This window comes from Falco punctatus (genome assembly GCF_963210335.1).
Source record: "Falco punctatus genome assembly, chromosome: 6".
NCBI lineage: Eukaryota > Metazoa > Chordata > Aves > Falconiformes > Falconidae > Falco > Falco punctatus.
This window is the reverse complement of record NC_137585.1, coordinates 42598602-42720497: the sequence shown is the minus strand read 5'-3', so window position 1 is coordinate 42720497 and position 121896 is coordinate 42598602. Positions and strand designations below refer to the sequence as shown.

General features: G+C 39.0%; 1 protein-coding gene across 2 annotated transcripts; it reads left to right on the top strand.

Moving 5' to 3' along the window:
• The first annotated feature begins 14620 nt into the window (after window positions 1–14620).
• KITLG (KIT ligand) lies at window positions 14621–71928 on the top strand. 2 transcript variants are annotated; one of them, XM_080394237.1, is made up of 10 exons: window positions 14621–17878; window positions 43952–44065; window positions 52569–52631; window positions 57306–57485; window positions 59350–59512; window positions 60410–60505; window positions 67179–67288; window positions 67782–67858; window positions 69347–69430; window positions 70858–71928. In XM_080394237.1, exons 1-9 carry the CDS (start codon window positions 17864–17866, stop codon window positions 69384–69386), a joined length of 858 nt encoding a protein of 285 aa, XP_080250363.1. In that variant the 5' UTR covers window positions 14621–17863; the 3' UTR covers window positions 69387–69430; window positions 70858–71928. The 2 variants fall into 2 exon arrangements, with proteins under 2 accessions (XP_080250363.1, XP_080250364.1); XM_080394238.1 differs by lacking the exon at window positions 60410–60505.
• Window positions 71929–121896: the final 49968 nt, after the last annotated feature.

Sequence of the window (121896 nt, the reverse complement as noted above, 5' to 3'; positions counted from 1 at the left end):
TTCACTGGATACAAGAGAAAATCAAAACAAACAAAAAAAATGAAGAAAGTTAAAAAGAGTAAATTTATTCTTTCCCCATCTGGGTGTTGTATCTTTTTTTTTTTCTTTTATGGGCTATGCAATCAAAATTTTATAAAATAATTGTAACAGAAATAATGTAAGCAAAAAATTCTATTTGCTTGTCCTGCATATGTTTAATACATTTGTATAACATTAAATATAATTACTTTCTAGATGAAGATAGAAAAATGGCATTACTCATATAACTGTTCAGGAGTGAAGCACCAGAGTTATTCAGGAACCGCACAGCAGACTCTAATTATCCAGTCAATAGAAAAATTGAATTGTCTTAGAACTTATTGTCTTTTATATTCTGTGACATTAATTTCTTCACTTCCATTGAGCTCAACCAATAAACAATATTCAAAAGGTACATAAAGTCTATGCCTCTAAGCTCTGTATTCCCACTGGCAAGTTCAAGAACTGATTAAAGTTAGAGCTCCAATTATGCAATGATGGAAGAGTGTCTAAAAATGCATCTGTTTTGTGGAGTGCTTTTTGCTTCCCAGGAAATGGTTGCATGAAGCATGCATTCCCGCCAAACAACTCTATAAAATATAAGCCTCTAGGTGTTCCCACAGACATCATCTACCACAGACTATTTAGCCTGTTCTCCTTCTAGCTCTGAGCTAGTTTCATAGAAGATCTTAAGAGCCCATAAATCTCTCTTCATGAAGCTAAGGCTATATCTACATTAACATGCAACTCAGCAAAAAAAAGCAGATTAGCAGCTGAAGCTGCTGATGCCTCTGCATTCACATTACATGTTTCAGGGCTTGTCCTTCAGACTAGGTCTGACCTGATGCCTTAAACTGAACATCTCCATCATGAACATAATTCATAGCTGCTCCAAGGACTAGTCAGTGGTTTAGACCCCCACTAGGGGTTAGAGCACATCTGTAATCTCCTGGATAAATGCTTCTGGTTTAATTTCACACAGGTAGAAACTAGCACAAATGCACTAAAGGTGCTCTAGAAACCAAGTCAATGTGCACTAAGTGGGAGTGACTGAGGGTTAGTTTCAAAACTACACTACTGCACTGAATCAACACATTCAGACACATGAAGCCTACGTTCAATACAGAAGTGTCAATGGTCCTTTCATCTGACTGTACACAAAGTAAAATTTCTGTTGGTAAAAACTAGCTCAAAACTTTCAGCTGTGGAAGTAAAACCAAATTCTACCTTCATCTTCAGAGCTTCACAGCAGCGAAATTTATCTTCATATGAGAAATGGACATACTCTGTTAGCACCGCCCTGCTGGGAGAGTGGAGGCTAAACTCTGCTGAAAGGGCTGGTGTGGCGCAATGCAGTCATCTGCAGGGGAGGAGAAGGGGAGAGGTATTATGAGCAGTAATCACCTGGCCTCCCACACCTCATGTTCCTTCTCCCACTGCTGGCACTCCCCACCTTTGCACGGCCTCCCCTCCGGTACAGAGAGGACAGTGTAGAAGTGAGTGATCAAACAAGTGCCAGATCATCCCTGCAAGCAGCAGGGCTATGGCTGCCTGACACTGGAACAAGAAAAGTCACTTGGTCCTGTTTAAGGAGGACAATATCTGCAGAATCACTCCACTGTAGCAAGCCATAATACTTTTCTTCTATTAGCTCGAGCCCTAAAACCACTGGAAGGGTGTCCCCTGTTCTCCTTATTGTGTGATACAATTCTGTGCTTCTTGGACTGCAGAAGTCACCTTACAGAGAGCTGCCTATGCCAAGGAAACAAGGCGCAGTCAGAATTAATCTGGGTGTCGTGGTTTAACCCCAGCCAGCAACCGAGCCCCACACAGTCGCTTGCTCACTCCCTCCACAGTGGGATGGGGAGAGGACCGGGAGAGTAAAAGTGAGAAAACTCATGGGTTGAGATAGAAACAGTTTGATAGGTAAAGCAAAAGCCACACATGCAAGCAAAGCAAAACAAGGAATTCATTCACTGCTTCCCATAAGCAGGCAGGTGTTCAGCCATTCCCAGGGAAGCCAGGCTCCAGCACATGTAATGGTTGGGAAGACAAATGTCATAATTCTGGATGTTCCCCCCTTCTTTCTTCTTCCCCCAGCTTACATACTCAGCATTATGTCAGAATATCCCTTTGGCTAGTTTGGGTCAGCTCTCCTGGCTATGCCCCCTCCAGCCCTCTTGCTGGCAGGGCTCGAGAAACTGAAAAGTCCTTGACTGAGTGTAAACGTCACCCAGCAGCAACCAAACCCATCCGTGTGCCATCAGCACTGTTCTCACACCAAATCCAAAGCACAGCACTGCACCAGCCACTAAGAAAAAAATTAATTCTATCACAGCTGAAACGAGGACACTGGGGTACAACTGATCCTAGCCAAGCAGGATTGTCTTGGAAATCAAGAGGACAATTTAAATGCTCTACAAGATAATGAAGTGAAAGCCCCAAATCTCCAAGTCAGATAACTCATCATGTGTTAATGGCCAATAAAAATTGTCAAGACACATACACTGCCACTGTCAAGGAAGACAGGCAGGTGCTAAAGGCTAGCTGTGTGATAAAATGATTATAACTGCCAGACTTGATGGAATGAAAGATAGGAGAGGGAAAGACAGCATAGTCATAGAGCAGTTCTGTTTCTCAGGGTGAGTATCGTGATTAGATAAACTTAGAATTTATCTGTGAATCTTTTTCCAGGTCAACTGCTCTAATGCTTTTTTCACTTACAGCCTTATTTAGACAGTAATAACATAAACACCAAAATGTCTTTCTCAGTATATGACTTCCTCTATTCCCCTGTGCAGTCAGCTTAGCACTTACTGGTCTATCCTTGGCTAAAATGAAATTGGAGGAGGTCTCAGAAGAAAAAGAAAAAAGTGAGACCATTGTTACTCCAATCAAAGTGCTTAACACTGGCCTAAACTATTTTTAAAGCACTTGTTTAAATTTTAAAGCAGTAAGGGATTAAGAACAAACACAGGCATTTCTCATCTCCCTTGCATGTAAGTAAAAGGTCAAGCACAGCTTTTTTGGTTCCTGAAAAAGCTCTCTGCATTTTTGAAAGTTAGAAAACACAGGACAGATAATCAGTGAATGTAAATTAGCAGAGATCTATCACAGTCAATATAGGAGGCCAATTTACACTGGCTGAGGTTCTGGCTGCTGTTTTGTAAAATTCCAGGAGAAAAAGATTACAATGTTTTTAAAGAAATACATCCTGAAAGAGGAGATGCAGATTTCCCTGCTTGAGTCTCTGCCAGAGGGAATGAACTCCTAAGCACTATAAATCAACACAATGAAAACAGGCAGTTAAAGCCCAGTTCTTGCGATGACAGGTATACTGTTTCTTTAACTTTGGAACAGAAAGCCAGGATGTGCATGCAGGAGCTCTCTACTGGGGCACAAAGAGCACCATAGCTTGATGATGCCATTCCATTAATTCCAGTAAGCGTCTTGACAGAAGCAGCAAGTCAGCAGCTTGGAGTTCCTAAGAACTAAATCAGAAGTTTCCTAAAGCCGACTTTAGAACATGACACTAATTACACTGTTTCCATCATAGCATGTACAAAGTGTTTCTTTCAGAATATCAGAGAGGAGGCTTTCCACATTTTAAAAAAAGTTAAAATACACCTCTGAAGTGTCTTTTTGCTGATTCTTGCCATGATGGTGAAAAAAGAGCAGAGTGGTATTCCAGAGCTCTCCTTCCAGATCTGCAGCTAGCACAGATCTGAAAGCTGCTTAAGACCTGATCCAAAGGCCAGTCAAATCAGAGACATACATGATCACTAGAGCAAGCAAAATCAGTATTATCAGCCTAATCCTCAAGGAAGTAAATTTTCAATGGAAACAGCATCAAATACTTGGGCTTCATTTTAGTCCTTAAATGAATATTTCTAAAGTAATTTCAGTAGGAACTATTTAATTTAAAATTCCTCATGAATAAAGCATCTTGCAAGGCAGATTGAACAAAATTAGTAGCTCCTTATTATAAAATTCTGCGAATAAATCAGGCTTTTATTCATTTTCCCAGTGCTTCACAAGAATACATTTGCAGATCTGTGAGAAGTATTGCTGAATCTGCCTTTTCTTCTCCACTCCCATGCTGTAATCACTGCAGAGTTTAAAGAGCATATTCATGTGAGAACACTTTATTTTCTAAATACGGACAACTGGTGTGTTCAGGTGATTATTTTCTGAGTGAATTTCTGAAAAGATATGATCCTTCTTAGAAGGTCTGGTATTATAGGCTTAAGTCAAAAGAAACATGTTTTCCTTCACCTTCTCTTTCCCATTGCAGTGCATGTAAATAACAGCTAGGTTGTAGTATGTTTTTGATTTACTTCTATTCCAGAACTGACTTGTAATCACAATTCAAGGATCTAACACAATAAACACTTATGTGATTACTCTTAACATAAGCTGAATAGTAACAAAAGAGTACAAAAATATTACTCCCAATGAATAAAAGTTGAGAAGTATAGGGACAAATACCCATACCCCATTCCTGACTGTCTGAGAGGTTTCTAATTCCAAATTTAACAGCAAGCAGGGCCAAGCATTTAGCTGGCTTATACCTCAGATATAATAAGTCTTTCCTGGTAGATAAGCACTCTGAGATATGCATGAGGCTGGGTACTGGAATTTAGGCCATGTGAATATAAGCCCTGAATAGAGTTCATTAAAATGTCAGGTTTTATTATTTTACATTACATAAGATTCAAAAAACAAAGATACGAGTATCAACATACAAGCAAGACTTAAGATATATCAGTTTAATGATCTTTTGCAAAAGAGCACTCCTGTGCTCAGGATGCATTTCAAACTCCATTTGACATACAAGGCAATTAACTCCTTTTGGTGCATTTATGTTCTCATATTCTGCTCTTTGACACCCAATGTGGTAAAAATGCTGCTAGTTTAAAAATTTATAAAATTATGGAGCTTAGCTTTCCTTCCTGGGGATACCTATTCTAAGGTGACTATTTTCCTCTCCTCCTTTGTTTTCACTCTGTTCGAAACCACTAATATATCTGTGCGATAATTAACATACTTGAGCTTTTTGTTTGTAGTGAGTGATACACACTTAAAGACTGGATTAAATATTATGAATACACACAGAGAGAGGCAAACTATGTTCTGGGTGAATCATCTTTATTATCTCTGCTCCCTCAAGAAACACTAATATAAAGTGTCACTATATAAGGAACCTCCAGAATTATACAGCTTGAGTTATCTTTTTAAACTATATGCAGAGATTACAGCTGTTCTGGCATACATTTTGGACCCTATGAAATACTAAACCCAATGATATCCTGATTATATGAAAATATTTTTAGGATGCAAAAGCAAGGACTAAGAATCTGAGGAAATGCCACATTAATGTGTAGTTGTGCACTGTTTAGTCAGGGCATTTTATCTCTTTATGAACCTGCCCCAGACATTAAATGAAAGGAGAAACAGTAGACGGACATATAATTGGACATTCAGTTTAATTAATTCATCAAATACATGTAAGTGTGCTTTTAATAGACACAGTATATGTATCATTTATTAAATTCTGGAACATTTATACAATATGGTCTAACACACTTTCTGTAGAGGATTTCCTACATCTTTTGAAAAAGGGGTAGGGGGTAGGGATTTTTCTGATTTGCAAATTAAGTAACATGTCCAAGGAAAATCCCTAAAAATTCTTCAGTATAGAAGCAGAACTGAGATTGAGCTGCCAAATTCCTTTGAATGGCTAGCAGCTAAGGCCAGCTTTTATTCCACAGCAGAAAATAAGCTGCCATCACCACCAGTGTTCCAGAAAGCCAAGTCTGTCCTGTTTCCATTTCTTTTGCATCAGTAGAAGCTTGTGCTTTGCTGAGTCTAGAAAGCAGCGACATTATATCTATCTTTCTCCTTCACCTTCCACTTCCACTGTCATGGCTTGGAAAGCTTTAGGGCATTTGCAGTTCTGCATGTACATCTACAGAGCAGAACAGGTTCACTCTCAGATTGTTCACATTCAGCTAGTATTTTAGCAGATTGATAGTTTTTCTGGGGAATACAAATCCCAGAACAGAAACTGCACTTTTTTTCAGCTTCTAATTTAGACAAACTCCGAGTTTCATAACACAAAGGAAAACATGTTTTTCTAGGCTAAATTGTTGATTTGTAGCAGCCTTTGATGAGGTATTAGAACATTTAACAGATTAAAAAAAATGCAAAATGAAAATGGAACATATTAGGCAATGAGGCTGTTTCCAGCTCCCTGTATAATTATGATAAGCCTGTTTCCACTCATCCTGTAGATGTTCTGTATGTCTGGAGACAGAGCGGAGCCTCCTTCCAGTATGCAAGTTCCCCTTGTGTACGATTCCTTTTCGGTCAAGTAAGAAACCTAAAGACCTAAAGTGGTTACTGGATGCTTACGTGGGCCCAGAATTCCAGAAGTGAATGCTGCCATTTGTCTCTTCCTAATTACCATGAATTCTTCCTTTGTGCATTCAATGGAGATTGGATTAATGCAACTATTCTGTTTAAAAATCAAACCTCAGCGTCGTCACTTGCAGTGCTCTAGTAGCTAAATTTATAGTATCTTATCTTGCTGAGGAATCTTTGCTGTGTTCCAGGGCCATTTGTTAATGTCAGCACAGCCATTGAAATGGCACAAGTTCATTATATTGTTATTGTACGTAAAGCATAACAAAAAACTAAACAGAAGGTCAAATTCTGATCATGTGACTATGTATATAAATCAAGAATATTTCCACTGAGTAAAATGAAATCGTTGGAATAGCTGGCCAAAGACCTAATCTATTATTGTGGCACACAAAAATAGCAATTAAAAATAAATACACAGACATACATACAGTGACTAGAATATTAATATTATCTCTCTGTACATTTAGATTTCTCTTAAAAAGCAAATGGGAAAAGATGAAGAATACGAAGGATTTTTCCACTGGTTTACCATACATGAAAATCCAATATGGAGCCTGAACTGCTTGAAATAAGAACTTCAGTTGGCTAAAGGAATTTTTCAATAAGAGGAGTATATTTTGCTTTAACCCATTCAGTTTTGCAGCCTTTTTTCACTACTCCACTTACCTCAGGGAAACTGGCAATTGTGAAAACAGATTTCTTAAAATTGCGTGCAGTCCTTTTTAATCCCATGTTTTGGCCAAGAGTTAGTGCACATAAAATCTGTCCCATAACATTCCCCGCCCCCACCTCCGGGTTAGATGTAGGATCTGTTTCCAAGACCATTCTTAGTTCTGTTTCTAGTACCCTTCCACCCTTTCAGGGCACTGAGATAGGCAGGCCTGCCTGAGGATATCTGAACATGTCTGAAATGTCCAAAGTCTGACACGTCATATTTCCCCTAGATAAAAGGAAAGCATAGAGAGAAGGGTTTTCAAGTGCTGAGAATCTAGCTTACATCACAGCATCAGCCAAGGATCAGTCTCTCTTATTATAAATGTATGAACACATTCATACATGTTTTGACAGATCACTCCTTGTTGGAATTATTGTTTTGTAAAAAGACAAGTTTAAGATATTCCCAATTCCTTCCAACATAACATATTCCATCTGTAGCTTACCCTTCCTATGTAATGAGGTCTTTTCCCTGATTCACAGCATGGTAACACATGACTTATGAAGAACTTACAGCATCTACTTGCAACACCCTTACTGTAATGAAGAGATGTGCCACTACCTTGTGCAGGCTAGGGAAAACTCTTTTTGTCCTTATCTCCTTTGTATCACCCACTATATCCCACACAAAAATTATGTCAGGTGGTTCTATGGCTGAAAGAACAAACAGGATATTATAAAGGACATCGGTGACAATTCTTGAGAGGGAAATGTTTCTCATCATCGGAGACAGGCACTACATACCTGTCTATAGGGGCATACTTGGACATTCATTTGTTGGGAAAACCAGAGATTAAAGAATTTCATGCATTACCATTCACCAGACAGTTAGGATTACTATCCCCCTTCTGACAGGACAGCAAAATATGGCCTTGGTCTCCATCTCTTACTACTTGCTGTTCTCTCCTACAAGCACAATGCATTATCCCCTTCATACACTGACTAAACTCCATGCATGTACTTCCCCCTTCTCCTTTCGGAAGTCTGATCCAGAATATCCGTCACGTGTGGTTTGCTCTTTTCCAGGTTAAAGTGGCTATTGGCCAGTTTATATCTACACATCCTTGTGTGAATATTACTAACTTATTGTTCCTGCCTTATCTCTTTATTTCCTTGACATCCACCAAAAAGTACATCTCAGCCTTATGCCTACCAGCCCAAGCAAACCAAGACCTTTTTATCCTTTTCCACGAAATAGACTCCACCCTCCAAAATAATCCTTCTTTCCTGGTGTTAGAAATTAATAATCTTTTCTTAAACCAGGGTTAACAGAATTCCTCATCCATTATTACAGGTGAGAACTTGAGAAGGGTCTTGTGCCTTGACGCTTCTCTATTGTGCAGGGTGTATTGTGGACCAACTACCATATCTACCTTTTCCACAGGTACAAGTGTCTCTGGAATATTAAAAAGCACAGCTGATCTTGCTTTATTTCATTTGCAAAGCTTCTTTTCACTGAAGAAGCATTATTTCAAACACTAAAGAAAACCACTGTTTTCCACATTTGTGATTTCTGCCTTTTAGAACAGGATTTACTATTTCATTTTAGAAAGAAAATGAATGTGTTGAGAAAGTTAATGTATTGGAGAAGATGAAGCAGCCAGCTTGAAGCTGTCTATTTGACACTAGTGGCAGCATACAGCTATTAGAGCTCCAGGATCACACACTGCCAGGGCAACAGCAACTAACATCAGGGCCAGGAGGCAAGAAGTTGGCAAGGATACACCCCTACTTCTCCTGCACAGACAAACAAATGTACAGGAAAGGAGAGATGGCTAAGACTCACTCTAAGAAGGGAGGAGGAAGGGCTATCTAAGCACAGAAAGCAAAGCTCCTGGGGAAAGGCTGCCATTAGACACAGCAGAATCTGCTGATGGTAATTTTTAGCAGCTGGATCCCATCAGATTTAACCACATCATTTCCAGTACCAGCCTGAAGTGTGCTAGCCACATCACTACATAAGCTCAGCTCCTGTCCATCTGAACAAACACCTTATTTCAATCTCTTTTTAATAGGGTGGGCTACGATAAAAGGTAGGAAGTAGAATTTATCTAAGTCTTAAGATTTTCCTATAAAAAGGCACTAAAAATGTTAAATTATTAGCCTAGAGAAAAGACAAGCAAACGTGTTAGATATGTAACAAATAATGAAGCACCAAAAAGTACGCTAAGTACTCTTTTGTAAATTCTACAATAATTAAAGAACACAAGTTAACTAAATCATATTGAAAGGCAGTTTGTTTAAAATAAAAAAGTATTTATATTTTACAAGATGTATAGTTAGATTGTGAAATTCATAGCAATAAAATAACTGAGGAATAACTTGAGAAAATGTAAATAAGACTAGGAAAAGAGTTGTCACATAAATCTGTACTTCTAAAAACAATACTTTGAATTCATATTATTTCATAAATTAAAACAGACTGAACTAAATTTCCTTTTTATAACTACTCTTTAAAGTTAGTGAATGACAATAGATTGAATATATGAAATGAAAATCACCACTGTTTACAAAATCTTGAGAAAAAAGAACAGGAAAATACATCATCCTTTCACCGTACAGGTGGCACTTTTCTCATGTCTGGTCGAAGAGCAATGTAGTGGTTAACCCACATGAAACTGGTCTGATGAATGACTTGGGCTTATGTATGTGCCACAGCGCTCTGTTTTGGATTACTTCCAAAGCTGGGAGGCAGGGGGAAATCAAATCTTCATGTTCCTTGATTATCTATCCTGTCAGAGCTCAGGGCTTGTACATGGATTAGTACTGCCATTTTAATGAAATTGAAAATCAAAGCAAAATAGTTTAATCCTGCATTGTCTTATGCAAGTAAATGCACAGCAAAGTAAACTGAAGAGTCAGTTGGGGAATTTAAACTATCACACAAATCTATTTTCAAACATTTGTTATCATTCTAACCAGGACTCCTGTTCTGAACGGGGCCTCTCTCTACAGCTGCATTGAAAAAACCCCAGTTACACCAAGTCCTTTTCAATGGGGAAAAATAACTTTCTACCTTTCCTCTCTCTTTATCTTTAAAGTGGTATCTAAAGCAAATCCACGGTCTCCTGCAAAAGGTCTGGACTCACTGCCTGGTCTCCCCATCCTCCCCTTTTCAGCAGTTTAAAAGCTTTGGCTGAGTGTTTCTCTGCACTAATACATCGGGCTAACAAGAACAGAATTTCTCACTGCACCATGGCCTCTTGTTAGCATAATGAGATCTCACTCCCTTGGTGAATTCCAAGTGCAATGGACCTTCTAGTCAAGGAAAGAATACTTCAGCTTGAGGTAATTTCTGCATTCTACCCTTTTTTAATATTAATAGAATGCTTTGATTGAATTTCCAAACCTCCAAAGGGAGGAAATTCCAGAATTAATGTTGACTTTTACTGCGCAGGTGCTGTGGTTGGGTATTTCCTGAACACCTGTTTTATTAACACCACACACCCCCCCAGTATAATTTTCAAATCCTATTTTTAGTGTGTGCATTAAAAAAGGCAATTCAAACCACAGCTTTAGGCCTGGACCCATTTTCTTGCCCCTGGGTAAGGGCAGAGGATGGTTTACATCCACGCAGCAAAACTCTCTTCCTTCCCCAGCACAGGGGGTGACTGCCTGCTGGAAGCAGGTCCTGGCTCATACTCTTCCTCTGGCTGAGCTCAGGCCTGGAGAACACCAGTTGCCTAGACCAAAACCATGCCAAACCAAGTGCTAAAACTGAAACTCCAGAGACCATTGTATGCTAGTACTTGAGCTCTTCCTTCATCTCTTGTTTTTTTTATTAGTGTACATATTGCCAGCAGGTTAGGCAGGAGGATCAAAAAGCAAAAGGGAAAGAGCTATTTATGGTAATGGATAACTTCGGCCCAGGAACAAACCTGTATAAATTAACAATGAATATATTAAGCTTCAAATTAAAAGAAGGTTTCCAGCTATGAAGCGAGTCAAATTCAAAAATTAGATTCTCACAGAAGAGCAGGAGTAAGAAACTTAACTCAGTTTATGCTGGAAATAAAGGAAATAAACCTTCAGAAGGATTGAATGATAGTTTCTGTTGATGGCAGGGTGCTCAGCTGAGGAAGTCCTTTTACTCCTATCTATGTTTTAGTCCTTTCTACACTCCTAATGCAATCAGATGTCAAACAAAGTGAAAAATGATGACATAATATGATTCTGAAGTCACTGTACCTCTCCCTTTCTTCAGATTAAATGCACTATTAAAAAAAAAAAATCACAGTGTAAACAGTGAATATTTATATCCAATCCTACTTACACAGCATTTTGTTTTCAGATGAACCTGTTTTATCATGAAACTCCCTAGGGTTGTAATTACTGTGATTAGAATGACATAGACTGATGCAAATCGAGAGACAACAAATCTGGGAACAGAAATATTTATTTCTTATACATTTATCAACTCTAAAATACTGGAATCAAAATATGAACATAAGAAGAAGCTGTTTAAATATGGTAAAAATCATAAGCTGTTATGTTCTTTGGAAATAGAATTGTACAAGCAAGATAACATGGAGGGTTTTGAGCTTCTCTAGTTAATACATTAGTCTACAGAAACTGATCTCATGACAGGCAAAAAAAATAATTTTAGACATAATAACTGGTGGTTGCTTTGTCCCGTAATAAACATCTAGTTGTACTGTAGTTGCTCAAGATCAGCTTGAATCTGCCTACCTTCAAAGCTGCCTGGCTTGGTGACTGTAGTGTACAATTATCTGCTTTTTCTCCCAAAGTAGAAAACTGGACAAGTGAGGAAAGTAAAAAATCATATGAATGTTGGGGAAATAATGATTATTTAATACAGTAACTATAATACCTTGTAATGCTGTAGGCAGTGCATTTTACACTGTCTGTGAATGTGCTCCTTGGAAGCATGAGCTCTAGTACTTTTGAGTAGTCATGCCAGTGCCTCTGGTATTCCTGTTTAAGAAGTAATGAAAAATCTCCCTGTTACTTCATGACTGGAAGCCTGTGGATACTGAAATATCCCCTGGTATAAATGTGGGGATAGAATTTCATCCCTAGAAGTCATACCAACTACAGGATCTTGAAGAAAACAAGTAGGCTAAATGACTGCCCTTTTCTCATCCAACATGTCAGGCATCACTTCATAGTAGGTGACTGGTGGACTTCAGGAAAAGAGTATTCTTCAGAGTTAGGACTACTAATTGCATCTGCTGAACAGAGCGTTGAGCGCTGCTCTCCAACCCTCCAACCAAACCCAGTGAAGAAACCTCTGCAAACAGGGGGAAATTGTCCTCGTGGGCTGGGTATTCCATCACTTCAGAAGCAGGACCAAGTGTTGTTTGGACTCTGGTAAATTTAACCATGCTGAACACTGCTGAACATAACCACTAGCAACTACCACAGCATGGTAACATGCAAACTCAGGGCTTGGAGAACAGCCAAATTGTCCATCCCAATATATACTCTGGTCTCTTTCTAACTGTATGCCAAGACCAGAGTTGGATGACCACAATTTATCCCTACAACCTCCCTCACCATAGAAGGAAACAGAGGCATGCCATCAGAGTAATCACAGTGCACTCCAGCAGGTCTCCCTGATCTGGACAACCGAGTTGAAGATCACACATGTAAGCAATTCCTGCAAAGCAGACGTAGTGGTTTTGAGTACAATCCGAGATGAATCAGACCCCTCAGCACACATGAAAAAAAAGTGAGTTATGACCAAAAAACAATCTTTGAATCGCTTCTGTCCTCTGATCTTAGAATCTTAGTGGCTGCAAAACATTACAGAGTTTCAAGGAGCCTCACATTTCTATTAATGTCTGTTAACATCGAGAGGGTCACCAGAAGCCAAAGGGGGATTGCCAAGACAGAACTCCAGCAGCACCAGTGCTTCCCAAATTATGTTTTCCATGTACCAGTTTTTTCTAGCTGAGAATTCCCTCATGACAGTAAGATCTTCAGATGCTCATTTTAGATATCTTTAAAACTGTATTATATTGAAAGAATAGTAGAAAGAAGCTTTCATGTAAGTCAAGAAATGGACATTTACTTTTTAGCAGCTGTAACTATTTTTTACACGCTCTGATCAAGTTTCAACATCATCAGTTCAACTTCCTATTTTGGGCTTGTCTTCCTTGCCAAAAACTTTTCTTAGTAAAACAGTATCTTTTGCATGTTAATTATCCTGCTGTAAAATCCCAATGGAAATAAAATTGTCATTTTACTGCAAAGTAAACCAGCAAAGACACTAATAGAAGATATTTTAGGCTTTCAGTAAAAAAATCTGTCATTCCTTCTCTCCATCCATATTTCGGACCAGGATGGCAGTCAGATGAACAAAGCTCACTTTGCTTCCGTGAAAACAAAGGCCACACTCTAGCTTTGTCTACTTGCTTGTCTCCATAGCTCCTTCTGGGCAAATGGATTCCACACACAACATTATAACTCTAGTCTCCTTTACTGGCACTTCTTGAACAGATTTTCAGTAGTCTGAAGCCACCTTACTCTATGCTGCACTGCTTGTTTCTTTTTCCTGTATCTCGATGGCTTTTGGAGTGCACAGTTTTTAAAGGGAGCATCATAATGAGTTACTGAGCTACTTATGTTGCCATTTCAATAAATATTTGAACTTCAATTTGATTGATTTTTCTTTAATTTGGAGATATCTCTGTTCATCCAGAACATTGCATTACCCCCAGCTGATCTGCCAATCAGTCTGCCAAATGAACTGGCCAGTTAGTGATTTTCCCACATAACAACATTATCCCTAAAATCTCAGTCTGTGCTAACATATTACGGAGAATCAGTTACACAGAAACTACTTTTTGCAATTAATCCTTAGAGCCAGACTCTGTGAATGAAAAAACTGCACCTGAATCCTGTGTTCTTATGAAATAAAAGTGGCTCCACAGTAGTGTAGGTGTCCTTGTGGGCCTAAGTCTTGATTGAGTCACTCACTTACTTGCTGATTAGTAATATTGAATAACCACAAATGTTCTCCTTGTCATTTGTATAAAGCACAAAGGATGCCTGACACTTAAAAGAAACCAACAGTCACTTTAGTAACAGTTAAGCATAAGAAGGCTCAATTAGAAATTCAAAATATGTACTTTGATCCAATATTAAAGAATTAATACTCAGTTGTGGTTGTGCTCCAAGATTAGAATATATGAATTCTCAATCACAGAATAACACCTAGTACATTTTTTGGTATCGAAGACAGGGAAGGCCTTTTAAGGAGGTAAGTTATCTCAATGTACTTTCTCAATATCAAAGTAATTAGTACAATTTTCTGTAGAACTTGCAAGCATGCAAGGTTGTTTGGGTTTTTTTTTCAGAGAATTGATTCCTCTATGATCAAGTACTTTTGTAAATAAAACCTAAAGAAGCTTGAGGGCACCTTTTGAGTTTCTTGGCTCTATATATCATAATTTTAACTCTTTTATTTCTGTGTGCCTGGAGTAGGTTAAGAGTCCTTAGAAAGATCAGGGGGAGAGGAGTTAACTAAGCGAATGCCATAGACTGGGCCTCTGTGCCAGCAAAGGCCTCCGCATGCTCAGAGTCTGTAAGAAATGAGGTGGAATGAGTGTGTTATCTTTCTAATATGTACACACTAGTGCTTGCCTTCACAGCTTAGAGGCTTTCATAGGAGAAATTTTAAAATTTTCCAAGCTGGTGCACAGCACTTTTTAACACAGGAACCTCAGTGGTTGAGGCTGAATCTCATTCTGCATATTCCCAAATCCCAGCTGTTCCAGCCAGCAGCCAAGATGTCGACATTGCTGAGTGGGGCCATTCTCCTCACAGCTGGAGCTGTAGAAAGCACAGCAGATATTCCGTAAAATTCCAGAATAAACAGTAATTAACAGCCATTTTTCACCTGCAGAAGATGGTGAGACTCTTCCGTTCCCACTAGACTGGAAAGATATAATTTATGCTTCAATGGTTGCTATTTCCATATATGCAGAACAGTACCCCGTGTGAAGGACAATCCTGCTGAGTGGGTCGAACCAAATCCTGTGAACAGCTGGGATGACCAACACTATTTTCCATAGCTTCCCTGTGAAGAAACAGGTTTTCACAGAACTATGACAGGAGCCTATGTTCACCCTCAAGCATTTACAAATGCAAATGAGGTAGGCCATAAAAGACTGAATGTGGTTTGAAGTTGTGCTTTGGAAACCTATCACTCAATGCTCTAACGGTCCATGGCTAACCAGTTCTCATCTGGTAAATCAGAAGGTGGTACTATGCTAGAAATGGGCAAGACTAATAAAAACATGCTTTCTTACAGGTTATGGACACAGGTTATTAAAGAGTTTTAAACTCTGAATTTCATAGAAAAGACTTCCTAAACCATAGTGAGGTCAACGTCAGCAGCACTACACGTGCAAAATGCCAGTGTAAAGGAAGAGATGGAAAGGGCATTATTCCCCTACAGCTGGGCTAGCTTAAACACAAGGGCAGGTTCAAAAACTCAGATCAGGGATAGGCAGAAAAGGTTCACAGTGCCAGCGTGGTAAAGAAACTTAATTAGGCCCAAGAGTCTTATCCTTTCTGCACAACTATCAGTAAGGTAACTGGACACAGGGCATCCACTAAATCTTTCCTGTCACATCTAATGGTGGACTGTGACAGAGCTTAAGGCAAAGGAAGACCAGAAGTGTTTTCCATAAGGTAAGTAACTGCTATGACAGACTGCTCTTTCACACTTTCCTGGGCCTCTCCCCAGGAGACTAAACCTATCATCTGTTCTAAGGAGGAAATATGCCATAACATTTTAATTTCCTGGCCCTGTTTGCTAAATGGGTAGACTGTAGAAGCAGCTTTGGTTAATCACCGCTAGGTGATACACAAACTATCTTTTCAGTAAGTGCGGTCCTTGGATTTTTTTGTTGTTACAGACTTCCTCCCTTTCACTGCTTGTCTATTGCTCGAATCATAACCTGTTAGAGGAAAAGACTATGACTATATGCTTGTAAAACAGTCTGACAAAGCTCAGAGAGTAACACAAGAACTCCAAGGTAATTCAGCATGGTAATAATCAAGAAATGCAAAAATACTGCAAGGAATTCATCAGCTATGTCATGCTGCAAAAGAAAATTATCAACCCATTTTTCTGGACTGGATGCAGAGGCACAAAGAGATTATATGTTTATCTACACCACACTGAAACCCAAATGTAAAGTGGAGTTGGGGATCTGTTCAAAATCTTTCTGTACCTGAACAGCTCACCTTTACTTTGGTAAAAATCTAGCCTTTCAAAAAGTTACCATTAATTCTAGGTTAAAACCACACAAACTTTTCTAATGAAGTATCTTACTGTGTACTCCCAGCATATCTAATATCCCTTAGGAAATGACCGTTGACATGGACAGACTATTCTTTCTTCATTCCATGGTAACGTGCTTTTTAATTTTCATCAAAGATTGCTGTCTTGGGAAATGCTAGTTCCATAAACAGCTTTTCTTTCCATTTAATGCACACTCCAAGATTCAGTCTGTAATAACCTGACAGCTGTCTTCATTGAAGAAGACTCAAATGCTGTCACTACGGCTGGGGTGGATTTGCCAGGAGGACTCCAAGCAGTAAAAATCAAGCATCGTTTTTCCGCGCCCAAGACTAAACACGGTGTTTACACAGGATGCAAAAGGTAGTAGCGTGTTAAAAGTAAAAACCTGCAGGATCACCTTTGCAGAAGCATTAGGAGGCACTGCTCAACAACTTTTCTGTGGCTTCAGCAGGTAAAGGCAGTTTTCAAGCTCTGGCTGAAATACAATCGCCGATTATGGAAAGGCAGCGCTGCAATGGAAACGGCAATGCCGGAGCTGCCTGCCGGGCGTGCCCGCCGCCGCCGCTGCTAGGTGCTGCGCTGAAAATACCGGGCACCGGCTGGGCGCGCTGCCAGAGCGCCGAGCCCGCTGCCTTCCCCGCCGCGGGCCCAGGCGGCGCCCCGGCCCCCCACTTCTCACCGGCGTGGGTGGGGGGACACAACCCAAGGGCCTGGCTCAGCACCGGCTGCCCGACCGACCTTGGCTGCCGTGGCGGCGGGAGGCGTGTGCCGACCGGCCAGAGCTCACCGCGGAGGAGGCCGGAGACCCCCGCCCCGCCGCGCCCCGGCGGGCCGGGCTCGCCTCTCTCGATCGCGGCCGAGCCCCTGGGCACCGGGAGGGAGGAGCCCTCTGCCCCCAGCCCCCCGGGGCCGGCCCCTGGCGCCCCGCATTCCCCCCGCAGCCCAGCCCGCCGCTCCCCCCGAGGCAGGCAGCGCCCGGGGCGCCGCCGGCCCCGCGGCAGGAGCGGTTCCCTCCTGCGCTGGCGAGGGGCAGGCTCGGCTTGTTCCAGCCTCCAACTTCCCCGAAGTTAACTCGGGTTTCTCCCTCCCTGCGGGTCTGCCAGGGCTCCCGGTCCTCCAGGAGGGCGGGAGGGAGGGGAAAGGCGTGTCTTGCCTGGGCTGCCGCCGCCGCTGCTGGAGGCAGATCGGAGATATAAAAGACCTGGCCGGACGGCGGCTGCGGCTCCAGTCCGTGCGGGCGTTCACGCCGTGGGGAGAGAGGCGCAGCGGGGCGCGCAGGGCGGCGGTGGAAGAGGAGGCAGCGCGGGGCTCGCCGTGGGCAACCCCAATGCGTGGACTATCCGTTGCTGCATTATGCTGGAGCTACAGTTCCGCTGAAGGGGGTTTGCACACCGCCGGCTGGGCTGGACTGCAGCGCTGCCGTTCCTTATGAAGAAGGCACAAGTGAGTGAGGCCGGGCGGCGGGGGCGGCGGGCGTCCCGACCTACCTGCCGGTCAGGGCTGGATCGCGGCTCCCCGGCGGAGGGTCCGCTGCGGGCAGGGGGCTGCTGGAGCGGAGTGCGCGGGTCGGGGCCGCCGCCGGGCGGGGAGCGCGCGCCCGTGGGGATGCCCCAGAGGTGAGGGGCGCCGGGAATGGGAACCGCTGCCCTTGATGAGCCGTTCGGAGAAGCGGGAGATGCGGGGTGGGGGCAAAAAAACCACCGCCCGGTCTCGCCCTCGGCGACCGCAGCCCGTGGAAAAGTTGCAGCGAGCGGACGGATGGGAGGCTGAGCCGTGGGAGATCTCGGGAGGCACTTGGGAAAATCGCCACAGTAAATCAGTTGCCTGCGTTACACCGGCGAGCTGAGTGCGAAAACGTGAAACGATCGGGGGCAGCAGTGCCGCGGCTGCCGCGCTCAGTGGCTCCATTCAAGCCGCTCCGGCGTGCGGCGCCGGGCGGGTGTTGCGGATCATCCCCGGCATTCCGCCCCTCGCCCTCCCTCACCCCGCCCTGCAAAGCCGCTCGGTACCGTTGCGGGGGTCCCTGCCGTTATTGCTCCAAGTTCTGTAAAGATTGCGGTCGTTGTGCTGTGCATTTTTTTGAAAGGAGGGATGGGGACAGAAACGTAGGAAAATCGTCTTGTAACTAGAAGCAGCTCAGGGAAACTTTAAAGAGAGGAAGTTTAAGGCTTGCCTTTGCCAGGTGCCGGTGCCCCCCGTCCTGGCCGGGCGCTGAGGGGGCCGGGCTGCGCAGCGCCGAGGCCGGGCTTTGCGACAGCAGCGCCGGGAGGCGCGCAGCGCTGGCCCCGCGCGGGGGCTTTGCCTGCCCCTCCGCCCCTTGGTTAGAAGCAAGATACTTTTTGCCTTCGTCTGTTCCTTGGTGGTTGCCGGGTCACCCACACACCAGTAGCCTGAAGACACTTCAGCCTACACTCATTGGAGCAGCGTAAAATATATTTTTAAAAAGGGAAAGACCTTACTGAAGTCTTTTGGGCAGTTACATAGTTTTTCAGGAGATGACAGGAATTAGAAATACTCTCTGAAATATTTGACTCTTGGCTGGCCAAAGCACTGGAGAATGTACCCATGCTTAAGAAGTTAAAACTTGGAGACTTAATTTTTGTGATGCTGAAGTACAGTGAGGTATTAACTATCAGTTCTGAATTCTAACAGCATCTGTCCATTGCTGTGACTCCCTTTAGATGATTGAAGATGCCTTGCACCTCAAAGCTGTTGTTTCAGACCTTATAGACAAAACTTGGTCAAATATGCTGAATAGGTTATGAGTTGGGAAGGGTCTCTTACAGTGTAAGAGCCATATTTATGTGTGCTTTAGTTATATGCTTTAATTTTATACTGGAGTGGATAGCAATAAAGTCACAAGATGTTATTCTGGCTCATGGAAGCATACATATAAGGCTGTTTCTTCAGAGAAGCAAAAAATGTTCAGCAAACAAATGAGGATTTATGGGTGCAAGCGGTCAAGTGTTTTGTTTCATATGAACTGTAAACTTCTAAAACCAGCAGAGTACTTTCACAAATTCAGAGCAAAGCAGAACAATCCCTCTCTCCCAATAAACTGGGAAAGACAGGCAGTCTTGGCATTCAGGACCATATGGCTTGACTCAGGGGCTCATGAGCTGTAGCCTGTGGAACAACTTCTTGTCATGGTGGTGAAGCATCTGTCAGCCTTCAGGCATTTGTGCTTCCTGCTTTTTGGAGGCAGTGACAGACTCCTAGCTCTCCAAAGCATTATTTCATATATTTTAAGGATTAGCAAACAAATGTGATCCCAAGCCATTAATCATTTTGAGGGGATCAGAGAGAAGCAGATACTTCAAGAAAGATTTTTCCACTGAAACCATGAAGACCCTTGTGCAAAGAGAGAGCAAGTAAAGCGAATGCAAGAAGGAGGACTTAAGCACATTGGGGCGCTCCGTGCACTAAAGTAAATTTTAATCTGTATGCTCTCCTGTGGCTACTTTTGCCATTGTCTAGACTGGTAACTGACATAGTGAAAAGGACAGGAATGGGAATCCAGGAAAGAAGTTAACGCTTCTTACAATAAAATATTCTACTATAGACATAGTACAGAAAGTGAGAATGACTATATCACTGAGCCTTGAAAACACTTGGTAATACCTGGATAGTGCTTAAAATAAATCGGGGATTTTGATGTTTGAGGTAATGTTACACAGGGATAATACATAACTAGTGCAGCTGAAGGAGTAGCTGAGTCATACGTCAGTGCAGCGGCAGTGCTGAAAGAGAAGAGTCATGCTAAACGCTAGACTCAAAGTGAGCAGGTTGGTCAGTTTATTTAAATCAGTTGTAACCTGAGAAACTACAAGAACTGTAGAAGCATGTTGCCCAACAGTGTTAATCCTAAAAGGATTGTTTCTGAAACTACAGAGTTTGATAAGTATCTAACCCCCTGTTTTAAATCTACCAACAGCTCCTGGGTATTTTTTTATTCTAAGTAATAATGCTTTTTAAAATGTGATTAAGCATTTAGGTCCAGTCATACAAATCCTTTTTCAATGGGACTATTTCCATAAATTAATCTCATCGAAGGATTACTTGTGTGAGAAGATTTGCAGGCTTATATACTTAGTAATTAAAACTGTTATCAGAAGAGAGTTTCTGTGATTTTGCATGATGATATTGCAACAAAATATCACTGATATCTGGACAGACTTTTACATTTTAAATAACAGGATGAGCAGTACTAGTGTGATACAATCTTGCAAAAATGTAGCAGATTTCTGATTTGCTTGTTCTTTGTTTGAAGACAATCTAAACAGGATTAAGTTACTAAGAAATATGCTGCAAGGAGGGGTCACCCATGGGGTTAGCTGACAAGGCTGCTGTTAAGGTATCACAGATAGTTGGTTCAGGCACTTGATCTTCAGCAGTGGGTGAGATGCACAACCTTTTAGAAACCTCAGTATCAGGAGAGTCTTGGATCTCAGCTCAGCTTTTCACCTCTGAGCATGCACACTATTACTGGTAGTTAAATGACCTTCTCAGGTTGTCCTATCATAGTATGTTTGTGTCACTGAAGTGGAGCCTTTGTAGAAATTATTATGGAACAGTACCTGGAAAAAGCATTAGTACAGAATTGCCCATTCCAGTCTCATATCAGAAGGCTAATTCAGAAATGCAAAGCATATCTTATACCTTGGTGCGAGCTTGCAGAGTCATTATTTTAGGGGAAATTGTGAGCTCTGATCTCCAATCTTTCTTGCTCACTCTCCAAAAAAAAAAAAAAAAAAAAAACCCCAACCACAAAAAAAAAAAAAAAAACACCAAAAAACAAAACCCAAAAACCCTAAACCAAAACACTAGGTACTTGAAGACATTTGGAGCTCATGATGAGTATACATCTGCTGCTCATCAGACAGAAAAAGAAAACTTGCTGGAGCCAAAAAGATGTGCTATTCACATCAAGCAATGGACTAAGGTGCCTTTCTCTTTCCCCCTGGTTCTGACTCGGCTTAGGGGAAGCCAGGTTGCAAGTACTGCAGCTGGAAAGAACACCCTGGAATGAAGTGTCATATGGAGAATAAACACAGATGACCTGGAAGACTCTAGGGTGGGGGAGCAGTTTGTAAGGCATGTTTAGTGATCTTTTTATTACTGTTTTTTCCCTTTGCCTGCTTGTGTTGCGCTCCTGTAAGTCTTTATCTCTGTGAACTATGCGGCACTTGGCTTTGTAGTTTAAACTGAGGCCTCTAACCCAGTCTGCTTCTGACCCAGTTCTGTCGTCGCACTGAAATCTAGTTTCTCCTTTTGTGCACTGCATGTCAGTCGTTCAGGTACAGTTCTGCAAGCTGACAGTGCCATTCTCCAAGTTTTGTTATGTGACTTAATGGTATGCTGGCTCATGTAATCGCCATATTGTACGAAAGTTAAGAGTTGGCAAGATGCAGCCCTTGGCTTCGAGTGGGCAATGCTCAGTATGCAGTATGTAAACACAACACCCATTTATTTGAGGCAAGGCAGGAAAAATCTCCCTATGCAATTCCATTTGAGTGGTGTGGGAGCTGACAGATGAAAACGAAAGCGTTTGTTCTCGCCCTGGTCTTTGGTATGCCAAACCTGAGGTTAGTCAGCCTTTTAAACACACTGCGAATCCGCTTGTTTTTTGTTTTGCTTTGTTTTATTTTCCCCCGTGCACTTGCAGAAAAAGGAGATGGATGAACGCAAGGTGAGTGGAGGGGGGTAGTGCTCCTCTTTATTTTTGTTGATTGGCCCATGTTTGCATTGCATACTGAGTCATATGTAAAACTGCAAAACTGATGTTCGTAAATATTACTGATGCTGAAATAAGTGACTGTGGGGAGCATGTAAAATACAGATTTATATTTGCTGGATGGTTTTAGTTAATGAAAAAATGTATATAACATCAGACATTTAATAGTAGGAGAATGAAAATATGTTACAAGTGGAGAAAAAAATAGTGTTAAATATTTTATTTGATTAAAGCTGGTAGCATGCATAATATTGGAGGTCAATGGAAGTAGAATCGCTAATGAAGACATTATTTCTGCTGTATGTCTAAATAAAAGCCAGTTTAGGAGTTCAGATTAATGGACACTTTTATTCACAGTAATGTAGGAAATAAATTATCGTCTAATTTCCTATTGTTATCTAATAACCACTGTGTGAATGATTGTATGTTGTTCCTGCTTAAACAATGTTTAAATTATACAAGTTAGGTGGATGCAATAACCATTTTGAGTCTGAATAGGTAATTTCTATGTTATTCATATTTTTGCGTTATCGTTGCTGCATGGAGCAGACCTAAGTTTGGGTGCAAGGTGAAAATAGCATAGGGTGTAAAATGTCACCGCAGGTATTGCCTGAATGAGGCCCTTGTGGTACTCACTGCTTTGCAGCCATGCTTTGGAGCACACTCTTTTGCAAAGTGGGTGAGTCCTGAGCTTCCAGCTATTCCATCACCACTTGAAGTGACACTAGTGAGACCAGGTGGTTCATGCTTGGGGGGCCAAGTGCAGGCTCCCCCCTTGGAGGGCCAATAGTTGACCACTAGCTGACAGTTGTCAATACTCCTGGAAGGATCTTTCAAGCAGCTCAGCTGCAGAACCACCTTTCAGACGCCTCCTAGCACCAAATCTTCACTGCTGTTAAAGAGCACTTGTAAGCATGCAAGGACTGCCATACTTGGGTATTTTTCTTTTCCTTCATCATTGCTGCAAACCTACTGGATAGAGAAGATCAGGTTCAGGAGTAACCCACAAGATCATATTTAGCCCAGCCTCAAGAGCTACCTCTTCTCCCATCTGTGACTTGACACCTGTATAAGAACCATTCACATGATATTTCTTAATGTTCCAGTGAAGAGTTTCTAGGAGTCAGGCTGGGTATGTCAGTACTCCCTCACTTCCACTTGCTTCTCACTGATTTGGGGCAGCAGAGCTGGGAAGTCAAAGAATGGTGTGTGCTGGTGGTCTTGGTGTTTCGTGCCACAAGTTCAAATTCACAGATTGTGAATTGTGCCACCCTCTGAAGTTCCATTCAGAGGTGTACAAACGAGAGTCTGAAAACATCACTCTGCCAGTCCTATCTATTTGTGTACAGGGCCAATCCCACATGACTGAACCTGGCTTCAATGCAATCATATTAACTGTTCCAGTGACAATAAAACTGCATCCAGTGTCTTTTTTCAGCTGATGTCCTGCCTTTCATTTGTTCTGCTGCCATCAGCTCCAGGGACATCAGTTCACTGACAGTTAAGGCCAAGGATAAGTTTAGTCCAGTTAGCTCTACTATCTTTTCTTTAGATGTACCTTTAGGAGTTTCTGGAAGCACTCTAAATACAGCTTTAGAAATACGGTAAGTATATGCAGTCTATTTCTTGTGTGATAGGACCTACATTCTGCCTTTGATTTGGCTGGAATCTGTCTACTTGATGTAGGCAGGATCACTTGTATTGATAGCCTTCCAGTCTTTATCCTCCTAAATGAATTACACTATTTTAATTATTATTTTTTTCCCTTGCAACTAATAGAAGTTGAGAAGGAATCCAAATATCTCACCCCACTGAATCAGTGTCATACATACGGAGGAATACACACCGTGCAAAACCAGCTGTGCATATCCAGTATTCTTTATCTGGATGCTAGCTTATGTTTGTGCACAGATTTGCATGCACTGAAGGTCCTAAGCATGGTGGGCAAGCTTTCTGGCTGAGAGGTTTGAAAAACTGTATGTAACATGGTCACAGCTGAGCCACGGGAATGTCCAGTTTCAGCCTCGAATAACATGCACAGAAATATGTGCCAACGGTGTGTGTTTCCTTTACGGTACAGACATAATCTGTGTGTGAGTTCACACCATGCTTTATCATGAAAGAATTAAGGCTGAGGCTAGCACAATAGAACCTCCTTGGAATAAAGGCTTATCTGTGTCCTGTGCAGGATGATCTTAAACCTTTCTTCTGAAATGGATCTATAGCTTTTTCTTTGTGCATTTTTGTTCTTCACTCTGAAACTCGGAATTCAGTGAAAGGTAAAGTTAATTCCTTGGTTTTTGAGGAAGAACTTAATAATGTTCAATTTTTTTTTTGAAAGGAGTTTTATAATGATATGTGATAGGTATATATATTTTATATGAATTTGGAAATATGAGAAAAAAATATAAAATCTTCCTTGCTACCTTGTTCTTGCTTGGTAGCAGCAGACCAATATGTCTTCCATTTATGTTTGCCATATGATATGTCATTGCTGGATGGATTCTCTGGTCTGTTTAGTAACACATGGCCTCTAATTACTGTTGGAAAAAAAGTTATTCTGGCAATATAAGTCAGACTGTAAAACTAAGTTGTGCAAGTCCTGACAAACTATTTCTGTTTAGAAAAGAAAATTAACTCTGTGCAAATCATACAGCAACTTTTTTTTTTTTGTAAGAGTTGCTCCTGGACAAGAGAATGTACTTAGCTATGTCTACAGCACATACTGAAAATGTGGAGTAATAGTGATATACAAGGTTCATCATTTTTAAGTGTTATTTTTAAACAGTGCCTGTAAATGTGGAGGGCTTAAAGTGTGTAGGGAAGTTTGTTCCTCTGTTTCACGTTGATGAAATCTCCATACACAGAGAGGAATTTTTTTCATAACTGTGTATAAAATGAGAGTAGGATACCAAGGTGCAGACTTTTGTGGTCTAACTGAAGTGATGGACGGAGGTAAGGCAGTGAGGAGTCAGGCACGATACATTTAAATTAATAATATGCTGCTTATGTGCAAAATAATTCGCTAAATGAAAAGAAGTGCTTAGAAATTTAGGGAGGTTGAAATTTAAACAGGCTAATGGTTTATTGTAAAGAAGGCCTAATTTGCAGCCCTCTAATTACCAGCCTTCATTTGCTTGTTATTAAGTGAACTCAGCAAAATTTGTCTTTTGCATTAAATGGCAAGCAGACAATATTATGCATTATGTCTTTAAGCTGATATAGATCTGAATGTCAGTTCTTCCTCAGATTTGTTTTTCTTTTACTACTTTGAAGCATACAGGAATAGGAACATTAATCAGCTAAATGAATTTAGGAAGCTTGTATAACACTGCTTGGCACACTCTTTCGTTTGGATTAAAAAATATGTTCCTGAATAAACAGAGCTTTTTGGTGGTTATTTTAAAAAGGAGGAAAAAGTATATCTCAAATAGTCATAACTGCTGTCTTTTTCAAATTACTGTGGTTCTGTAGTGTGTGGATTGCATTTCCATTCTAATATCAAAAACTATCAGTGCTGTATTTGACACCAGTTTAAATGGTTGTGATGAGTATTGCTTTATTTTCAAGAAGATACGAACCTTATTTATAAACTGTAAATTTAAATACTGTCATTGAAGCAGCTTTGATCTTCTGTATTATAATCCTTGGCAAGGAATGCGCCCTAGATTTGCCATGCAGTCTCTAAATCTATGTCCTTTAAAAATTCTGACCATAATCATAGTCTGTTCCAAACTGTTTAGTTCTTCAATATTTGTTCCTTTAATAGCATAACGCTGGGTAGTGAAAGCTCTTTTTTTCAGGCTACTAAAATCACTGAAGATCTTGGGTTTTTTTAAGATTAGGCTCCATTCTCAAGCCAGTTGGTGTTCATAATCCCCCATCAATTTTCTTCTGCCAGGGGTGTGGGAGGATTTTGTTTCCCCCCATGTCTGTGACCAAAATTTCTGGATTTGTTTATTTTCTATCACCACGTCCCAAGCCCACATCTAAAAATGATTGTTCATCCTCCAACGTTCTCTCTCCTCTCCTCATTCAGACAGAAAACAACCTTCATTTCTTTGTGCACCTTTCCTGGCCACTAGTGTGTTTAAGTCAGCAACCTCACCTCTGACAATAAAACTTCAGCACTTTTAGCATCCAAAATACTGATTCTAGCATCCAAAGTACTGAAGGTGTGTCTGTCACCATCCTGTTGCCTGCCACACAATCTAAGCTTCATCTCTGTTGAATTTTTTCTACATTTTTTTGGTAGTAGTTTTTCCAGTGGCCATTTTAATTTCCCATTACCTTTTTGAGGCCCACCTCAAATATTAATCTTGAATAACCTGTTTTAACTGTATTTTGTCCTATTTTTAAAAACAGTGTCTCAGGATTAGAATGAATCCACTGTTCTGTGGAATGGGTTGTTTATTTATACGATGACACTCGTAAGCTTGTAAGCTTACAGTTATGAAGAGCCCTCTGAAATAGTGGTCTGCCATGTATAGAAGTGACAATACCTTCTCCTCTGTAACTTTCTTAACACATTAAGAAATTCCTTGCTGCTTTTTTTTTTTTTTTTTTTTAAGGGTCAAATACTTATTTAAAACAAAAGAAATCCTTTTAGGAGTAATTGTTATTGCTTTCTCCTGTCTCTCTCAGCTTTGTTACCTAACCAAGCTAGAAATACCTGGTTTGGGGTTTCCATTTGGCCTTTACAAAACTTTTGGCCTAAAATGTTCTTAAAATCAACTGGAGTGAATTTCCTGTCTTTTTTCTATTTCTCCTCAGCAGATTAAAAAAAAATCTCTTCTCACACATAGGTTTTAGGGATTTACTAGATATTTGCCAGTAATAGTCAGGCTGTCTACAGTACTTTTGGTCATTTCCCATTGTAACAGAATGTTGTTGACATTTACAAATGGTCTGAGATGTATGTGAAGTTAATTTTATTTTAGCCTACTGATTTATTTCTATCAAAATGAGTTCCCTCTTGCTTTGCATCCAAGAACATTATTTCAGTTACTGTTGAATTTGTACCTGTTTAAAGTGCTAATTGTTAAACTATGACGTGCTTTTTGGCTTTCACTATGATAGATTCTTCTTCTTAACATGCACACTCCATTACTTATTTCAGAGTAAATGGTACAATTCTTAAAAAACTGGGAAGAATTTTTTTCCTGTACAAGTTGACAAGTATCACTTAAGTAAACATGTGAAACAACTGCATCACTTATGAAAATACCTAACTAGTCTTACTGAAATTTTAGACTGCAGACATTGAAAAGTGTATGCTCTGAGGAGATTTGGACTAATCTTCTCAATGGGTTATATTTTCTGTGAGATTAACTATGGAAGCCAAAGAAATTTCATGATAGGCCAGGAAACGTAAATGTGTCTTCTTTAAGAAGAGCAATCCTATATAAATTTTGAGAACTAGATGTAAAAATAATCCAAGAAATCATATTATATTCTGTCAATATTTGCATGCATTTCTGTATTAGCCTACCCGTAACAAGCATGCTGTTGAACACATACCAAAATAGTTTCACTACTGACAGCTAGGGTTCTTTCTAATTCACATGAACACTTGTGACCAAATGTGAAGCTCTATAGGGTGTAAACACATTACACATAATCTACAACCGCATTTTTTAATAAGTAACTCCCATGAAAATCATCAGTAAAATTAGAGTAAAATAGATGTTCTTTTCGAAGTTTTGCATTTTGTTGTTTCATTGCAGATATTGTGAGGATACCTAACATTTTTTATCAGTTCTTTAATAAACTCAAAGTACTGCATTACTGGTATCTTTAGAATTATATTTTGTAGGCACCTAGGCATTTGTATTTATTCCAAATTGTGCAGACTTAGGGAGCTTTTTTTCTCTAATTATTTTGCTCCCAGTTGTATCTGCATCTCCATCATACCGAGCTACAAATGAACTGACTCAATTCCTTCTTTCAGTATGTTTATCCCATAATTTCTGCAATTTTTAAGGAAAGCTGCAAGTGGACCTTTAGATTTAAGTTTAGATATTTACATAGGATGTACCCCATGTCTCTGCTTTAAGCTGAGAACACTTGCATGTTGATATATATCATGGGAACATTCCTATTCTTCCTGGAAACATAGAGGAATTACGGGGAAACACTGAAGTACTAGAAACACTTTGAGGGAGTTTGTAGTTGTTAGGCTATAGAAATCCCAATCAAACCCAAAAAACAAATAAAAAACCCACCTCACCCCCACCCCCCTAAACCCACCCACAAACAAGCAGGATATTAGAGTTACAGTTTGTGTGCACAGGACTACAGTTCAGGGCAGGATATAAATTGTCGATCAGGTTAATTTTACAATAAAGGCAACGTTGTATAACTTGATAAAAATAGATGATCGTGGTGTTTCCTCTATTTTCTTAAATATATGATAAGTCTTAACACATTTACTCGTAATTCTTGTCTTTAGAGTTAATGAATATGTCCAGAGTTTAAAAAAGAATTTTTCTTAACAGCTTGCCTCTATTGTTGTGTTGTCAGCAGATCTTGCTGTCTTTAAATTGGTTGGTAGAAGGAAGGCGGGAACTCCAATGAAAGGAATAGAAAAGCCCAGCTCCTGTAAAAGAAATGCTTTCAATCTACTAAAACTCTTTGTGTTTCAAAATGGATGGATAAGGAAAAAAATATTGAAATTACCTATTTAGATTAAATTTTAAAAAGTATAAGAAAAAATCTAAGTAGCCCTGTATTGGATCTCCCTTATCATAACAGTTTGAGGAGACAAAATATTTAGAGACAGAAAGTGAAGTGTAGGAATAAGTCATTAATTTGTTAACACAGCAAAAACCTAAGAGGTAATGTTCTCTAATTGTCAGCAACCTCACATAGTTCAGTCTGGTAAGAGGGTTCACAGATTGATGGCAACATGTGCAAGCTACATAAATTACTCAGGTTAATTGAAACTAAAAGAGATTCTGGGGAACTTTGTAAAGGTTTAGAGAAGATAGGAGAACAGATGGCATGATGGCAAGTGGAGTTTGTTGTGTTGAAGAGGAAGGGGGATGCATTTTGGAAGAAATGTTTTGAACTCATTGTAACTACATTAATAACAGCAGTTTTAATTAGTTATAAAAGCTACTTATAAGCTTTTTAAAAATGTTTTGGTAACAATACTTGGTCAGGAAAAATGGATGAAAGATCCCTGTATTCTACCTGTAGTAGAACAAATCAACCAACATACTGGGATGAAGTAAGAGCAGAAAGAGAAGTGTAAAAGGAGAATGCTTTTATGATGGTGATAATCAGCCATCTTGGAAAAAAGTCCTGGTTTTCCCATTGGAAAAAAGAATATAACAGAAACAGTGGTCCTAAAATAGGCAAAAAAATTATGTGGAAACAATGTGCTTATGAAGGGGGACTGAAAACGGAGGGCAAGAAACTACTGAGGGATGTGCAAGAAGTAGTAGAGAGAATGATTACTGGACACTACTGATCCTTTCTTGGTAGAAGAGCAAAGAAATATTTAACACAATTGAAAGTCAGAGGATACTAAAACAGGCAACGTTCACACACAGTTACCAGTCTGGAAAGGTTTTTGACACTAGGTATAATATGGCTTAAAATACAGCTTGATATATGTTAGTGTGAGCCCAAAAGGTCACTTCCACCAAAAGGGGTAGCCCTAGTCTTCTCATCCTTGCACATCTCTCCTCCACCTCCACTCATTCCTCAGGGATTAGTTTTCTGTCTCTGAGCTGAACTAGCTAGTCACTGTCTATGAATTTACTGACTTGCTGAGAGGTCAGGTGAATGTCAAAGGGAGGGAAGCTGCAGAGAAGGAAATGCTGAGATTTCTCTCTTAGCAGCAGGGAGCTGTTAGATTGCTTCAGACCATCTCGTTAACCTCGACTGAAGAAGAAAGGATTATACACGTAAGTAAGTAAAAGGCCGTGGTTACTTTAGTTTACACTCTGAGCATGAAAGGTTGCTTATCTTCTGATTCATGCAATTAGGAAGAAATTTTCATATAGATGGTGTATTTTATAAGTGCGAATGATCAGCTTGCTTCAGTTTTCTGTGGCTATCAGACTGATCATGTACCGTTCTGGCACTTCTTATTTTCCAAGTCTTCATTGCCTTAATTACACAAGTCAGATTTGGCCTAATTATAAACTCAGATTCATATACAACCATCTGCCAAAATTACCATCTGTAACAATTCAGCCTTTAGTTTTGAGAAAAGGAAAACACTTTAAAATATATTGTAGCTGAACTCCAATTACATGTGAAAGTAATGACAGCTGAGACATTTATACTGAAAGATCTTTCATTTAGCATGTGAGTATGAATGGTTAGAGTGCATAAAATTTTATGCAATGTTGACATGTTGCATAGTTCTAGCCACTGAAAGACAGTGGAGTTTCCATGGGCCACCCCTGAAACATACTCTTGTACAGTACTTCAGTATCAACAGGAAAAGGCACTTAAAAGTATGTCTTCCCCTTTTAGGGGTGCATAGGAATTCAAAATATACTTGAGTTTCTGATGTAGTTATGCAGTCTCTGGCTTTTTATGTTATGGGAAACATTCTGATCAGCCCCATCTCATTTTTGCCATCTTCAGCTTATGTTGTCCTGGAACAAGCTTATACATAGCTTCAAGTTCCTAAAATGGCCATTCTGGCAATTTGCTTCCTTTTAAAACAAAATAATGCATATGTCTTGAAAATAATTTCAGAAGGAGCTTTTAAAATTAACAATGGCACAATGCATTTTAGTAAATCTTGAAAAAGGACTTGGTGTTTGTTTTCTATGGTAAAAAAATGTGCATTTGGAATAATTATAATCACTAAGGTATTTTTGACATATGAAAATGTTTTCAATTTAGATCAAAAACTTGATTAAAAATATAGTCAATTTTTTTTTCTTACTCGTATACCAACATAATTGCTGTAAGACAAGGCATAATATACTTGTAATTCCAGCTTGCTGAGGTAAATGGCTTATTGCCTGCCCAGTATGTTGTCTTGCAAGCATACTTAAATGTTTTGAAGATTAGTTTCTAATTTGATGTCATTTACCTGATTTGTCTGCAGTCCCACAAGCTGTAACTTCAAGGCATTTGAAATTAATCTCATCGCTCAGTCTATCACTTTGTATAAATACTCTTTCCACAAAAAAAATATAGATCCATTCTTAATGTAACCGTCTTCTAATAACAGTGTAAATCTAAGATTGTGCTATTCTTTCACAGTTCATTACCTGAAAGCTAAATTGTTCACTTTGGTTTTGAGTATGGATAAGAAGGCATGCAATTAAAATTGTGTAGGAAATAAAATGTTGTCTAAGAGCTTAGAGCATATTTTGGAAGTAAAATTATTCACTGGGTATCTTTCATAAATAAGTATGAGAGAAATGAGTTGAAATCAGGATCTGGAAAAAGTTGTTTGGTTTTTTCCCAGTCAGAAAACAACTTCAATCTGATTTTGTTTTACTCTGTTATTTAGAAACAGCTGACAGAAACTACCATTATTCTCGCAAACATATCTATTACATACAGCTCAGCTTGTCAGGTATGGTGATAAGTACAAAATCAAGATCTAGTGAAGTCTTGAAAATTAATAGTTTCAAATAGGGTTTAGGAGAATGTAAGCCTAGCAATGTTGTTTCTGATGGGTTCATTGAAACTTCATTTGATTATTGACAAATGTCACGTATGACAAGTTTTTGAATGGTAAAGTTTAAACTCATATTTCCCAGGGAAATACTGTGACTGACCTTCTGGCCAGCATTCTAACTACTGTATGAAGAAACACTATGTGAATGAGCACAGGACAATAGAGCTTTTATTGCTACAAATAAGTCCAACATGCTGGAAGTCCTCAGGGTTTTTCCTGCGTCTCCTGATAAAGGAAGATGAAAACCTAGTACCAAAGCCATTTTTCACTTTTGTCGTTTTTTTTTAGTATTCTGGCTTTTAAATGGCTTGCCTGTAGGTGATTTTAATCTTTTCCCCTGAAAAACTGTCTTCCAGAATCCTCCTACAGTTTTTGTAAAAATTTACTATAGATTATTGTTACAATGTCTGCGGTGGCTGTTTAGGGGACCAGAAGCTGACTTTACTGCCTAACAACATGTGTTTTGTTGGAAACAGAACATGATGTGGAAAGGGCTATATATTTGTTTTAAAAATCAAACCTTCTAACAATCGAGGCACTGTTACATTAGATTTTCTTCTGAATGTTCACTTATGGCACGTACTAGGTCTTCTATTGACTTAGCATAGTGTTTTGTGTACAAGATGCCTGTAAAACACTGCTTTAAATCTGTAAATCCGCATTTCTAAATCATGAATGGTATACAGGCACATCATTAATAGACATTGTTTCCTCTATAGTAAATATCTCAAAATGAAAAATAGTGAGAAGGAGCAGAAACTCAAGCTTCACTATGGAAGACCATGACCTGGGCCAGTTTCTGCAGCTATGTTGTGTAATGGCCCACTTTCATCCTACAGTAGAGCAGTGTGTGAAGAATAGTTTCCATCCCTGTTACATGCTCCAAGGTAATAATGTAGCTTTAGAATAGTGCTTATAACAGTATCTTTTAGATTCTGAAAGAATGAGTAACAGCTTTTATACTTATGTTCAAAATGTTAGGTGTCACTACAGATGATGGAAGGAAACCTAAAATATCTGTGAAATATTTCCAAAAGATCCAAGATTTAAAGATGCTTGAATGACCTTTCTTCAGTGTTGTAGCTCATGTTGAAAACTTTGACCATAGGCTTGGCTAAATATCTGGTTGTTTTGGGTTTTTTTAAACCTCATTCTCCTGGTTTTAGTTGGGTTAGAGTTAATTTTCTTCCTAGTAGTTGTTACAATGCTTTGGTTTGGATTTAGTATGAGAATAATGTTGATAACACACTGATGGTTTTAGTTGTTGCTAAGTAGTGTTTATACTAAGTCAAGGACTTTTCAGTTTCTTCCAGCAAGAGGGCTGGAGGGGCACAGAAATTGGGAGGGGACACAGCCAGAACAGCTGACACAAACTGGCCAAATGGATATTCCATACCATATGACATCATGTTTAACATATAAACTTGGGGGGAAGCTGGCTGGTGGCTGCTGCTGCTCAGGAACTGGCAGGGCAGCGGTTGGCAAGTGGTGAGTAATTACATTGTGCATCTCTGGGTTTGTATATTCTAATTATTATCATTATTTTCATCCTTTTCTGGCCCATTAAACTGTCTTTATCTTATACCATGAGTTTTCTCACTTTTACTCATGCAATTCTTTCCCCCATCCCACAGCGGGTGGAGAGATGGGGGGCGGGAGTGAGCAAGCAGCTCTGTGAGACTTAGTTGCCAGCTGAGGTTAAACCATGACACTCTTTAAAATACAAAATCACTTTCCTCACCAACATTTTACATAAGGAAAATACGTGGAACAACATAATTTGAAAAGTTATCAACTGAGGTTTTGGGGGATCAGAGTGAAATCTCAGTTCTGGTGCATTGAAATTTCATGTTCCAAGCCTTTTTAAGCTGATGCAATTGCTACTGTCTGGGATATCCAGAGAAACAGCTTTTGTGAGAGCAAATTGGCAATATCTTTTATGTCAGCTGTTATTTATCAATGGAAGAAACTGCTCTGACTAATGAGGAGCCATCCCATTCAAAAGTTGCATGACTTAAAGTGTTGATTTTAAGTTGTGAGCTCCTCTTTGCTTCAAAAGCAACCACCTAGCTGGATACTGCATCCATTGTAACAGCTGCAACAATGCTTACTGAGAGGTAGGGTAATCTTCTATTTACGTTTGCTGGAGAGGAGAACCTGTGTAACTAAGGTACTATAGAGGATAAATAAATACAATTTGTAATCTGAGAGGAGGTAAGAGAAAGGGAATGCTTTGTTTCTTTTCCATGAGTTTTTGGGGGTTTATGTTGTTTCTATGTCATGAAGCACTGGGAGTCAGATAGGCTTTTTAATTAGGCATAACGAAGACTCAGACAGGAGGCTTGATCTCCATAAATACATCAAGAGAACAAACCAGAAAGATGGGAGTATATCTACATAAGCAAATGAGCAGTGTTGCCATGAGAGTACATTGATATAGACTGCTATCAATACACTTAGGCTGGACAGTACAAGAAGACTTCTAACCATCAGAACAGTGAAGATCTGTAATAATTTCCCAAGACTCCCCTTGAATCCTGTGTTCTGTTTTGGGCCCCTCACTACAAGAAAGACATTGAGGTGCTGGAGCGTGTCCAGAGATGGGCAACAAAGCTGGTGAAGGCTCTGGAGATCAAGTCTTATGAGTAGCGGCGGAGGGAACTGGGGCTGTTTAGCTTTGAGAAAAAGAGGCTGAAGGGGGGCCTTCTTACTCTCTGCAGCTACCTGAAAGCAGGTTGTAGCTAGGTGGGTGTCAGTCTCTTCTACCAGGCAGCAAATCATAGGACAAGAGGAAATGGCCTCAAGTTGTGTCAGGGAAGGTTTAGATTTGATACAAGGAAAAACTTCTTCACCAAAAGGGTTGTCAAGTACTGGACCAGGCTGCCCAGGGAAGTGGTTGGAGGTGCCACCCTGGAGGTATTCAGAAGATGTGTAGACGTGGCACTTAGGGGTGGCTTAGTGGTGGACTTGGCAGCGTTAGATTTACTGTTGGACTTGATGATCTTAAGGATCTTTTCCAACTTAAATGATTCAATGATTATTCCCTCCATTCCCATTTATTACTTCCATTCCCACTTCTCCACTCTTTCTATTTGGTTTTATCCAGTCTCGTTACAAATGTAAGCTGTCTGTGACATCAGGAGAGTGGGATATAACAGAACTGTTATATGGAGCCTACCTATTCCAGGGGTTACCTGAAGCCCACAGTGACTTTGAAAGCTGATACTTGCTGTGGAATAGGGCAAATAATATCAGTCAAGAGATTTATGCTCCAGAAACACCAGTGTTTTGCCTGTTGATGGATCTAGGCAGTCCTCCTCCCTTTATGATGGAATTTAGGTTACTGATATAATTTGCCTTAGTAGTAGATGATGCCACAGCTTTTCTGGATGGACCGCAGAGTACCACATTTGCCTGATGTTGGTCATGAGATATTCACAATGGCAGAAGGACTGAGGAAAGCTGCTGAAGCTCAATCCCATGATCTTTATCATGATGCAAACCATATCATTTATGCAATGTCTATTTTTCACCTCATCCTGGGTGCTTTTGTAAATCACCAATGCAGACAGCAGCTGTGAAAACTCAGGAAATTAATAGTCTCACAGCATATAGTACAATACCAATGTAAAAAAATATCCTTCAGCACCGTTAAAGCTTCTGCTGGTGTTGGCATATCCAAGAGATCCAAACAGTGTTCTTTAATCACATCAAAGCTTGTAATTGTAAGGATGTAATACAATTAAGGTAGGTGGATGAAACACACTTAATCTCGACTGTACTGGCATCTAGTTTTAGTCTGTGTTCAGCAATTATCCTTTTGTAATTAAATCTCTCATATCGAGCAGGTCAGAAAAAAATAGTTCTGAATATATATCCCTATAAAGATAAAGGACCTATCAGGGATGTTATCGAAGAAATTCAGAGTTCAGACAGAACAGTGTTTTTCTTGAGGACTTGTCTTTGGTTTAAGACCAAATTGACCAGTCTGTGATTTTTATTACAAAAATCATCCTCTGCTTGTACAAGAAAGTATATAAGGATTGACAAGAAAAAAGAAAAGAAAAAAGTCTAAAAATCTATTAATTTGGTGTAAGAATATTTTTTCCTGATGTTCTCTTTCCAGAGGGTCAAGCAAGAACTGAAAAGTCTTCAGATTTATGATACAGTTTACTTTCTAGCAAAGTTTATGTGCACAAAAGAGTAAGAATACACTTAGCCTGTTTTACTTCACACTACAAATGAATTACTAGGGAGGACAGAGACATTTCATCATGTACATGAGTTTCATTTTATGGCAAGTAGCAAAATAGCTGATGTTTTCGCTGTTCCTGATTTTCTTTAATTATTATTATTCTTATTAAATTTTATCAGTGCAATAGTTCTCCCAACCCAAATTCCATGTACTTTGTAGTAGATGGCAAGAATTAAAGATCCAGTACAGAATTTCTGTAGCAACTCTTACTCTGTTTCCTTTACTGGTGCTTGAAGGTCTAAGATTAAAAAAGTGTGGCTCTATATACATTTTCATTATAATTCAGAGGAATATTCAACACAGTAGCTTTTTTTTTTTCACAAACTTGGCAAACAAGCAAGACATCTGAAACAGATCTTTTAAAATAATCTTTAATTAAGTATTTTACTTAAGAGAATGTCTTTTCATTCCCTGAAGAAGTCAGATCATCCACCTCCATACAGTGTGAGAATCTTGTCCTCCATGGCAAGATAATCTGCCTTCCCCTTTCAATTACTTAAAAATGCCTTTGGATTTATGCTAGAAAACTCTTTTGTAAGTTCCCAGGAGGGGGTGTGGGGAAAAAAAAAAAAAAAAAAGAGAACTTACTTCCTCTTTGGAGTTTGTGGGAGGTTTTGTTGAGTCAACTGTAGTCTAGTCTTCTGCGTATTTCCATTTTGATGTGTAGGTATTTTAGATCTCAGTGTCTCTGTTAGCAGAACAAGCAAATATTGGTCTTTGTCACTTTGTCACTCTGGAGTGGGATAGAAAAATACAAAATTGCAGTGCCAATTCTGGATGATTGTAATGGAACTTTACAAGGAGGGGAAAAAATATCTCCTGCCAGTACAGATATCCTAAGAAGACAGTGCTAAGTGCAGGACCTCTGAAGGTCCTTGTTACCTCTGTTTATGACTGAACAGGAAGATTTCTTTCAAAATATGTGGGGTTTTTATTTTTAACCTTTCTTCCAATTGAAATGTTTCTGTCCATAAAACTCCTGGTTCTTTGCAGAAGCAGAATGCCCCCTGATGAGTGATTATCAGTAAATATTCATTTGGATGCCATTAACACAAGTTCCAGAGGCAACATCCATATATAATTACCTGTCTCTTGGTAACTTCACTTCCCAGTGTTTGGGAACTGAACAAACTGGCTGTCATCCAGGACAGATTTAGGATGCATGGAAACTGCCTGAATCCCTGATTGTCAAGTGAGATTAAAGAGTGGACAAAATTTATTATGGATCAGATAACATTTTTAAGAAGCCAAAGCCAAGATTTTTAGAACAGCCAAATATTATACATTGGTATCCTTACAGGGATGGAAAAAAAGACAATTCACACATTAAATCCACTTTTTTATAGTTTACTGAATGTAACTACAAAGTACCTGCATTACATTGAGTTGCAAGGCAATCTCTATATCAATTTGCACTACTTCTTGCTTATCATGTTCATTGTGGTTCCAGCTGAAACATGCAAACCAAACACAGCAGGAGTTTGGTTAGACCTTACCAAGTGCAACAATAGCACATTGGCTGGAGCAGACTGCTGCTTCTGTATCTGTCAAGGAGAGCTGGAAGGGGTAGAGGATGATAGCAGTTGGCCTGAGGGTGCATGAAATGAAGTTGGCATATAGTCTAAGCAGCTTCTTAGTTTTCCCAAGAGCCGGATTGTGGGAAAGAATAGTATGATTCATCATTTTCTCAGCACAGTAAGACCATGTATCTCAAACTTTTCTGCCTCAGGAAAAAGATGTGCACAACTCGGCAGAACTAGAGAATGGTTTTTCCTTCCAGCTGAAGAAAAAGTAGTGAAGAAAACATAGTTCTGCATTAGCATTTAACAGGTTTGGGACTATTTCTATCCACTGACCTGAACAGAGTTATTTCTGATTGATTAACAGCATACCTTAGAAGGGAACATGGTCTATAAGCATCAGGATACAGCACAATTGGCTTTTCATTTGCACACGTGGCTTCTGGAGTCCAGCAAGTACTGTTTCAGCATTCTGCCACCAAACGGACAATTAGCTGAAAAATCCTGTTCCTGTAAGTTGTCATTAGGCATTCCAGAAGTCCCCCATGGGAAAGCAAGCAAGTGTGCAAAGGTTAGGGGGGAGAGGTTTTAGGGTTGGGATCATCATGGAAAGGCAAATACAGAATTGTCACAAAAATATCAAACAGCTGTGAAAGCAGCTTGCATGTTGAACTCATTTGAATGTAAGGGGCAATGGCACCTTTCCCTGCTTATGTTTGTAACAATAACTCAGCAATTTCCTTCCCCTTTACCCCAAGAAGTACCCTTGTATTATATATTTTAGATATTATATGCAGAACTGGGTAGAAGAGTATTCTGCATTTTGTAAATATCTGAATACATGTTCAAATATTTCGTGTCTAAAGCACTCCAAATTTTAATCTGTAAGTGACCAGCATTTCTGTAGTCTTTGTTTAAATCAGAATCCAAATAAATCACTCTGATACTCCCTGACTAATTTTGTTTACTTTTATCATCCTTCTCCCTACTACTCATCATTGTTAAAAAAAAAAAGAAGAATAGTACCAGTCACTAGAAAAGTATGCATCTGCTTTTTGTAATCATAACAAAGCATGTAGGGTGTGATCCAGAGACTTTATGTGTTTCTCCCTGGCAGGGTGACTCACTGAACTGGAGTTCGACTCCATTTTGTTCAATGGACTGCCAAAAGGTTGTTCAGGAAAACTCACATGACGACTGGGGAGCTTCCCAGAAGTTAGGGTGCCCAGATGGAGGAGCATGTGCAAGAGGAGGATACACATAAACGTTCTGATGCCTGTGCAGTGAGCATGTTGGGGTTTTTTTCCTCTACATAGTGGCTTGCCAGTGTAAAATGCATAGATGTTCTGCAAAATAAGGGTCAGGAATACCAGTGTACCCCCATTTCGTCTCTTCTGGCCAGGAAGCCATCATAGATGGGAAAGTACCTCTGGTGATAATTACAAGGTTGATGTCAGAGGAACAGATCCCAAGTCCCATGAGTTGGAATTACCTTGGTTAGAGGAAATTTAACCCCTGTCTGTCACTTGTTGACAAACACCCTAGCTGATAGGCTGTTGTATTTAGTGAGACTGGTGCTAGTCTTTTGAAGGACAGTGATGGGTGTACACTGGACTTAATGCTCCCACTACATGTTATTCAGGGTTCACACAGTGGTTCCTCCAGCTACACCGAAGTTATTTCCTGAGAGCATGTAGGGACCTTTCCATTTCCAAATGTGCCTGCCAAAATACTTCACTGCTTCCAGAACTAGGTGGTCATGGGTGGGTGACTTTTCTTCCAAACTTGACTCAAATTTTTTTGGAACTTGAGCAATATTTAGCATTTGAGCAGTATTTAGGCACAGCCATGTGGAATACTAAAGTTAGTGCTGTCATTTGCATGGGTGAAGGTATCACTGAATACCATGAAAATGGGAATTGGATTACATTCTGTATAAATGGTCTTTCATTTTAAGATTTTTCTATGCTGACGTAGGTTTTTTAATTGGCTAAAGACAATTCTTCTATGATTTTAATAATCTAGTTAGTTATTTAGCTGTGATAGAGATAATTAGACATATGAAAGAATTATTGTGCTTTTATGCTTCTCAAGGCTTTGTGGTTCAAAAAAATAATGCAAGAAATATCTTTTGTTGATATTTTTGTTTTCTTGAATCTTCTTACAAAAGACTTTTTAAAGCATAAGTATGAACATTAAGTTAGCTATCCATGACTGTCCAGCTAATGTTGTCTATGGCAGAAGTCCACAAGCTGTGCCTCAGCAAAGCAGCATGCAAACACTGCCTGAGGAGCCAATATTGAGAGATGTTCCTATGCCAGCATTAGCAGAAGTGAAAGACAGATTTGGGAAGTCTGGCCCAGGGTGAATTTTGTTCCACATTGCCAGGTAGCTCTGCTGCAGCCATGGCTTGGTTGTGGTTAATTGGATGATTTTCTCAAGAAACTGGGCTGAAAAGTTCCGTGGCTAACATGATTTGGATACAAGAAGTTTTGTAATGGAGAACTCATTCATCTGTGTAGTTACTATCTCTCCCTATGCTTGATGGCTGTTTGTGTTTTATTATTTGCCTCCCACCACCCCTGGATAATTTCTCCCCACTTATGATTAGAATTGTTATCAGTACAATCTAGGTATTTGGAAATGTCCAGACTTTCCAATATTTGGCTTCTTTAGCAATGTGGTATTCCTCTTGCTGCTTTCCATTTGAGGAATTAGCTGCACGTTAACAAACACGATAGAGTATCTTTGAAAGCATACTGTGAAAAAGATGCTAAAGCATTCATTCAGCCGCCTTTGTCAACACTCCAGATCATGAAGAACATAAATGAAAAATTTGTTGATTTACAACTGAGAGGGTGGCCTTGAACACATTGGATCGCTAGCTAAGCCTCTAAAATGGCGATAACGAAATTATAGATTGTGGTTTATAAGCAATAGTAAGAATCATTTGCACAATGATTAAAAGTGTATCATTGAAATCTTTAATTTGAATTGTCCTTTCCAGTTTAGTGATTATTTTTTTCTCCCTTTCACAAAAGCAACTTAAATATTCATTATTTAAGAGACTTCAGAATATAAACCCAATTGAATAATTTCTGAGGCAAAAATAGGAAGCAGTCCTTTGCTATACAGGTCTGCCATATATCTTCAATTTAATGCTAGTAGATGGTATGTGAATAAATCCTGTGGCCAGCTTTGAAAATCCCATTTTAGCTTCGAAGTAATTATATATGGAAATCTGTTACGAGTGCTGTGTGGGTTTTGTTTATGCTTAGTAAAGTGTAAAACTGGAATCTCTATTTATGAAGCTGTTGTTTAAGTTTCCCTTTTGTTCTGTCCTTGATTTAATTCAGTCTATTCGAGTTTTGCTCAAACAGCAGGTTTGGTCATTAGTAAATAACACAAAAATAGCTTAGCTCTTTGATCTATACAGTCTTTACGTACAATGTGCCTGTAGGCTTGTGTGATATAAATATTTTGTAAGTGCAAATAATTAAAAGATCTTGGATAATAGGCATGTTGAAGCTAGCAGTATTTTAAAGATTTTCACTTCCTGTTGGATCACACAAGGAACAAATAAGCAAGAAAACCCTCAAATAATTTCAAAATTTACAAATCATTTGTTTTTAATAGCAGTTATAAAACTTACTATCCTTTTAAATACCATTATTTACATAGGAAAAAGTCTAATCTTACTGATTTGCGTAATTATAAAATGTGTAGTGATGTTAAGCTTCATATATGGGTTCTCTTTAGATCCAGATGTATGAAAACTGACAAGATGCATCAGAGTTCTGGTTTTATTTGGAATGTGCTGCTGCTTTTATTAATATTTACTCAGCTGGTTTGACAAAAAAGTATTTCCAGTTAAACAGTTTTGTAACTTTTTGGATGACTAGAGTGTTAGGTTAAACATCATCCTATGACTGTGACACAAGTAGGAGAACAAATCCCATCTTCCTTTACATACTAGTCAATATTGAGGAGCCCAATGAAGAAACCAGTGGTTTCTGGTGTGGACTCCATCTCCAAAGAACATGTCAGGGAAATGTCCCTGAACCCCAATGAGTGTAATTGCTAGTATACTGTTTAACTCTGAAGGTAGAATTTTTTATTTTTTTTTTTTTAGTTCTTGAAAGCAGTATAATTAGTCCATTTGGGAGCTGGTTGTCAACTTCTTGCCTTTTTTATAACAATTTTGTTCCAAAAATTGCAGTGGAGAAGTAGTCTGTTAACTTGAGGTCCCCTTTGATTTCCTTTGGAGCTTAAGTTAGGAGAGGGAGATGTTTTTCTGATCACTTAAAGCTAGTTCTTAAATAACTTTGAACTCTTATACACTGCAAGAAGCTCTCAAAGGTGCTGTCAGAGACCAGCAGCATCTTTGTTGCATCTCCCCAGAGCTTCATATATTTGTAACTGCAAAGCTTTTTGTAGCATAATATACAGAGGTTTCGTAAGTACCTAATGTCAAGTTAAGTACTTATTCTCTGTTCTTCACACAGGTAATAAATTATTCTCAATAATTATTTGTACAAATATTAAATCAAAAGTATTTCTAAATGCTGGTTATGTTGAATCAAGAGGCATTCTCAGAAGATGTGCTGCACGTTGGATATGTACTTAGAATATTTTTGATTTCTTTTTGTGTTAGTCTACCCATCATCATGATCCTGTGGTGTCTGACAGTACAGTTTAGGGAAAGCCAAGTGCAGGCGCCACTGAATCAGGCAGTCCTGGCTTGTCCCATCTGTAATGGGACATTTCTGCTGTCTCAGAAAGCTGGTCTGCCTGAAAAATAGCACAGGAAAACAAAAATGGAGTTTATCTGCCTGGTACAGCTGACTGAACCGTCTCCCCAGTGCTAGTGCAAGAGGTAGGGGAAGGAGGCTGGATTGTCCTTTTCAGCAGCAGCACACACTGGTTTTACACGAATGAGTCAGGAAGACATATTCTAAGAAAGCAAATGAGCAGTTTTACTTGAAATGTAAGCTACATACAAGATTTAAGAGACAGGAGATACGAGAGAGGTTTACTTGTCATTTAACAGCTCTAGGTAGAGTGCCCAGCATTGTTCTGTCATGTTTATGTAGCTCCCAAGTGTTCTTTTTCATCATGCTTTCTTAGCCCCTCTAGGTTACTATAATGATACTTAATGTTTTAAATCTGTGATTTTTCTCTCTCTGCTTTCCTAGAGAGCTTCGTCTATGTTGTTTGATTTGCTTTGGTCTTAAATTGAAAGGTTGGATAGCTTTTGAAGGCAAGGCTGGAGACAGGAGCACTCTACCTGTCACAGAGGAACAGACGGGGCTGAGATGCATCTTGATTTGTGCAAATGCAAATTCTGATCTCAGTCCCGCCCTCGTGGAGGCTCAGGAGCCTGCACAGGCAAATTCCATACTTGCACTAAATGTACATTGTCATCGGCTCTTGCTGACAGTCAGCTGGCACAAGAAGCTTCACAACCCGAGGCAACTTTTGATTATCCATAACTTAAACGCTTTAACATTCTGGAAATAAAGATCTGCAGCTCAAACTTGGCACAGGGCTCTGTGGGAAACAAGTGAAGCACAAGGAACACAGAAGGCAAGGAAGTTCAGCCAAGGAGACACCCAGGTGCATCACAGCTAGTTATGTTGTGCTTTTCTGGCTGAGTCTCACAAGCCTGTGTGAGTACATTGCATTGCTGTTCCTAATGGGATTTAGGATAGGACTGTAGTGCCAAAGCCAGGCTGCTGCTCCTGAGAGGCCAGAGGAGATCACTTACAGAAAATGTATTTTATTGCTGCTTGAGATCTCAGTGTTTGGGCAGAGTCCAGTTGTGGTTTTGCGTGCCGTTTAAGTACCCAAATTTAATGGCTGTGATTATGAAGTCTCTCCTTTTATTTTGCTGTGGTCTGGTATCATTTTGTTCCTTACCAGCCATTACCACATGGGAGGCACAGGTTTATCACAATTTTGTATCACAAATATCACAGGTGAATTACAAGTATGTACTTAGCTTTATGTTGATAGTTAAGAATATTGCAGTTTGTCTCTTTCTTGTTGGTATCTGTAAACTTTGCAGAAAGTCACCTAAGCAGTATCCTGCACAAATAATCTGATGGCTCAATACCGGGCTTTCCATTATTACCCTAAAGGTACTTGCTTCCAGAAAAGATCAATTAAGTGCATTTGTGTGAATCCCTGCTGTGGAGATTATACTATAGTGGTATGAGTATGTCCTCATGAAAGATGAAGAGTATTGCTGCACATAGAATTCACATATGAAAAACATTACTACATTAGATGTTGCTTACTTGGGGTTTCTTGTTTCTTTTTTTATCTTTTATTTTTTTTTACTAAATAGACTTGGATTATCACCTGCTTTTGTCTTCAACTACTCCTACTTAATCCGCTTGTCAAAGCCCAGAATTCCTGCGGGAATCCAGTGACAGATGATGTGAATGACATTGAAAAATTGGTAAGTAGCTTTTATTTAAAATTATTCTTTATGTTAAACAATAATCAGTGGCTAATGGCACTTACATTTTTAAGCAAATTTAGCAAATCTGTATTAGAACCAGGGGAATATTTAAAAAAAGAAATTAAAAAAATCCTTCAACATCTGTCATTTGAATAAAACCAAAACCTTTGTTGCAAAGACTGGGGAATAGTTTCAGAGTTCATTGAAGAGATGATCTTCTTGACCAAGCTGGAGTGTATGTACATAAACGTTCTCCTCCCTCCAGCTTCCATAAAAACTGTCGAAAGTCTTGATTTCCTCAAACATTGTCTGGGATCAGATCGCTTCCCATGCAGATGAAAGATTATTGTCTTTTGTGTTACCAGTTTGCATGGAGCAGACTGGCAACAAACACGACTGAAATGAACCAGGAGTCTTTACCTTAGGCTTACGGGAAACCTGTGCTATATATAAAAATAGTGTGATACTAGACATCATTGTAGCAATCCAGGCAATAATAATTGAACAGCTTTTACAGTCTTTAGGTAGGAGTGGGCTAACGCTCATTATGTTTCTCTCTCTACTTGCTGTACCTAGAAGTTTGTCTGAAGGACTCATGGCTTCATATGAGAACTGAATTCATTTAAGTACATTTTAGCTGTTACTTCATTACACACTACATTAACTTGAAAAACTGCATCTTCTTGTGTGCAGTCAGTTGGTATTTAACTCCACTGAAGTCAGTGGTTATGCTAACTTGCAGTAGTGAAGGATCTAACACCAAAGGTTTTAAGAAATAATATATACTGAACACTTAACAAACATACCTTCATTTAAGTATTGAATTCAGCTGAAGATTTTGGCTTCATTACTGAAAAATGGCTGCAATACTAGCATTAATATTATCAAACACTTAATTTGGATTCCCTTGCATTTGCTGCCAGTGCAGCGTTCTCCACTTGTTTTCATAGGCATTGTTATATACATTGGCACATGGTTTAAATCTCTGGGGGTGCTCTATACTTAAGTACTTAGTGCTTCACATTAGTCCCTTTAGGTAGAATCCTGAAGTATTAGCATGTTTATTCAAGATAATATTTCATCTCTTGAAAGAGTATTAAGTTTTGATTTAAACCTGTTGAAAGCATGACAGAGCAACAGAACTCCTATAATTCCTATGAGTGCTGTTGAAATTGTCTAGCACAAGGTTAGCAGTAGCTATATATCAAATATGTATCCTCAGAAAAACTGTTTTAACTTTCCCTTTATTACAATTTAAACTTCAAGAATGTATAAATACCTGTTACAAAACTTTTCATGTGGCTTGAGCAATCACACTTTGCTTTTGAGATAAATTATGAAAGAAACCTATTATCTAAAAATTAAGTTATTCTTTAATTTGGCTGTGACTTCACATACTATGTTCCTACATCTTCCTCCAGACTAGTCTGGCAGCTGCTGTTCTTGCACATATATTCCTGCAGTACTGTGTTTCCATACCCCCACCCTCCTCCACATCTCCTCTTAGTTCTCCACATGCAGCATCGTTGCTAGTTCCCTCCCATGCCCCATAGGCATGATGCCTACCTGAGCAATGTTTTGAGCGCTTGCTGGATTTATATCCCCTTTTGCTTGGGCTGCTGGCTGGGCAGGAAGGGCTTTGTGTGGCAGCTGTTCTAGTGTATGTACTGCTTGTCCTAGAAGAAAACCTCTGGCAACTGTCCAGGTTGCACTGCACTTTGCTGCGGCCAAACCTAAGCAGAGTGGGGTAGAGCTGAGCTCCTCCAGACAGTCCTCAGTGAGGATGCTGTATGGTCCTTCTCCTGACTTACACCTATACTTTTCACATTTCTCTACCAGATGCAAGATTTGGGTGAAGTTAACTAGCATGTTCAAAGATATTTTGGGTTGGAGGAATAACAGAGAGATGCAGAAAAGACAAAGCACAGACACCTGGATTCTCTCTGTTTTGAGCTGTGCATCTGAGAATGTTCTGGCAAAAGTCTGTATCCCTGTTTTGTCTGTCTGTGTTAATATTTGCGGAAATAATTTCTATAAAGCCACTTGAGGACTGAAAGGATAACATGGAAATAAGTTTATTACCTTGAATTTAGTATAAGAACCCTTGGTTTCAATTAAACAAACTATATTGCAAGCTGGCCATTCTCTTTTGAAATGCTACACTATGACAACTTGACATTGAGAACAAAATGAAAAAAAAAAATATTATTAGGCTTAAATTACTTTAAAAACAAAATACCATTAGCTGACCATGTGAATATGAGAAGGGAGAAATTCACAGAGAATACTGACTGATCACATTACTTTGCTAAAAGGTATGATTTGTTTATGCTATATGGACTCCAGCATGACGTTGCTTAAAAATATAGTTCAGGAGACCCTACAACGCTTATAAATTACTATAAAAGTTTTTGTACCACTTCTGCTTTTTGAAACATAATATACTCATTGAATTATGCAATGATATTCTGATTGCTTACAGCTTCAAAATTAGACATAGCACCCATAGGTGGTTGGATTCTTTATTGATCCTGTTGGCCTTTAAAAGTTTTATTTCTCCACTAATCCAAAGAGTTTGTGCCAGTAGGACATAATGTCTGTATTAAATGTCCTCCCTTTTCACAGTGAGAACAAACTGTAGCACCAAGGATTTCACAGAAGCCACTGTTATGTGTACAGTTATTGCTCATTGTGATGTTATCCACAAGCTCTATCACACTTGCTCAGAGTGGTATGACAGTTATTTTAAAGGCTTTATTCTTGACCATGCTGTCATGTTCTTTAAGCCCTTTTGTCCACAGTCATGAGGATAGTCCTGTATCTGTGTGCGATAAACTAGCCACTCAACAGTAGCACACAAGTCCCATCATTTAGCTTAGGATATTGACCTCTCTTCACAAATGCTCAGCCATCAGCTTAGATTCAATATTGCCTGAATCCTCCACTGAGGCAGATTATGATCTCTTCATTTCCCCCAAATGTTAGTCTTCCCTGGGCCTTTTCTCCTCACTGTAAAGGTATATCACCTTTTCCCCCCAGCCATTCAGGTCTATAACAAAGGTGTCCATTTTGGCTCTTGACACTTTACAGACCCTTGTAAGTTCACTTTTAAAACCTCCATATTTTTTTCCTGTGATGACAGAGAGCTACAAAATATTTTTTTCCTGTTCATACATATTCACTTTTCTTCCAAATCCTTGGTGAATAAAAATCCAGTCTACAGAAATGTCTTTTTCTGGCTTCGACTTCTATAATTTTCCATTCTGTCTATTTGCTGCTCTGACCCTGTGTATCTACTTATTTCCTGCAAGCTGTTCCTCCTTTTATTTTTTATTATCAACAGCAAGCTTGGTTTTGTCTTCAAAGACACCATTAACATTGCCTGTGATATCCTAACACATGCTGAGTTTGCTCTCTTGTCCTAGCTTCTTCTCATTATTTCCATGGTATCTGTTACACTGTCTATGGCTGCAGGAAGGATACTCTTTGATGAACTCCAGACAGATTGTCATGCTCTTCCTATCTCATGCTAAAATTCTTTGTAGCGTGAATCCACGTCTCTTTTTCTTACTCTGTTCTTCCCCACCTCTACTGCAGTTCACCTACAGCTTGCAAAACAGTGCCACAATTCCCTAGCAAACTCTTGCCTGTAGCTTGATACAACCTAGCCTGCATTTATTTGGTTCAGGGCTTCTTGTTCCAAGTACTGTAATCACCTATATCACTGGTAGAAACCCCCTGAGCATGGTTGTGGTTGTCATCTGCTCGACTATATTGTATTCTAGGAATATGAGAATGTGCCTCCCTCAACACTTTCTGTGAATACAGACCAGGGATGTCTGCTAAGCCTAAAAGCTATTGGAGAATAAATAAAGCATGCTGTGCAGTGCCTGAAAATGTGGGTCATTTGCCTAGTCAACTTTGTACTGAGTAATAAATTGAGGACAGGTGTACGGTGTAACTCATTTTCAGTGGTGTTCATCTGGATTTTCACTAGCATCATACTAGACACGTACTGGAAGCTAGAAGTGGAAGAAAAGTTTCAGTAAGGTTTCTGAGCATTAATTAACCTAAGAGAAAACCAGACTGGTATCTGTTATACAAAAATTACTTGTATTTTCTGTAAGATTAAATTTATTCAAATCTTTATAATATATTTTTTTCATATGAAGTAAAATTATTTTAAGAAACAAAGAACAATTGAACAATTGTATTATGTTTGTTTTTTAATAGTGAGAACTTTAAAAGAGCATAAATTCATACCTATAGGGAACAAAAGTATTTAGAGAGTATTAATTCTGCATTACTAATCACTTGAACTCCTGCTTGTTTTTTAATGAAGATGTCTGGAGGGGAACACATTACTTGATGAACAAATGTTCCGTATTATGAAACTGTAATTGCAGCACCTGTCAATAAAGCCTGTCCCCATTGTTCTTTTCAGCACAGTAAGTCAGCAGAAAGCTGCATTGCTGTAATTATGATTCTGGTTTTGCATAAGGATTAGGACTCTCTTGTATATATGTTTGTTAAATATGAACAGCAAACCTACATATAGGTATAATTTTTACTGAGCTGTGCAGTATGTAAAAAATGTACCTATGTATTTTGGTTTCATCCATTAACAAAATCTAAGGCACTCACCTCTTGTTCCTTGTATGTACTTCTCTAAAGCAATTTTTTTCTTTTGAATGTTGGAAGCCCAAACAATAGCCAGCACTTACTGACCAGGTTGCTAGTTCAAGACATGCTGTTTCAAACACTTTGCCTTCACATTGCATCTTTGCTGTAAATGTGTACTTTACACTCTTCGCAACATTTGATATTTATTTTTAAATGGATTTAACTCTCCTGAGAGAAAGGGTTATAAAAAACGATCCAGTGTTGTTATCCTGCAAATAATCTGCCACTATGGCTGTAAGAAGTGTGAACGGAAATCGTTAGCATGTTGTCTTAAGCCACATGATGAGGATTTTATTAACTGCTTGATTAGCAGATGAGATAGAGTAGATTGCAGAGATGATGGACAGAAAGGGGAAGCTCCTGCAGGAAAAGAAATGCCAAGAATGTAAAGAAGAGATATGTAGAAGTATTAAAGAGTAGGAGAAGGGGAATTACTGAGAGAAATGGGTGGTAGAAATGGTAGCCAAAAGAGAAATATGGTTTTCCCATCATATGCCTCAGAGTAGAAGAGAAATCACTGACAATGGTAAACGGTAATTTTTTTACATTATTAGATTATTTTTTATACCCAGATAAAAACTAAGGTAATGATATCCATGCTTGTCTTCTTAAAATGTTCAGAAGTTACAATAAAGAGAATTTCCAAGAGCAGCAGCTCTCATTTCAATGCACTTGGCTGCAGATTGAGGTCATCTTTATTATATTCTGCTGTTGCAATAAAAGAGTAGTTTATGGAACTCAAATCACTTTCACAAGAACCCTATTTCATCTCCCCCTGTATGTGACCATGAGCATATTTTAAAAGTATATTTGGGTTATCCAATGTTAATAGTGATGTATTAAATATTAAGACCTCTCTATGTCAAAAAGAATCTTATATTTCCCAGTTTGAGATTTTATTACAACTGGGAATATAGCACTTAATGTGGATTTTATATGGCTTTGAAGACATGCATCTAGATTCAGTGTTCTTCACCTCTTCTCATAGCCTGATAAGATTTCTACAACCACACACACCCACTAAATCAGAGAAACTTTTTTTGACATTTTAATTGCAATGCAGAGTTCTTTTAGTTCTATACATTACTTTCCAAGATTATCAGTTGACGTTCTTTATAATAATCAGAACTACTACTTTTGTCTAAACCAAGGTAAGTCATGCAGGCAGGTGTTTTGTTGCCCCAAAATAGGTCACTGTACTGAAGGAGTGGAGCACAGGAACTGAAAAAGCCATTCCAGGACTCGGGGAGTTTCAAAAGACAGTCCCTTCCTATTCCACTTTGCTCAGGCAGTCTAGAGCCGTCTTGGCTGCTCCTTGTTGGGAGCCGCAGCAGTCAGGCACCCAGCACAGAGCAGGTATGCAGCGTCCTTTCTGTCCTTTCAGAATCATTTCAGCAGCTGAAAATCAAGTGGTTGGTTTGGATCATAGTCTTGGTGGTTAGCCTTCACTGAAATGTCAAGATTTGTTTCAGCAAAGCAGGAGAGTACAAAATGCACAGATTTAGTACAAACATATCCTTCACTCTTACATCAAAGGCTTTACCCTATTTTATGTGCATGAGTTGGGAAGTCCAACTGGGACACAAGTGTAACTCCCTCACTTTGACTGAGCTCCATCATTTACCATCAGCAGAGCATCTGGCATGTGGAGTTTCATCAATACAAGTTTAACAAGTTATTTTGTCTTGAGGCAGGGCATGTATTTTGTGTTTGACACCCCCCCCCCCCCCCCCCCCCATCCCCGGCCGTGATCTTTCTTTTTAGTAGTAAATTCAAAAATATCCTTAAATATCCTTTCTGATTCACAATCTGTCAAGGAGAAAAATATCTGAGGCTGAGTTGTATTCTCCAGCTTTGTTTGAGAAGCTGTAAGAACTCTTGAGCAGTTAAATTTTTTTAACTGTGCATGAAAAGTGCTTGACAGGCTCTGATGCCGGTAAAGTAGATTGTATACATAATGCATATCAACTCTTGCAGTGTTCGTTGATTTGGAACAAATTTAATCTTCCAGTGACCTTTCTTAAAGAGCAGTGCTTTTGCTGACATTGCTAAGTATTGAATCCCTCTAGAGTGAGTATGGGAAACTTTGCACATACAGTAGCATCTTTACTATCCTTGCTGCTTGAAGTGCTGCTAATCCCACCTCTCTAAGCACGCAAAGGGAGCCGGAAAAGAAACTGCATTACCTATTAACGTGTCGTGATGTCAGGGTGTTTTTAGAGGAAGGAAAAAAATACACAAAAAATTACAGGTGAGGATTTAGAATAATTCAGATGCTCTGAAGAAAGAACAAATTTATTGCAATATTTTTCAGTGTTTATAGCATCTTGCATTAACTCCCCAAAGTGCCAGGTAAATAGAATTGATATAGAGAATTTTAGTGCAACTTCAGCAACTACTTCTTTGAGAATGTGTAGGTATAAAAATAAAAAATAAAATTTATCTATGGAAAGGAATTTACCAGGATCATTTGTATAAAACTATTTTAAAGCTGTAGGAGAAAGGTAGATGTCACTGAACTGAAAGGTTGTGGCTCAGCCCACATTGTAAATGAAAAAAATGTTTGGAATTCACTAGTGACTGACTGTGCATAAGTATTGTCCTTGATAATTTCTAAACCCACAACATTTTGAAATTGCTGTTCTAATTTTTAATTGAAACTAAACTTTAATTAACAAATAAATGTTCTGTTGCATCAAACAAAATACTACCTAAAAACTGCACAGGGAAAAAAATATAATCCCTGTGTTGGTTGCTATAGCAACAGAATCAAAAGCAGCCATAATAGAATGATCTTTAACCCAAAGAAGTAGAAACGCTTTGCTGAACAAAGTATAGATTCTGGCTCATCAAAGGAAATATGTATGTGGTTACTGTCTTTTGACTAAATGGATTTCAAACCAAGGATGAGCAGTATCAATTGAACCTTTCACTGATACAAAAGAAAATACATTTGCTGTATCACTAAGCATCAGGGTATTGGTAAACCTTTCGAAAAAAGTACTGCAAGAGACTGGGGATCATGGCAGCATCTCCCTCTTCATCTCCCCACTCACCACATTCCCCAGCTGATCAACCACGTCTCACAGTAGTGTTGGATCCCATTTGCGGCAGATTGCATTGTATAATTCACCGAGAACCCTTCTTCTACTCCGTGCTTTTGCTTCAGCACGCCCCATACTCACCCACATCTGCAAAGCCACGCTCATCTTAACATGTGGAGAAGCTCTCCTTTGCCCCGGGACATTGCTATGATATAATTACGTTGCTCATCATTAGTAAGAGGCACAGCTTCAAAGCTAAAGTTGTGCTCGAGTGTTCTGACCTGGTACAGAACTAAGCACAAGGCAGACGACTATTTCTTTAGGTTCAAATGCCTGCTGAAGTTGGAAATTATTTGAAGGAAAAGGGCTTAGAGACTACTGGGTCCTCTACTGTTGGAGTGGTTGGGGTTACATAGGAATTGTCATGGAAACACTTCAAGGCATGTCATTAAAAGACAAAAATGCAGTGGAGGTTCTGCAGTAATGAATAATGTCAGATCACTTTTTCTCACCACATTACTGACTTTAATTCTGTGGGGAAGTGGTAGCATTGAACATGATCAGATTGGAGCTGGGTATGTTACAGAGGTGTGGAAAGATCCTTCACTTGTGAGCAAATAAGAGTCAGTAGTAGTTCCACAGGACACTGAATATGTAAGCTTTTGCACCTGGTAGGTTACTGAAAATTTGTGTTGAATATTGAATGCAGTGATGGAAAATAAGTCTTACTTTGTGTGGTCAGTAATAACATATTATTATCTGTTCTGTTGTAGGTTGGAAATCTCCCAAATGATTATATGATAACTCTTAAATATGTCCCGAAGATGGATAGTCTGGTATGTACAACCACTTCAAGTTTATCCCAATAAAATAGCCCACTGGGACCAGTGGTGGCCATATTGTTTTGTACCTAGTCCTGTGGCCTAGTCAGTTACAGTTAAATAATGGGTATTTCACTTTTGATATACTTCTCAAATATTCATTTAAAAGAAAAGTAGAGATTCCTGCAGTCACTTAGAACCTTTTTAATTACAGGAATCTTAGAAAAATGTTTATTCATAATGAGTTTTTTAACATTTTCTCCGGAAAAAGTCAAACTATGGTATTATTTCATCAAGTCATTGGAAAATTGTTGCTTTCTTAAAGAAGCAGTTTCTTTCTAATTGTACTTTGGTATGTACTATAGCATGTCCTTTTCATTTTAGCAGTGGAAATGCCTTTAAAGCACAGCAAATACAGAGATCCCAAGAGAACCCTAAGTTCAGCAAATGGTCGCATCAGTAACTAAACAAATTGGTAGAAAGTGAGGACATTATTTGATTCAAACATGCTTTGTATGATTCTTTCTATATAATCCCATAGTTAATACACAGTGATACTTTCACATACTTTCTTTAAAGTACAGAACATACCTTCTTTAGTTTTAAAACATTTTGTATTAAAAACTTTTTCGTATTATCTTATTGCTTACTCTACTAAGTATTTTTGATCTTTTTCCTTAATTTTAAAAACATATTTCTAGAATGATGCATTGAAAATGCTCTCTTGGTTGTTGCATACAATGCAAGAAAAAGGAGAGAAGGAAACAAGGTGAAAACAGAAATTATGCTGAATGCTATACTGTACTATATTGTTTTAAGGAAACTAAAAAAGCAAGAAAAGGACTAGTTTGTCAGTTAAACTGAACAATATTGTGCCTGTCTTGAGAATGAATCATTGTATACAATCATCAGTCATTGTAATCCATCTCATAGATGTAAGAAGCTGGGTTTGTGTCTGTACAAAGTTTTCATTATGAAAACCCAACTTGTGTGTGATACACATATAAAAATGCATCCTATCCTAGCACTGTAACAAATCTAGCAATATTTTCTGTTAATACTGGAGAACGATGCCAGAAGCAACATTTCTCAGTCCTGAATAACAAGATGGCTGGAGAAAAAAAGAGGCTGTGGGATAGTGAAGGGCCCTGAGCTGTGAAGTTACAAGGTATTATGGCAGATCTGGCCATAATGTTTTTAAAGGTTTTGTTGGAAACTTGAGGCTTTTACTAAAAGTTAGAGTACTGTAGAAAACCCAGTTTAATCTTGATTCTTTAGACAGAAAAACTCTGCAAACAAATGCTTTGGAAGTTGGGTACTAGATCCCCTATAATATAATTAAAACTAATGGAAAATTTTCAATTTCTGAAAATAGCCAATATCCAGAGAAAAAGGAAGTGTAACTAGCTGCCACCATCCCCTGACTGTGGTGCTTTTTGAAATTCATTTATTTTGGTGCCTGATGTAATGAGATTCATGTCTGTGGAGGACAGTCGTAGCCTGAGCGCTGCTCCCCAGCCTCCAGGATGAGCGTGGCAGCTGATGGGCGAGAGCCAGACTGGATCGAGACTCTTCCCTCCACTGCACTCCTGGGGAGTCTGGCACTGCAGATGAAGGTGGCCAGGGAGCCTGCTTGACCAATGAGTCCTGATTGTTCTCACTGCTTAACTCTGACCTCACCCTGTGGTTTAGTTTCGGCTGCCAGTACAGTTTCTTTTCTGTAGTTTAAATGCCATGTCGCCTTGCCGCATCATACCCAGAAACACAGATCCAGTTTACATTTACAACAAGCAGCCAAGAAATAAATGGTGAAGTGCAGAGCTGGGATTTCCATATTCCCTTTGTTCATACACCACTTTCAGTCATGGTGATGGAAGGTGCAGTTCTTGGCCACATGCCTTTGCAGGAGGAAGTATTCGGGGGCGTTCATATCACACTTTGCCAAATTCCTCTCTGGCGATTGCAGGTTGCGTTATACATACCACAGCAAAGGCTGACTGAATAAGTAGGTTTTGCTCTGGGTTCTACAAGGTCCCTGCAAGCTGGAATCCCACAGCTTTGCATAAGGCGAGTGCCCTTTGTTCAGCTCTGAAAGGATTGAAACGGTGCTCTGCAATTTTTTTACAATAGATTTTAATCTTTAGTGTGTGTATGAAGTGGGAGATGTACCCAAGATAGCAAGCCTCAAATGTAGATGACTAAAGGTAGGAAGACAGGGTGAATGCAAAGCAGACGGGAAGCCAGCGTAGTGCACCTAACAGGAACAGACTGACCCGATCCATTAAACAGAAGAGTTGTTGCATTATGCACTAGCTCAAGACGTCTGAGTGGCTTAAAAGTAGTCTCTCATAAAGTGAACTGTGTATCTAACCTGAAGGTTAAAAGGCAGAGATGACAGCAGCAGGAGCTGAACTCAGAAGACGAGAGAGATACATTTCAAACTTTTAGATAGGTGTAGAAAGAAAAAGCTAAATGTGGACTACCTGGGAGTACAAGGGAAGTCAGGTTTGCAGCTGCCCTGAAGTGTAAACCTTGGTCAAAGTTTACACAAAAAAGCAGAGTTAAACCTACATTTCTCCTTGCAGACAACATCACATTTCTCAATTTCAGCAGTTTCATCCCTGCATTTGGTAGGTATTGAGATAGCAAGTGATTGCACAGCTTGATATTACTGAAAAGAAAACTTAAAGCGCTCATGAAATACAGCTTTGTGGGTCAGAACGGTTCAGTCAGAGGAGACTCCCACGCACATGCTAAACCACGGGAGCAACAAAATAGACTCCCTGCTGGAATCACCAAATGCTTACTAGGAGAAGCAGCAAGCTTTTGCTAATCCCTGCCAGAAGAAAGTGCATACCCACAAAAACCTCAGAGGAAAAGGGTTTCCAGGTTTGCAGTTCGGGGAATCACAGATGTTCTGTCTCCATGTTCCTACACCAAAGCAGAGGAAAATGCATTATCTGTCTTGTGAGGGCAATGGGATGTGGCACAACGTGTGCTGCTAGAACGAAGTACGTTTCAACAAGCTTTCTCTGTTTTATTTGCTACTGTCTCTCCCTTTCCCTTTGTGCTTGAAGGAAAACAGGGAAATAGAATCAAGCCAAACACCATCCATTTCACATTCTGTTTAATTCTTTTTTAAGTCATTGATGAGATAATTACAAATGGTGATAATGCTGCCTTGCCACTTGTTATCGGTGTGTGAGTGTTATACACAAAAATGAAAAGCCAGGTGGAGCTGGACAATGTATTTGCATTTGGTTCTCTAAACGTGGATGCTTGATAGTCTGGTTAGTCTTTGAAAGCGTGAAGTGTGTTTTACCTCATCAAAAACGTTTACATATTGAGACAGAACATCTATGTTGAGAAAGTCATTTGTTGCTGAGTGATGATATTTATAGTAGTGGATAAATTATTATTATTTTTTTAATAAAGAATCTGTATGCAGGTTTATTGCAGAAATTGAGTAAAATGAGACTAAACCGAGAAGCAGATACATCACCAAACATTTACTGTGCATTACAGAAGGTGGAGTGGGTGGATTCAGTGGATGCTGCCCACCCACTAGGAAACAATTGGAAACTGGTTTAGTGATACTGAGAGTACTTTGGGACTGCTGGGCCAAGATCTTCATAGCTGGCAGGCTTTAATGTTGCTGAGACATTTTTAACCATTGAAAAAATAGCTTCTCATATGGAATAAATTCTCATAACACTTACCATTAAAAATTCAGCATCTATTAGGAAGGGATTTCCAGGTATATGTTGCAGTATGACTAATGCATTACCTGTATTTTTGCAGACCTACATATTAACTTAGGGTTTTTCCTGGACTGGGTGGCATTTTTATTTACTTGGCTACTCTTATGTAAATCTAAGTACAGGAAGTTAATGGCTGCCTCTAAGGCAGCAAGGTGAATGACGGTGTTTCGGTCACTTGAACAGCTGTACAAACTTTATCTGCAAACTAATTGCATAGTTGTTGGTGAAAGGATTTGAACTCTATTCCAGTGGCGCAGATGTGGCAGATACTGTGACAAGCTGTGCAGAACCCTTTTGTTGGCAAAAGCTCAGGAAAAGAAAGACTCTTAGATCTAGAAACTGTTCTCAGGAATGGCATTTAGAGAAGGAGTTGGCTAAGCTAACTAGTTTAAAGGTGAATAAAAGCATACATGGATTTCATGCAAAATGTTTATGGAAATTTTCCTCAGAAGAGATTTAAATCAAGGATCTTTGGGGTTCACTGAGTCATGTAGGGTAACAATAATAAAATGAAAACTGAGATTGGTTTAAAGAAAGTCTGGAGAAAATTGTTAAAGCAGTAGTTATTGAAAAAAAAAAAAAAAGTGTGGGTTAATGAAATCATGGACTGGGGTTCATAGTAGTATGTCCCAAGGCTCAAATTCTGAACACACTGATGCTTAGCATTCATTAAGAATTTAATGAAGGGATGGCATTTAACAGACAACCATAAATATGTTAGTATCAGCGAGAATAGAAATTTTACCAAAAGGACTGAGGAGAAAGTTGGCCACACTAAAGACAAATTTTAATTTAGACTTTCAAGATAATTTAAATGGGAAAGAACAATTTAATCTACTTTTGCACATTGAGCTGCTTAACCAGTTTTTGCAAAAACTGGTTCTAATATTTAATCTGCCTCTCTGTTTCTCTTTTTATCTCCTGACAGCCTAATCACTGCTGGTTGCATTTGATGGTGCCTGAATTTTCAAGAAGTCTACATAATCTTCTCCAGAAATTTTCAGATATTTCAGATATGTCTGATGTTTTAAGCAATTATTCAATCATCAATAATCTCACAAGGATAATTAATGATCTTATGGCATGCCTAGCTTTTGATAAAAATAAGGTATTCCTATACGAAGTTTCTACTTGTACGCTGGATATTTTTATTTGAACTTCCTTTTGCACCGTACTCAGTAGTAGTTTAAAAGTTTCCAAAGCTACATTAGATTTGTTCTCATTTCTATTCCTGTATATCAGAAATCATACTTTGTTTAGAAGTGCACTGGGTAAACTGTGCTAATGTTGGCTATTTGTTATCTCATATTTCAAAGGAAAGTGGCTTACAAGGGATTACAGTATAAACAATGACCTGTATACGGTTATTTAAGTAGTCAAAAATGTAACTGTCATCTTTAGGGTTGTTAATTCATTCTGGTTTGTTTGAAACTGGCAGAAATCTTTCTTGTGCATTCAGCTTAAATTATTCATTTTGCTAGTGATACTAATTTAAATTTAAAGATGATGTTGTTGAAGCTATTAATATATTGTTAGTATGTATCACAGTGTGTGAAGCTCTGAAAGCTTCACCATGGTTTAATGAACTCTTTTATACAAAGACACAGCAAAGACTAGAGGATACCAGCCTATTTCCATGTGTTTCTGGATTCCAACAGCAGCTGGAAGGATTCCAGGAGTCTCACTCAAGAGACGTCTGATTTTCTTGTGTGAAAATGATGGGGGAATAAAAAATTAACTTTATAATCCCTTACCCAGCTCTAACCAGTCTATCATTAATTAAAATTAAGTTTTGTAGTGAAAAGTTTGGTCCCACTAAATAAAATGGGCAAAATCTATCATGTTATTTAGGGCAAGGATTTAATCTTCTGTATATGTTTATTTTTGCTAAGTAAGTCCTTAGCTATTATAATTGCACCTTTTAAACATCTAGAATTAATCAAATGAATTAAAACACTCAATCTTATTTAGAGTGGCATAACCTTGTAACCCTGCCATATATAGGCATTAGATTGCTAAGAGTTTTTAGACATTCTCTACTTTTCCATTTCAAACTGAATTCTGTCCAATCTTTATTGTATCTCTTTCTTTTTTTTCTATTCTTGTTCTGATGCTTCAAAGAACCCAGCTGGCATATGGCTGGGGAAGAAGAATTTTATTTTGTAGAATGAAGTAAACATTAAACATAAAATAATTTTTGAGCCAAAACTAGGAAGTTTTTCTTTGTACATATTTAGCGTATGTTCTTACCACTGTCCTCCTTCTTGGGAGTACAGAGTAACTAACCTCAGGCCAAATTCGACCCACTGGCATAAGAAACAGTTGTTAGGAAAGCCAGTCAGGTGGGAAAAAAAAAAAAACCACACAAAAACCGAAAAGAAGATAACCATCAATGTTCTTAATACGGATCTTAATCTTGTGATTTAGTCTGGCATAACACACTTGTCTGTTAGACCTGAGTGATTTGGCTTCCTTGTTTATAGTCCTGCTCTTATTTTTAGGTACATTATCAGGCATCTCAGCCTGCTTCTGTGCTGTAACATATCCCACCTATTGTGTTCTGTTCCCTGTACTTTTATGACAATAGCTATGATTGTGTTGTGTTCCTGTGTTCAGATTAAAAGGATCATGTGGAACATTGCAAAGTAATGTGAAATCAGGGTGACTTTTTTAATGAGGGAAATAAAAAAAGTCTCTTAGTTTTCAGCAAAGGATGCAGACTGCCTTTCATTCCTTGGCAATTTTACAAAGCTGGATTAATAATTTATTTCTACTTGCAAAGCTAATTTGGAATCCTTAGATCAGAGGTCTTGTATGTTTTATGAAGGTCGTATACAGCAAATCTGGTCTTTTTTGGGTTAAAAATTTAAACCATTTTGTGTCATCTTTGGATATTTTCATTATCTGTTGAAGTGCTGAAATGAGCCTCTCTCTTGACCTTCTTTCAAGCTGAATTCTGTATTTTACCCTAGGATTTCGTAAAAGAAAATGGTCATCTTTATGAAGAAGGTCGCTTCATTCCTGAGGATTTTTTTAGGCACTTCAATAGTACCATTGAGGTCTACAAGGAGTTTGCAGACACATTGTATAAGAATGACTGCATTCTGCCTTCAACAGTAGAAACACCAGAAAATGGTAAGATGGCTGCCATTTTGGGGAACAGACTCTAAGTAGGTATAAAATGGGTGATTTTCCTTTGATTTCAGAGATGCTAAGGTTCTGATGCTGTACCTCCATGTCTCCTTTTTACTGCCAGTTAAAATTACTACCAATACCGCAGCTTGTGTTTCTGTTCTAAGTTGAGTTCTATCTGGCAGTAAAACTAGTGCCATCATTCCTAGTGAAATCATTACTTAATATAATCCAAATAATCTCACAATACGCCTGCTCTGTTTCTTTTCATCCCAAATATATCCTGTATCATCTTTTTACATTGTTCTTCTTATCTTCCATTAATGCTCTATTTAATTTTTACAAGGCAGTAAAGGAGCCTAAGATTGCACTACTGAAAGGATAGGAAGTTAGGGCAAGTTGTAAATTGCAGCAGCTTCCACTCACCTCTGAATTCATCCCACTCCTCCTGAAAAGGGCCATGTTTAGTTCATTTAAAAATTTAACAAGTTCAAGTCAGGCTCCTGCAGATCATTCTCATCCTTCCAGTAAATGGAGGTTTTGTATTCTCTTTTCTTTTTCTCTCTCTAGTGGCAGCCATTAGCTTTTTAATTAGGGCAATGTATCCAGTTGCACAGTTACACCAGTAGTAGTAACTAGTAGATCACTGCCATAACCTAGGAACTTCTTTAAAGCAATTGTTCTTCCAGAATAGCTACTCAGCAGCAGCTCAGTGTGTAGATATATCTGCCTCTTAATAAGACTGCCTTTTTTGGCTTAATCCACTTTGTAAACAGCCCTGTGGCCAGATTTTGAAAACAGCCCTATAGCCACATCAGAGGAGCCCTATAGCCCATCATCTTATATAAAGGGAACTGTATTTTAAGTTACATAATGCTGACACACTCATTTTCTATTTAGATTCCAGAGTCGCTGTCACAAAAACATTTTTGTTTCCTCCTGTTGCTGCCAGCTCCCTTAGGAATGACAGCATTGGCAGTAACACTAACAGTAACAGTAAGTACAAGTGATTGAATTAATATATGTGTCTCCATTTTGTTCTGGTAGCTGGCTGTTACAAGAGCTCAGAGGAAAAGAATGTCATTAATTGTGCAAATTAATGGGAAGTTACTTGTGCCTGATGGTGTACCATGTGTTTCTCAGCTGTCATACTGAAATGCAATGAACTTATCTAATCAAAATTTAGAGATGCTATCAAGTTACAGTGATGTGACAGCTCTCTACAACTTGAAGAGGGCAAGTCTCTTCGTTTTGGCTGTCATGAGGTCTCGCTAGTCATACGGCCTCAGCAGACTTGGCTGTCCCAGACACCTCGTTTGAACTCTCAGAAAAGGAAATTGCTCCAAATGAACAGAATAGCTATCCTAAACTGAGTTGAGGGTACTCATGTGGACAAGGAGGTTGTCTGTACATTGTGTTTTGTCAAACCCAAGCTTTACACCAAACCTGAAGACAGTCCCCACATTTGCTTGCTGTGGTCACAGTAGGGCCAGCTCCCGTGGTCAGCATGCTCTCAGCTGAGGTCAAGGACAAAGTCACTACACTTCTGCCAGGCTGTAATATTCTCTCTGGTGGGCCACCTCCGTGTTTCTCATCTGTCTTGGTCAGTGTGTTACATGACTGGCCACTGACAGATAAGAGAGCCCAGAATTGTTGCTGTAAGAGCCTCAACATTTCCCATCAGGGGGTCAGAAGGGGTATAGGAGTCTGAGATGAAGAGAAACAGCTTTTTGAAGTTTCAGGGGCTTTTAGTGGCATGTGCACAACAAGGTGAATACCCTCTGGAGCTTTCCATGTGAACAAAAGAAGGGGATTTTCCTTAGAGGTTCCTTAAATGGTGATTGAAGCCTAACCGTGTTGTTATTTCCCATTTTCCTGTTTGCTGGACGCATCAGGTTGACAATATGTATCTCTTTCACAATTTCCCCCTTTCACTTCACGAGCCTCCATGTTAACTAAATGTGTGATGATGAAGTGTGAGGCTGGTACTCCTTGTGCTTAAGAAAACACGGGCAAGAAGTCAGCCTGATGTAGCCTTGTGGCCACGACGGTAACTCCTGATGGTGGTACAGATACTACTAAGATTGAGGTTTTTCTCACCCTCCTTTTCTTGGAATGTGTAATCTAGTTATTCTCTGGGGTTTTATCACCACACACGTTACCTCCGAGTTGGCTCACAGCTGCTGCCAGATTTGAAGCCCTTCCTGATTGCTTTCTAATTAGGATAAGGTCTTAAGTCATCATTCCCCAGAATCATCTGAGTAGAAGGTTGGAACAAAATCCACCTTCAAGTCCTGCTGCCAGCCTGCCTCTCCAGAAAAGAAAAGTCTCACTGCCATAAATTCCTTGCCAAGAGGTCACAGAGCTGGCTGTAAATAGCCTGATGAGCCCAAGGCCAATTATGAGGCACCAGGAGGGGGCTAAAGAGTGCATACCTGTCTCTCTCAGGTCTCAACATGTGATAATTTTTGCTGTCACTGCTAGAGGAAGAAAATTCAGCTGCAGCCTGAAGCAATGGGAATGGATCAAGGAGCCAAAAGAAAGACAGATGGATTACAGGAGCAGTTCAGATGAAAGGAGTTTGACCCAGTACAGTAACAGGAGGGAGGCCAGGGAGCGCAGCAAAGTGTGGCACCTGTGTCTGTACTGTGGAGGGGAGTACAGAAGTGGGTTTATTAATCTTGTTTTATAACTGGAACTGATAATCACGTAGGAAAAAAGCCTAATTAAAATAATGCAGTAAGTCAAAGAAATTGCTTGGCTGGCCATATGCTGTACAGGTGTGTTTTAACTGATTAGCGTTCAGTTAAGCAATTTACTGGAAAATTGGATATCAGTTAACAGCCTTACGTACAAATGACATGAGGACTGCCTGTCTGGTGCTAAGGACAGTTTGAACCGATAATCAGATTAAATCACATTAAGTTGGACATTGGATGCTGACTGGTTGCACTTTCGTTATTTGGAGGTTTCTTTGCAGGGAGAGACTTGTGGCATCTTTATTGGCATCTCTGTCTTACTAAAAACGGTCTTCAGTACTGATTTTAGTTTTGTCTTGGCTTAATTGCTGAGAAAGTTTTCTTTTTTGCTTAATCTCCACCTTTTTGCAAGAAACAACATGGAATAAACTTTATTACTTCCTGTGTGCAGACTCCCCAGCACAGGGGACCCTGACTGGTGGCTTCAGTACTGTTCTGAAAACAGCACCACTAGATTCAAATAGCAAAAGGAAAACATTTGGAGAAGAAGGAAAATCTGAAAAAAGCTTCTTCAAACACAAACTACTGCAATTTTTTTTTAAATGACCCTCTTTAATTTTACACAGTTTTAAATTGAGCTATTTAAAATTAATGGTTTCTAGACCTTTTAGAAGTATTCACTGTTTGCAGAAGAACCCCTCCAGATTAATAATACATTTTGAATCTATTAATAAAGTCTGTGCAGTCAGATGACTTGAACTGTGCTTAATTCTAAATTCAAATTAGGCAAACCTGAAGTACATCATCTGATAAAATAATTTGTTAAATAATTATCACAGAAATTGTGTATTAATATCAGTTAGCTAAATTATGTTTTTTTTCATGTTGTTGCTACAGTTGTTCAAAGAGTCATATTTCATGACTTCATTGTTATTACATGACAATAAAATTAAACTACTATAATAGAGTAGATCTACACCAAGGATCTTATCCCAACTAAATATAAAAGAGAACAAGTATCTCGTTCTAACTTTTCTTGAATGACAATAGTGTTGTTTTCATCCTTGTAACACTGAATATATATCTGTGGCATGTTCCCACTCCATCTTTTCCCCCATAAAATTCTCAAAACACTCCCACTCCTACCTCAAATTTATTTAGGCTGGTTTGTTTTCTTCTTTGTGTTGCATGACTGTAGTCCAATTTAAATTCCTATTAACTGTTTATGTCCCAGTCTTATTGATGTTTGTCTGGATCATTATACCATGCATAGTCTAGAGAATTCAGATGAGATGGTTCCTATGTAAATAACAAGTGTCAGGATAAGAAGTCTTGAGTCCTGATCTCTTCTTACAGTGGTTGCACCAAACAACATATAGTAGCCTTTTTTTTCACCATGAGATGAATCTCATGTTGCTCCAATTAAAGCTTGAACTTACTAGAACTTACTATCTGTTACTAACACTTCTCACTCCATTTAATGGCATAGTATCATTTATATCTTCACAGAAAGTTGAGTGTTACTTTATTGCATTTTTGCCTATAATTTCCTCACAGTAATTTAGCTTTATTATTCAGTACTGAACAGCTCAAAGAATGTGTAAACAGAGATTTCTATAACTGTTTTTAGAAAGAAGGTCTCCTTTTTTAATTAAGCAAAGAATGCCAAGGTTTAATTTAGTAATTGCACAACAATTTGAAAATGTTCATCCATGGCTTAATGCAGTTAGTGTACCCTTCTGTGCCTTTGTTCCTTTTTCCAACTTCATAGTTAATGGAAAACCCTAATGAATAGGTGAGAGCTGCTCTGCATTTTTTTAGATAAGATCTTGTGGTAATTGTGTTGGAGCTGAGCAGAGGTAAACCGAAAATTCTTTTGAGACATATATGGGAAAAAAAATGGAGTCAGTGCTTTGAATCATAATTGGTTGCTAAAGCTACACACATGGCTCAAGGTGGAGAGCAACTCAATAACTTCATTGTGTAGCTCTGTGGCTTTTAATGTAAATATATTGTGTTCAGTTTAACATCCCAATGTCCACGAAGACTATACATAAATCAACATCTGATGAGCTCATTTCCTTAGAGGATCTTCCACAAGGTGCAGAGTAGAGAGTTCTGAGAGGTGCTGGCCTGCTTCCACTCCTCTTTTGCACCTTACTGGATAGAGTCTATTTTAAGTGAATAATACACTAACTGCAAAACCAGCAGTTCCTCTGGCATTGCTCAAGGAGTTCAGAAAGTTCCTGACACACCTGGTTCCTCCTATTCCTTCTCCTACTCTGCCTTTACAACTATTGGGAGTGAGAACCTTTCCGTGTACAGCTCTAATGTTTCTAACAGAAGAAAAGGTCCTATGGAAGGAATAAAAACCCATTGGCAGCCAGGTTGCTTTCCTTATCTCCCTTTTCTTTGTTAGGACATAGGTGCCCAGGAGGTTGTCCAGACTGAAAATTCTCCAACCTGTTCTATTTTAGATGTTACTATAAATAAAAGGCACAGACTTTTCAAGATACTTTTTTTCTGGACTTGAAAGTGAAATTAAATAATCTGTTGTTTACTTTTTAAGGTACTTGTGGGCTACTTAACTTTCAAATTAATTCATACACTATCAAGTTATGAAAAAAGTCTGTTGTCATTTTTCAGAAGTAGGCTAGGGAAAGTGTCACAATTTGACTATATTTAGGCTCTGTCCCTGGGTTGTGGGTCCCCACATAGAAAGCTAAATTATGCATTCCTTTCAGTTTTTCATAGATGCTGAAGAAAGCATCCACATTGGAGATACCTTCTCAGAAATCAGATTTTTCCACTTTTAGGTACCGTATTGTAAAGGGAACTCTTCTGTTGTCTAAGACTCCCTAAAGATTGTGAAAAGTAACAATAAAAATGAGGGTGCTAGACTGTCACTGATCGCCCTGCATATAGATCATTTCTCTAGAAGTTCATGTAAAAATCAGCATGCTTGCCATGACATGCTGCACAGCATTGCAGAGTAGGCAGAGGATTTTTGAGGTTTTACACTCCACTATAACATGTTATCAAATAAATTATGCTCTATATGTGACCTGAAGACTTTTTTATTATTATTTTTATGTCACATTTCCATTTATTTTTGAAGTTTGCAGGGCAGAATCCAGAAAACATGATGATCCTCATAGGATGTACATAAATCAGTTGTATAACTCTGTGGTCTGTCACTGGGAAGAATGGCTAATGGTATTAGTCAAATCAATGTTGCACTTTTCCTGACTACAGCACAAGAGCAATGTAGGAATTTTCTTCTGAGAATATACTGAGAACACAGATCAGATAAAGTAATAGCAATAATTTTTATATTTAGATGTTCAGGCTGGCTGTACCCCACTTGAGTTTGTCCAGATTACATGAAAATAATTTCTGCAAGCAAGCCTCCTCTATGCCTAATCTGGGATGGAGAGTTGGAGAAAAAATATGCTCCTCCAGTGAATTTCTGCTCTTGGCTTTAATGTCTGAGGAGAGAGAGGCAGACTAATCAATAGCCTCTCTTTTCAGCTGATGTTCACGTCTGTAGAACTTTGCTATCTTGCCTTTATCTGTAGACAAATTTCTTTCATGGTAAAATAGCGTCAGTTCTGCATGACCAATGTTTCCTTTTAGTGTGCTGAGTCTACCAGCTCTAAGTAAAATTCAAGCCCCTGGAGTCAGAACCTAGAGCTTGTAAACAGTGTATGAGATGCAGAGATATATGTAGTGTATGAGTATATAAGTTACAGAATTTTTGTTTTACTTTTTAGTTCTGTCTATTGTGACTAGAAAACAGCTGAATTTGTGTAAAAATGTCAAACCAGAAAACCTGAGTTGAAAATGAATTGCTAGTTAATTATGAGAATGCTTCTTTCTAAAGTGTTTTCTTAGGGGCTGTTTAGTAATATACTAAATACACATTACTTGACACAGTATATCATACTGTGTGTGCTTAGACATTTGCTGTTTGCATGAGATACACAAATTTCTGGTGCTATCAGTCCATTTTCATTTCTGTATCTAATCATCTACACTTTTCCAGTGCTTACAGCTGGTTCTTTTCCTGGAATCTGACACACACCCACCATTTGAGTTGCAGACACCAAATCTTGAGATGAACCAAAACTGGGTGGATGGTGTCTAAACCAGCAGTCTCCTGTGGCTCACTTTGCATTTCAGAAGGTGGATCCCAGGGTGACTCTGTAGGACTTTTCACATCCTGGTTCTGATCAAATAACTGGATTAAATAACTAAAATTAAATGCATTTTAGTCACAGCATGTGTACAGCTTCCTGTGAGCGGAATGGAATTGTTTGTGTACATAAAAGACTAGGATCGGGGCTCTTCCGTATAAAATGTAAAAAGCTAGCAAGAAATAGTTGCAACATAATAACACACAGCTAGACTGCAAGGTACAAGGGTTTGATCTTACTGAAGTCAGTGAGACCTTTCCAGGCAATCATTAGAAGTGTGGTCAGGCTTATTTTGTTATAATCTCCCTCAAGAGGCCTCATAGCTGGTCGTCCGTTGGTGGTAAGGCAAAGCATCTATCTGCAGTCAGTGGGATGTCTGTCGTGGAATTTAAGTGAATGCACAAAGTGACACATGTATTGTCTTCCAAAGAATTACTACGTTACAAAAGAAGACCTTCAAAAATTGATAAACGGAAAATTTTGAAGTGCACGCAAGAAAAAAAATTCTGTAGAAATGTTGAAAAGAGAATTAGTGTTGGGGCTCTTCAACACAGCTATTTCAGAAATGGGAGGAGCTTCCCTATAGTCAAAATTTTCCTGTGAGATTTTGTATGAAATGCACCTCATGTACACAGCACTTTGAAGTATCTTTTATGCTATCTAGGTTGCTGTTATGCAGGTAGTGCATAAAAGCGCTCTTGCTAGTAGTGTTGCCCTGAAGATAGTTTTCTGCTATAAATCTGTCTTAGCTAACAAGAACATCTGTAATTACAGAAGAGGCACTTGGCTTCATTAGCAGCTCCAGCCTGCAAGGGATCAGCATAGCACTGACATCATTGCTGTCTCTTCTTATTGGCTTTATTTTGGGAGCCATATACTGGAAGGTAAGAATTACATTTGTTTACATAGTGATAGCACATTTTGTAGCTATGGGGAGGCAGGGAAAACAGAACCATTCTGCATTTGAAAGCGAGACGTCTCTTTTGATCTTCACTTAACTGTGGCATGCAAACATAAATTTTATATTGTCACATGCTTGAATTCCACCACCAAAGTGCAAATTCTGTCTAATCAGCATGATAGCTGTCTAATTGGAAATTAAAAACATAGGATTGCCCCAATTTGCCAGTTCTCCTATTGTATCTTGAGAAGAGGATTATTTTGGTTTTGCCCCTTGTGCCCCTGCCTACAATACAAAGGCTTTGATAGTAAAATTATACCAGTAGTAAATGTATGTTGGAGGACAAGATTTGGCCTACATGTTGCAAGATGATTTTGATACAGAAAATCTGAAGCAAACTGAAATATACAACATATGTTTAGGGAGTTCTTAATGCAGGCTTTACAATATTTATATGTAACGCGTTTTCTTCCTAGAAAACACATCCCAAATCCAGACCAGAAAGTGATGAAACTACACAGTGTCATGACTGTCAAGAAGAAAATGAGATAAGGTATATTGTTTCACTTCATATTCTTACGTACAAGTGTATCTTTGAGAGCTACTTCCTGAAGGTTTCTTTCTAGCTCTGAGACAAACAGAAAAACTCAAACACAAGGTCATCCTGTAGAGGTCAAATTTGTGCTTAAGGTGTGTCCTTTAAATGAGCTTCTAGTTTGAGTATAAAAATTTATATGGAGGAGATTTCTGTGTACAAAATGTGATTAAAGAGCCATTACCTTTGCTTTGTCTGTCCTTACTCCCACTATGAGAAAGGATTGCTGAGTCCTTTAGGGGAAGCAACAAAAAAAAGTTAATTTTGGTATTTGCTGTATGGTGTAAAGCTAGGCTGATATTATGTTAATAAATAGAAAACAGTGTCTTCCTGGCTGTGCTCCTAAATCCTTCTAAATATTTTCTACATTGATATTTTTTATGTTCTTTCACTTTTTTACATTCCCCAGGGTATGTGTATATAAGCATCTGTGTTTTCTGGGCCTTTTTTAACGTTCATAGAAAGTTAATGGGAACTCATTCAAATTCTAATAACTTCTTAAGGTAGTCCTGATACGATTCACCACTCACTGCATACTTAAACACTACTTTATCTGATTTTTACACAGAAAAAATTCTGGGTAACTCAGTCAATCAAATATACCTTAGAAATTGTTGAAGACATTCAAAGTTTCTTGGACATGACTTGGGCAAAGTCTGAAATTCAGAAAAGCACTTCAGCATATTTTAAGTCAGAATAATTCATGCTAAAGCATTTGAGAGTATTATTTAACCTTATATTTCAGGGTGTTTGGTCAAATTTTAACTGTGAGGGATTAAGGGAAAGATCTGATGCAGATGGCAGAAGGACACATCTTACCCTATAGGCTTCTCACACTGTGAAATGCCTGGTGCTGCCTGCTGTTGAAGGCAGAAATAGGTGACTCTGACCCATCAGTTTGGTCACAGGACCTGAATTTTTCTGTATTTAAACTTTCTAGAGTAATACTTTCTTTAAAAGAAATTTTCTTGTACAGTACATAGAATGGAAGACACAGTATTCACCAAGTATAAGTTGCTACAAATAACTCATCCTGCACCTCATCCTCACAGGTATTAAATTAAAACTTGTGAAATGGAACATACATCTTCCTTTTAACTTCACAGGACATACAAAACATTGCCATATAGGAAGAAAAATAGGAAAGAGGGAAGAGGAAACAGTTAAATGCAGGAGACGGCCTTTAACAGGAAATTTAAACAGGTTACGTTCTCCATCAGACATCTCCTTAAATATATGGCGTAGGCTTTTTTGCCCTCCTCCCTGAGAAATTTGTAATATTCTTCTTTAACTAGAAAGGCCTAATAGCAAACATAAAATCTAATACTTTGAGTTTCCCTTTATTGTAATTAACTGATAAACCCTTCCATTCTATTTCTTTGAAACACTAGCATTGTAGTAATAAAGACTTTTTTTTGTTGTTGTTTTGTTTTTTTTTTCCCCCAGTATGTTGCAGCAAAAAGAAAAGGAACATCTACAAGTGTAGCTGTTGCTTTTTCTCCCTCAACACTGTTACTGTTTCATGTATTGGTAAGTTGTTACAGTTGAGAGTCTTACCAGATGCTTAATAACTTTTGGCTGCTGAAATAAAAAGTGATTCAGAGTCCTTATGATGGAAAAAAAATAAAACTTACCAGTGGGCTTAATTTGTACTTAAGGTCTTCAGTAGTTAATGTAATTAATCCTGTATCATTAATTTAAGCATTTGACTTTTAACCTGAATGTTACAAAATGAAATATGCCAGAATTTCAAAATGAAGGGCAGCTACTGCTTCTCCTTTTTGGCATGAGAGCTGATGCAGAGAAGTCTTCAGCTGTTGTCCTACAACTGCTTCAATGCAGAGTGACCTAAAAAACACAATCCTTAAACTAATGAGTGTAAGAGAACAGGCCAAGTAAAGCTGAGCTTCTATAAATTGTTGCTTACTCAGCACAGTCTGCAGTCTCTGTAGCCTTATCAGATACATCATTCTTGCTTTAGTATGTAAGAGTGAGCAGCAAAGGCAAGTGAGCTTTCTTGGTCCCAGCTGTCCTCTACAGAATGGTGCATGTCTCTGGCAAGGGAGTTCATACCACAGGAGTTGTGTTGTACTTAACTCACAGCATCTCTGGCAAGGGTCTGGAAGATTCAGGCATCACTGAATGCTTCATTTTATATCAGGGGTCTTCAAACTACGGCCCACGGGCTGGATACGGCCCCCCAGGGTCCTCAGTCAGGCCCCCCGTATTTACAGAACCCCCCTGCTCCCCCCTGCCGGGCGTTGGGGGGGAAACCAAGCAGCTGCAGGTGACTGCCTGCCACTGCATCCGTGCGCTGGCCCCCTGGTTAAAACATTTGAGGACCCCTGTTTTAAACGTTTGAGGACCCCTGTTTTATATCATGAGGGGGAAAAGCAGCATAAGAGTGTAACAGGCAATCCGGGTTTTGCAGTTCATCCTGTAGCAGTCACTCTCAGGTGTATTCCAGGCTGTCCGTTGTGATCAAGTTAGCTACAGCTTGAGAGATTTCCAGTCTCCTTAACTGCTTTGTTCTGCTCAATGAGAAAGAAAATCATCACTGCACTGGACAAGTCATTTGATTTTTCCAAAGATATAAACTCAGTGTGATATTGGTATGTCCAGATGACTTCAATGGGAAGTTTCCTGCCAGAGATTGCCCAGATACCAAAATGCACAAACATAACAGTTCTGTAAAACCATGAGAGTTGTTTCATCACCACAGATTACATCAATGAACTTTTGCAGGCAAGTGTGTTCTTGGACAGGAAAGCACATCTTGTAAAAATATTTTTTTCTTTCAGAATAAAGGAATGTCTATGCAAGTGTTGTTGAACTTAACTATTGCCAGAAACATAAGGAAAAATATCTATGTTTTATGTTTGTGAAAAGCTCTAGTGTTTAGCAATACAGAGAGGAAAACTAATCAGCAAAATTATAATTTATGTTTTTCTCTTCAGGCAGGTAACAGTTCCATGTTCGCTTCATAAATGAAGCACCTTTAAACACATTCGTATTCCTTCTGGAGTGACAGACTGAGTCTGCATCTGTTGTTGCTGCCCATGACTCCATAGACATGATACAGAAATGAGGACAATTTGTCACTGTGAAACCAACACTGAATTGAACAACAAGAAGAGTGTGTGCTTAGCAGGACTGTATCTTATGTGAATACCTACCTTGTGTGGCATTTGAGGAGTTTTAGTTGCGTTAGTACTTGCAGCTGACTCTGGCAAACAAAGTACATATCCTGAACAAAAAGCATCTTTCAAATGTCTCCCATGTGTAATCACTAAAAGTCATAAATACCTTTACATACTTAATTTAAGTTCTGTGTCCTCTACCTTACCTTGGTGTCTTCAGATGGAGTTCTCTGAACTGACAGAAAATGCAGAAATGGATACAGCTAACATACTCTTCAATATTGTATATAAAACTTGAAAGCAAAGTCATGCCATGGACCCATGTTCTAGCCTTTTACTTATAAGGAGCTGTGTTTATACCTGGCAAAGGTCGTGTGTACAGCAACATGTGGTCTCTGTCACGTGCCAGGTGGCTGGATGCCCACCCTAGAAAGCCTCAAGAATTCATCAGCGTTGGTGGTCGCTGTTCAGGAGAAGCAAATACTGGGTGAAGACAAAGTAAACAGGAGGTGAATGTACCTCATGGAGCTTCAAAGCATAAAGAGTAACTGCTGGGTGTGTGAACACAGGTGAAATTTCCAGCCATGCCAAGGGAAGGGCAAGTAAAGAGTCTGAATTGCGTTCAAACATCAGAATAAGGACAGACCCACAAAATGCATTTTAAATGCTGAAGATTCATGCCATTGATAACTTGTCTTTAAATGTACAGCATAGAAAATCTGAAAGATCCTGAGAGTGTATTTAGCTTTTACTTACATCAGCTGTAATTAATGTTTGCATTGTGTTTTAAGTGATCACTAAACATTAATAATCTGGATCTCCACTCTTAAAGTTAATTCTCTCAAAAGAGAAAGGCTTTGTTTCCCACTTGTCTTCTGCTGTTATAGCATCCATGGAATACAGGATGTATCCATGGAATCCAGCATACAGGACTGATGTACAGACATGCATTTTCAAGTAAATCCTAAAAATACCATGGTAAAAATTACAAGTGTAGTTGTGCATGTTTTCATCTTGGCTCTTTCCAAATAATGGGTATGAATTATTTATCTGTATTAGGGTATTGTACTGCAGAAGGTAAAGGTGACTCACTTCAGATGACAAACTGTTGTCTGTCATCAAACTAACCAGATCAGCAAGAGTTTTCATTTAAGTAACTTGAAAACTTAAAAAAAGCCCCACCACCCTTTTAATATTTTACATAAAGTTGAAGTTCTCTTTAAATTATATAGTTACTTAATTTTTTTAGGAATTCTTGTGGAAATTTTAACCATCTGCTGAATTTGTTGAGAACCACTCATAAAAAGAATACGACATACATATAATATATACTTGTGTGTGTGTGCGTGCATGTGTGTGTGTCTAGTAATGGTAAAACTGATTTTTCTTTCATACTCACCAAAAAGAAAAAAACTCAAAACCTTACTGTGTTTGACGACAGAGCTTGTACGTGCATGTAGCCACGCCACGTAGATTTTTTACCCTACTGAAATCAATGTCAAAACTTCTCATGAATTCACTTATACAAGGATTTGATCACATGGAACTATTTTTATTTATACTGAGGCCTTCTTGCACTTCTTGGTTGTCAGAAAAGGGCCTTCAAGTCCTGCTCAGCTAGTATAAACTAGCATAGTTACATTTACATTAAGAGAGCTTTGGGGTTTGCATCATCTGAGGAACTTCTCTTAGACTAGATCAAAAGAAGCTTAGTGCAATAATTTAGCCTTCATTTTTTTCAGAAAATGTTGAAGCACTCACCAGTTAATAAGAAATAATCAAGGTTGCTCATCACTTCCGAAATGCAAGTGCATTGCAAATTTGACCTCTGCGAAAATCAAGACAGCAGAATTTCCCATCTGCAGCTCAGTCTCATTTGATACTGCGTAGTTCTTTACTCACAAGGCCCTCAGACTTAGTGTTTTAGACTTGTTTAAGAGTAACCCTGGAAGAAATGTCAGCATGACCCAACTGATGGGAAATTTGTACCTTATTGGTAATGTGGAGAATAACTGGGTATTGGTTTTTGACAGCGGAAAAGTATCCACAGTAAATGGAAGCAATTATCCTTACACAGTCTACAAAAACCTTAATACTTCATATTGCTATACAATACATTCTCAAAGCAAGCTTATACATTTGAAGTTTTACAGTATTTTTCCTACATTCAATTAAGCAAAAATCTTTTATTTATTAATGTTTTTTCATAAGAATGTTCATTTTCCTTAACATGTTTTTTCCAGAAAATCAAGTAATGTTGGACATTGGCATGCCCCAAATTATACTTTGATATTTAAAATGCACAATGTTTTAGGCTCCTTAGTCTACTGTTTGATACTATAGAAAATATCAGTTTTAAATTGAAAAATACATTAAACCCAGATAGACTGCTGCAAAATGTTCGCTTTCAAGAGTAACATTTTGAAATAGTAACTAAGTCACTTTCAAATAATGTCAGCTACTTTAATCTTTTCCATGGAGCAAGGCAAATTTAAGGCTACATGAGAACAGAAAGAAAAATCATGTATAAACCTTCCAGCTTCACATCACAAACATTGTTCTTTGAATATGCACCAAAGTAGTACGACACAGGGAGTAGCAGACCTGTTGTTGGAGCCCATGGTTTTCCTCTTCTCTGCACCCCCTTTAGAGAGATCTGAAAAAAACATCGGTTGCTCTCAATCATTTTGCAAAGCATAAGGACACTTCTAGACATCAGTGGATAGAGTGGATGGCATGGCACTTGGGAATGTGATCATGAAATAATTGAAGGTTTCTGTGCCTAATTTGTCTACTCACTGAGGAGGCTCTTACTTTGAACATAGTGAAAGTCTGATAGACTACTGACTTGTAATCTTTGAAGTCAATGGAAATAGAATGTTACTTTTCAGTGGGAGTAGAGGTGGCAGAAAAAGTCCCTCAATTGCTTGTTTACCCAGTTGTAAGCTATTTAACTTCTCAAGAGTGATCAATTTCTCAGTCTTCTTTTTGGGTAGATGGAACCCAATGCATTAGATGCATTAACACAATTAGAAAATGAACAGCCTTTCGCTTAAAATGTAACTGGGGAAAAGTGAGTGTTATATTTTTTATACAGAAGTCAACCAAATTTGGTTTTCAGATACCTGTGGTTTTGTGAGAAACTAATATTTTTAGGTTTCCTTTGGAGTAGTTGAACTTTGCATGCAATTAATAGTGGCCTTGTGAGAATAGAAAGCAGATAGTGATATACTGAGTAACTCAATGTGCTACTTTAGATGTTTGTTTACTTGAAGAAATTAATGGTACTTATTTCATCACAAGGTCATTTTATAAGTAAGCTTATGAAACATGCTATACTATGGAGTATGTGTACAACCTGCACATTTTTTAGAATCTGATCTCCACCAGCTCTGTTTCCTCTGTTGCTCTCTCTTTGGAATATGCTGAAACTGTTCAGTACACACAATACAACTATTAAATTGAAAAGCTAACTATATGCATAAAATGCAGGTATTTTGAGTTAGATTTACATTTAAGAACTATCCAACATTCTTCAATTCAGGAATCTGATTCAACTCTATTAAATGCAGATCTACAGTAATGGTGGCATGTTGCTATTATGTTATCAAATTGATGGAACGCAGAAACTTCAGACTCTTTAGTGATAGAGACACAGACGTTTGCTGGTTGTATCATGGGCAAATTCATTTATTTTACTGTAAATGTCAGCACAATCTTGCATAGTTACATTCTGACTGAAGGTAATCAACAAAGTTTATAAAATGTGATGTGTATGTATATATGTGTCCTCTTAAAGATAGATGTTTTCCCAGATCCTTTTTTATACTAGTTCAAATTTGGAATTTACATTATATACATATACTTTATTGTTCTAAATAAAGATATTATGCACTGCCAAATAATTAGTATATTGTATTGTGTCAGTCCCATTTAAGACTTTTTTTAAGTCCTGCCATCTCCTGGAAGAATTTTCTGCTGGAATGTACGCTACTAGATGCAGACTTCTTCATAATACATTCTATTTCTTAATCATGCATTTTTGAAGTCTTGTGTCACCAAAGTACATGTCCTGATTATCAGCCTTCAGTGCTGATCCATAGTGTATATGTGATTTTGAAAATTATTCCAACCTTAGAACTAAAAAAGCTTCCTGTAGCTCCCTAATAAGTGCCTTTTTTTTTTTCTTTTTTTTTTTGGTTTTTTTTTTTTTGTTGTTGTTGGTGCCTCACTTTAGGCAGTTTTACACATCCCATTCTTGCTCTTAGGCACATATTGGGATTTTAATTTAATTTACCACTAAACAGTCTGAATGTTGTTGATGCACTTCTTTTGCAGTGAGTGGCATTTACCAACTCAAACATTTATTACAAATAACAGGGTTTTTTCAGCTGAGACCAGAGTTTATCCTGTAAGCATGGCATCCTTCCTTTCAGGTTTCAGCAACAGTTTATTGTGGCTTTTCAGTAAGAAGCAGGGGACAAGCCTGAGAGGAAAAAATGAACTGATCAGGGAGCTCTGACATCTCTCCACTGCTGAGAGAGAATGGAAAAACACCAGCTGAAGAGGAAGAGGTAAACCTGCTTTAACCTACCTCAGAGAGAGGTAAGGAGCCTTGGAAGAAAGAGAGGTGAAGCCACAGTAGGGAGATACCAGGGGGCTTACAAATCGGAGCAAGGTACAGTCAGGATGGGTGAGAAAGAGCAGAGAGCAGGGTTAATAGGCTGGGAGACAGGGCAACAGGACTCGGGGATGGCAGTATTTAGGGCATGGGCAAGAATGAGAGCTGTGACTCTTGGTCTGGACACAGCAAGAAATGCAGAGCTGATGGGCTTGAAGGCGGCTACGGAGCAGGTGAGCTCTGCGCTGACGGTGCAGCAGAAGCCATGTCCTGCCAAGCAGCACCAATGGCTCAGGTGGGTTGGAGGTATGATGGGCACTCGGTTCAGCTAGGGCTGGGTGAGCACCATGTAGCTGCAGAGGCTGGACATGAGCATGCGTTGTGTGGAAAGCAGCACCAATGTAACAAAGAGGAGGCAGGATTGACCTGGAAGTTCAGGAAGGCAGAACTAACAGCAGGGTACCTGGAAATGAGATGTGAGAGTTCCTAGCTAACAAATCAACTCTCACTGAAGTCAAGAGCTGGTAATTGGTAATTTGGTTCCATGTCCAGGTGGAGGCTGGTGACAAGTGGTGCCCTCAGGGATCTGTATTGGGACCAGAACTTGTTTAATATCTTCATCAATGACAGCGGCATCAAGTGTACCCTTGGCAAGTTTTCAGATGACACCAAGCTGAGTGGTGAGGTGGCCACACCTGAGGGACAGAATGCCATCCAGAGGGACCTGGACAAACTTGAGAAGTGGGCACATGTGAACCTCAAGAGGTTCAACAAGGCCAAGTGAAAGGTCCTGTGCTCAGGTACCGATACTGGCTGAGGGATGAAGGGGTTTGGAGCAGCCATGTGGAGAAGAACCTGGGGGTACTGGTGGATGAAAAGCTGGACATGAGCGGCAATGTGCGCTCACAGCCCAGAAAGCCAACTGTATCCTGGGCTGCATAAAAATCATGGCCAGCAGGTCAAAGGAGGTGATTTTACCCCTCTACTCCGCTCTGGTGAGATTCCACCTGGAGTACTGCATTCAGCTCTGGAGCCCTCAGCACAGGAAAGACATGGACCTGTGGGAGCTGGTCCAGAGGAGGGCCACAAAAGTGATCACAAGGATGAAACATCTCTCCTATGAATAAAGGCTGAGAGAGTTGGGGTTGTTCATCCTGGAGAAAAGAAGCCTCCAGGGGGGATCTCATTGCATCCTTTCAATAATTAAAAGGGGGTTATAAGAAAGATGGGGACAGACTTTTTAATAGGGACTGTTGCAATAGGTAATGGTTTAAACTAATAAGAGAGGGTAGATTCAGACTAGATAGAAGGAAGAAATTTTTTACGTTGAGGGTGGTGAAACACTGGAACATGTTGCTCAGAGAGATGGTAGATGCCCCGTCTCTGGAAACATTCAAGGTCAGGTTGGACAGGACTCTGAGCAACCTGATCTAGTGGAAGATGTCCCAGCTCATTGAAGGGGGTTAGACTAGATGACCTTTAAAGGTCCCTTCCAACCCAAACTGTTCTATGAATCTATGATTCTATGAATTGAAACATACATAGGTGGAGTAAAGGGTAAGACTGAAAGTTTGGGAAAACAGATGTAACCCTTCAGCCAAAGAGACATCACCATAAATGTTTTTAGTAGCCTAACTTACAGGTTTTAGTGCCTTACGTAATGCTGACTAATTATTTCCCACCATCACCACCACTTAATCTCAAAGCTGGAGTCTTAAATGTGCTAAAGGGTCAAGAGAAGTACTTACATTCGTTTTTCAATGTCTGTGTCTCCAAGACAATGACTATAAATGTCTCATTCAGTGGATGAAAACAAAGGCAATCTTTGTCCAAGGCATGGAGAGCATTAATAATGGCATTTTCCTACTTCTGTCATGCAGAAAAACAATGCTTATTATAATAAACTACTATTTCCTGATAGCAATACATTTGAACAATAAACGCTTCTGTGAAATGACAGTATTGTAGATCAGCTGGACATATGCCCACTCCACATACGTTCCAGATTACACTCCAGCGTAATTTTATTCCATGTTAACAAATGTGCGTTCCTAAACATATTTTTGCCCAAAATTTCTGAATGGTTATACATAAATTGTTTTTAGTTTTAAAACTAAAACAGGATGGGTTGTTTCAGGATTTCACCCTACATTAACAACTTATAGAACCGCTTCCTTACTACTCTTCATGTAGCCCTTAATGATAAATTTTCTTCCAAAGTTCAAATGTTTCTAAAATAGATTAAGTTTCTCAGTAACTACACTGTAGCATGTGCTAACACAGTCAAGTTTTTTTTGTTATATGCCTAAATGGAATTATTATGTGCTAGTGTATAGCAGAAAACAATGCTAAATTAAAGCAGACTGCCAAAATTGTGAAGAGTCAGGGAATGGAAGTTTAGCCCTCTTTTTCCTCCACCATATCCTGAGGAAAGTTTTTTCAACATGTAACAGGAAAAATCCCAAATGCAATTATAGTTCCCCTGAATCGTGGCCTTTTCTGCAAGATCCCACGATAAGGAAGCAGGATCTAAAAATATAGATTAGACTTTTTCCAGACAGGCACGAACCTTGGGCTTCTGGCCAGTCACAAAATACAGGGACAATTTTCATTCTTTTTTGGCTAATAAGATACTTTCTTGAGCTCATGGAAAAATATTCGACTGAGATCACAAAAGCCTCTTTGTTTGTCACCAGTTCTGCCATGCAGGGTAATAACATGATAGTAAAATTGGCCCAATTAGAGTAAAGAAGCTGCAGAGAAGAATGTATAGCTATTGTCAGTTTAAGTGACTACCCCAAGTGACAAAATGTCATCTTAGAAATTTCACCTTGTCATCTCCCACATTGTGAATAATGATTATTAGGACCCCACAGGTTATTTAATCTGTCATGTTCTTAAAGTTAAATATTTTAGACCTTCCTTTTTCTCAGCAATGCTGTCATCACTAACAAAACACAGAACAGCCTTCACCTTTAGAAATGACAAAAATGGGGATGTGTCTCAAAACCAATTAATAGCATCAGTGAATGCAAAGACATAGCATCTAAATCTTTTGAATCGCATCCCTGAAAATAATGCAATGAGCTTTTTGGGGCAACTACCCCTTTGCCAGAAGCTGAGAAGGAAGTATCCCATCTACATGGTGGTACCACTTGGCAGTTTTTTATTAAGTCCTGCTTCATACTTTTCCAGTTCTCTTGATTTTATTTAAAATGTTTTAACCTTTGGATCAAACAAAGAGTTGTGCACACGAATGATGCTGTTACATGCTATAATTAGATGCTCAACTACATTTCAAAGAGAATCACTGACACACAGCAAAGTTTTAAGCAGGCATACTAATGTACCTGTAATGTAGTGTGTGCATGTGTGTGGTGTGGAGGGTGCTGGTGGGGATGAAGGTGGAGGGCAGTGCTTGGATTTAGCAAACTTTACAGGTAACTACCACTGCTTCAGTCATACACCCTGAAGGAATGGTTGCGCGTTACAGAATCACTTCACAAATTCAGCCTTTGGCAAGAGTGAGCCACAGGAGTGCCAAGTCCCATGTGCTGATCAAAAGGCTTACTGGGCACCCCACTCTGCACTGTACTCCCCAGCCATCGGCAGCACAGCACCATCAGCCTTCCTGCTCCGTGGCTGCACACGCCAAACCGCATGCACCCACCATGTCCCTGGGGGCGACTATAATTAATCCTTCTGTATTTCTACATAGGCCACCAAGGTTATTTCACTGAGAGTCAAAATCTGGCTCCAGGTTTCATGACTCGAACAGGTCTTCTGCATTCCAACCTGGATGATAACTGGAAACTCCTCAAAGCTCCATGTTTCCTCTCTTGCATACACACGCCTTTGTATTCTGTCACTGTTCAGTCCCTCCTACAGCCCCTACCCCAACTCCCAGTGCTCTCCTGCTGAGTCATACACCGCAATTAAAGCCTCATATATCCCAGTTGCACTTAGCAGCCCTGACATTAGCAGGTTTTATGTAGACAGTAAACATTTGTGTTAGTATTCAGGAAGAAAACACTCAAATTGTTTAACAAAAGATTGGACTTCTGAAATTTTCCCAGATGGCCAAATCTCAAAAGTTGCTATATTTGTAACTCAGATGAAGGGTGAAGTCACCAGGACCACCATATATGCACATGGTACAGCTGTAACTGGGGTGCTGCTAGTCTGTGAAGTGTACTGCACTGCTGTATGCTTACAGGCTGCAAGCACAGAAAGTCCCCAAGATTTTTTTCTCAGAGGAAAAATAAAAAAAAAGGCTATGTTGCATAAATATGTTAACCTTGTTTTCCCCTAAAAATATCTGCCTATTAGATTTAAGATAGCAACAGCTGGTCAAGTTAATCAGATGCTTGTTTGTGCAATCGGTTCTCATAGGGTTCCTGTTGATAAAACTGCCTGAACAGACTGACTGAAGTCCAGCCTCTCCTTCTGATGAATCTCTTGTTTCTCAGACCCATTATAGCCTGAGCTCATTTTGCTGCCTTTCATCTTGCTGTATCCCCACCACCTCCTGCGACCCTTGCCTCTCCAACCGCAAGTCGACTCAAGCCCCATGCTCTTCCCACCTCTGACTCTGTCCGCTACCAAACCTTGCTGTGCTGACCAAGGCTGAGGAGCAGTGCATGTTTCCTGACCCAACACAGGCAGCGCACCCAGCCCAGCACCATCTGTACCTTCTTACGTCTGTACCTTCTTACGGCTGTCCAGTAGCCAGGTTTGCATGCTATGACCAGTCAGACTCCAAAAGAGGTGCATATGGCCCTTGGGGGGGCAAACAGTGCCCATTACCTCTTCACCCTGCACCAGCAGTGCTGCTCCACAGGCTGTGGGCAGCCACGCCGTGCCTGTCTTTAGCTTCCCTCTGCCCTGGTCCCAGGAGCACTGCACTATATTTTACATATCAACTCAGATTCAAGGGGAGAGAGGAGTGTGGCCATGCTCCCAGCCTGGTGAGCAGGTGGTTGGGAAGCCCTTTATTTCGTTTACGCTCCTTCCCAAACAAACTCTTTAATGATTGGATACTGGGTAACAGAAGGAATATCCATCATTGTCATCATGTGCAGTGACAGGGAGGTGGGTGTCTGATCCCTTTTATTTAAAAAAAAAAAAAAAAAAAAAAAAGGAAAAAAAAGCTGAAGAAAATTAAAGATAAGCAACAATGCAGGGAGTCAGTATAACTGAACACAGCCTGAGATAGTTGTCAAATTTCTTGATGGTTTTGTAAATATCATGACAGTGACTTAAAAATAAACTGCAAAATTTGACTTTTCTACATTTCTGAGATTAGAAAAATGTGATAACTCTGAGAAACTGTACAGCATCAAAAAAGTCAAATACCCTTCACAAAAATGGTAATGTTTTAAGTTCTACTAAATCCGCCTAGCTCTGTATATACTGACAGCGAGCAACCCAAAAAATTAAGAAAGCAACGTCAAAAAAATAAGTCATGTTGCACAGTAGCTCTACACTGAAAAGATCAGGTTTTAGAGGTTTGGAGGTAATTTATTTTTAGAAAAATTTTTTCCAGGTCCTAGAATTCTATAACGTCTTTGGAAGGCCAGAATAACCATAAAAGAAGAGGAGAACATAGCAATTCATTAATTCATGTTTAGCACTTAATTATATGAAACTCTTGCATATAAACCAAAGAATTTCACACAGGGATTACTGAATTTAATCTGCTGATTTATATGGACTTTTTACATTGCAAAAATCCATTTACTCTGAAGGGAGAGAGATATGAAAGCAAATTTACTATGCAGAAAATTGTCATTATGTTAAAAGTAATTTTATTTCCACTTCAGATTTTTCTGTGTGGTTCCATAAAGCAGTAGCAGTGCTTTAATAAAGGAAAAGTTCAACTGCAGGAGACAGAGGCAGCCATCATATGATTCTGGCAATTAAATAAAGCATTTGAAGTATGAGAACACGACACCTACTTGATAAGACATTATTCTTCTTGGATATCTAAAAATCTGTTCAAGGAGGAAGCAGTAAAACAAGAAAACACAAGGCTTTTTCTTTGAAGAGTATAAGATACCCTTCTGTTCACAGCCATTTTTATGACCTTAAATACTTCTCTGCCCTATCAGTAAGGTATGAAACTCACTTTAGAGTCACTGGATATGATTGAAATGAACGGTTTCATTTCTGAACATGACTGATTCTTCATTAATTGTTTACAGTCTCATTACAAATTTCTTTCTGTTTCAACAAGTTTTAGTTGTTAGCACATCTGGAAATCAACCAAAACTACAACTCTAGAAAAAAAATTTCTGCAGAGAAGTCTCTAGAGGTTCCACCATTCATCACAGCTCCTCTGCCTGAGGTTAATGCTTTCAAAGCAAAGCTAGCAGAACAGCTCAGGTAAGCATTTCTTGCCCATTTTGTTACAACATCAACCAGGCCAACTTGAAACACTTCAAAAAACAATGATATTTAAAAAATGAAGTTGAGATAGGTGATACAGCACTGCAAGGGTTGAGGTCTTCTCTCATCATATATTCTGCCAGCTCTGGAGGGAGAGACAACACCCAGCAAAGGACTGCTAACGGACACCTGCAAATGTGAAAAATCACACCATAGCCAGTGGCAATCATCTGACTGCAGTCTGCTACTAAACATAAGCAAACAAACATGCCAACAGAGTGAGCTGGCAAATAACCTATCCAGAGAACAAACACGTTGACTGAGCATAGCAACACAGAAGCTGATACTTGGTGGTACCATATGAGCTTCAGAAACATCAAAGCACAAACTCCAGTTTTGAAGTTATTCCCTAGAAATTTACATTTACAATAATCAGGAAGAAGAAACCCTCCCTTCTTGCCTAATTTCCAGTTATATGAGGCACATATTCATTCCAGGCAGTGTTTCTCAACAACTGCCAGGACCTCAGAGCACTAGTGGGGCAAAAATAATCAAATCCACTGGCTGTTGCAGCTAGAGTATGGGAAGGAAAGGAGTTTGAAAGTGCAATTTCTAAAACATTACTTCTCTGGGCTCCAAAAAAGTTTTTGAGTCACTCTGCTGGAAGCACTGATGCACAAAATTTACTTTCCGCTGTAACCTTGAGGACAAAGATTCAAGTTTGTGCCCTAGAAAAGTAAAGCCAGTTACATTTTACCAGTCTATTGGGAATACTTACTTTACCATGTACAAAACTGATTAGTGTCTACAAAAATTTTCCATTTAGAGTACAGCCAAGCATAGTATCTGCATCATTTATTCCAAGGACTATTGTACTTCTTATTTTTCTTTTATTTCTTCACAAACATTTGCAATCTTTTTCTCTTAAACTTAAGACACTTCTGGTTGTTTCTCTCTTCAACTCTTACTTGACTTTTTTTGACTACCTCTAGGAACAACAAACTAGAACATTTTGTGAAATGGAAGCTTTAAAAAAAATACTAAAGCATTTTCAGCAAAAAAACTGTTAACTGATTTTTTGAAAGACCCAGTATTTCATCTTATATGGATCTAACTCAGGGTTAGCATGCTAAGGTGGATCTAGATAAACCTCATTATATTAAGGAGGTAGCATGACAAAGATACAAAAGATGAATAAGCCTCATAGCAATAAAAGGCAGGCATTCCAGCTTGATCACGTGGTTTCTTCCCCCTACTTACAGCTATCTGTAAGTTCCCCTCTCCAATGGGTCTAGAAATATGAACTGTTTTCTCAGAAGTTCCTACTACGTTGTAAAGCTTTACAATTGATCAGTTTCTGACTCTGGTATTTTAGGAAAACAGGATGGAAGAATAACTCATCCTTCTATCCAGTACAGAGGCAGCAGTTTCTTTGTCAGTCCTGAAGCAAGTAACTTTTACCTGCCAGTAAGAAAGAGCCCATGGTCTCCCTGGGTCTACTTAACTGATCATCAGTCTTTACTCTTGAAATAATGTCCTTTAGTGTCTCTCTTACAGCTGCACTGTGTTACTTCCCTAAAGAATGCAGAACAGACTATTCCCTTTCTTTCTTCAAAAGTCTTCTATACATTTGAAGTCTATCAACTTGGGTCTTTTCATCCTTTTCCAGACTAAACAACTCTGCTTCAGTTCTTCTTCACAGCCCGTGTTTCCAGCAATTTCCACTTGCTGCTGTCCTCTGGACTCTCCAACTTATTCAAATTTATCCAGAAGGTGTTGTCCATAAATTAACAGTACATTCTTGAAGCGGCTGCTATTTGAAATAGGACGAAAGGATTTATTACTCCTCTGGACTTGATCAGTAGATGCCAAAACACTAGAAAAGTCAAGGATTTTACTTTTCTCTGATACAACATAGATATGAGTTAGCTCCTGTTCCTGATATATTTTCTGGGCCAGACTACTTTCTGTGAACTCTAACACCTTTTGAAGAACACAGCAGTAGGTTTTCCCGTTTATTGTTATTATATGAAGTACTCTTATCCAAAATATTGAAACTTTTTTTTCTTACAACTAGCAGTGTTCCAGAACAAAACAAGTTGGGAACTTTGCACGTGAGAAAATAGTAAATCAGCAGTCAACAAGTGAGTTTAGCTATATAGTGGTTTCAATCAGCAAAATTGTTTTATATTGAGAAGCTCTCTTTTTTGAGTGTGATGAATTTGAGAGTGATGAATGAGTTATGATGAAATTAGACATAGCCATTTCAGATTTGTTTTTCAGCTAGGAAGTCACTGTGAGCCTCAGCAGCCGTATTGCAGCTGCTCCAAATATTGAACAGTTGATGTGCTACTGAAGTTTCTGATAAGAACCCATCATACCTACTGAACAGAAATGTTCACAGGTTTTCCTTAGACTTTCTAAAAAGTGGTGATTGCATGTGACTTTAAAACCTAAGCATTTTTTGGATAGTACAGCATTTACCTTAAGAAAGAAATTCCAGCTGTCTCTGAAGGAGGATGAAAGTTTCCCTACATGGGAGTTGTTCCAGAATAACTACTTCTGATTAAATGCAGGAGTGGGTCTTCTAAATGTGAGCTAATACTGTCTGCTTCCAAATATGTTAACCCATTTTTAAAAGGGATTAAATTCATTTAGTACAAACAGTATTATTTTCAGTCAGCATGTCCAATGCCATGTACAAATTAACTGCATAATGGAGGTAAAGAGGAAAAGGGCGGGGATTTTGCTTTAATTTAAAACTTGCTTTGATAGAAATTAATTTTGCTGATAAACAAGTCACCAACTGAACCACATTTCTGGTGCAATATAAATGCCAGCAATGGAAAAGTGTCAAAACCCATTAGACAAATGAGTTGTGCAAAGCTAGAACGTGTACATTGTCTGGGAACTAATTATTCACCCAACTTTTAATTATATTTTATTATTACAGGACTTTCTCAAAGTATTAGTAAATATTATTCCACCACCTTCAATAAATGTGCATATTATAAGTTATATTGCAATTCTGTCTCTAAATATCTGTTCATTTAAGTAAAAATGCCACCAACTTCTGGGCTCCAGTCATTACAGCCATTCTAAGGCATCAAGTTTTATCTTTTTGGGCAAAAAATAAAAACAATTAAGAGCATTCTAAGTCATTTTGGAATGAGATCAATAGGTGCTGCTGTTTCAGCAGCAGCAAACTGCAGTGAAACCTATGTTTTAGACATAGGTTTTACACTGTTTCTCTCTTGCTTAGACAGAGTCACTCACTATGAAATGATAGCATCAGTCTAACACCCTTTGAAGCACTAGCCTATACAAAGTATATTAGAACCATCTGCAAAAAACATGGCTTGTGTTACCAACCAACATGCATACGATAAGGTTTGCTCTTCAGATAAAACATCTCTAGCCAATTCTGTGTCACTGGCCAAAACCACAAAAGCAGTTACTTTTGAGCAGATTTTAAATCACACCTAAGTGTCATTACGTATTTTAATGGTCTTCTTTTCTTTGGGAAGCCACTGACGTTCAAAGAGGGGATAGAATGTTTCAGACTCTTGTATTTGCTTACCTGCCACCAGGCACCTAAAGCTGATTCAAGACGCGGGTGGGAGCAGTGTGGCAACAGAAGAACTAGCGGATAGGCTGGTGAGCTTTCTAGCTGTATGAAGTTCTTCACTGCCAGTCACAAGAGTTAGATGCTACTTTTTCCCCTCAGAGATTATGCAAGTGCTGCCCAGCCCAGACACTGAGAAGACCTGCAGTTTCCGCTTATCTATGACTTCTCCTCAAGAACCTGGATGTCCTTTTTTTTCTCCTCCATAGACCCACCCATTTGCCAGGAAAGGCTGGGAAACAGGTAAATACATCAAACAACAGGAACTAGTGAAACAGACTCTGCCTTAGCACAGATCATCACCTTCACTGTGAAGTCCTACCTGTGATGGTCTCTTGTAAAGGCATCCCCAGTGGTGACGTATTTACCCTTGTGCATGGTGGGGACATTTACGGGAGGAATACTTCATCCTTCCCACCACTGTCTGAAACCCAGCTTTCTGTGAATTTGCTTGCAGCCTGCTCTAGCTGTTCCTTTTTCATCTCACCTAGCTAGGATCTGCTACCTGTAGCAGTGACACAAGAACAATACTTTATGTAAATAACTTCCAAGTGGAAGTAGTCATTAATGCAGACAGTTCTGAAGGCAAGTGAAACAGCCTTTGGCAGCAAGCACTGTTAATAAGACAGTCTCTTAGGACTGTACTCTGATTCAGAACATGCCTTTCTGACTTCCTTATTTTTCACATTTTTTCCAGGAATACAATCCCCCAAACTGTAGGGCTTTCTCTTATTGCAGTGAAGATTATTTGGGAAGCTGTTGGTAGCTCCATTGCAGAGAGGAGATAAGGAATGAGCAAGTTCAGGTCTGAATGGCAACACAGGAAGGTGGGAGGTGTTTCAAATCCATCATTAGTCTATAGTCTGTAGGTTGCCAGCCTATGCAACAGCAAACTCAAGCTTAAAGCCACATGTACACAGCTCCCAGTGTCCAAAGCTCAGGTAGCATTAGTGTGGTAGCTAGACCTTGGCTGAACACCAGGTGCCCACCAAGCCACTCCATCACTCCCTTCCTCAGCAGGATGTGCAGGGGAGAAAAAAAGATGGAAAAAACCTCATGGTTCAAGACAAAGGCAGTTTAATAAAGCAAAAGCAAAGGCCGCGAAAGGAAGCAAAGGAAAACAAGAGATTTAGTCTCTACTTCCCATCAGCAGGTGATGTTCAGCCACTTTCCAGGAAGCAGAGCTTCAGTACATGTCGCGGTTGCTCTGGAAGACAAACGCCGTAATAACAACTGCCACTCCGCTCCCCCCTTCCCCCCCCCCCCCCTTTTTTTTTTTTCTCTTAGCTTTTATTGCTGAGTAGACGTCATATGGTATGGAGCATCCCTTTGGTCAGTTTGGGTCAGCTGTCCTGGCTATGTGTTATCAACACCCTTCTAGCTACTGATACAAAGCACAGCATCATGAGGGCTGCTATGACTAGAATTAACTCAGTTTCAACCAGACTCAGTGCAGTTAGGTAACTACCAGCTTGCCCTTTGTGAGTGCCTTGCTCCTCTCCTCCTGCCCCAGCACATGCTCACCCAGACACACAAGCACAGCAGAGCACAGTGGAGCATATTTCAGCTGAACACGCACAGCCCCATAAAATATTCTTGTGCAGATGCCAGCTTCCAGTGGCTGGACACAATGGACTGATCTCAACTGAAGGCAAAAAAAAGGCAAAGCTGAGTGTCTCATGTGAAGGATTTTAGGGGAGGATGAAAGAACAAGTTGTCCATTGTTGGCAGAGGCGCTGCAGAGTGCTTGGGGATGTGGATTATTTTGCTTTTGATTTTTTTCCTATAGCACATTACAAAATCTGAAAGATTAGCAGGGAAGGAAGTTAACATCTATTTTCTCAGGCATGCTTTACCACACATTAAAAAAATACAGAGCCAGTAGTTGTCCCATAAAAGGTGCATCTGGTCCCCAGAGTGGGAGAATTTGCTGGTACATGCTCCCTTGTCCATGCTTAAACCCCAGTATCAAATAAAAAACATAGGATAAAAATCTAGGTTGGAAGGGATGCCTGGAGATTGTCTGGTCTAACACTTGCCAACATTTAGCACCTCCACCACTGAAGTGATAGAAGTATTCTAACCTTTCAGAGAAGGTTAGAGTACTTTTTGGTGTTGGAAGTGGGAGCTGTAAGTATAGCACCTGACTTACATCAACAGGATGACTACAAGGGGAAGGCACACTTAAATGATGTGAAGAAGAACAAATGAAAAGTACAGAGGTGAAAGGAAGCTAGAAATGGAAAGAGATGGAGGAAAAAATACAGAACAATACTCACACTTTCTGAAGGATATGTTACCCACATTATGTGTTTTCTTTAGGACCTGTTGCTCTTTGCTGCATACTGTGTGGCCCTGTGCCCTTCATTAAATGTGGAATAATGAAATAAATACACTCAGTATTTACATTCCTCCAGTTTAATAGGAAATTTGTTGGAATATGATGCACTAAATTAAATACTTTTGCTTCACCCTTCAGAACAGCGGAGGCTCAGAACCAATGTGTGATCTGCTTTATCCTGAAGTCAGTTTTCTGGGGTTTGCGTTTTTGCTTTTGCATAGGCACCGAGATATACAATATTTTTTTGTAATTTAATAGGGATACTGAGAAAAGAAAGGGCTTTCAGTCTTTTAAGAGAGTGAGGTACTGTGGCATTGTGGCAGAGTTATGCTGGTTCTATGACCAGTGAGTGGCCACGCAATGAATCAGAAACCTGAGCCTAGAGAGCCTGTATTTTTTTCCAGATATTACCTTAATTTTCCCAAGGAGTAAACATTCCTTTCTGGTCCATTGCAGTGTAGAAAACATAGGAAAGTTTAGATATGTATCCTTACAACAAAAATATATGTTCTGCCTTACTCCAAAGTTACTTACATACTATGATTTCAATGTATTAATTTAATCTCTGTGGAACTTGGTTTGCATTCCTTATTAGTTACTGCACCGTGAAAAAGCCCTCACAACCCCCCCCCAAAAAAAAATTAGGCACAAACACTATGATAGGTGATGTGGAAGGAAAAGGAGAAGCTAAGTGAAATTGTTTACTGGTTTCCAAGTAGCAAGAAAGACTAAAATTGCCTGGGCTGAGAGATGCCTAATGAAGAAAAAATGAGAAAATTTATAGCTCATGTGGAGTGGAATTTTCCTAGAATAATCACTGGAGAATTCTCTTTTCTCTATCAGCAATTCCATATGTCCTATATAAAAGTGAATGTCCTGCCTCCTCAGTGGAAACTATTGGAGTTTCCAGTATTCAGAGTGTCTGTATAGAAAGCCATTTTAGGACAGGCACCATGGAAGACCTCATACCAAAGTTCATATTGTGATCAATCTTACTATGTTACACAAGATTCAGATCAGTATTTCCAGGGCTACATTTATTTACAAAGTCTTGTTTTGCAGAAGGGAGGAAATGGCTGCAATACGATACGAGTCTTGAACCGAAAGGAACAATTCATACAGCCAGCGAGTTTCCCAGCCACACATCATCAGGCTTGACAAAAGATCAACTAAGCTCTTCTGAATATTAAAACAACAACTAATTTGGAAGGAAATGCCAGAATACTGAGAGGTTAGGCATTAACACTGAGATGAAGATTTTCATGTCTCCATTTAGTTTGGTATTCCATCATGACTGTACAACAAGCCCAGAATAAAATAAGCTGCAGACAAAAAGGGCTACTGTTCAAGCTTCTAATCATGAGCTTTTTCCAAATCTAATCTAGGACTCAGTGTAGGGGTGATGATATCAACACCAGCTGTGGGTTTCTGGGAGAGCAAAGTGGCAGATACAGTTAAAGCATGATGCTGGGAAGAAGGAAAGAAGCCAAAGCTTTTTCAGCAAGAAGTTTACTCAGGTGACATAACTGAGTATTTCTGAGCAATAAAAGTACTTGATTGCTGTTTATTTCTCTGGTTAGGCAAGCAAGACACTGTGTTTATATTGTGAATAGATTTTACTAAAAACATTGTTGTTTCATGTAATAAACATTTTGTCCTAATTGAAAAAAAAAAAGTAACAGGTCACTATTTCAGGCTTTAATAATGTAAACATATTTTTAAAACATTAACTTGTATTAGAACCAAAAGTTTCAGCAAAGTTTTCAGATGCAATGTCATTTTGCAAAAAAAAATAATTAATCTATTTTATTCAGTACTGAAGTGAACTAGAAGCACATTTATAGACACAGTTTAACTATAGATACAGACATAGGGAATTAAAATATCTGGGTTAAAAGGTGATTAAACTTGCCACATCCTAACTGCCAAACTTGATCACAAGACCCATCCTTTAGATACTTAAACCCCTATTTAATTACTGACTATCAAAAACACCCACTGAAGACCATAGATAGCATCCTTCTACATAACTTCTGAAAAGCAGACCCTGACACAACGCAGAGGTTACAGATTTTGAGCTGTGTACTTTAACTCCTATTCACATTTCAAGGTATTTATAAGCATGTAAGCCACCTGTCACAGTTAGAACCTTTTCAGACAAGAAGTGTATTTTGATTGAAATAAAAAATATATACAAATCACCTGTTGCTAGAAGCCACAACAAGCACTGAAGTAGGGCAAACTCTGAAATGGCCGTACATTTATAGGTGAGATAGGTTGCAGACCAGGGAATCTACAAATTGGTGATCTACTTAGTGAGGTAACACCCAAGTATCAAGAGAAAATCAAGGCCTTTCTGTAATCCTGCCCTGTCTCCTGCCTCCACTAAGCTTGCAGGATCAAAAGTACATTTCAGACAGCTTAGCAGTTAGTAGACTTCAAACAGAAAGAGAGAAATATCCATTCAGCTGATATTCAGGCTTTCACTGATCTCAGTGAGAGCTGGGAGAAAATGAAGCCTTTCCACAGCAATCAGGTCATTGGAGTGGGTAGAAAAGAGCTGGCACAGTTCTTGGCTGGTGGGGACATCAGGCAGCATCACAGTGTGCCCCAGGCTCCCAGTATCACTCCTTCCACAAGCAACACTGAAAGAGTCTCCACAGCAATACTGAAAGAATCTCAGAAAGCTGTCTGCCCCATCCTCAGTGGTGGTGTGCCCAGCCCTCGCCCCTCACCCCTATCTCCTACTCGCCCCAGGTCCTGCACATCTCCACTCCTCCCGTTGCCCTTCTCCTTTGCTCATCCCCACCAAGCTGTTTAACATTCAGTGTTTCCATTATGTTTTTCCACTTAACTCTTTCTAGCTCCCGGAAAGTTTCTCCTCTCCACAGTGGTGGAGCAGCCAGGTCAGTAAGTGGAATGGTGCTAGGAGGAGCCAGTAAATCCCACAGGCAGCAGCACAAGGGCTCTTCCCAGGCAGGGCTGGGTGTGAGGAGCTGAGAATGATGAGGGCTGGGTGAGGCAGGAGCCAACGTCCATCTGCTCTGGCAGGCTGCTAGAATGTACTCAGCTGCTTGCAGACATACAGCTTCTGCCTATGGGGATGCAGGTGTAAGGTCCAAGTGCGGGTTTTTACAAAACTTCCTATAGACTGCAAGAGGTGTGTGATATCAACAGGTCAGCAGGGTAAATTTCTGAGAAAAAGAGCCATGAGAGGTTAGGTGAAAGAGGAATACCCAGGTCCTTTAACTGAGATCGTGACACATAGCCTTCTGTTAAGAATCAAATCAAACTTTTTTGCAGTAGAATTTAAATTGAATTAAGATATGCTGTTAGTGCAAATAATAATTATTTGTAGGAGATTTTTCACGTATGGATTTACCCAGTTATTTATAAGCTTTCTATATAAATGTTAAATCTATATCCTTCCAGTGGAGAAGTTATTCAAAGTAAATAAATAAATAAATAAATAAATAAAGACGAAGGAAAAAACTCACACACAATAGTAGTTAGTCTTGTTAAAGACTGATTTAACATTTTTTATTATTCTGACTGATGGCATTTTCTCATATCTAAGACTAATAATATTACTGTTATCTCTATTTCTTCCCTACTGTCCCTCCCTAGGAAATTTACTTTTTCTTTTGGCAGACTAGTTCTCAGACCTGAGGGACCAAATGCTTCTAATTATGATAGAAGATTCTCCATCTATTTTCATCTTCTCATTGTTTTGTTCCTTCTTGAAAAAAACTTATCAGATCTGATTCCTTCCATATGGAACATTTCTGAAATACTGTGAGAAACAGCCAACAGTAGACACTTCGGATATATTTAGCTTGTTAACTCATTTTTCCCTTGCTCAACTCAAGGATAAGGTATGTCAACACAAATAAAAGCATTTATAGATATATAAAAAAGTAGCCAGCTTTCATAATTGGATGCTTTTTAAAGTCAAAATTGTTCTATGAATCCATAATGTGTTAAACTGACAAATACAGCTAGTGTATAAATATCTTGCACAGTCAGAAAGGAAGCCCACAAATGACTAACATTGTTCCTACCCTCCTGTTCCCATCCCCCTCAGAAAAACCTTTAAGAACTTTGCTTGAGTGAATGAAGCTGTATAAACTTAGAGTGCAGGCAGACTAAAAATAACTACATCTCAAATGCAAGTAACTTCTTTTATTCAAGCATTACTTGCTAACAAGCTAGATAAGATCATTTTCATTAGAAGGAGTATAAGTGTTCTGTTGAAGCTCTTAATTTTCACAGGATCTTATCTGATTAAAAAAATAACTCCACATTATACTAATCAAAAATTACACCCTCTTCCACTAAATGAAACTTAGCATTGAAATGTACAGAAATACCGTTTGATATGAACTCAGCCTATGAAGTTAGCAATATTTCACTCATTGCTTGAGCAATTCTGCATTTGACATGTGAAATGTACTTCCTTTTAAAGTATATTGGCTATTAGTTTGAGGATGCCAGATGGAAATAATTCCCTCATAATCTTAGGAAAACTCAGAACTCTCATCAAGTATTCACATACACATTGAGTTAAATCTAAGAAACAGACTTTCATAGAAGTTTTATAAGGTTAAATTTCACATCAGTGATATTGAAAATGAAAGAGAAGAGAGAACAGGCTGGCCCAAATCCATTTCATTAATGCCCAGGGAAGGGACTATTAAAGGCAATTATTCACCTTAGCCGAAGGGATATGTTTCACTGAACAAAATTGTCTCTCTCATGCCTTTACTTTGTTCAGTCAGAACTAACTTTCCCTCTTTCTGTCTCTCTGTCTGTCTCTCCTTTGTGTGAGAGCAAAAGATTATTAAAATCTGTAGGAAAACATGGGGGAGTTTGGAGAATTCCGTGCCTTGCCTTGGTTAATTCAGCCACACTTAATACAGGGTTTGTGCTTACTAGAGATTAGGTGGTCGTAAAAATTAGTCATCCCAGGTTCAGTCTTCAAATATCTGTGTTTGTGTTTGAGGCTTAGGGGTTGTTGTCCATTGCAGCAACTGGCTTCTGTAACCTGTGACTTTGGCATTTTGAGCTGTGCTATAGTGTGCACGCAACCCCAACCCTTATCAGCTGAAACTCTGAAGCTGCCCATGAAACAGCACCCAACTTTTGAAGGAGTAGTTTTTACTGAGAGAACACATTACTAGATTGTAACCATGTCTATGCTGCCTGTGACGTTGTCCCCTGGGAGCATTCCCTGAAGTACAGGCCAAGTTGCGCAGCATGGGTCACGTTCTCACTGCTGATGGTGATGTTCTTTGAAGCGCAGAAGCTGTGTGCACACTGAGTCACACTTGGCCCAAATCCCTCCTCTGAATGTCCTCTGAATCTCATGTGGTACCCATCTGAAGCATGAAAAAGGTATGATTTTGTAGTGGTCTTTCTGTTGAAAGTACTTAAAATAATATAGAGAATGCTGCAAAGCCCAACAGGATGGTAGGACATTGACGGTAGACATTGCACATCTTGAAGTGTGGAGTAAAGGTGAGGAGAGTTAGCTGAGGACTCTCAACCTGCTGGGGCAGTGTTAAAGGCAGTGCAAAGCAGGGAGACTCATCTTGTCCAGAGCAACTTCTGAGAAATCATTACTGGAGCAAAGCACTCCCTGAGCTGTGCCACAGAGGGAGAACTGACTAGTTTGTTCTGAACAAGAATTTAGGAGAGAACTAACATATTTATTATGCACCAAAGAAGATGGGACCTGAGGAGAAACCAGAGTGAAACTACTGTCAGCTTGTCTTCTCCCCTGATGGCTATCTGCTCGATCTGAGCTAGAGCCCAAATTCCAAAGATTTGCGAACCTGTCTCTCGCCTTGCCAAAACCTAGCATTGTGTAACACAGTCTGCACCATTTGTCATAATTCCTGTTTATGTTTCTAATTTTAACATTATATTTATATATAAAACCCAAACTTTGCAGAAAGGCTTCTGCTGTCTACTATTATGCTTTCTTTCAGGGAACTTTTCACAAGTCATCTTCTGATACTGCCCAAAAAGAATATGAAAACCAGTTTTCCCTTTAAATAGGAAAATTGTTTTTAATTAATAATTACTGAGCACACTTGGACAATGAAAAAGGTGATTGTTTCAACTCAGTTTAGTCTTATTTAATGATGGCTTTTACTCCCTAGTAAGGGAGTAAAAGCTATCCAAAAGTATTTGGACAAAAATAGGATGAATAAAACCACCATCAGCCATACCACAGCCTGGCTCGGTACATTCAGAAGGCTTCTGTGGGCCAGGCAAGGGGTGTCAAGCCAGCTGGCTTTCAGGAGAGCACTGGCATTTTTTATGGCATGGGTCCTTAAATCGTATTCCTGGACTAGTTTTCTTATCTCAATTCTTGCACAAAGCGGGGGTGATGCTGCGCCCAGGCCCCTGAAATCTTCTAAATATCCTTCAATCTCAGCTTAGTTCTTCTTGTAAATGCTTAGATTGTCAGTGTTTAAGGCTGGGCAGAATCAATCCTATTTGCACAAGCCCTTAGACTATGTGGTAAAGGCACATAATGCTGCCTCCTGCTCGGTCTCCAGAGCTCTTGGCTGGGTAAATCATGTCCCTCTGACCCACACCCCACCTTTGACAAGGTCTGTGCCTGCTCTGCAAAAATGATCTGGCATTTGTGCCTAGGGAATCAGCCTTGCCTCTCTTTTTGAGCCATGTTTTTTGTCATTGCTTTCCCCATGATAGACTGTGGGTTTGATGTCTTTTTAATAAGTTGGCATTTCTCCTAATGCAGGCAATCCTTCTCAAGAAGCAGCATAGGTCCTTCTAGGTTTCATAGCTGCATGTGCTCTGGTGGTGGTGTTTTTATGCATTTATTTTCAAAAGTGAATACAGAAAAGATATAAAGAATGTGGTCTGTGAAAAAATGCAGTATTTTTTCTTGGTCTTTCTTCTTCTGCAAGATTTTCCAGTAAATGAAACAATTTGCATTCTGAAAGACCGTATGTATGTATCCTGAAATAATCTAAAACCTTTACAAAACAGGTTTCTTCTCACCAGCCCTAATAACCACAACCAGAAGGGAAAGACATGAGGTGGAGAATCTTTTTCAAAGTTCCTTTTTCTTCCATCCACATCTATATAATACACAGCCTCTCAATCTGCTTTAGTAAGTACTTGTAAGCTGACTCAGAATCCTGACATGAAAAATTCTACTGCAATATAAAATGTCATTAGCTTTAAATGATGTGTTCTTAAGTGGGCAACTTGAATTAGAACTGCTTTATTAAAGAAGGTTGATAGTAAGAGAAGTACCAGAAGGCCACTCAAAAATTTTTTTAAAGAGAGGGGTTGTTGGCCTCTTCACAATGAATTGGGACAGTTTGGTATGATTTCTCTTTAGAGAAAGCAATCTCATTTTTGGCCATGTTGCAACTGCCTGCAATAAGATTTGGATAGTTTTTATTCATGTACGTCACTCATAATACATAGAGATTAAATAACATAATTACAATGATACATGTTTCTTTAAAAAGAAAGGAAGAGACTTATTTGTTTGCTTTTTTTGGTCTGCTGGACAATACAATGGTGGGAGCCAGTTTATTACAACTTTTCCCACAGGCCTGCCCTTGGGAATAGCTCTCTATAAAATCCCATTCTTGTGGCCTGACAGAAATAGAATGTAGTGCCTTTTTTTATGTAAAATTATTACACCAGGCACCCTACTGCAAATGAGCTAGAGCAAAGCTGTGTCCTGTAGTGTGATACTAATTTCTCTGAATACGACTATACGCTTTCATAGTAGAATATTTAGGGAAGTGGCACAGCTGCAAAGTGGATAAACAAAGAATAAGTAGATGTGGCATTCTCAGCATTTTTTTAGTGTCCTAGATGGAACTGAATTTTAAAATGTAAGCGGTTGTTTTAACTTGCCCTTTCTCATAAGGTCTGTCACAATCACCCTAGTTGAGACATGGAATACCTATTCTCCACCTGTAATGTTTATTATATTGCAAAAAAGTAAGAAAATATTTATATAATGTCAGAAAACATCCATCAACACACTGGCACGAAGTGTATACAATCCCCAGAGCAGTCTGCAAGGAGCACAAAACCCAGCCAAACCCCAGAGATGCTAATGTAGATTCCTTGGGATTCTGTAGATCATCTCCTGAAGCTGCAGAAACACTAGTGGCTTTAGATAATATAAAGAGCCTACCAGAATTTAGCAGGGGGACAAAAGAGAAAAACATCTTTTCACACAAGAAGGTTAGATGATATATTCAAAGTGACTTTTATCAGGGTAAGGTTTTTACAGCCTCCTAAGATATTCTGGGTAATCCCCGCAGATCACAGATTTTCTCAGCATTTAACTAAGAGAGATAATTGAATTGCAGCTCCCTCTCTGCAATGTCATTCTGTTTGCACTTGCAAATGCAAATTGCTTTCTGCCTGAAGTTCTGCAGAATGTGCTAGGACCCTGTAAGGAAGGAAAAAGACACAAAATATAAGAAAAGCAGATGGAAAAGTAGATGCAAGTTTTGCATAAGTTGCCACTTCTCACTTCTAAGCAACATATTTATGCATAAGCTGCTAAGCCCAGGGTTGCAGCCAAGTATTCATGCATACTGTGATGGATGTGGAGATCAATTGTTTGTGAAGGCAGAAAGGGTTGTAACCCAAGCTGATACTTTTAAGTTAAACAAATGATGTCACCTTCTTTTGCATAACCAAAATGTTTACAAATATTACCTGCTTATATGTCACAGTCCTTTCTTTTTCACAGAGGCATAGTCTAAAGTAGGCTAATGTTGTTTACTATGAAAATCCAGGGCTGTAATCAACATACACCTCTTTTAAAAATTCACTGACAATGTTACAAAAAATGCCTCCCATAGCCTGCATGAACAATTGAACCATAACTTTTAAAAGTTGTATATACATAACCAGAAATGAAGAATGAGGCACAAATTATTACTCAGTAGAAACTTATTTGTTAACATAACTTGTCATTGTGTGTAGTTTATTCTGGTGTTGCACTGTTACTCAAAGAAACCCATTTGAAATCCACAGTCATCTAAAGTGATCCATCAACGTCATGTCCATTGAAACTGCCTTACGATCAAAAGTCAGAAAAAAGTCATAATATTAGTACAATGTATATGTCAGTATAACATGTGGTTGTCCAGTTATATGCTTCTAGAAAATATCAGAGTCAATGTGAAGAGATAATGTTCATTGAGTCAGGAAGGAGGAAATGCTTTTGCCCTACAGTAAAGGACTTAGCTACTCATTCAGCTTACCTTGAAAATAATCTTTCATTTGCAGTATGGAAAAATAAGGTTAGCCCTGGATCACACCCAAAAGACATTAACTTTTCCAGGTTAGATAAAGAAGACACTTTTCTGGTGGCAGGAAAGATGAAATTTTGCCCAAAATCCTGAATCTTGCAGAAGGAACTTTAATTCTGTTAAACCTCAGCCGCAAAACTATGATGTTTGGTGAAGTAGGAACAGCAAATCCAGGATCTACTTCCATGAATGCAATTGGACAAAATCAGGTTTCTTACAAAACAGGCTTCAGGCAGGAAGGCTGTGAAGCATCTGTCAGCTAGCTGACCTCTGCAGGGGTGGAATGGACCTTGAAAGCTAAAATGCTAGGTAGATATATGATACTTCTTTTTATTTCTGAATGTTTGCAGTGTCATATATTTATATATGGTAAATAAATACTACTTTTGTTTGTTCTTACGTAGTCTGGTTCAAGATAAAAGCTGGTTTAAGTGTGTTTAAGTGACCTCACAGCATTCCATGCTTACGGACATAGAGAGTTTAAAAGCAGGTTTGAGTCCAGGCTGACAGTGTTCATTTTCCCAGTGAATTTCATTAAAGGATCCAAGAGTAGTAAGAGTATGATTCCATTTAAGCTGAACAAGTTGATTTTAAAGATGTTAATGCAGATGACAGAAAAAAAGAGACTCTTCTGGTGAGATGCTAATATAATTTGATTTCTACCAAAAGACAATTTCTTTCATGAATTACACCTCAGCTTAGTTGTGATGAACATGAATATTGAGTGCAGTGTTAGCCTATCAATGCAAGTTAGTCCATCAATGCAGTTTAACAAAAGTGCCATCAATAGTAATTGCATTATATTTAATTTCAGTTTCCCTTTATCACTTGCATACTTTAATATCCCATATTTTTATTACTATAGATAGAATTATTAAAAAACCCATACATTCCACTTCTATTATATCTGGCTGAAGAAAGCCCCAGTTGGTATTACCGGAATTGTCATAATCACAAACAACTGTTACGTCTCGTTTTACAGATATATGGTCAAGATAACATAGTAACTTTAGGAATATGCTTTCCACATGTATATATTTTATTGCAAAACCACTCTGGGAATGCTCCTCAGTGACAAAGGTCCTATGAAAGTGCCTCTAGTTATCATCCTGGATGCTCAACAAACATAGTGTGCTTTGATACTGAGAGAAAACCATTGCTTAAAGAGCTTGTAAGAATAGGAGACACATGACCTCTGCATGTATGTAGGGGTTTTTAAACAAAATAATTCTGGTTTTGGTCAAACAGGAAAGACAAGCAAAGACTGGCACAGAACACTTCTCTAGCAATGAAATAATCACACAGCAGAGACCTCTGTCCCTAATCTGAAGAAGTTTGTGTAAAACATAACTTTTTAAAAAGACTTACGAAGTATTGTGGCTGAAAAAAACAGATGCTTCAAGTGTCACAAAAATTAACTACTTATTTTAAGAGTTATAAAAAGACCTTTAAGATCATCAAGTCCAACCATTAACCTAGCGCTGCCAAGTCCACCACTAAACCATGTCCCTAAGTGCCACATCTACACATCTTCTAAATACCTCCAGGGATGGTGACTCAACCAGGTGACACAGGTTCTCACACACCAAAACTTAAGTGCCTGAGGAGTCATCTTTTCCAAAAGAAGACATTTCCCTGCCCTGTTGGCATGATCCTGACACCACTGCCAGAGGCCTGGGCCCTAGCAAAGGGAGTGCCTTGCTCTGGTGGGAGCCCTGCAGCTGGCAGTGCATTTCAGTCATCCTGCCAGTAGCACTGTCCTCTTTATCAGAAAACAACAGGGGAGGAGGATCTGCCTTAGGAGGCTGGGAGATGGAGGATTTTTTCAGTTTATCTCTGATTCTTTGCTAAAGAAATGTGGTGTCTGAGTTGGCTTGCAATTAAGTTGTGTGCATGAGACACAAAAACATCTTCAAATTTAAAGCTTGGTTAAAAAAGTTTAATGTAAAATTTTTGTATCATCCTTGTTATTAATCCCAGACAATATAAAAGGATGCTAGGTACATATAGCTAGATAGCTCTGAAGCAAATATACACACTCATTCACTTTAAAGTTCTTTCAGTGCTAACATAAGACAGCGTTTATAATCATGAAATAACATAGCTTTCATATGACATATTTAGCTACTTTCTCAGGTGCATGCATGGGCACTGGGCACACCCCGTAATCCTCCACACCTCTCCCAAACACCTCTGCTTTCTCATTCTGACACAGTTTTGCCTTTCCCTTTGCTGCCTTGTTTGCCTAGGGAGGCTTTACCATCGAATTTTTTTAAGGCTGCTCAGCCCACGCAGGTCTTTCCTGTTCTTTATCAACACCACCACCACCACCACCTCTTTGTAAGTGACTAAAATACAGCATCCCACCTACTTTCTTCTGAATTTTTTTACTATTCGGTTGCCATGGTACCAATGGCTAGCATTCTGTCCCTTGGTGCTCGCTGCCCAGACCCACGTATTTCTGCACTGTCCTTGCTCTCCCAAGCACATGACTTGAGGGTCATATGAAATGCTCCCCAGCTGGAGCAGAGCTCCTTCTTGCCCAGATCAAGGCACAGGTCAGTGGCTCTTGCACTCACCAAGAGTAGGAAGGAGAGGTGGAAGGAGAGGAGCTAAAAGCTCTCTGAACTCAAGAGAACATACACAAAGTTCTCAAGTCCAGAATTTTTTTCTTGTCAAATGTTAAAATATTTTTCTTTTGACAAGTACAGACTGTGTTGGACCTGAAAACCAGCCCATACATAACAGAACTTCAAGGACCGACTGCCCTCTTGGAAAACTAAAAGAAAACAACAGAATATTTACATCTAGGCCAGGCATTCTTACTGGCCAGGACACATCAGTCGAAGTGCAACAAGAATATATCACGAAAAGCCACCCTTTCCTACTAAGGCCATATGGAGTCTTTCAAAGCCTTTAAGATTTATGCACCCATAGGTACTCTTCAGGCTATGGTCTGGGGACACTGCTCAGAGGAAGTCATACACACAGAGGCAATGCTTCTGCTTGGCATTTCAAGGAAATGAAGGAATAAAATTTCACCTACAACAGTAACCTGTGGCCAAAGAGCAGTTAATAAAAATAAGAGTTGTTTCTTCTCTATGAGAAGTGCGGTCTCTGTGAAAGCCATCAAGAAAAATTGTCCATTGGGAGAGGCCAGAAAAACCTGGTGGCCATTCACTGTCCTGTAGACCCATCCTGCCAGGCACCATTCCCAAACACTCCCTTGTCTCTTCCTGTCTGTTACAAGAGCCGTTTCTTCAGGTCAGAAATCCTCTGCCAGCATCACTCCCCTTCTGACTGCAGGCCAAGGCCCACACAGATGTGAGCACGTATGGAGTTAACCATTTATTAGATCTGCGAGATTGCTTCTTGTACGATAGGAGTAAAGAGGAAAACTGCTCTTGTCTGGCTGGATTGCCAAATATTTGGAACCTATGGAGTTCTGAAGCCCTCTAAATCCCAGACCTAGTGCCCTTTGGCAGTGTGAGAAAAGGTCATCATTCTTTTACCAAGTCCTGTGGCATGGCTTTGTTATGTCCTAGTCATAAGAAATGATGGTGGGATGATGCCAAGTGGTATGCCTTTAGAAAAAGGCATCTTGTTGTTATCAGATGATGGTCCTACTCAGGGTGGTGGATGTTCCAATTGGCTTGATGTAACAAAAATATGAGGCCTATGCATGTTTTCCTTTTCCACATCAGTCAAACCTTAAGTTTTATCCTCTTGCCTCATTGTTTCATCCTTGCAATGGGACAGACTTTCTTTTATCTTCCCAAAATTCTGAGAAGCATAAATGCATTGCCACAGACCTACCTTTTATGGACGTTTTACCCTCAGAACTTCTACTATGGGTCTACTTGACCTTGTCCTGTTTGAGACAGAAGAGTTTCATTTTTGTTCTTCCTCTGTATCTGCTCTCTCTCACTTCCAAGCAGTTGTTGCCAACTTTGATCTTGCCGTAAAAGTGCTTTCACTTTTATCCACTGCTGATCTCCTACCCTCATATAACACAGCTCACCATCTGATCAGAGATGTAAACAGATGTAAAGAGTCTTTCAGTCATTTATATCCTTCCTTTTCCACAGAAAGAAACATATGTGCCTCCTTGAAGATTCAGAACACACTGTGTGTACTTTTGAGACAAATTCTATTAGATTTAAGTGGGGTCATTCAAAATTGTGTATCCATCATGCAGACTGTTTCTAAAAATACTGCGGAGGGTATGATATCTAAGAGGTCCTAGTGTTTTACCCTTAGCGATGTTTTATCCCTCAACATATTATGGAAGGCATTCCAAGAGCTAGGAAGTAGGAATGGTCAAGGAGTTCAATCTTTAGGATGAATATGCTGCCATTGTATAAAAGTGTAGAACAAGCCACTGATGTCTGGCTGATTTTTTTAAAATGGATTATATAAATATGACACTAATGTCAAGAGTTTAGAAGTCTGCAGCCTTCCCATTTGTGCTACTTATTAATCTGACATCGTTCATGCTGTAGCACCGTTCTCAGTCTGGTAGCATGTATCTCACTCACATTCACAGCTACTCTGTCACTTCCATGAGCCAGACAGTTTGATCTGCAGGACTGTGATACACAGGAGAAATCAAGGCTTTGCACTTCAGATGAGGAGCATATCACATAGTGGATTTCTGAGCTTGCAACAGCCCTGTTGGAAGAAACCTGAGCAGAGCTTAGTGCCAGATCCTTCATGGCATAAACTGATCCAGCACATACTCCTGATCACAGAGTAGAGAAGTGGCAGTTTGCTATTTATGTTGCAACAGCAGCTGGTACTGCAGCATATACCGTAGCTAATGGCAGACTTCTTGAATAATACATCACAAAAAGCTTAGATTGCATATAGATTCTGTATGCAATCCAGTGCTTTGCTGAAGTCAAAGGAGGTAAATAAGATGACTGTGTTGTTTTAATTTGAAGATTAAAGGAAGTCTTTGTAGATATGGTCAATCCATATACTTTTAATAAGGTAAGACATTGTGAAGTTGAACAACTGACATGTCTTTCAGTTCATTAGTATATCTAAACAGGAGCACTGTTTGTACTTGAAGGGCTATGTCTATGTTCTTATCAGATGCATAGAAGCTAGGATTTAAAAGATTGACTTAGTAATAAGCTTAGCTGCAAATGAATACAGCTAATCTTCTAAAACACGATTAAAATATGTTCCTTTACAAAATGCGTTAGAGAAAAAAATCATCTACTTTGCCTCTTTAAAGAGCAGTTGATCCATTAAAATATTATATAGCATTTTATTTCTCAATAGACTGGGTATGCAAATAATCTTATGGATAACTGACAGCTTGAGTGTATCAGGTCATATCCAGGACAATACATAATACAACTATCAGATGTCCTGTTGAGAAACACTGGTTGTAATGGGAAGTAACAATTCCATAGCTAATATTTACAAAAGCTTTCCAAAATAATAAAATAACTTACTTACAGTATACAGTAGAATGACTAAAGATATTTTGAGACTTTCCAGGACCTGATCAGCTGGGCTAGAAGGCAAAAGATTTGTTTACATTTCCAATGATTTTAGGTACCAACCGAAGACTTGTGAATGGTAATTACGGAGAATATATCACCCTACATTTGAAATTCATACTAGTTAGACTGATAGAAAGAGTTAGAAAGAATTTCCAGGGACTTAAATTAAAACTAAACATAAAAGTGAGGGAAATTTTGGGTCAAATGTGTTTAATTGAGACTGATAATGCTGGCAATTAATTTTTTAATGGGCTTCTTAGAGTAAAGAAGATAACAGTAGGACTTTTAGTCTGATTAGAGTAAATATCTCGTTAATAATCTTGTCTGATTGCTTTATAGTTAGTTAGAAATGTAAGTTAAAACTCTGAGTAGAAATGTTGATAAGATTATCTCCTGGTAGTGCATATGATTCACTTCGAAAAAAACCCTGGAAAATCAGAAATACTCACCTAAAATTCCTTGGCAAACATGCTGCCTTTTTAAGGACAGACCTGTGACTAGCTCTAACAAGGAACTTCTGCTCAAAGAGTGGAGGAAGATGCTTCTCCTGGAAACTGTGAGAAGTGACCTCCCTCAAGTGGGAGAGAGAATCAAACCTTTAACTTCTCACTTCCTCTGCAAGTATTTTAATCATATGAGAAAGAAAACTTTTCCTAGCATTGTATTTTGAGGGGGAGAAAAATAAATTAAAAGAAATAATATTAATCAGCTCATTTTGAGAAGTATCCAAGATTAGCAAAGCACAGTAGTTGCACACACCTACTAGGTTGGCTCATCACTGTATTCCTTTTAAAGAGTTTTTGGAAGCCCATTACAGAAGGCATCTGCTCAATTTTCTTAGTAAAGACAATACAGTATGTTCACAACACAATTCTGTTAAATATGCCTTGATGTCCTGGTTTCAGCTGGGACAGAATTAATTTTCATCTTAGTAGCTGGTGCAGTGCTGTGTTTTGGATTTGGTGTGAGATACTGATGGCACACTGATGGCTTTGGTTGCTGCTGGGTGATGTTTACACTCAGTCAAGGACTGCCAATGGGAAATGGTGAATGAATTCCTTGCTTTGCTTTGTTTGTGTGCACAGCTTTTGCTTTACCTATTAAACTGTCTTTATCTCAGTCCTCGAGTTTTACCTTCCTTTCCGATTCTCCTCCCCATCCCTCTGGGTGAGGAGTGAGTGAGTGAGAGGCTGTGTGGTGCTTGGTTGACAGCCAGGGTTAAACCACAACACTAGGGAATTGTCAGATCAAAATGGGAGAGAGAACACGCATTTAGCCACTTTTCATGGTTGGGTTGCTGTTGAGTATTTCAGATGATAATTTGGGAATTGGGCACCTATGGCCTTTAGTTGATCTGCCTCATGATTTTGCCACTTCCTGAAATGCTACAGTCCTGAAATAGTGTGTTAATGTACAGGGTAATTTTAAAATATAATAGTAATGGTACATATTTTACAACATGGGGAATAAACTTGATTGGACGGGGATGAATGTGGGAAGAAGAAGTTGGGAGGAACACACCTTTAGCCATGACAGAAAAGCCAAACAGCCTTTATGTTTAGGTATTCCTTTGGCACACTCTTTTAGCCGGACTATGAATCAGATTAACACCAGACAAGCTAAGGTGTTATATTTCTGCCAAATATGACAGGGAATTCTCAGAATCCTAAGGTGCCTTGCTTTTAACAAATGAGTTTTATAAATCTATTTAAAAAGTGAAGGGCTTGGCTACTTGTTGCTGTAACTTGGCACAGTTCCACTGATTTCAAAAGCGTTTAGCTGAATTACACCAGAAGAGAGTGTGGACCAATGAACAATGCCACAAATATGAAATTATCATTTAAAAAAAAAAAAAAACAACAAACAAACAAAAAAAAAAAACAAAAAACCCAGGCTTGAGTCCACAGCTAGGAAAGCCATTATCCTAATTTTTTCTTTGAAATACCTGCACTCAGGGCTTCCATAATATTTTGAAAGACTTCAGAGTGCCTGAGGCCTTCCTGCTATTTTAAGACCTGAGGATAGTTCCCAAGAGCTCACAAAGAAGACTACTGCAGCCAAGACTGTTGAAATCAGGAGAGCCTGTATTTTAAGCTTCATCCAGCAATGGAGGCTTGCACGGATGAGTGGAGGCTATGTCAATAGTCCAAGTGATGTAAAAAGTGTGGCTGAGAATATCTAGATATTGTATTTGTAGAAGGGATGTGCTGCTGGGCTTCAGCCTTAAGCAATGGGATGAGATTTGTCTACTGGGTTGTATTCGGTAGGAATACAACTGTGTATTCTCAGGCATTGCTACCTAGACATGCCAGTCTTTCAAATGAGTATTCTGCCTAAGAGGAGGAGATAATAGAAGTACATCAATGATAACCTCACTCATCCCCATAACGCAATAAAGAATAGATATCATGTTACGCAAAGCTACCAGGGATGCTGTATTTCCATCAGCATTTCTTTGCTAAATCTAAGTTTACTTTTGCTGGCTCAATAGGTGAAAACATTAAACCAGGGAATCCATCCCTTCAGCAGCCATGAGCCAACCCCAGAAAGGAAGAGTATTGCCGGAGAGAGATATTTACTTGCCAGCTTCCCACATCAGCCCACTAGCTTCTGGTCAGATGGCCCTACTGGGCTCCAACAGAAAGGCTGCAAAACTGTGCATGGTTCCCACATGGGATCCTATAGCAGGCTGAGACTGCACTTGCAATTTTGGCAATCTGTGAGCGACTCTGATTGTATTTTGGAAGGGCAATGTTTGAAGGCAAGTCTGAATGTTTCTGTAGAGTGCTTTTCTGGTTTTTTTCTGATCTTTTTGGCCCAGAAAGTGAATATAAAGTAAATCCCACCCTCGTCCTGTAAATACTTGGATCATGTTGAATGTGTGATGGGTTCCAGAAGTCAGAGAGACTGTGTACAAATGTACGCATTACTGCACTGCACAGCAGGGATGAGTGACTGTATGCAGAGGTTAATTTCAGACAAGTCTTGCTACATTTTTTTTCTAGTTAATGGAAAGAGATGAGCTACTGCAGGGGGCAATTCAGAACATCTGAGAGTTTCTGAATTGTCATCTGAAATAACTTCTTCCTATTAATTTCTCTTTATATCTCCTTCTAGGAATCTCCAGTTTGCTGTAGGGAGAATCCACAAGTATATCACTAGACTTCAGGCCTGTTTGCTTTCTCCCTTGAAAAAAAAAAACATTCACAGTAAATGTAGACTCTTTTTTAGTCACTCCTCTTGGGAAATTAAACTTCAGCTTTACCTACCAATCCATACTTCATCTAGAACTGATGCCAAAGTTACTTTTTTATTATTATTATTATTGTAATTATCTTTCTCTTTCATTCTTCTTTTTCTTTCCTTCCATCTTTCCATCCTTCCTTCCTTCCTTCCTTTCTCTTTTCTTTCTTCCTTCCTTTTTCCTTTCTTTCCTTCCTTTTTCTTTCTTCTTTATTTTTTTCTTTCTTTCTTCTTCCTTCCTTCTTTTCTTCCTTCCTTCCCCCCCCCCCCCCCCTTCCCTCCCTCCCTTCTTTCTTTCTCTCCTTGTCTTGGACTGTCATGTACTTTGCCCAAACTTGCATAAACATCCTGTAGCTTATTATCCTACAGATAATCAGGGGCAGAGTTTGAAACTCTACCAAACGTAGTGATTTATTTCACTTAGTCAACCAAATAAGTATCACATATTAGCAGACTTAATCTGTCATAATTAAAATTTATACAGGAATTTTCCTGTGAAATAACTTTTGTGGAAAGATGCAGATTGACTGAAGCCAAAATTTTTGTGAAGTTACTCAGTTCTGGGATGAGATAGCCGATGACAACTAGTCCAGCTAGAATGGATCAGGCCTGTAGCAGGCCTATAGGGGCTATAGCAGCTCAGAATAAAACTGTGAAACTACAGACTCTGGCAGTTCTTATATTTAGTCATCTGTTCTATCTGTGTTTTCTATAAACTAAAACTGGTAATTGGATCTGCTTCACTTTCATGACTGGTTGCTTCACATACACAAAAATTTCATTAACTAGTGGCAAGGCCACTCCTTCAGTCTGTGGGAGATACAGCTTCAAGTTCTGCTTCTAAATTAGACACATATGGGAATTAAACTTGGCCATAACACAGTTTATATGAATGGTTTGGCTACTCAGTGGTTTCCCTTCTTGTGGAGGTGTGAGAAATTTCAGGAACATCAGTTTCAGCTCTACAGAATACAACCAAATTCCCTTAAGCCACATTTAAACATGACACAGCCTGACTTTCACCAAGCAACTTAAAATTGTAGGCTCTGATGCTCCAAAACCTCTGTTGCATTTTCTTTTATGCAAAAGAAGGATCAAATGTGCTTCTAGTCCTTACTGGCCCTTTTCCCAAAGTAGGGCATGAGAAGCAGGCCTAGAAGGAAAGAGAGATTTGGGCAAATTATTTCATATAACTCCTATTTATAAATTGTTTGAAGTGAAAATTGTTGCCAACTGGTCCTCAAGCTAATAAGAAAACTGTATCTTTTTTTTTTTTTCCTTGTCCTTTCACTTTATAACAGAAATGTTTTGGAGGAAAAAAAAAGTTTCTTGTAGAATGATGGTATCTGTCTTATCAAAGCTATGCAAAATATTATGGTTGTTAATGATATTCAGTATGATCAGCACATGTCAGAACACAACTGTCAAAACAGTTTTTGGTATAACAATAACGATTTTTGAAAGATTTTCAGATTTCTTAATTTTCTACCCTATAAATATAGCAACAAAATAATTACATAACAAGCCAGATTTGTTTCTGATTTTCACTGCACTTTGGCCTTACAATTGGTTTAACTGAATGCCGCTTATCAAAAACCCTCAGGAGCAGGGTGCTTCAAGAAGTTTGCATTTGGTGCTCCTCTTGAAAATATATTACAGGCATACAGACAGAAATGTTGACTCTTTTGAGCTGAAGAAGAGGAAAACACACAGTGTAGTCCCAGGATTATATCCACAAAAGACACAAATGGCAAAAGTTTGAACATCCAGGTCAAGATCCTCAGAATCACTTTTCAGTTATTGCCCAACTCTCAGGGCAATAAAATACGGAGGACACTTAGTTTCTGTGAATAAGAAACCTGAATATGACCAGGAGTGATGTATCTCACCTGCTAGATCTCTGCCTCACATCTAAGCCTGATCATAATTCAAAGGCAGGACATCTGTCTTTTCCCTTGTATATCCTATAGGCAGTCTCACTATACCTGGATAGATCCAACCGGAGAAAGTACACCCAGGAACTTCAGTATTGCTGGAGATCGAAGAGATTAGGCTGCTCCTTTGTCTGTTACGTGTCAATCACTATCTCCCAGAGAGATCACCAAACAAGCAAATCTCAAGCCTTTTGTAGCCAAGCATCACATGAGAAAACTGGTATTGCTCTGTGCTCCATCCAGTGTTATACCAGAATGGCCATCTCTGTTTCTTTACTGCCCTGCGCCTTGCCCAGGGCTGCTTCCTGCTCCTTTTCCCTCACTGCTCTGTTGACTTACCTATTAAAATATACATTTTCATCTTCTGCACTTTCAGAACACCCATTTCTAAGAGAACTCATTTGCTTGGATTGTGTCTACCATCTTGGGTGAAAATAATGTTATTATATGTTCAGGAATTAGGTTTCTCGTTATCACCTATTCAAGATCCTCCAATTTACATAGTAAAATTAAATATTCAATGAGACAAGAGAATGTAAGAAAGAGTGAGATCCTGAGGGCATTCACCTGGGAAGGGGAAGAACTGGACTCCAAAGTCTGCTCCAATTAATATTTTTTTACTTAATTTTTCTCTGGTACAATGAATATTTTCCTGCAAAGCTGAACAGCTCCCTCCAATGCATTTGAGAAAATTACAGCCAAGAATACTTCTAGCAAAGATGAGAAGCCATTCAGCCAAGGCGTACCATGTCACTTCTTATGTAGGAAACAGGCAGTTGTTTCTGTTTCCCTAGCCCTCTTCCCATCTGTGACTGTGACTGCACATGCCACAAAGCCAAAATTCACATAAAAAAGACTATATACATAGCTCCAGGTGCTAAGGGAACAGTAGGTCAGAAGCATTTGTATCTCTCATCTTCAGTTTCCTGTTATCTGCCTATCAAGTTAATTTCATTAACTGCACCTAAAAGGCAACTGGGATTACAACAGCCAAAAAGGTTGAAGTTAAAATTATTATAAAATTGCCTGCTTCTTTAGCATTACTATTTACTAGAATGTTTAGGGGGAGCCTGGTGACCTCAATAAGTCCTTTTTAGACTGATGTCCCATTTATCCTATGCTTATCTAAAAACAACCTTTAAGTAGTCAAATCAAAGCTCGGAGAGAAAATACCGACTATCACAAATTTGTAATTAGATATTACAATTTATTTTGTATTTAAATCCTTTCAGACAGTAGGATATTCTGTACTCAAACTGTTTCTCTTTCAGTCTTTAAGTGTTTGCAGAGTATTTCTCTGCTTTCATGGGCCAGGGGAAATACCTGCAATATTATTGCACAAAATTGGTTCAATTAGTGAGAAACTGAAAATACTTTGATTTGTTTATTAATGTATGGGGTTTGTCTTTTGTATAAAAATATGAGAGATTTACCTCATTTTCAGCATGTTTTACTATAAATGTATATTCTGCTCTGATTTATTTGTGCATCGTTCCTCAAGCTGTATTTGTACAGCCAAATATTTCTCTGTAAAGACAGATCTTTGCAATTATCCTACTATACAAGTGCAGCATGTTTTTATTAGACCATTTCTTTGATTTGTCAAGATGATCTTGTACTCTAAATTTGCCTCAAAGATGTGTGCAGCCATTCATCCAAGTCACTAACAGAAGTTCACCTAAACAAACATCAAAGAGGGAAGGGAGGAATTACCGAAGGCTTAAACAAGTTTTGGTGCTCTGTTTGCACTAAAAGGAAACTAGAAAACCTCCAGGTACAACTTAGGAGACAGAAAGCCACAGACCAACATTGGAGTCAAAGTGCTGCAGAGTCAGTCTCTTAGTTCCCACAGCTGAACTACAATCACAATTGTCTCTAAACCAATGAACTGCCAAGCAAATAGTCTCTGGAGCAATGGAACAAAGAACTGTAAGGAGAAGAATTGGCTGTCAAGAAAGTTCCTCCATTTATTGTCTGTGAGTCTTCCTTACGTGGTGTTTCTCTGGAAAGAAAAGGCTAGATTAGGCATCATTATGCAATCCTTTGGATTGTCTCCATTAATGACAACATACATTAAAATAAATACTACATGAAATTATCCAAGTATAGAGGTCAACTTGAAAGAAAAAATCAACATTTTTCTGGAGTTTCCCCTACTTTCTCCACCAGATGGAATAAAAAAGCAGAAAGCACTGGAGATGAGCCAGCAGCTTCATGATGGGTGAGAAAGAAATTTCCTGTTAGGTGGAACACTCAGCCATAGTTCTATGGGATGGGTAAACAGCTTTGCCAGCATTTCATAGGTTCTGAGGAGCAATGTGTGCGGATGAGTTGCTGTGTGAATGTGAGTTCTTGCCAGCTCTCTGTACCTGGTTTAGACTTAGCAAAAGCTACATGTTACAGTAGTCTTTTCTGTTTCCTGGAAAACCTGATCCAAATAACTATTTGATTTAAAAAAAAAAAAAAAAAAAAAAAAAAAAAGAGCCAAAATATCAGTTACTTTTCCAACTACAAGCTTAAGATTAATCAGAGCTGTTCCAAGTGTTCCAAGTAACCTTCCCAGCAGCTAGTCTCAATTTTATCTGTACACTCTTGGAAATGCAACTTACTGCAAACTTGCAAACCTCATTTTCAACATATTTTTTTTCAGTGGTGGTTTCGCGTCCTTTGGTGGTCAAGAAAATCTCTTTCTTTTGAGAGTCACCCTTCCCCAGCTAATTCCATCCAGACATCAAAGCTTCTGAGTTCTACAGCATTCCCCATGCTCTTTAGCTTTTGTAACGACCCTGCTGTTACAACTCCTGTTTCAGTCCCAATAGTTATCTTTTCTGGTCCTCACTTTTTTCCCCAAATGCCATTTTTTTATACTGTACAGAATTTAAGTTACTTACGCTGGACTTCTGGGTTTATTATGATTGAATTTCAGAAAACAGGTGGAGCCCATGTCACCGAAGTGACTATTCTGCCAAGTCGTTCTGTGTGACAGACAGGTTTTGACTGATTCTTGTTGCTCATCTCCGAGAGTTACCATCACATCCTTCACACTGTTATAAACTCCTTGTGATAGTTAAAGACTAATTCTTGAACCAGGACTTGTGCTGTAAGAAAAAAAGTCATCACAAATTGACTGTTTTTGATACAGTAAAACAGTAGCATATCAACAAGTAATGCATATACTTAGTTCTTCAAAAAGGTTAATTTTACAAAAGTAAGTGAATTTTCAGATTAAATTGTCTTGAAGGAAAATTAAACAAAAAGTTGTGAATTCCTTAACGTAGTTTGGTAGTAGACAAACCCGGAGTTCATGTGATATCAGCAATGAAACCAGATGTTCCAGAGTAGATTTGGGTTTATAACAATTATATTCTGCTTTATAAATCCTGAACATCTGTCAGTACACTTCCATGGAAAATATGTCTTTATCATGCACTCCACCATAGCATAAATACATAAATTAACACTGCAAATAAAGTGTATTTTATACCTGTATATATCCTTATTGAGGTGCTGAGATACTCTTTATGGCTTTAGTCTGTATTTTTTAAGTTGTTAGAACATCTCTTCAGGGAAGATGCAGACAAAACCAATCCAAGTACTTTAAAAAGCATAATAGGAAGGATAATAAAAAGCTCATTCTGTCCAGTTTTTTAAAAGATGATTAAGAGGTTACTGTGCACAAATATCTTTAGAGAAAGGAAAAAAACCTAGTCAAGTGGCTTTTATTTTAATGAAGATGACATAACAAAAGCAAGTGTTTGAAAGCTCATCAGAAATCCAAATGAGAAACAAAATGTATTTTCAGCAGTTTCAGTAAAACTTATCCAAAAGGTGTCTTCATATCAGCATTGCATAACTTTCTGAAAAATCAGTTTTACTGTAAAATGGTATGGCTTAGTGAAATAAAAATTACTACATCAAAAGGGGGATATCTAAGGAAAATGTAACTATATATGACTTTCAAGTTAGATTATGAACTATAAAGGAGTTACTGGCTGAAAGCTATATGCTTGAGTATCTTTATAATTTGCATATTCTTACAGAAATTTATGAAAATAGATGATAATAGAAGGATAGACCCATTGGAAAATCTCTACCCAAAGGTCAATCAACTTTGGAAGCAGTTGGGACTTCAGCTACTGTTTACCCATCAAGTTAAGCGTCTCATAAACCAATTATTCATATTGTAACTTTTTAGCTACATAAACTTAATTAAAGCACTAAAAAACATCTCCCACTTCTGAATGGTTTTGCATCTTTTCTGTGGTAACAGCCTGTTCCACAGTATTCTACCAAGAATGAAACTTAGAATGGTATTAGTAGAGCAAAGTTTTTTTCGTAGAGCACGTATGCTATTGTTCCTTTGAAGAGCTTGCCATTTTCATGCATATTAGGAATAGGACCTTTTTGTTCTCAAGCAGAAGCCTGTTTTGATTATTTGACAGTGATATTACTGTAGGTTTGTTTTCATTGATTACAAGGGTTTTTTAATGATCTTTTTCTTCATGTGCACCAAACAGCAAAAATTTGTAGTTACCTTACACAATTCCAGCAGTAATGAGCTATCAACTGGTTGATATCATGCAGGTAATTGTAGATTGCTCAAACCATGAACTAACCTTTCAAGTACTATCATTGTATTTTCACCTGTATCTTATTTTAATTTTTTATCATCTGAAAAGAGCCATATTTCAACTCACTGCTGCTTTTAAATGAAAAGATGAGCGTGTCCTTATCACTGGCCTAGATGCAACTTCCTATTGTGCTGCAAAATGTAACCAATGAATATTTATAAATATCTATAGGCATAAAAATACACATGATATTCAGTTTCTCATTTTTTGTTACGAAGCACATACCTGCACACAGATAGATATATACACAAATAGACTTAATTTTTCAACTTTCTATACTGGAATTCACCACACATACAGAGAACATGCTGTTACATGGCTTGAATCAGCATTGTGCATATCCAAAATATTTCTAGCACAGATTGATCAAAACCTTTCTGCAAAACAAGAAATCATAAGCAACATATGCCTATATCTTTAGCATCTAAACCCCATTCATATAGTCCTAAAAGATGTATTTTAACCGTTTGTTCCACCAGAGTCAAAGAAATCTTAGTAAACCTTTGCAATCTAAATACACTGAATTGCAATTTTTTTTTGTCTCCCAAGCTGGAAATTATAGAGAAAGGGAGAAAATAAACAAAATACTAGCTATTATAAACAAGCAAACGAAGGCTGCAGCCAGAACATATTTCCTGTTTTAAACTTCCTCCCACACCAGTCATAATGCCAAAGACATTTTAAAAAGAATTTTAAACACTGTTGAAAATAACTCAGAGTTTAAGATGGCTTTCACATATAGAGTCAGAGAATCACAGAATGGTTGAGGTTGGAAAGGACCTCTGGAGATCATCTTGTCCCATCCCCCTGCTCAAGCAGGGTCAGCTAGAGCAGGTTGCCCAGAACTGTGTCCAGTCCAGTTTTGAGTAGCTCCAAGGATGGAAACTCCATAACTTCTGTGTGACACCTGGTTTAGCATTTGACCACATACGCAGTAAAAAAAGTGTTTTCATGTCTTCAGATGGAATTTTGTGCCTTTTAATTTGTGCCCATTGTCTCTTGTCCCATCAGTGGGCCCCACTTAAAGAAGTCTTAGAGAGAAGACCCCTCTTCTTCATTACCTTCTGTCCTGGTTTAACCTTAGCCGGCAACCAAGCACCACGCAGCCACTTGCTCACTCCCCCCACCCAGAGGGATGGGAAGGAGGATTGGAAAGGAATGTAAAACTCAAGGGTTGAGATAAGAACAATTTAATAGGTAAAGCAGAAGTCATGCACGCAAGCAAAGCAAAGGAAAGAATTCATTCACCACTTCCCATGGGCAGGCAGGGGTTCAGCCATCCCCAGGGAAGCAGGGCTGCAGCACACATAACAGTTACTCAGAAAGAAATGCCATAATGCCAGGTGTTCCCCCCTTCCTTCTTCTTCTCCCAGTATATATACTCAGCATGACATCATATCGTATGGAATATCCCTTTGGCTAGCTTGGGTCACCTGCCCTGGCTGTGCCCCCTCCCAGTTTCGTCTGGCTGGCAGGGTCCAAGGAACTGAAATGCCCTTGATTTAGTATAAACATCACCCAGCAACAACTAAAAACATCAGTGTCCTATCCACATTGTTCTCACATCATAGCCAAAACACAGCACTGTACTAACTATTAAGAAGAAAATTAACTCTATCCCAGCTGAAACCAGGACACCTCCTCTCATATTTGTACACATGGGTAAAATCCCCCTGAGCCTTCTCTTCCCCAGGCTGAACACTCCCAACAATCCCAGCCTCTCATATGTCAGGTGCTCCAATCCTTTAGCCATCTTCATGGCCCTATATTAATCTCACTCCAATAAGTCCCTATCTTTCTTGTACTGGGGAACCCAGCACTGGACGAAGCTCTCCAGATGTGGCCTTACTGGTGCTGAATAGAGGGGAAGGATGACCTTTCTTGACCTGCCGGCAACACTCATCCTAATGCAGCCCAGGAGGCTTTTGGCATTCTTTTCTGCAAGGACACATTGCCACTTCATGGTTTGTTTGTTATCCACAAGGACACCAAATTCTTTCTCTGGAGAGCTGCCTTCTAGCTGCTCCCTAGATCCTGGTTTGTACTGATGTCTGGGGTTACTCCTCCCAAGGTGCAGAACTTTGCACTCGCCCTTGTTGAACTGCATGGGGTTCCTATTGGCCCATTTCACCAGCCTGCCCAAGTGCCTCTGGATAGCAGCATGACTCACTGCTGTAGTAGCCACTCCTCCCAGTTTTGTGCACCTGCAAATCTGATACACTCTACTCCATCAACCAGGTCATAAATGAAGTTGTTAAACACAATTTGTTCCAGTATTGATTCCTGGGGGACACCATTAGTCACTGTCTTCCAAGTGGACTTTGCACTGCTGATAACAGTCGTATGATCCCAGCAGTACAATTAGTTTCCAGCCCACCTTACTGACCATTTGCCTAGCCTGTATTCTACTAGTTTTTCTACACCAATGTTAATGGACACAGTGTCAAAAGACTTGCTAAGGTTGAGATAAACTACATCCACTGCCCTCCCCTCATCCACCAAGCCAGTCATGTCATCACAGAAGTCTGCCAGGTTGGTCAGGCATGATTTCCCCTTCATAATTGTGTGATGACTAGTCCCCATTACCTTTCTGTCCTTCTGGTTTGGAAATGGTTTCCAGAAGGCTTTATCTCCATTACCTTCTCTGGTAGATACTGAGGTGAGGCTCCCCAATCTGTGGTTCCCTGAATCCTCCTTCTTGCCTTTCCTAAAGATAGAAGTGATATAAAATGATCAAAAGCAACATCACAGAGAAATCAGCCAGCTCCCTCAGCACTTATGGGTACATCCCATCAGGTGCCACAGATCAGAGTATGTCCAGTTTGCTATACATCCTTTAATATGAACACCCTCTACAAAGGGTATGTCTTCCTTGCTTCAGATTTTCCTATGTGTCTCAGGGACCTGGGATTGCTGAAGACAGGTCTAACCAGTGAAGACTGAGGCAAAGAAGACATTGTGTACATTAGCTTTGTCCATTTATTTTGCCACCATCACCCCATGCCCATGTAGCAATGGGTGTGCATTCCCCTGCTTTTAACTTCTTTGTCTTCTGTATACCTTAAGTACATATAACTGCTATCTTCCTGTTAATACAGACACTAAAGCTATGATTTGTTTAGAACAACTTGAAACAATGAAGCATGGCTAGTTATACCAAGATTTAGTATCCAACCAGTCTCAAAGCCTTAGAATTTGGTTAAATTGGGCTATTTTTATCCTGAATTCTATAAAATCACACTTTCCTCCTGTTCAATTTAACCAAAAGTTGAAATGACAACCTATATGAAACAAACATTGACTAACTGCTGATTAAGCAATTTTAAAGCAATCTAGCTATTGTTTTCAGCTGAAAAGCAACATTAGGGAAAATTTAAGTATCAGGGAAAAAGTATTTAAAGTCGGCCACTGTGGCAGCTAACATTGCTAAATGAAGCTCAGATTTAAACTACTCTCTTCTGGGAGTTTCCCTTTTTTGCTTTAAGGGTGTGTGGAGAAAAGTGCAAGAAGGTTTTTAATTTCATAACAATATAAAAGAAAAGACATGATAACTAAAATCTGCACATGGATTTCAACTAAATTACTATCCTTACCAAAATTTAATATTTACTAGTAATTTTTTCTTCATATACAGTCTTCATAGTACTTTGTAGGGTTAAGTTTGTGTCAGCATTCAAGCTCTGATGAAATGAGGATTACATAACAAAGAAATATTTTTTTAATTAATCTGTCAAATTAATCTCGTTAATGCAGTCTCAGCATAGTAATTGCTTAAAAAACAGGCGTTATAATATGTAACATATTTAAAAGAGTTCACTATATTCAAACTCATGTTGTGTGTCTTTGACTACCATTCTTATTCCATATTTATTTCTGACAAAGTAGAAATAGTAGAACACAGTACAGAATAAAAGATCACCAAGAAAATATGGAAACACAAAATTAACAAATTGAATTTCTAGCATTTAGTTACCTTTCTTTGCAGCAGGTTTTAATACCAAATTGTTAAAGTTTGTCCTTTTGAAATGTCTTAAATAATTATAATTATAATTATGTGGATCAATCTGATGGCTATGTCTTGCAATATCTATGTGGTGACATCTGATAATAGAATGCCTTTGATCATGTACTTGTCATATTGTTGCAGTAGGTCCATATAAGTTGTGCCAGAAACACTTCCCTTTCAAAAAATGAAAGAACTAAATAGACACTGAATGGAAAGTATATTCAAGCTATTTACAATCTGCAACTCCATTGATGCCAGGAGACAAGTATTTAGAAGGATGTAAACCCACCCTGGGGGACATCCAGACACCTGTTGATTAGATTAAAGGGTGGACTTTGCAGCATCAAGAAAAGTAACGCAAATTCTCTTGTGAACAAAACTAGCCAGTTCTGATATAGAAAACAGAACTGATTTGGCTAAATGTGAGATTTATTACTTAAAGCAATCATCAGTGCTGGTTCCTGTCATCAAGGGGTAGTATATGTCAGTACAAACCACTTTTCAGATGAGCTGATCTATATTATAAAGCCTTTTTAATAGCAATGCCCAACATGACTGTGTTTATGCCATTAGCCACACCTATTCCGCAGTAAAAATAATGGAGTGATGGTGAATTTTCTCTGAGTCCTTTCCAAAGTAGAGCTGGAAGTTACAGGAGACACCTCAATCCATTGAGCTAGGTATGGAAAAGTAGCTCTTCTTTCTTCTTCATTGACTGTGGGAAGGTGGCTTTTCAGAAGCACCAATGAAATGGAAACTGGTTTCTTCTTCCGAGTCTTGGCATTTCAAACAGCTGCCTACTGTTTGAGTAAATTCAATGGATTGCGTCAAGTCACAGACAGTACTTCTGTCATGGTTTAACCCCGGCTGGTGACAAAGCACCACGCAGCTACTCACTCACTCCCCTCACCTCAGTGGGATGGGGGAGAGGGTCAGAAGAGTAAAAGGGAGAAAACTCGTAGGTTGAGATAGAGACAGTTCAATAGGTAAAGCAAAAGCCGTGCACACAAGCAAAGGAAAACAAGGAATTCATTCACCACTTCCCATCGGCAGGCAGCCACCTCCAGGGAAGCAGGGCTCCAGCACACTTAACAGTTACTCAGGAGGAAAAATGCTGTAATGCCAGGTGTCCCCCCTTTCCTTCTTCTTCCCCCAGCTTATATACTCAGCATAAAGTCATATGGTATGGAATATCCCTTTGGCCAGTTCAGGTCAGCTGCCCTGGCTGTGCCCCTCCCAGTTCCCCGTGCCCCTCCAGCCTTCTCGCTGGCAGGGCCCGAGAAACTGAAAAGTCCTTGACTCAGTGTAAACATCACCCAGCAGAAACCAAAGCCATCAGTGTGCCATCGGCACTGTTCTCCCACCAAATCTGAAACAGAGCGCTGCACCAGCTATTAAGATGAAAACTAATTCTATCCCAGCTGAAATCAAGACAACATCTTTAGAGGAAAGGAAAAATATTGCTTTAACCTGTAAGATCTTGCTGCTGGCCGGCTGGGAAATTACCCAGTTAGATGCTGGCTGTTGAGAATTTTGATACTTCTAGTGAGTGGATGATTTGACTTTTACTATAGCTGAGAGACGTAATGGTCTTAACATTCATTCTGAAAAAATATGGTTTATAAAATGGTTTGCAGAAGGTCCCCCATATGACAACCTATTTTCTTAAGAAGTCTTCCTCACAAAACAAAATAAAACTCCAAAAACTTTGACTTCTCCCAACAACATGAAGCCTTGTTTGGAAGACACAAAGGCTAACTAACTTATTTATGGAAAAATTTAAATTATTGACTAATCTGAGGAGATGCTTCTGTAATATTTGATGACAAAATAAAATAGTTTATATACAAAATAAAATGGTTTACATACAAAGTATATTGCATATCTCAAAGGGGATTGGGAAACTAAGAATACTGCTACAAAGATCCTGTTTTTAAAGCCACTGGGATGTAAGCTTGTAAGTAGAAGTGGAAGTTGCTACATAAGAAGTCTCAAACTGTATGAAATACTGTTTTCAGGATAGTCTTACTAAAGTATGTTCAGTATGGTTTATAAAGCTGAGGTATGAAAGTGATTTTTATCTTTCCTATATTTTTATATCTACCAAGACAGACAGACAAATTCTTGTATATGCTGCCTAAAGTAAGAAGTTATATTTAAAATATTTTAAAACTCTATTGAATTCCTTTTACATTCGTACAACTTTGCAGGGTTAAACTGTGATCAGATGGTTTACTTAAGAGGAGGTCTAGAAGAAGTGTGATTAAGCTAACATTGTCCTAGAAAGACCCTTTTTTTTGAGAAGGAATATCAGGCAGAGTATTTCCAGAGATAGCAGGAACTTAGCAAATGACCCTGAGGAGTTCAGGGACATACACCCAAGAGGATACACTGGGGTGAAGAATGCCATTTTTAATCATCCTAATGGCCTGGTTTTTGTTTATGATAAACAGTCTTGTGTTGCTCAAAGGGAAAGAAGCAAAATGCTAATTCAAAAATAATGTCCTTAGTCTGTTTCTCTGTTCTTTTCACATCTCTGTATCCTTCTGCCTGCTTACTCTTCCTTTTCTTATGAAAGGTAGCTCTTTATATAAAAATACAAGTTAAGACCATGACTGCCTATACCCTTCCTCTTATCTTGTCTCCTTTGACCTTAGAAGATCAATTCTTACCTTCATTCAGCCCAGTAAGGCCAGCCTGGGGTCTCTGTAAATGCACACAAAGCTACATTCTTGTTCCCTTTTAAATTCTTCTTTAAAAATCTCCTTTGCATTGATGCCTACATCACCACTCATTTGTCAATGTTGATCTCACATCTCTACTCCTATGCCTATAGGCACTGCCTTCAGAAATTGCCAATATTTTTTCCTGTATTTATAGAGTATTTAAACAGTCAATACTGATCTTTCACTAAGTGTTCCTCAGCTATATGCTATGAAAGTAATCAGTAATAACTATGTTAGTCTAGTTCCAGAAGTTTAGAGAAGGATCAGCATTTGACAGCATTTGAGGATTTGGAGACTGATAGTGTGTGGCTGAGTGATGACCACCTAAACTCGATGTGTTGTTATATCCAGCAGAGGGAACAACAAATATGGCTGAAGAGGCTGGTGACAATTAGAAATTTCTAAAAGAGAGCTATTTCTTTCTAGCTTATTATTTCCATTATTTTTGAGTGTTAATATCTAAGACATTAAGGGACAGAGCCTGTCAAGGTTTATACCCCAAGGTAGAGCTGCATATAAACAGTCCCATCAACATCAAATATCTTAGTTACTTATAGTTAAAATACATCAAAAAAAGAAAACAATTATGTTAAATAAATCAAAATGTCCCTTTCATATGCACTTAGAATTGTTTTATTTCTCAGTTATTATAAACCAAAAGTAAACAGAAAGAAATGACAGCAGCTCATTTACAGGTTGCTGGGATCATCCTCATGTTATGCACCAGATGGGTTTTGTCGTAAGTGAAAACTCAGAAGCTAAACACAGAAAAGTACACTTAAAACAAAGAGTATTTATCTGTGGCTGTGTATCTGACCCACAGCATTTGCATTCCAGGCAGTGGAATTATATGAATCAAATTCTTGTAAAGGTCTTTTCTATACCTCGTTCACTTGTGATAATAATAAATTTATTTTTTCAAAGAGAAAGTCTTGATATACTAATGAACAAAATATGACTTCAATGAAATACTGATTTTTCTCATCACAGCTAATTCAGTTGGGCAGATACTTACACTGATGTGTTCAAGCAGTATTGAACTGCATCCCACTGCCATGGAAGATCTGTTTGCACCTGACTGTATCAGGTTGCCAGAGGTGCAATCAAGCTAACTGTGGAAACAGGAACCAGTGTCAGACCCTTTAAGGTGCTGCAAGCAGATGATTTTTTCGAATTGTTAAGAAATGTAGAACACATATGCTAGAATCAACCCAAGCTTACATCTTTTGAGGGGGTTCATATTTAATTGAAAATCTGAAAACAGGCTCAGATTAACACCATCATTTATTTTTTTCTATGGCTCAGCACTATGCAATTTTACACCTTTCAAGTGTTAACTTGTGTATGATCAAGTTAAACCATCACTGAAACATCTTTTCCCTAATTAATTCACTTCCTAATAAAAAAAAAAATAATCCTTCCTCTATGCTTCATATCACTAGCACATGCTGGAGGGAGGGGATGTCATCCAGAAGGACCTTGACAGGCTTGAGGGGTGGGCACATGTGAACCTCATGAGGTTCAACAAGGCAAAGTGCAAGGTCCTGAATGGGGATTGGGGCAATCCCAAACACAAATAAGGCTGGGCAGAGAATGGATTGAGAGCAGCCCTGAGGAGAAGGACTTGGGGGTGTTGGCAGATGAAAGGGCACACATGGCCTGACAATGTGTGCTTGAAGCCCAGAAAGCCAACGGTATCCTGGGCTGCATCAAAAGAAGCATGGCCAGCAGATCAAAGGAGGTGATTCTTCCCCTCTGCTTCACTCTCATGAGACCCCCACCTAGAGTACTGCATTCAGCTCTGGGGCCCCCAACATAAGAAGGACATGGACCTGTTGAAGCAAGTCCAGAGGAGGGCTACAATGATGATCAGAGGGTGGAGCCCCTCTCCTATGAAGACAGGATGAGAGAGTTGGCATTGTTCAGCCTGGAGAAGAGAAGGCTCTGAGACCTTATAGCAGCCTTCTGGTATCTAAAGGAGGCCTACAAGAAAGCTGGAGAGGGACTTTTTACAAGGGCATGTAGTGACAGGACAAGGGGGAAAAGCTTTAAACTGAAAGAGGGTAGATTTAGAATACATATAAGGAAGAAATTCTTTGCTGTGAAGGTGGCAAGACAATGGAACAGGTTGACTAGAGAAGCTGTGGATGCTCAATCCCTGGAAGTCTTCAAAGACAGGTTGGATGGAGCTTTGAGCAACATAATTTAGTGGAAGGTGTACCTGACTATAGCAGGGGGAGGGTGGAACTAGATGATCTTTAATGTCCTTTCTAACCCACACCATTCTATGATTCTATGCTTATCCACCATTGTTACCAAGATATATTATTGTCCACTTCTGTCTCAGGCAGAACATGATCATATCCTGATAGATAAACAATTTTAGGCAAAGGACAAAAAAAAAAAAAAAAGTTCTTCCTAGGAATCAGAGATATTTATTTAGCATATTTACCATTTAACTTTTTACCATTATTCTGAAAATGACATTAGAATGATT

What these genes read in the sequence shown, in the direction of transcription:
- KITLG (XM_080394237.1), top strand. An exon ending in CAGTAACACTAACAGTAACA is followed by an intron (nt 60,506 to 67,178) that starts GTAAGTACAAGT and finishes CTGTAATTACAG; the next exon opens with AAGAGGCACTTGGCTTCATT. An exon ending in CAAGAAGAAAATGAGATAAG is followed by an intron (nt 67,859 to 69,346) that starts GTATATTGTTTC and finishes TTTTTCCCCCAG; the next exon opens with TATGTTGCAGCAAAAAGAAA.